Below are 144,179 nucleotides of genomic sequence, written 5' to 3'. Positions count from 1 at the left end.
CCATGGTGCAGAGGGAAGCCAAAGACTTAGTTAAGGATCAATAAAAAAAAACTGTCAGAAAAAGTCTCTTCTCCCCTTAATGGAAGGGAGGCAGGCTGATACATGCCAGCATTCATGGCTTAGTTTCTTAAAAATTACTGGGTACTCAGTCACCATCCCATGGTTATCTGTGCTCCTCTTGCCTTTCTCACTGTTTTTCTGGCTGCTGCCCACAGCCTACTCTGAGCTGTGGTATCTGACAAATTGCCTATCAGTGGGCATCCCACTGGTATGGTGAAGGTAAGTCAAACTTTCTGGTGATGATTTTTTTTTTCTTTTCAGGATAATGAGCAGTGGCTGGTTCCCCACACACACACCCCCCACCTGCACCACCATCCCCTCCCCAGCATCTCCTGCACTTGCTGATTTTTATTTAGACACCAATCTAAGATTTAACGATCTTTGCAGCAGCAGAGATGGTGGTAACTTTCTCTTTGAGCAATTTGCATATTTTTTTTCAAACATCATTTTTCTCTTTTATCCAGCTGCTTGCATGTGATAACTTCTTTCTGGAGGAAGGAATTAGAGATAAACCTTATAGTCCTTTTCCTAAGCAAGCCTGAGGAATCTTCTGACCAGCCTCTTGCTGTTCTTGAGAAGGTACAAACCCTCGTCCAGTCCACAGCACAAATACTCTGGACCTTATCTGATGCATTTTCATGAGTCTCACTGGTTTTCTTCCTCTTATATGGGTACTCTTAACTTCCATGATAAATCATTTGTTTCATTCCCCTCTTTGGCAGTCACACTTTCAGCCCCTGCAGTGCAGTGCCAAGTTTGGAGCATCGAAGGGTTCGGGTAGAGCTGGTGATTCACCTCCCTTTCCCCAGGGTCTGGTTCAGTCAGTTCAGTGAAGTCTGCGGTCGGGTTTTTTCCCTGAATGTGCCCAGATCCTGTTATTTGGTGTCGTTCCTGCTTGCACATGTTCTCTGAACTTTTGCTGGCTGTTTGCATAACCAGGAGCATATTTCCTGGCTGGCGTGTGGCCCTGGGATCTGCTTCTTAGCTGTAGTCTTGGAGGGGGGTGAGCTGGTATTCAGAGCTGTAAACTCGTGCTTCACGTGCTCTGCAGAGCCTCCCAGGGCTACGAGTCTTACTTAAAGTCCTTTGTGACTCTATTTAATTTCTGTCCTGTCCTTCACCCCAATTACTGACGTACTTGGAGTTTATGCAACTATAAGATTTCCAGATTCGATCCTGGTGCTCTGAGGGAAAGTGGCTGGTACCACATTGCTTAGTTCAGTTCCTCTCAACAGCGTCTAAACATGACCCACCTTGTCACCATGCAACTGTAAACTAAGGCTGTCCTGAAAGCCAAGTTTTGAGGACTTGAGATCACTTAGAGTCTAAATACTATATGATGCCTTAGCTGCACTTCCAGCTCAAGCTTTTGATATTTCTGTATTTCCACTTGTTAGCACTGTTTACCTCCTTATCTGATTTTCAGATTCAGTGTGGATTTCCTGCAGACTACAATTTTTCCTCTCAAGTCACCTATCCATTGAGCGCCAACTGATTGGTTTTAGTGTCTCAGGTGAGTCAGAAGACAATATTTCTTTGCTTTTCCTCCTGTGCATATGCAATTTCTTTTGTTGACACTTAATGGCTGTTCAGTGCCACAGTTGCACAATGGCATTTTCCTTATCCACTGTACCTTTTGTCTCTTCTCTTGTCAGACCTCTCCCTCTGGTTTTTAGACCTTCCAGTTCATCTGAGGCTAAAACTGCAGTTAAACCACAATGGAGGAGTGTTTGCTTGATGCTGGGATGAGAAGATCCTAAGCTCATTTGCTTGATGCCCACCACAGAAATGGCCATCTTCCAGCATGAACAGCAAAGCACAGACACAAATCTGCCAAAAATGTTAGAGGTACCCAGAAACCAGCCTGTGCCAAAGCCTTTAAAGCCTCATACCAGAAGATGCTCCAGATGTGTTTCTGTTTAGCTTCCTCATGTAGGAGTGGTGCTGCGTTCCTGAGTACTATGGGCATGAAGCTAAGTGACAAAGAAAGTGAAAGAAACCAGGTGATGCTAATTAGCATACGCTAACAAAATTTCCTGATCTTATTTAATCAGGCATAAAGCAATTCCTATTCAAGACGAACAAGGGAAGAATCTGAGCTTTCTTTTCAATAACAGCAGCTATTTTTCTGCAGAGTTGAGATGCTCTGATCATCTAAAATGAAAAGAGTTAATAGTAGAAATGTGTATTTGACTCATCCACTTATACATGCAACAGAATCCATGCTCTTTTGCAATCAGAAGAAATTAATATGCTATAACAAGACTACGCTGTGGTGGTTTTTTGTCAGTGAGAAGCAACAGAAGAGAGAGGAAAAATATTCATTTCAGGGGGAGAAGGAGAGACTTTCATCAAGTCTGTCTTGTATTGCCAACACTGGAGAGAAATATTTCATGCTTTTTTATAACTTTACTAAATCATGTGGGGACATCAGATTCTGAATAAAGAATAGCATAGAGGGAAAAAAATTACTCAAAAGACGATCTGTCTTACTGAAAGCACAGTTAAACTACGTGTACGTACTATTCCTGAAACTGTTCTCCCTGCTCTTAAGGTTTATCCTTGAAGTCTCTGACTTACTACAGCTATTGGAGGAAATGAATGTTGTAGTCTGTACAGGATGTTTGTAATGCTTCTAGATGTATAAAAATAACTTTCCCAGTTTCAATTAAATTGAGTCTTCGTAAAGATAATCTCGAGTTTGTGTGATGAAATTTGGCAAATTTCTAAAGATGCTGTCTATTTAACTATCTGTGTTACAAACATGATTGTCAATGTACATCACTGCTATATCAGCTGTTAGAAGTGATAGACTTGTTAAGAAAAGGCATTTTCCATCACATTTAGTGCTGTATTTGTCAAAATCAGTGCAGTCAGCTTCACTTTTAGATTAGATTTCATTTCTTGTTCATGTTTTTTCCTAGTTGTTGAGATTCCAGACTTTTAAAGGGAGGTTATTTCCTTCTGGAAATGTGACATTTTGATCCTTTTAAAAAAAATATATATATATTAGCCCTAGATTTCATTTCTCTCTAAAAACTGTAGTACTAAATTTGACACCTATGCAAACTTTCACTTTTTCTTCTAAAAATACAAAAGGCTATGGTGCAGGGGAAACAGTTGCCCTTTGGATAGGCCACAGTTTAGAGTCAGTTTGCAAGCATTAAGAATGTTTATGCTGTATTAGACTTTCTCGGCATTCCCACTCCTTCAAGCTAAGACTTAAAGCTATGTAAAATACAGCTGTGTGGAATATTCATAAAAGTAAATGAAGCAGCAGCCCACACTTGTGTGTTTTTGTTTCCCATGTACTATGAAGCAAAAATGGGAAATACTTTAGACTTGCACTTTTTTCAGACAGGCAAATTCAATTCAAGTATCGATAGGTAATCTTTATAAAGTAAATCCACTTCAGGTGGGAAGTGACTTGCCCTGGCCATGTCTGACCTAGTTGATCTGCTCTGTCTACAGAAGCCAGCATAAAGGTAATAATTATACTGAGGTGTTGTGGTTTGAAGAAACCATAATGACCTCATGGGACTTAAGGTGTGATCAGTGGGGTCCTCTGCATATAGCTAAGCTGTGGGAAAGTATCACTGCTCCTCAGGCTATCCATGTCACATCTCCCTGCTGGAAGCGCTTACCTCCTCGGAGGTCCTGGCAGAATGATCTGCTCCCCAGGTGGACTGAGCTGGGTGAGCAGCAGATTGAAGGAGCATCTGCAGGGGGCTGGGGAGGAGGCAGAGTCCCTTTCTGCTGACACCAGTGTTGAAAAGGCCGTTGAACCTTGGCTTCTCTTTTCATAGCTACAGAGGAGATGGGTTCAGGAAAACCTGATTCTCAGCTTGCATCATCCAAAATAGCCACTCAAATTTATGCAACCAGTTCTGGTTTTTCCAAGAGATGTAAAACTAGGCAAAGTGGGACAGCCTCGCTGGCAGGGTTTCCAGAGCTGAATAAAGAGCAGAACTCAAAGGCCAGGCTGTTTGGGAAGAGTTTTATATGAATGCTGGAAGAAGCAAAGGCTCTAGAACAGTTTTTTGTCTCCCTAGGATGTAGCTGTTCAGCAAAATTAGTGTCAAATGCAGTGAGGGGTAAGGAAGGTACATGTGGGGTGCCTGAGTACAGGATTAGAGGGGGTGGAAGGACAGTCTGAAGGAATCCTTTAAGTTGAGCTGCATCAGTATGAAAAGGAACTGTAATGTATTGCAGTAACTCCCTTGTGCTGTCTCAGACCAGTAAGCCACGGAGCAGTCTGTTCTTCAATATCTCCATAGCCCTGTTTCCTGGACCAGCGTATTGGATGGTTGGAGCTTTGTGGAGCTTTTGGAGAGGGTGTCTTCTCCCTTCTTCCAGGTGGAGCAGGTAAGTGTTGGGATGCTAAATCCCCTGCTCATTTCAGTTCTGCTGCTTAAAGCATCTTTGTTTTTTTCCATCAGGATTATATTTGAGCCTTAGATTTTTTTCCTCCCCATCTAGTTCTGGAACGTCCTGGAGTGTTTGCCACAGGCAGAGAAACAGTGTAAGGTGAGCCAGGCTGGGCATGGAAAATCATTCAGGTACTGACTGGAGAATATTGCTTGCTTTTTGGGGTGTTCTAGGTTTGGTGCCAATATTGGGATGGACGTTTAGAGTCTTTTGTTTATTCTAATGTGGCACAAGGGTCTGCTTTCAGGCATTATCTGCTTCTACAAAGCTACTATTTTCCTGTTAAAGGAATCTAGAAGAGGAGAAAATGTTCTTGATGCGCTTGTGTGATTTTTTTTTTTTTTGAGGAACTCTGTTTTCTATAGCTTGTGTTTTATGAAATAGATGTATATTGGTCCTGAGGTACTATGATGGTGTTCTGTGGCATCTGGAACAGCAAGTAAACATTGTGGACATCCCTCTGGATTGCTCAGTTTAGTAGAGTTGCCTGTGACTGCAAAGCTGGATAATGATGATCTACCTTTAAGGTGTTTATTGAGGGGAGGAAAGAACAACTTGTACTTTTTCAGGAAACAAAGACCTGTTTCTTTCACCCAATACATATCCCCTTTCTCCTCATGGTCTCCTATCTAAATTCCCAGGATACTCACATGTTTTCAAGGCCAAAGTCTGGTAGGATTCCTAGTTTGCTCCACTTAGATATCATTATAATCATAATTTCACACTTGGCCTTCAGCAGAATTGAATGTCTCATCTCTTGGAAAGGAATATGCATAGGAAAATAAACAAAAGCACTTACCAGCTGGTGCCTTGTGAATTACACTGTTTGAAGTTCAAGGATACTGAGTATAGTACTTGCTTGATTGGCATTTATGTGGATAACTGACTGGCACCACATGACCCTTTCTAGCACTATGTTCAGACATACGCAAGCTAGCGTAGTTTCTGTCTTGCCATGTGAAAAAGATGTTTAAGCTCTCACAAACTTTCCTGGTTCCCTCTAGATGCTTGATCTCCTCTCTTCTTGCCAGCAGATGGTCTAGGTTGGTTCTTCTCTTGATCCCACAGAATTGCTCTTTGGTCCTCTTCTTATAAAATGTAGGTGGGGACAACCTCTAGCAGCAGCTGGCTGCTGGAAATGACTTGATTGCAGTGCAATTCCAGCGAGGAGGGGATGTGCGTGATTTGCCTGCCTGCTGTCAGCTCTTAACCTCTTGTGTAGTTGTACAAGAGGTTGTAGTACTAATGGACAACTCTCCCTCTTTCTGTTTGTCCTCTCAGTCCTCCTCTCCCATGACCCAGCAAGCGGCCTTAAAAATTGTACGTGAGGGCTAAAAGGCAAGTAAGAGTACTTTCACCTTATCCTCCTGGTGTAAGAGGTGTCATGTCACAACTTCCTTCACGAGATGCTAGATCACAACTTGCAACATGGAAATGCTGGCTGTGTTGAAAGAAAGTTTTAAAAGTTAACATGAGGAAATACTTTTCCCCAGAACTGTGGGAGAGTTGAGGCTCTGGTTTCTACTGAACTGGAAAAAAGCCGTCCAGTTGTCTTCAGGATTTAGTAAAAATAAGACACTGGTGCCAAGGCTGCTCTGCAACAGAGTCTGCATTGCAGCGAGCTAATGTGCTTTGTGTAAAGTAAATGGTACAACAGCACACTTCTACAGCTTGAAAGTTCTGTAGTTTGTCCTCTAAATGGTCAGGGAGAGAGTTGGGAATTTGTACTTGCCTAAGGAGCAGCCCAGCTTTTGTGAAGGGATTACTGGCAAATTTCTCTTGGAAAGGAGACATTTGGAAAATGTTTAGGTACCTAGAAATGTTCAGAGGAGTTAAGGAGCAAGTATTTTTCTACAGTGTTAAAAATCTTCTTTTTGAAGAACCAAGTCTCTTCTAATTTGGCTGTCTAATCTTTCTTAGATACTAAATTATTTGCATCAATTGAGATTCATAAAGAAAATGAACAAGAAGATGCTTAAATGATACATAACGTTGGAACATCTTGACATATGATTTATAGAAATGCCATAAAAGTGCATGTATTATGCCAAGCATTAGAAAGCCCTTTAAAACACCCACGCTCAACAGGTTGTTTTTTCCCTTCCTGTTTTCTTTTGCTGTATCTTAGCTCTAGGTATCGAGGATGGTAAACGTATAGACATAAGAATCTGCTTCAGTAATTCTGTACAATAACCTTTTCTTCATATCCCTATGCAAAGCAGAACATACTTTCATTCCCAACTTACTGATGCTTCCACACCTCTTATCAGGTGATGTATAAAGCACCTTTCTGTCATCTCCAGCTGTTACCTAGAAACATCACTCTCAACTTTTAGTGCTCTTTTTCCCCTATCACCCATCTAGTCCTTAGGTAAATCGTTTATATTAAAAAACTTAACAGTAACCTGCTGGGTTTATCGAGGAAGCAAGCTCCAAATACTTTTGTGTCTGTATATTCATTTTATATCAGCCTCAAACTACTGAGACAAGGATTAGTGGTTTTTTTTAAGGCTGCAGTACCATAAATCTCTGGACTGGCACTTGCAGTTTATAGGGGCTGAGCGGCTGTGCTGATCCTCCATAAACAACTCAGACATGTGGAAGACGAATTTTAATGATTGCTCTCAAAGTTAAGTGCTGCCACTCACTTCTACACCTCAAATTTACCCACTTTTTATTTTGATGTTATATCAAAGGCTGCTCTATGCCCCTCCCCCCCACACCCCCAATTATCTATACTGAAGCTGGGTTCTGTCAAACCCAGAGGAAAGGGAACATAGCTGTGTACACAGAGGTGGGGTTTTCACCTGGCCTTACTTACGGACGGTTTAAGCTCTCAGTCGAAACACCTGGGCTTTTAAAGAGGAGGGATTAGCATCGCGTGCTCTGGGATTGTTTAATTTACTTTTGCCTGTGCAAAAGGCTTTTGTCATTCATGTCCCGTCTGCAAAACGTTCAACCTTGTTCTAGGAAAGGCTCCAAAGAAAATTAGAGCAGTCTCGGGGGCTGTTTTAAATCACAGCAGATGAGGCCTTACCCCAGCGTTTGATGCACCACCCTGTGCCTCTTCTGCCTCTTCCACCAACACGCTCTACGATAACCTCGGATCTTTACCTTCTTCCGAGATAACCTCTTGCTTTGCATCACTGAAGGTTTTCCTAGGCTGGGAAATCATGTCTGCTTATAATAAGCAAAAAAGAATGAGAAAGGGAGCCCACCAGCTTTGCTGGGAAATGGGCACTCACCAGTTACTGTAATTCAGCATTACTGTTTACATTCTGAGCCCAGACTGGCCAAGTAGGAAAAACACAGCTAGAATAATTGCTCCTGGGTATTGTGCTTTCAGATGCAAATGTAACCATTCCTGAAGCTGCTGAGGACAATTTCCCCTCAACCTCCAGCATTGTGCAATCGACCACACGCCTTCTCTGGGGCTTCCACTTTCCTCAGCTCTGAGAACTATTGGTCCCTGCTGGAGGCAGAGCAGGGAAACTGATGGATCAGTGGAATGATCCAGTACCAACAAACCCACAGTTACAAAAATAGGCAGTTATTCTTATCATTTCCTTGTTCTGACACAATTTCCTGCCCTCCAGTCCGACTGTTCTGAAGATCTCCTGGATGACAGATCTGCTTTGAAGACTGTCAAACCCCTCTGCAAAGTCTCTCTCCTGTTGGAAACAGCTGTTTTAAAGAACAACGGCTGGGAGCAGGGTGAAAAGCCACGCTGATGTTAACAGCCTTTGATCGCATTTGGTGTGTGTCCAAGTGCCTGGTGGGCACTGCTCGTTTTTAACGTTTCTGATCGTAGGAACTGTTCTTTGCTTGATGGGTTTTGTTATACCTCCTGCAGATTTAGTCATCTCCAGCCTTCTTGGAGCAGCTCGGAACAGGAGAGGGATGTGGGGACCATGTGCCTGTAGGAGCTAGTTAGGATATGACTGCAGCAGGCAAGGGAGGAAGGTGAACTGGTTTAATTAATAGAATTCTGCTAGTGCAGTTTATTTTGACAGAAGAGGATTAATGAGATCTCACAGCTGCAGCTCCGCTGACAGATCTGTGTGTGATAGTGGCTGGCATGGGGTAGTAGTGAGCAGATGGAGTTGGTAACCTCTTTGGCAAGTACTGCTGTCCTTGGCATTGCATTGGAAGCAAGATAGCCTTTAATGCTCCTGTCACAACCTTTAGGGAATCTCTGTCCTAGTGGCTTTAAGGGTGTATGTCACAGTTGGCCTGGCTTTGCAGACTGGTCACCTTTAGCTTGTCATCATCAAACCTTGTTAAGAGTTCTCAGCTCACCTTTGATTTCTGGGTCTTAAAGTAATTTAAATTAAAAGACTAGAGATTCCATAGGTCAGTGTTTCTTAGAACTATGTCTTTATATTTGCTTATGGGATAATACTTGGAGACCATCACTAAGTAAGGCTCTAAGTAGACTTGAGGTCATGTCTACACATAAACACTTGTGGTCCAGGACCTTTAATATCTCACGGTTTGTCCAACATCTAGAAGTATTTGCAAGACTAATATCCCTCAGAGTCAACAATTCTAGGTAGTCTCACTAAAACCATGTACTGGAAATATGTTAACATGGATGAGGGCTGCTGTGCTCCCAGTTTTAGTTTGCACCGAGGCTTAACGAAGTTTTGCACTGTAATGAAGTGATAAGTGCTGTAATAGAAAAACATTGAGTAGCAGAAACCTAACTTTCCTCATTCAAGTCAGTCTTGAGGACTGTAAAGTTTGCTTCTTAGCTACCAATTATTAATAATCACAGTTGAAGACTCTCTCCTGTGTTAAAACTTTTCAAGTGTAACTTTCCCTTCCTTTAGCTGTCTCAGATCATAACTTTTGAGCGAACACCAGTTCCCACAGCAGCAGTGCAAGGTAGGAGAATACTGTTGTGAACGTGCGCTTTTCTGAAAATAGGCGTAAAGGAAAAATACATATTTGTCAGAGTCTGGAAGACAGAACAATTCTTAAACTCATGTTCCTGTTCTCTAGAATCAGGAATTGTCCAGAGCACACTCTTCTTGCTTGTGTTGGCATGTTCTTCCCCTGAGGATCAATTTGAGAGAGTAAGGATAAAGTACACCAATAATCTGCTTTTAATGACGCTGTACATGAAAGAATGAGGAGAGGATATTCAGGGGAAATTTCACAAAAGTATTGAAAGACTTTTTTTTTCATTTTTCCAGCCCTGTGTTTCTTAGTAACTTATTTTCATTGTTCAGAGTTTCTGTAGCTCATCTTTTCTGTTGCTGGAGTTCATCTTCAAACACTTTAAAAGAACAGAAAGGGAAGAAAATGAAGAAAAGCATGGCTCTAAACAGCAAAGTTCCTCTGACTTCAGTAGATGTATTCAAATCATCATGCTGGTGATGTTTCTCGGTGCCATAGGTTACAGGAGAAGTCGATTTGAAGATTTAAAAAGAAGTTAGCTAGGCAAGAGAATGCTGAAGGGTAAAAAAAGAAAATCTTAACATGTCACTGACCAGAGCCCTTGATATTCTCTGTCTGTCATAATACAATTAACACTCTGTCAGTGGTATGTTTTAAGCTGTAGTTACCTTTTGGTTTAATGTTTAAAGCTAACAGAGGAACGAGCAACATCTTCAAAGCAGTTTAACTGGGGTTGAAGCAAAAGTGGGTCGAATATGGGAGGTGCAAACTTCCGGCTCAGGGCTGCTTCTGTGTTTGGAGCCCCGCAGGAGCTGGGGCCTCCTTCCTCTTCCCATGGCAATATCTCACCATGCCTGAAGAACCCACTGGACAGTAAAGAGGGACAGAGAAGCAGCAAGGTCACCAATCTCACTGATTTCAAGGACCAAATGCATCACTGCAACTCTGGTAAGGGCACGAGGCTGTAAGCTGAAAACTCCAGGGACTCAGTTTTCAAGAATTACAAGCAGAAAACCCAAACCAAAATAAGTCACTCATGTTTTCCTTCCCTGCCAAATGCTTTGGTGTTACTGGAAGGATGAAAATTTCATATTCTATTTCTGACTGGTTTCCTATCTAACTTTAAGCCAACCATAAAACAAAAACTTAGCTTATGTTAGTCATTTTTATGACAATACTTCTGAGATGTATGAGGATGAATTGATTAATGCTGGTAAATTCCTTGGAGATTCTTGGATACGATTCCTTATTCAACTCCCTGAGTATGTTTTTGTTGTAGAAGTTGTCAGCTGCTCTCAGGAGCACGTAGATCCACTGCACAGATCTGCACTGCTTTTGGGATGAATCAGAGCTGAATTTTTAAGTGTTCTTAAAGTTCATTGTTTACACGAGAAACAGTTCTCTGTGTTGCTGCTCAATGAATTGTCAGGAAAATGACTACATAGATACTAAATTAGAAGATCTGTCATAAAATGTAGGCTGTTTAAATAGTTTTTAAAAGCTATTAATAAATCCTGAGTGGTTGAAACAATTGTCTCACATCTTTGGTCCCTTCCAACCTAAACTCTTCTATGATTTGTTCTTTCTCACTGGGTACAGCTGGTCAAAATTTAGTCAGCACAGAATGGCCTGAAATGGTCGAGTTGCACACAAACATGGGCATGTGATTGAAAAAGAGAGAAAAGGAAACTCAAGGTTGTGATGGTTTCATTTCTTTGAAGTTTAAGCTCAGATTTCACCGTGCGGCATTTCCGCTGTTCAGACAAGAAATAACCAGTGACATTTCAGAGCAGAGACTTCAGCTCTAAATGATATATAACACATTTAGCCTATAAGGTGAAACATAATGATGTTAAGTGGGATAAAAATATGTGGTTTTTCAGGGTAATCTGCTGGAGTTGAAAGTGAGTAGTCAAACCATAACTAATTATCATCATTCATGTCTTAAGCATGTCAGTAGTCTGGGATTAAGTCTCCTAAGGTCTTCAGTACATGTATTTGTGTTGTTGCACAGAATGACTTAAACCTTGCAGCTGGTTTGGTTTGCGTTCTGGGAATGGCTTGATGCTCACAGACCTGGAGAGCAAGTACACCCTTGGTCCTGCTCCAAATTCTGCCTGTAAACCAGGTGCTCAGGTTCAAGGAAAACTAGCTGCATCTTAGAGACTTGTAATTCTCTGTGTTGGGGTCATCAGGACTCCTGGGACCCAATTGTCCCATTCTGGAATGAAAGAAATAAAACACAGTACTTAACTCTTGCACCAGATTTCACCTTGGGTTTTTGAAAAGCCTTTATCAGTTGCATACCTGAGGGTTTGCTCTAGGCTAACAAATGTCAAAAGCAACTGTTAAGCAAACTTCCCTAAACAAGTCAGTAAAGCTGGTGGTGAAGAGGTTGGTGCAAACAGAATTCCTCAGAATCATAAGGAGATCTTCGAAGCTTCTGGTGGTGTTGCGAGTAGTTTCCAGTGAATGCCTTCTACCTGCAGGTGGGATAGGAGATATTTAGAGGAGGAGTCACTCAGATGCTTTTTATTTGATTGTGCTCCAAAGATTTGTGTTACTAGATACCCCATCTGTGAGGTCAGGAGAAAGGGTATTTGAACTTAAATGGAAGGAGCATTTTCTTTTGTGACTTGATCTCCTTGTGCCCCTGTACCCTCAAGTCTCTTCCTCATAACCCTGGAAGATGTGCTGCTGGAACCAGGCTATGCAGATAGATGGGTTGGATGCTAATCTTCACTTGTTGCATCTCTGAAGGCTTGCAGCTGAACCTGTGGTTAGGAATGCAGCTAAAAGCAGTATCTTAAGCAGCCTCACATTGATCCACACTGGCCAGGTTTTGATAAAGACTGATGAGATAATTTTTCTGTCAGTAGTCAGATTAGAGGTGTGGGGGGGAGAGGGGGGGAATCAAGATGAAGGAGAAAACCTGTGTGTTTTTCTTTGCTGAGAAAAGAGCTTTTATTTTCCTCATGAGAAAATGAGACATTCCCATTCAAGATGAGTAGGATTTGTTAATGCCAACTGTGGTTCTCGGTTACGTATTTTTCTCTTTTTTCCCTCAAAGGAATTGATAATGCCATCCTTAACAAAATCCAGAAGAAAAACATTTGCGTGCATGAAGGGAAGGTGTACAGTGGCTCCCTGTGAGTATTCCATGCAGCTACCTGGAACGGCAATAAGGAATCTTGTTTACGTATACACACTTATACACACTTTCATTTCTCCTATCAAAATGCGCTTTTTTTGCCATGGTTTTAGCTGTGCATTTGCTTTTTGATGGTGCATTTTACAGCGGGATTTAACTAGTGTTTATCTCAAAGTCCTATACTTCATGAGTTAATGTTAAAATAATGAATATCTTGGCTCATGGCTTCAGAGTACATTCATAAGAGAACCTCAGGTTGGCTCCCCTCATGTTTTACGTTGATATTTTGCTGGCTTCACTAAGATTTTGGTGATGTTTCCAAAGTGTCATGTCCTCTCCTCTCTTCCCCCCACTGGCCTGTGATGTAAAGTTATTCCCTAGATGATCTGCCCAGTATCATCCTCCCTTTCCTTTCTTAGTCAGCAGTGAAGCAGCAAAAAGCCTCGATGTCTCCAGCATAGCCATGAGACCCTTGACACAGTGTGCTGTGGCCTCAGATAACATCCCACAATAGTCCTCACAGCGGCTCTCACCAAATTTGGTCTGATTTCTCCCAACACTTCCCTTTCATTCATGCGGTGACGATTTTCTTTACAACTCCACTTTAGAAAGCATGAGACAGGCTCTTACTTCTGAAACAGGCAGCACACAGCAGGGAACCTTTAGTTAGCAAAAAAATATCTCCAATAAGCCATCAGATCGGAGGTGTGTCCATAGTGTACAATATCTCTGTTTTCTAGGCCTTTTTTCAGATGTCCTACACTCATATAGTCTAGTAAACTGTCTACAGGAATTGTTGAAGGCTTTTTTTTGAGTAAGTAAAATAAGCACTAGCATTTGTTAAAATATGAAGAGTTACCATGAATACTAGTAAATAGGTGTATTGTTTCTGATATAAGATAAAGACAGGACAAGTTCGCAATAGTTCTGGTTTCTTGCCTATTTACCATAATTGAGTGTTTGAGAAAAAAGTTTTATATTACTACGATATATCAAATAGAGGAAAGAGGACCAGGAATAGATTAAACAAGGAAAGCATCTGCAGGGGCTGAAGAGTAATAATGAGTCACCACATCCACCAGTCTTCACGGGAACTGGAAACCAGACCTGACTTCTCATTCTGAATGCCTTTTTGCAGTGGCATGTCTTCAGTGAACACCCAAACCTGATACTGTTACGGAACAAGGGTATTTTTTCAGCTCTGTCAGCACTTGCCTAATAATCTTTTTAGTCTAGTCCCATTATCCCACTCTTTTCTCAACACAGCACACAGTGAACATGTAATGGTTTCCCACCTGTTGCATATGCACTGTTGGAGGACAATTATTAGCAGTGATATGGTCCTGATGGGATGGAACACAAAGGCCACGCACAGCTCTGGTAACTGGCATGTTCCAAGGCAGCTGCAGTAGTTGTCACTAAAGACACTTTAATATTTACTCATAACTTAATAGAGTTACATGATGTCCAAGAGAAGAAAGTTTCTCAAGCTAATCTTTTTTAAGAGTCCATAATTGGGTAGTCTTGTTATAGTTAATTGATTTATCTTTTTAATGCAGCTAACTCAGGGCAAGCTCTTCCCATTTTGTTGGATATTGGGTACAATAATTTATTTTTTGTATTTCTGCCTTGCCTCTGAGGAGCACTACTACATTTTATTTTGGCAGATAAAAAACACACAAGCTACTTTTTTTGCTACTCCAAAAATCAGCAGCCTTTTCTATTAGATTGCCCTTGGGCATGGTTACAGTTTTTTCTCTCTTGGCTGTACTCTTTGACAAAATATGTGTAGAAATATTTTTATAATAAACGTTTTGTAGGATCACAGAATTAACAGAAAAGTATTTTAAAGACTATGCTGTTCTGGTTCCAAACTCCTCTAATTAGCTAAATCTGATGCCTTTCTTGGTTTAGATGAAAAGATGACAAAAATATTAGTGGCACAAGTTTTCTTTCCTCTCTGTTTTCAGTTTAGGTGGCCGATTAGTTTTCTGTTCTCAGCCAACTTCCTCTTAAATTTTTGATTGCACGAGCTGAGTAAAACTGGCCTACTCAGCATTTAGCAAAACTTCAGAAAGTTACATAGACTCTAGGAGTGGCTGCACACTTCTTGATGTAATATTGACCGCAGTAACTGATGCTCTTTGTGAGGCTGTGGCTGGAACATTAAGATTTGACCATTCAAACATGATCTTTGAGTCAGGAGGCAAAATCAGGCTTTGATTTTTTTTTTTTTTTAATTTTTTGCCCTGATCCTATAAAGCTGCTTGGGAGTCCAATCAATAATCTTACTGATGTGTAGCTCCTTGCTCCTGATCTTGTGGATCCATGGTGGGACCGAGCATGTGTGTGAACTTCTCTTTTGATTTGGTTGAAAGAATTGGTGTAATGGCTTTTATAATGTTTTCCCCAAATTTTTATTCACTTGTTAATGGAATGATTCTTTGCGCTATGACAAACCCTTACCACACGTGCACGACAACTTCTATTTTGCAATGGCATAGCATGATTGCATCACCAATTTCCTCAGAAGATCTGAGATGAGTGTCACCACGTCAGCTATGCGCTTAGATAACGTGCAATTTTGATCAGAATGATAAGTATGGGATGTAAATAAATTCCATCAGTAAGTTGATTCCCCCCCCCCCCTCCCTGCTCTGCACCTCATGTAGTGACACTGCACTCAATGGAGGTTAAACATCACAGATGGCAGTGGTGATGTGCGATGCACACAAGATCTCCAAGAAGGTGTGTGGTAAAGTGTGAGACCCAGCGCGCTCCAGAAACAAGCTGGTGTTGAAGGGGCTGCTGGGTAGCATTTGCCTTTCAACACTGCGTGGGAACTCTTTCAATGCTTCAACTCATGAAGGAAACACATGTGGGACCTCGTTTCAGCTGCAGACATGCCAGGTAAGCAAGTCATCGTACCCAGTCCTGCTTCAGTTTCCTGCCTGAAACGCAGAGCTGTGGTACTCTGCTCCCTTGCCGGGCACCTAGAGATGCAGACAGGAAAAGTGATCTGCGGCAGCATTGTTGATTTTATTTCCCTTTGCCTATAGTCATTCACATAGTTTCCTTTCCAGCTCCACCCTCACCCAGGGCTCTCCAGGGGAGTGCTGCCAGCCCCCCTGCCCTATGCTACCATAAAATCATAGAATGGTTTGGGTTGGAAGAGACCTTAAAGATCATCTAGCTCCAACCGCCCGGCCACAGGCAGGGACACCTTGCACTAACTAGATCAGGTTGCTTAAAGCCTCATCCAACCTGGCCTTGAACACCTCTAGGCATGGGGCATCCACAACTCCTCTGGACAACCTACTCCAGTGCTTCACCACCTTCCCCTTGGCCCTTGGGACAAACCTTCGGGGTTTCGGATTTGTTTGGGGCTAAATAATGTGGGAAGTAAAGGTCTGGGAGGGGACGGGTCTGGGGATGCTCCGAAGGAAACGGTCCGTGGAAGGCGGGGATGCTCCACGGGGGGGGGGGGCTGATCCAGCGGGGATGCCGAGAAGGGGATGCTGGCGGGGGGCGCGTTACGGTAAGCGCGGCAGGTTCCGGGCTGCGGCGGGGGGCGGGCGGGCGGGAAGCGCTCAGGGAGGTGCCGGCGGCGGCACCGCCCCGGTAGGCGCTGCGGGGGGGTGGGACGGGCGGGGGGGGCGGCTCCGGCGGCGGTGCCAGCGGCACGTGCCCGCCCCGGGACCGGCCGCGTTCGCGGAGCGAGGGCGGATGCGGCGCGGGGGGCAGCGGGCTGCGCCCGGCGGACAGGTACCTCTGCGCGGTGCCCCCCGGTGCCCTTCCCGGGGCGGCATCCCCTCTGCGCTGCGGGGGGGCTGCGGCTGTGCGCGCTGTTTCCTGTTCCCTCCGCTTTGGCGCTCGGCGCGTCCTGTCGGGTCGCTTTAATTACGGAGCGAATTCGCTTTAAAAGGAAAACCTCAGCTGGTTGTAGAGGGGAGGTTTGTGTGTGTGGTGTTTTTTTCTTTTTTTTTTTTTTTTTTTTTTTGTTTGTTTTGTTTTTCTTTTTCTTTTTTTTTTTTTTCCTGGAGACTTGGTGGGTTTCGCCTGTTTTGTGCCAGCCAAATTGCGATCGTTGTTCCTGCTTTCTCAGGTATCCAAGAGAACCAACTTTGTAGTGGGAGGTTCGAGGTTACTCTGTGCTTTACTGTGTATTGCTTTAGGGATGCTGCACGGGCTGCTTGGACCTTGTGTGAATGTATTATTATTACTATTATTTTATTATTATTTATTATTTCATCTGTATAAGAAAATTACGCTGGGGAAATCCTCTCCTTTCGCTGAACTGATCAACCCCTCTGTGTACTTACTGAAATCGAGCTGGTTGGTTATTGACTTTAGTTAAAGAAACAAGCTGCTTAATAATAAAACAATCCCTAGAATAAAAGCAAACAAATAACAAAAATATTCGCACGAGTATGCCAATGTGTCAAAGTTGCTTTAAGAGTAGCTTAGAGGGAAATTTTAGTGCTGAGTTATAGTTCTTTAAGAAAAAAAAAATGTGTTCATGTGCATGTAATGAGAAATAGTCTTATTTTTCAGTGATGTTAGCACAGCACAACTATGGCAACTGTTAAGAAACCAGCTGGTGCTCTTAGTTTTATGACAGTTGCTCAGAGCACACTGGAAGCCGAATTACTTCTACATGGCATTAAGAAAACTGGAAATTATCACCTAGATATTTTTGTGTTAATTTTCTGTGATTAAGTAGTAGAATTTGTCATGTATTTTGCAGTGATTTTGATTCGTTGTCAGATAGATGAGACTGTTGAGTGGGTAGATTTAGCTGTCAGGATGAATGGATGTATTTGAATAATAATCTTGTTTGATTTCTTGCTGCCGTTCAATACCATCATAAAATAGCTTACTGTAAAGCAAATAGACTTTCATACCATGTAGTCTGAAGGTGGATTCTGTATGTGTAGTTTCACTTTGCAGTAGCTGTGGGAAGAACAATTGGAAGAAAACAGTGCAGAGAGGAAATTTTAATTTCTTAACAAATTTTGACACTTTTCATATTTTCATAGGGATGGTAAACTTTTTCCTGTTGGAAATGTTTCACTTTGATTCTAAAGAAGCTATAGAACAGTTCGCAGATGTGTGTATTTAAGGCGTTGATTAAGAAACAAGGGCATGAGGAGGGGCACCGCTGCCGTTGGCAGTCGGTGGAAGGTGGGTTCCTGTAATCACCCCCTCTTTGGCCAGTGCATAAGACCATAACAGAGGGCTAGAAGTGTTGCTTGTCATGTCGTTTGAGGCAACTACTACTATAACTGGCTCAACTTCACTGCAAGTTTTTTTTCCCCAGTGACTTTTGCGTTTAGTAATATAAGCAGCTGCTTGCCAACTAACTGCACTGGTGAAATTCCTCTTACTTGAACAGATAATTACTCAAAATGTATCTGCTCAGGCAAGAAATGCTTCTGAGGAGAGTAGTGGTTGTGCTCTGGATGTTGAAGTTCACCACGATTTGGAGCTGCCCATGATGAAACTGGGGTCAGGTTGTGTATGTGGCCAGGGTAGGCTCAGGACAGGGGATAAACCTCACCCCAGGAGCCTCTTACTTCCTCCCACTGAGATTTCCAGGTGATATCGAGTGTCTGCTTCTGCTGCTTCAGTCCACATTGTGCTGACTTGCCCATCTTGTCTCTAAAATTAATTTCTTATTGATAGCTGGAGGTCTCTGAGCCTTCCACCAGCAGCTGTGAAATTCATGCAGGAGATGTGTAACAGCTTGTGCTGTCATTTTGTTACGAGAATCTCAGGTTTTATCAGTTTTGGTCACTCACTTCTATACCATGAACTGATTTTAGTATGGGGCTTTGAATGTCAGGCTCCCAAGGTACAGAGAGGTGGGGTTTCATCATCTCCATGCTGGTTGGGGTCCCTCTGCCCGGGCAGCAGACTGCTGCTGTGGGAGAGAGGAGGAAGCTTTACCTTAGCAGAGGAAAGCAAAGAGTTGTTAACATGCTCTGCATTTCCTCCATGCCATTTCTATCCTTGAGTGAAAAATCATTCTCGATTTTCCTCAGGTTTAGAGGATTTACGTTGGCACCCTTCCTATGTTGCCATTTTACTTCCAGTTGTATTTGAGGTAACACACTTGCATAGAAGCTTGTTTATGAGCAAAAGGAATGTTTTTCCTCAATCTATTTCTTCCAAAGTTAAGCATTTAAATGTTCCCTGGGTCCCAGGGGACTGTTTCTCAAGCCTAAATCGGTCTTTGCAGGATTATGAGGCTGTCAGAAGCACCAGCACCTCGAGCTGTGATTTCAAAATGAGTATCAGCATAACAGTTCTACCTGAGTGCACCTCTATTTTCTAAGCTGCCGATGCTATAAAATCAAATCATAGAAGCAGAGGAGATAAATTAATATTTAGGTAAATTGTGTCTATGAATAGCTTGGCTTCATTTATGTATTCCACATAAGGATTAACTCCCCATTGCCTTCTGTGTTAGGGTCCTAATGAAGACCAAGAATGGTAAGAGAAATTGGGCCAAGTATCCTGTGTGATCAGATGGTTGATCACCTTATTATATCCTTGGCAACTTCTCACTTGAAGAAATTAGTTTGGGTGTAACTACAGGTTTACCAGCATTGCCATGGAGTGGGGTGATCGCTGTGTGGGCAGGTGGTTTTGGTCCAATTTAGGGATCAGTAAGAAGGAAGCTTTGTTAATGGAGACTTCGTTTCTGTTAGAAGTGCTTCATCTTCCCTGGATTTGGGGTGTGGTGTGAGTAGTAAGGCATTACAGGTTTGTGGTCTGTCTGTCCTGCCCTGAGGATGCCATCTCCTAAAGCAAACTTGGCTTTTGGCACCCGCGTTGCAGCGTGCCTCGCTGTGCTGGGCAAATACCTGCACCCGTGTAGCTTTATTTGCACTAACTCATCATGTAGCCACTCTGCACTGATAGAAAAAAGACTCCTGCTATAATTTTTAAAAAGTATTTAGGACTTACTAGTTCTCTTATTTATAAAAAATAATGCAGACCTTTAAAAAAAAATCTGCACAACCAATCATAAGGCGTTTTAAAACACTTTAATGTCTTCCTTCTATTTAAAAACATTTGGTTAGTTACACCTGATGATAAGACTGTGGAAAATAAGATGTTAATTTTTCTTGAAACATTACTAGATGGATTTGAACTTTGTTTTGCATTACACTATATATTCAGACAAATCAATTAGCTCACGAAAAAAAAAAGATTTTGTATGCCTGCTGCATGTGCCAGTTTGGATGGTATAACATTTACCAGGGTCCTTGAATGATCTGTGCTTTTCAATTAAGAGAGATCGTTAGAGTGCAGAAGTGGGCAAAATCTGAGTGATATGAATTAAACAGAGAGCAGTTACTCATAATTTCACATAACTCAAGATTTTAAAGGAATGAGAATAAGTGAGCAAAATTCAATGATTTTTTTCTGAGGTACTTGTCAATAAAAGGAGATGCTGTTTCACACAAGCATAATTTACCTATGGAACTCATTACCAGTGTCTTCCTGTTGCTTAAGATGAATTTTAAAAGTTGTTAGGCAAATTAATAGAGAAAAAAATATGCTAGGACTGTTAATCACAAAGATGCAGATACAATTTCCAGCTGAAGCAGCTCCTAAATCACAGATTCCTGGAAACCAGGAGATTATTTTGCAGGCATGATCACTATATAATTTCCTGACCTTATATTCTTTCCCTGAGCATCTGCTTTTGGTCAGTCAGAGGCAGCTTATTGGCCTAAATCAATATTTGGAGTGGTGCAGTCCACTTACATGCTCTATGTCATGAAAATTTGGATGGGTTTTTCTCAGATCACCAGTTCCAAGCAGGTGAATGTTAGGCATAACTTCAATTTTCACACTTCGGGAAAAACCTGCAGTAAATTGTGTGCTCAATGCTGTGTTTCCTTAAGTTTTGATTAACTGGCTCATCATAACCATCTGTTAAGATGACATTTTGCAAGGCTACACTACTGCTGCAAAGCTTCATTGTTTTATCACTTGTGAAATAATTGGATTATTGTGTGAAAATCTGGAGGATGTTATGATTTCGGTTTTGAATTCTGTTTTCTTAAATGTCTACTGCTTTTTTTTAAGGCGGCTTATTTTTTTTATTAACTTCATATAAGCAGTCTACTGACCGTGAGGCATTTTAACCTTATTTTTTGATGCTTACACTGCCTCTTGTTAAACCCTGCATCAGGGCTGATGGTGGCAAATTGTGTGTCCGTGCTTTCCCGTTGACTTCAGCTGCTGCCTGTCTACGGAGAACAGACCCTTGATTTAGGAGCCTTCAAGGCTGCTTGTGGAATTAGAGCTGGAACGTTTCTAGTTCGGTCATCAAGTTGTCCAGCCTTCCCTGCCACCAGAGAAGACCCTCGTGTTTGTAGGTAGGATGCATAGTGTGACCACTGTTGGTCTTACAGGAGAGCATCTTGGTAACACTTTCTGGTGTTCCCTAATTAAAACTAGTTAGCTTGCTTGCATACTTCGGGTTTTTGGTTAGTTTGTGGTGAGCGTTGAAGATAAATGACCCGAAGGGTGACTTTTCTGCCTGCTGGGGTAGGAGCCCGTTTCGTATATATTTATACAGATTCTCCCTTGCTAGTTTGTTTTCACTTTCCCACAAAAAACAACTTGCTAAAATACAAGCAAAATAATAACGTAGGTTTTGAGATCTTTGTTTTGTTTTGTGGGCCTTTGGGGATGGGGAAGAAAAAAAGGGATCTCTTATTCATATCCTTCCTTTCTGGTAAGTATTTGTACCCTTGACAATTCTTCCTGTTGCCCACTCCTAAGAACTACATTTGTAGTCTGCAAAGTAAATTTTGCTTTACTGGAAACTTTAGGTTTCAGCAGACTTCATTGTTTTGGGAATTCTTGGAATTGTATAGCTTTGCTGCCTTAAGATCAGAGATAAGAACTAATTTGGAAATAAAAGATTTACAGCCCTGTGTAACGCTGTAAACTAAGATGCAGAAGCAACTCTGTTGTCTTTTCAGGATTTCTCAGGGTGTGCTTTCATTCCGTAAGACTTACTCTAGAAGTAAGTTTTGGCCAGGACAGGGTATATAACCTATGTTGTTCGATGATCTCTTAATGGAGATGAATGAAAACGAGATGGCCATAGGAATTAATTTGAGCAGGCATTTGTCTCTATTGCCATTGACCTGGAGGTGGTGATGATCTGGAGCTGTCAGCGAGGATGGGGCAGACTCTTAGCTCATGTTATCATGGCTGTGAAATTTTTTTAAAAGCCTGGCTCACTTGCATTTAAGTGGGAAGGGATTATGGAGCTCTGTTGTTTGAAATTTTATTGGCTACAAGTTCTCCTTAAAGTAAAATCCTATTAAACTTAATGGTTTTGACAATTTAAAATAAAAATATCCAAATGAATGAAGTAACATAAGTCAGCTCCTTGTCACTTGCTTCCCTGGGTTTCAAGTGGAATGTTTTTTGCTGTCTTCCCTCATGGGAAACATCTGCAGAACCAAATGGCAGATCATTAATGCTCATTCAATAGCAGGCTTTGTTCCCAGTTTGGTGTTCTTGGAAACAATTAACTGTAGAGTTTTGTTTTGTCTTGTTTTTCTTTTTGAATGCAAACATCTAATTCCAGTTATATATTCTAGTGGATTTCGTAAAAGTCTTGCTGTTTGGGATTGCTCGTAGTTATCTTGGAATAAATGCCCCTACCCAAATTCAGATAGTGGTAATTGTGATAATACCTTGGTAGCTGAGGTGTGATATTTTTTTTTTTTTAATTTAATATAGAAATAGCTCAATTATGTTTAACTTTGTAAAACCATAATTTTGGACACAAAGCTCATTACAAGCTAGAGGAAGACCTTTGACTTTTGAAATGCAGCCCGTTTCCTCTAGTTCAGGAACATTTCTGGTTCCTAACATCCACCAAAGAAACTTGGATGCCTCATAGAAACATTTAGCTAAAAAAACTGTCTGGCTTTTGATACTAAGCATATGAAAGCTGAAGAAGATGAAGCATCCGTCTACCTAAGTGCAAAAGTTGTTTGAATCAGAAAACCTCTTAATCTGTTTAGCTGACTGTGGGCAGTTTGTGTTTCAGGATACTTGCCAGTTTAGTCACTCTTGCCCATACCTGCTAGACGCAGGCAACTGAAATGTGGGTAGTTCTTAAATCCATTAAAAATTGTTATTACATCTTGAAAGGCTTTTATTGACACTTGTTGCAAAAGTTTTGGTTTTGAACTCTAAGTGGTTTTAATCCATGAACAAATGCAGGAGATTGTGTAATTATGGTAGCTGAATTAAAATGCCTTTTTGGTAAAGTGTTCACCAGAACTAAGCATCCATGATTAATAAATTCTGCCTTTTGTTTGTTAATTATGGGCTAAGTGGTCATAACTTAGGCACTTAAAACTTAATTTGAGAATATGTGAATGGGGTGAGCATAGTGGTCTGTTGGTTCTGTTCTAAACTATCCTGCCTGGAGCTACGAATTCATGAAAGGAGAATTAAAACCAAAAAAAACCCACAGTAGTAACAGCATATGGACAAGCAGCCAGTGCGGTTGGGCAGCATGAGCGAGGAGCTGTAGATATGCTTAAGGGAAGGTATTTCAAGTTTAGCAAACTTTACCTCACCCTTCCTATGGCAAATTTACCCTGGATGAATCAGGACTAAAGTGTTTTTAAGGACTGTGTAACGTGTCTGCAGTTCTTCACTATAAGAGTAGTTTGATTTGGACAGAAGTTAATGTCTTTATGGGTCTGTCACTTGGATGTAGCACGCCAGGAGCTCTCTGTTTGGATAGAGGATTTGTGTTCTTCAGTCTGATGCAACTGAAATGCAAAAAAATCCAGCAAAGCCTGTCTCTAAATGGAGCATCTCTTGAATTCTGTTTAAAATACTTTTATGTTGAGGTTTGGGTGTCTCTTGCCAACAGATAAGGTAATCACCTCGTCAGTTGATGGTGTACAGCGGGAATGAATAATGCTTTTAAAGATGCATGTTAGTTCTGCTGTGAATCACTGGTCCATAACAGCATTCCTCAAAGCGTGGTGTGTTCCCTTCTTCCCTCTTCTCCCAGAATGCATCTAGGAGAGGTGTGAATGAGTAACGTGTTGTGCTGAAGATGCTGAAGCGAGGCGGCATTGGGATTGAGCGCTGCTGTGGGATACCCGTGTTAGCCCCGACTTTGGGACAACGGCTCCGGCGACTGGTTCTGGGCAATGTGATGATGGCCACACTGGGTCAGATCAAAGGTCCATGTCTCCAGGACCTGTCACTGACAGGGCACGCATCAGAACAGTGTAATAGGAAAGAAGCCCTTACTGGGGCCCAGAGAGGACAGGAAAGTTGTGGGTTAGAAACAGAAAGCACTGAAGAAAATTGTCCAGGATGTCAGATCAAATGGCCAGAATGCCAGTGTAATGCCAGTGAGCCTAATTCCTAAATAAAAGCGGGCAGTAACTATGGTGAGGGCAAAATGTGCAAAATGAAAGCTACAGAGCAGATTTGTCTTGTATGACAAATATCTTAGAAGAGCTGAAAGTGAATTTTAAATTATGCCATCAAGTGCAAGTAAAAGAGGCATCATCCTAACTCAGCAATGCCAGTATTTCTGTTTTGGGGAGCTTCTTTGAGATCTCTTCCAGGAATGCACCAGAATGAGCAAAACCAGGCTTTACTATGGAGTTGAAGTTCTCTGAACTTCTGCAAGTAAAATCCTGAACAAGTGACTTAATATTTATCCTTGCATGGGATTGTAACAAATTCTTACATTTTAATTTTTGACATTTTAATTCAAACTTAAAATAGTTACTGGAATCATAGTTTGTGATTTTCTTGACAATTATGTTGATATTTAAGGGCTTCAGCTTTAGCGAAATGAAACCCCAGTGTTAAGACTTGGGAAGTGCCCAAGTGTAATTGCCACTGAGCGATTTACCAACTTTATCTGATCTTCTCAATAGGAAAAAAATGTAACGGAACCTGGAGACAAGGAGAGTATTTCTAGTGCCAGGAGGCTGAAAACTCAAATGTTGTATGGAAAGTTAAACCTCAAAGCTGGTTCTTTTCTGTGAGAAATGACTGACATTTAGAGACACGTGCTGGCATACATTTAGTATCTACAATTAAAAAAAATGAAAGGAACCTTTAGGTTTATGCTGCCATTTTTGTACTGAACACTTTACTGTCTTGACTAGGGGAGCAGTATGACTGGTTTTAGTTGCATGCATTGTCATCTTCGTATTCAAAGTACTAAGTTTTGTCCAGGGTGAAATTTATGCCCCAGAGTCACAGCTATGAATAGCAGGATGAAGCTCCTTTAGTCCAGGAAAAAGGTGTATTGTTGCATTTGCTTGCTTTTCTGTGCATAACAGCATCTTGCTATTGCTAATCTTACCCAGAAGTCAGGCTGAGAGAAAAATTTTCTTGACATTAGTGATTAATTTGTATGCGTCTCTTTTCTACGTTGTTATCAGACCAGGTGTTTTGCTGCTTGATGTTATGAAGTTAACCGTATAACTTATGGCTTATTCTTATTAACTAAACTACTCTCACCTTTAAAAACATAGCTTACTGCTGATTGTTAAAATTTCTCCTAAAATCGCCTTTTTCCTTACCGTATTGACATTTAGCCAATACAAAAGCACGGCTTTCAAAGCTCTTTGTTTTCAGGAGTTGTTCCCTAGTAAATATCTGTTCCTGCTTCAGTGTTTTTTCTGAGTGTCTCATCTCAGGATCCTTTGTAACTCAATTTTGGGATAGCTGAGGATTCATGAAACGCCCTAAAACATTCATGTATTTTGAAAAAAAAATTATGTGAGGGATCTTTATACTTAAGTTATTGTGCTTGTAACATGGGTATAGGTGTGCAATAGTTCTGCATACTCAGTTGATTTCGTGGAGATTTAAGAACTACTGTGTGTCTTCCAGCCATACTTCCCCAGAAAAACACATCAGTGACAAAGGGGAGTTTTTTGTCTCCCCCCAAATAAGCGCTTGTTCACCAGTTATGTAGCCTGGAGGTCAGACACATTAACTGTGGCTATGAATAAGTGCCATCGGATGCTGAGGATCTGATGACTGCTTTGAATGCTAAGTATTTGGTTTATTCTTCACTTAACTCCCCTGTGATTGTCCCAGGCTCTCCTTTTGTCTTGTGGACGTGGGCTCTGTCCATCGTCAGTCTCTGTGCTGTTAACCAAAGGTACAAGTCAGTTGTACTGATGTTTGTGTGATAGTGCCAGAGATGGCACTGAAACCTTCAAACAATTGGCTTCATTAGAATTTTCCTAAGGGCTTTTTTTATTTTTTCATATGGGTTTTCAAGTCTCCCTTTCAGCTTTCTCAGTGGCAATGCCCAACTCCAGATATCTAAGCGCAGCAATTTTCTGTAAGGAGACTTGTGGTTCTTGCAGAAAATTAGGGCTATTACTGGTGCAATTCCCTCGTTCAGTGATACGCTACAACACACCAACCTCTATTTTCTTTAGGGCCAGTTGCCTTCAGCCTCCTGCGTTGTGATTGACTGTAAAAACAGAGAGTCACTTTATTTACAGATATACCCAAACCTCATGGAGATGTTAAATGTGAAAGGACATTAATCACACAGGTCAATACTGATTCAAAGTAATCTCGACTCTCCCCTGTACCCAGCTTTCACCTTGAGCTCTGGCCGTGCCATGTTGCTGTTGGGAAGAGGAACGTGCTGTAGTAAGGAAGAGAAGCAGGCAAACTCTAACAGCACAGGCTTTTGTCCTCTTCAAATTAAGCATCAGGCCCTTTTTACGAGTCAAAATTGTTCTCTTTATGCCACTTTGGTAAATTGTTGTTAAATAAAGAATCATGCAGAGCTTTTAATAGCTTTCCTCCATAGTCACTGAGTTTTGATAAGTAGTGTGACAGTAATAGTAGTTATTTAGGGAGCAGTGCTGGCACCGCACAAGTAATTTGCATATAAACACAAACTTCTTTTATTTAAATATATGACTTAAGTGCTAGTAAAAGGCACTGGGTGGTTTGGCCTCCAGTGGAAATGAGTGTCTAATTTCCTTCCTAGGTTTGTTTTCCCAGAGAGTTATGGAAAGGAATGATCTATTTCTGTGTACCTCTTGTTATAAAAATATACCTTTTGTTATGAGAGAGATGAACAAGGGTGTGAAGAAGAGAGTGAGGAGGAAGGAGGGTGCAGGGCTGGATTCCCACTGGACCTCCTCCGGACAGGCACCAGCTCCTTCAACATGTGGGTCCTTGCCTTGCTCCTGATCTTGTGTTGCTTCTTGTGAGCCCTGATAAACTTCTCCTTTTTCTGTTTCTTCTTAGAGCTCTCCTTATCTCATTGTTACTCTGCTTGTACCTACATGTCTCCTTCCTGTCATCAGCTTTCCCTTTTCTGCTGCTCCTGGAGGTGCCCCGCTCTAGGTACCACCTTTCCCAAGGATCACCTGGTGTGATTTGGAACAATGAGACAATTTATAAAACAAATATACTCAATGGTAAAGGAATATCTCCATTGCTGGTGTGATCTCAGTACATGGCAGAGTGCCTTCCAAGGGCAAGATCTGTCACTCCATGATCTTTCTTGGAGTCTGGTTTGATGTGCACATCATTCCCTGCAGTACAGGGCTGCAGGAAGCAGATCTTCATGCATTGATGTCCCTGGAGAGGTCTGATGCTTGGCAGGTGTGATTGCACTGTGAAGATCATATTTGACTGTCCCAGCTTGGTACAGTCCCATAAATTAAATTGAAAAGATTGAAGGGGCCTTCTGGCTTGCACGGGTACCATTTACAAGCTACAATATTTTGAAGGAAACTGAAATAGTGGAAGGAACTTGTGAAATATATTTGTAAAAATACACCCAAACACTTCCTCCTTCATTTCCCTCATACATACTCATCATTTTTCTTCTGTTTTAGAATAGACAGAAACAAACCAAAAGCAATACTTTCATAAGCTGGAGGCAGGTGCAGGTTTTTTTTTTCAGTAACTTTTTACTATCAGATGCTATTTCAAGATGCTTGTAGCAGCTGGTTGTTCTCTTACTTCTCATAGTTACTGTCTGCTCATAAATGTTGAGAAAAAAGCTCTCCAGATTGTGCAAAAGAGTCTCTAAGGAGTTAGAGCATCCCTGTTTCTCTCATGTGTGATAAGTGGAGGAAGACGTGTGCTCATTTTATGTGTTTGAAAGATGGAGCTTATTGCATTTGAGCCAATTAAAAGATGAAAAGCCAAGCATGGGCTCTAAAAGCACAGAGCCTGAAAACTCAGGTATCTATAAAAAAACACTCCAAAACAACAAACTCAAAACCTAAAAGAAAAAAACAGTCTTACTTGAAATGCTTGTATTATCTGCATGTAATAAATATGCTTTTCTTAAGCTGTGTATTTGCCCTCAATAGTATTTGTGATCTTCTGCAAGGACTGTAGGTTTCTTTCAAATTACATTGAGAAAATAAGGCTCGTTTCTTTTGGTCATCTTATTTCTGTTCAAGCATTGAAGCATAGAAAACTGTCTTTTATGAAGCACTTGTGCTAATTTGGTTGACAGCAACAGGTCGAGTTTTTATTTTATTTCATATTTAAGTTTAGCATCCCCCTATACTTTGCAAACCAGTCTGTAACGCTGGAGCAGGAGAGCAGGGTCTGTGTCAACAGACTGGCATCGTTTGGAGCCCTACGGGGAAACTTAAGCTCCAAAGCAATGGGAAGATTTGGAAGGGGGCCAAGACGCGACCCTGCTCTCGCAGCGAGTTGCCTCTGCAATTGAGATGTTAGCTACACTTCAGCAGTGCGCTCCCTTTGATGCTCGTTAGTACTAAAAATAATTCTAACACTCATTTCCCCAGGGTAATTAGCCCATGAAGAGTCAGACTGAGATTAGACTTTTTCTGGTGCCTGATCGAATTTGTGATCAGGTATTTACCATATGCTGTAAGACACAGCTGCGGGAAGAAAAGGCTGTCTCTCTTTGTCAATGTTGTGATGTATCTATCTAACTCGGATTCCCTTCTTAGCTGATGTGTTTACACCCGGAGAGGAGTGGTCTCAGGCCCTCCTAGGGCAGCCTTTCATTTTAGACTTGTGGGTTTTTTTTCTGCAAAGGAAGCACAACACTTGAAGGTGTTGATAATCCAAGGGACATCCTGCTCCTGATAAAGTAGTCCAGAAGAAGAAAGAAAGAAGCCATTGCAAAGAAGGATGTGTAGGTTTCTTTTTCTAAAGTAATTCCACTCTTGGTACTAATGATTTGTGTTTGGATTCTAGATACAGTGATGAAAAACAACTGGGGTACTGAGTATGATCTGTTATAGAAATAACCGTATAGTACATAGGGTTGTTTAGCCATCTGAGAGCTATTTTCCTGACATGTTTCTTTTTTTTTTTCCCCAGGAAGGAATGATTTAACTTACGATTCCTAGGGGCAGAAGGTGGGATTTACAGCAAAAAGCTAGCGGAGGGTATGGAAAGATGATCTCAGACCTTCAGCCCTGCTCCCTTATCTCCTTCTTGATATCACCATTGTTTCTCAGTGCACTGAAGTCAGGAATTATAAATCTAAAGAGGTTATACGCCTATTATAACTTTTAATAGCCAAATACTATGCTGCATAGCAGAAGTGTAATTAGCTTTGCTTGTACCTTACGCAGTGTCTCATGTTAAGTTTTAAGTCAATGAATCTGCGCCAGGCAGGCAGAGATTGGAGTGAATGTCCTGTGCCAAAACAGCCAGAATCAGTAGAAGTTTTACAGCATAGGAGTTTCATCAGTTCCTTCCAGTTTGAACCTATGTGAAGACGTATGCAAGTGAGGAACATCTTTCTAACAGCCTCTAAGGGCATGTTAATCTCTTCAGCTACGATGGGTTAACATGTTGGCTAGCCTTTAGCTGTAGCTGTCTGAATCATATGCACAAAGATGGATGGCATGCAAACTGGCCCAATGTTTTCACTTTAATTGGATAAGCAAATTGAGCACGACGATTACTAAATTTGTGAAAGTTGTAATAGCGGTGTTCTCATGCTCAGCTGCGTTTTTATCTTCTTGCTGGCTTGGAGGGCACTGCTTAAAAATGTTTCAAGGGTGCTTCAGTGAGCATTGCACACTTCTGGGTGTGCAGGGAACAGTTACTTAGTGTAGAAAGACAATGCATTCCATAATTTCCAATATGTAAGTCAATTTGGGTTTGCTTACTAGTTTAGTTGCATTGTGCACTTTTATAATGTTTTCAGAGTGCCTTGCAGCATTTCTCACTTGTGGCTTTTCTGGCTTTCTGACAAGATGGTAAGTGAAGTAGAATTGCAGAATGATTTCTCTAGGCTTTCAGTGGCATTTGAAATATCTCTTATAGCCACCTGTTAGAACATCTGAAAAAAATCATTTAGCTCTAAATATTATAACAATTTAAGGAAGTAAGTAGGGAGTGTTATAATGAGAGAAACCAAAGCACATTAAAAAACTCTAAGCAAATCCCAAGATCTGTAATTAGAAGATACTTAAGGGAGGATAAAATGCTGGAAATATTTATTATATCAGATGGTGAGCTGTGACCAACTTCTTTGTCACTAATACTTTCCTTCTAGCCCCTATTGCCCCCAAAAGAGAAGGAGACACAACAAAAGAAAAAGATATAATAAAAAAGGCAGGTGCAATCAAAAGTGGTCTCTCTGAAGGAAAAGATTATATGAATTTTTCCAAGCATTTGAGATTTAGCAGCATATTAAAGAGTAGGCTGAGTAAGATAGGCTAAAAAGATATTTCTTATTACATAAGAACAAGGAGCCATTCAATTAAATTAAAACCAACAAAGTTAAAATTGATAACAGGAAATGTTTCTCTTGGAATAATTACTGTTTGCAGCTTTTTGCTACAATGTGCCATTGATGCAAGGAAATAATAAAGAGACCAAGCTTAGACCAAGAATTTGGCAAAGCACGCTTTTCCCGGTGGTTGCTTAGGGAGTATATGGTTGGCACCGAACTTCTGAGGCTGTGGAAGGAAGAGGGAAAACTTCTGGCCTGTGGTGGATAAGGAGTACGTGAACAACATGTTGACATTGAGAACACACTTTTTACAAGTAATGGAGAATTTCTCCTTAAAGTTACATGTTGCTATTGATATTGCTCAGTATGAAAAAGAAAAGCAGAGAAAAAATAGATGTAGGAAGAAAGAACGGACTGGTTTTATGAGGAGCTCGTGCTTTGGTTAGAAGTGCCAGTTGTGCTTGTGAATTCATGCTGGTGTGGCACGGGGGCTCCCCAGGAAGCCTGGGCACCCCTGGCTCCAGCACTGTGCTGGTGCAGGGCTGGTCCCCATCCCTGGTCTTCCAGTGACTGTTCTGGAGATCAGATATCTGATCATGGTAGTGATGTGGGTTTTTTCTGTGTGAACTGGGGAATTGAAAAAAGTGCGAGGCTACCAATGGCCAATGTCAGAACGCATTTGCCCTTCAGCTTGTATTTACCCTTTTCTCTGATTAGATCAGACTGTGTGTTTTTACTTGTGTATCGTAATCATCATTTGGATTAACTTGTTTATAAATACAATGTTTATAACAGAAAAGTTATAGCTTCAGCAGCAGTGCGGGTGCAAAGGTTCAGAGGTGGAGGATGGCCGAACCCTTTGGCAATCCAGGGATGGGCTAAGCAGCTTGCTGCTTCTGTGGCCTCAGTTCAGGCAACCTGGTGCTCTGTGTGCAGCAAATATCACCAACATGTTGCTCTGGAGTCGGAGCTGCTAGGTGGCAAGTAGTGGGAGCCATCCCTGCTGTCTTGACCGAAACCCAGAAACTTTCTCCAATTTTTTTTTTTTTTCTTTTCATTGTGATTCTGCCTAACTCGAGGACTCTGCTAATTCTGGGTTAAATGCAAGTGGGTCTGAGATACAGTATGGTCCCTGCACCATCCTTGCTGAATGGACATTTCTGTTCAGCAACTGAAGGAATGTAACGGGGGGAAAAAACATTCAAACAGGGGAAAGTAACTGGAAAAACCTACAGGAACAAGTCCGCTGCTAGGAAACAACATCTCAAAGCAAACAAAATAAAAACAACAGCAGTGGGTCGTCAAAATGAGAGGGGTGGAGAATAACAGGAAGGGAATAGGAAGCAGTAAGAGCCTTGGGAAGTGGATGTTGTGGGTCCTGCCTTTATTTACAGTGTCTTTACTTGAGCAGATTTCTAGGCATGTAAGCGAGCAAAGCAAGAGAGCACTGGCAGTAGATGAGTTGTTTAAAGAGTCCCAGCAGTGGTGTTTCATAATGTTTTGTGCAAATGTGTTTAGCCTAATAATTTCTGTTACTGGCATGTGATGCAACACTACCAAGGAGGCCTGGGGCTGCCTTGGGAAGTTTTTATTTAGAGGGAAGACCTTAAGTGGAAGCTATCAGCTTGTGAGAGCAGATTCAGCCATGTCTTGGGTGAGCTTGCACGGGGCATCAGGTGCTGCTCCAGCACGGGCATCCCTGCCTCTCCAGTCACATGTGCTAGGCTTGGCCTTTATTTCTTTTCTCTTTCCCTGTATATCTGATCATCTTGCACTTCACCCCGAGTTCAGTGAGAAAAGCAAAGCCCCTCTGTGGTTTTGTGTGCCTCACATCTTCCTTTGTGAAGTTCAGATAGTTGTTTTTGCTTCTCGGTGACGCTGTGAGGAGGGGAGAAAGAATTTCGTTGTGTCCATGTGCACTTTGACACTGGGTCTGATTTCGGGAGATAGAAGTGGAAATACAGTGTTAAGCTGGTGTATCTATACTAGCACACCTTCCTATTTGGGCAATATTTGTTACTGCCTTGTGAATGCATATAATGCCATTAAAGGTTAATTTTTTTTTTATGTAATATAACAATGCTGGTATGAATCATTTATATACTAATATAAATGTGGGGAGGATTGTACAGCTTTAGTTACATAGTAATACAGTTAAAGCATTTTTTGTAGATGCTTGAACACTCTGCAAGTATGGTGGGGTTAGTCATAAAATTATTGAAGTTATTAAGTAACTGGCTATACAACCTCAAATTAATGAATGTAAGAGTAGATTTCTTTGACAGCAGAGATTTCTCTATCTGGATTCATCCAACAGTTGTATTTCTATTGCCTGTTCTGGTGTTTTCCCTCATGATCAGGAGAACAGTGGGATAAGTAATTTTTGGTCAACCATGCAACTGTTAGAACGTAAATACACTGAGTTTTGGAGGCAACAGTCATGTAGTTAACGAGTATACATTGCTAAGGACATAGGTGTATATACTGTAACCACCATGTGCACGTCTTTGGGACTGTAAAGGAGAAAATCTGCAGGTTTCACCAACTTTTTCTTAATGAATTTTGATGATGACTTGATGATCTCTCCTTCACAGAATAAGGATGGTTGCTCAGCTGTTAACCACGAAAGGCACTGTCCGTGAGGATATTCCTGTGCACAGAGGTGTCTGTTCGACTGCTCCCTTACAATGCAGATGCAGTAGGTGATTTTGTTTTGGCTCTTTTCTTCTTGTCGCTCTCTACTGTATAAATGCTCAGTATGAATCAACTCAAAGACAAGAATCCACCAGTAGGCTTTCAAACTCTTAAGTGATCCATCCATTCATTATTGTCCTTGTTTTCTCTCTATCACCTTCTTTATGAGGAAAATAAATTCCACAGTGGTGAATTTCACTGGCAGTGGGTTAATGTAAGGGAGTGTTTTGGGGTCTCAACTGGGATTTCTCTTGTCCTATGTGCCCTCTTCAGCCTCAGCCACTTTGTGGAGCTTTTTTTTGTATTGTGCTTGTCCATTAACACGTCATGTAAGAATGCATGTAGCCTAGGAAGTAGCCAAAAAAATCTACATAGACTGGAAAAGCGCCAGCAGAAACTATGGTGCCAGCTTTGCCAGCGTTTTTCGTGTGCTAGCAGCATCGTGATTTAACTCCCATCAGTAAGTTTTGTACAGAAACAGTTTCAAATTGGATAAATTTCAAATTTTTGCAAATCGGGACTTGGCAGAGGAAGAAATACAGCGTCTCCTCTTAGCAATCATAAAGTAGTGGGCAGACGTTGCATTTTAGTGTAGGATTAAGTACTTGTTCCGACTGTTTTCCTCCTAAATAATCAAACCTACTCACCAGATTGTATTTGGAAGCACTTGTTAATGTGGCATGCTTTGTTTTAACTGTTTAGGAAAATGTCTGAAAGTTTCAAGATGAGACAACATGAATCATAATCTTCAGCGGCTGTTCACTTTCATGATTGACTTGCTTTCTTCCTACGTTCCTTTTAGTCACCCTGGGAATCGCTGAAGCCGTTTCGTGCAGGAGACATTGCTGAGATTCCCCTTGCAGCAATGGACTTGGATAAACCATCCGTCTGGGGATCCCTGAAGCAGAAAACTATACCGTTCCTGCAGAACCTAAGCGTGAAGAAGACAAAGAAGAAGTCTAGCAAAATGGTGGAGACGAAGGTCTGCTCCTTGGACCGACGCCTCAGCGTGTCGGTGCCTGACATGCTGGAGGTGAAGACTCTTACAGAAGAAGAAATTACTTACTCGAGCACTCAGGTGTTTTCAAGCTGCTCCCCCAAGAGCTTCTCCAGGTCCGTGGTGTCCCTGAAAAGCAGAAGTGCTTCGGTGAGGCCAGCGGGAGAGGACTGGCCATGGGCACCACGGCAGCCGACGCGCATGGAGGTGACAGTCACCCCCCCGGACACACAAGTGGTGGACAGCCCCGTGTCCGAGGGAAAGAGGAAATCCAGTGATGACCTCTTTGAGCTGCTGCAGAGAGCTCGTCTGAGCGGGGCTCTGTCGGACGAGGGGGCAGAGGTAGGTGCTGGGGCATCAGCTGGGCTCCGTGGCCGTCCTCACGCTTCAGGCTCATCGTGTTTCTCCTTAATTGCCTGGCCTATAAAGGGATGGAGGAGGGAGCCCTATTCAAGGAATGAGTGGGGGATAAAAATAAGCATAAACTATACATGATATATAAATTATTGGAGACTAATTCAGATATCCACTCTGTCAGTGTGGAGCTGCAATGTAACCGTGCTCCATTTTTTTTTTTTTATTCTGGCAAGATTGTGATACTTCAGATTTTTCAGATTTGTTGGAATTGCTTGCTTAAGTCAAAAGTTGTTGCAGCTCTCCAAGCTCTGAAATGTGCTGCTGATACATTTGCCATAGTTATTCTTTTTAGTTAATGTGGCTTTGCCAGGGTTCCTATATAGCAAAATTAACTTACCATCCACCCACTCAAGATCTAGCTGAAGGCAAGAGGTGAAAGATGATGAGTGAGTGAGGTGAACTATGCCTGTACCTGGCATTAACCAAAACAAGCACGAGATGGAGTACAGGGAACAGTAGCATCATGTTCAGGGCTGTCCATTGGGTTTGCATTGTGATTAATTAGAGGAGGTGCAAAACCTAAATATTTCCTTTGCATTCCCTGTCTTGTCCCCCTTCTTCCCTTCCCCCTCGCCTCTGTGGTCAGTATTTCTGTGGTTGGACATAATGTCCTGTGAACAAGAGGATCAGAGTCTGATGTGCTTCAAATCTGACACAAGACAGTAATTGTGGGGAGTTGCATCATGGCTTTATAATATACACAGCAGGTGAAGATTGTGGCTGCCTGAAACGTTTTAGGCAAATTTTGTTTTATTTGTTTTGTGGAAGTGTATCTCCTCCTGAGTTTTCACTGGGAAGGTTAGATTTTGTACTTTGTTTTGAGACCTTTTCACTCTCAACCTAGATGCTACAGTTATGGTACCTGCTTTCCGTAGTCACCCGAGATGCAAAAATGAGAAGTAGGCATTTTGGTTTAAAGTCCTCCTTTGGGAGTTGTGATTTCACAGGTTAATTAACATTTTATTTTTTTAACTGCCTGTTCAAAATGATGGTTACTGCTGCTATGGGGAAAATGGTCCTTTCTGGTATAAAACTGCTTGTTTTGTGTCTCGAAGGTCTGTGTTTTGTTATCAAATCAGTGTTAGCTCCTGGTCTGTTGTGGTGCAGTCAGACTGGTAGTTACTGACCATCACTTCCAGTTTAGTGTTGCTGACTTATTAACACATTGGCTTGAGCTCACTGGAGTGTACTGTTATTCAGAGGTCTGCATAAGAAAAATAGCTAAAATAGTGTATCGTTTTGTCTCTGTGCTTAAACTTTACTCAAAAGTTGTAGCAGCTCCCTCAGTATATGGTAGATTGAACATTATGAACGTGTCATTGTTTTAGGAGTTTTTCCCCGGCTGTTTTAATGGTAGCAGCAGTTCTTTCCTGCTGTTGTAGTCCAGGAACTCAAACCTAAAATTTACTGCAGCAGCACCAGAGTTAATCTGAAATCCCTCTTTGACTTTGGGGAAAGTAAGTACTTGAGGAGAAGGAGGTACCTGTACAGGGATGGAATAGCTTAGTTTCGAGTTTGCTCAGGATGCACTGAGTCTGGCTTATTTTCTGAAGCATTTAAATCTTTCCCAATTGTGTATTTGTATATATGCTTGTGTGTGTGAAGAATTTAATATTTACTTTACACCAGATCATCTTGCTATATGAATATCCTGTCTTCTTTCTTATAATCTGCCTCCAATTACAACTTTTAAATGCAGAAAGAGATTTTTTTTTTCTCCTAACAAATACGTTGCAGAGTGTGAAGCAAAGAAAAGTAGAAATAGATAAGGAACACTGAATATGTTCACTTTCAAGTTGAATTTGGTAAAAACCTCAATATTCAACTTTTCATGTACTTCTGTGAACAGCTACAAAATTTGTACTCTTTGTGCCTTGGGTGGGGGGGACAGTTTATTGCAGAGGTTTTTGGTCTCCTAATACTGGGTGGAGTTGCTGTGCGGAGCACAATAGCTCACATCGTTCTTTTGTGAGCATCATTCACTGATTGGTGAGGTAAATCAGAAGAAAGGCAGATCCCTGGAACAAAACAAACTAAAAAAAGCAAAAATGTAGGTTGAGCTCTTTTCTCCCTGAATTGCTTGTCACATGCCACCTACTCATTTCCTGGTTATCTTTGGTCACCCAATGTCATCAGATACTTTCCGAGCCCCATGCATGAGCGCGGTGTGGGCTTGTGGTTTTTACACTCATCTAAACTCTCAGTACAGAGCTGTCAGTGCTCGGAACGTGCCATCTTCAGTAAAGGCTCTTGCCACAGGTCCCCCATTCCCATTTGCTGAGAGATTTACTGTCTCTGTTCCCTGTAGCAGCACGGATAGGCAAATGGGAAGGGTGAAGAAGCAACTGAAGTTGCACTGAATCCCCCCCGATTGATGCAGGGTGCAAAGGGCACCGTTAAGGCCCCTTTTTGCAGTTGGGTTTTGTCCGTGGTCATGCGTCATTGCTGAAGTGCTCTGACACCACTTCTTCGTCTTCTTGGTAACACCTTGCAGTGAGTCACTGGCAACCCAAAACCTCGTCCCGTTGGTGCACTCGGTGCCCTTGTGTTTTGAATCGTTCTTCTGCAGAGAATGAGAGGAGAGAGAGGCTGTAAATCTTGTCAGGAGGAACATTTGATGGAATTTTTTTTATATAAATATATTTACATATACATACTCTTGTTTGATTTGTTTTTACGCAGGTACTTTCGGGACTATGACCTGCCTGGTGGATGTGGCCACATTTGTTTATACTTTAAAGTTTAGAAATGTCACTGTAGTTACATAAAAATCAAGATTTCAGGACTATATTTTCAGTGAGGCTTTTTTCTATATTCAGTGATCTCTTTGCAATTTGCTACCTAGAATAAGAGTAATTTACATTATATGGAGCTAAAATGAAAAAAAACTTATGTAAAATTGTACTTTGTTCAAAATCTGTCGATGTAATGCAAGTAAACAAAGAGCAGAATAAAGACAAAATTGTAACTTTGAGGGTAATTTTTTATTATAAATGATATCAAGTTAGCAGAGAGAATACTCTTTTATTATTTTAATATCAGTACAGTTCTTTGATTCTGTGCTTATGCCATGTAAAACAAGCTGTAAAGAGAAACCATTATCAGTGCTGCTGATGGTGCCTGAAGGAGATTCCTGTGAAGCCAGAGACTATGAGAAATAGCAGGTTTAATGCACACAAGTGAGATTTTATGCATCCTAGTCAGGAAATTCAAAGTTAGGGTTCCCCTAGCAGCTGTAACTCAGCTCTGTTATGCGAGAAAACTCTTCTGCTGCTCTTTATGATGATAATTTTTCTACTTTTAATGTGCTTTTGCAAGGTGGCCAAGTTACGATTACTTCGGGAACCACAATGTTAAATTTTGTCTGTCGTGCAAGTGAAATTTTACTTGCAATGCTGGATTACTGTACTTCCTGATATGTATGTGGGGAGGAGGAGGAGGAGAAGAATTACACAAAAGTGTATTTATATTTATTTCAGCATATCGATATATCCAAGATTTATGATCTTTGTTGCAGGTGCTGGTTCCTTTTTTCATGTTTGTATAGTGCTCTACACAATGCAGATCCCATCTGAGAGGTTTGGATGTTTCCACACTGCATGTAATAACGTTTTCACATGAGGATCAAATTCCACCTTGTGTGCATTTCTGTAGAAGTTGAGGTTATTCTTAGCATAAATCTTTGCATTTGAATGGGCTGTGATTGCCCTGCGTTAGACCAAGAGAGTTGCCCAGGAACGTAGGTCCTCTTCAGCTGAAATGATGATCATAGACTGTTCTAGCACTCAAAGCAGCGTCAGAGGTGTCTTGACTGATGAATCCCTCCGTGTCCAAAGGCAGCCTAGACACCATGCCACGGTAGCCTCAAGTTTTTAGATGAGTGAGTATTTAGGAAGAAATGTTTGACTTCTTCTGTGCTGGGCACTAGATACAAATCATCTGGGCCTTCCATTTGCTGCAGAAAGTGGAGAGAAGTACATGTCCGACGTTTTTTTTTTCCCCTTTCCCTTTGCCCATTTCTTTGTAACTCTTCCCTTGAGACTTTTTTTTTTGTTTTGAAAAACAACCAAACAAAACTAAACTTTTCTGGGAGCTTCCCTTTTGGGTGGTGAAGGAGAAATTGCAGTCAAGTTGAGAGAGCAGCCTGCTCTCCAGCCCCAGGATACTGCTGCTCCTGCTGCTGCCACCACTACTTCTGGCATTTCTCTATTTCATCTTAGCTAGAACACTTGGAGATGGAACAAACATTCTGCTCAGGAATAGGGGTCATCATTGCAGCACTGACTGCTCAGTCACCAGATGGAATAACTTTCAGGCATCAGGAGAGTTTGTGGCAAGGGCCTTCAGCACTGAAAGCACAAGTCTCTACTGGGGAGGAGAACTTATTCTGATAGCTGGATGCAGGCACTTATTTTTTAGATTAAACTCAAGAGACTAAGTGCAATTACTGTGAAACAGGAAAAAGAAATGTATATCTGAATTATGGAGGGGAAGATACTATAAGCAGAAGTAAAAGAATTTCACTGGTTACACATACATATGAGTACTTTCTTGATACTCAGATACCAAGAGATACTCCTGATACTCTCTTGATTCTTATATTACTGTTGTCTAATTCATTATATCTTTTTTTTTATAGTACCCATGTGGAGAAATGGATCTAGACTCTTCCATGTCATCTCAAATTTTTGAAGATCAGATGGTAAGTCCTTTTATTTTAAAGCATTTTGAAACTTGATCAGAAGCACAATTTATTTTAGGTTTAGGTGGTTTGCTTCTTACAAATTAAAAAACTCAGCAGGTGAAGAAGCTTTCTATGGATTTCTCCAGTGTGGTGGTTTTTGGTTTGTCAAGTTTTTTGTTTGTTTAGTGGTAGTTTCATGCTGTTATTGTTGGAGTATTTTTAGTAGTGCAAAGCAGTTGCTTGTATTTTAAATAGACCCAAATGTTCTGGATTTTTTTTAAAGTATTTCATAATTTTTGTGTTGTATTTGTAACTGGTGAAAGCATCAGCATAAATGCTCAACTAGCAGCCCAGGAACAAACTGGATTAAGATAAAGACAGCAAATACCTTAACACAGCTGTAGGGTTTGACAGACAACAGAAACAGTTTATAGGGCAGTGCAAAAAGGCATTGGCAGTTTTGGCACGTGCTCTTACGTAAAAGCAAATTTGCTTATTCCAGATGAACTTCTCCACCTGTGCCCTCTGATAACCTCTCAAGTGCTGTCCAGAGGCTGTTTTCACTGAACGTGCCGGCTGGATGACGATGCTGCTGAAGTGTGTAACCCTGGCAGCATCTCTGATGAGCAAGAATCCTCTCGAGTTTGCTACTGCAAAACTTCTCAACTAGCATTGCCCACTGCTGCATTTCACTCTTTTAGACCCACGTAAAGAAACGTATAAAGAATGTGTAAAGAAATGGTGTCCTTTCAGTGGCTGTATGAAATGTGTGCTTCCTCATGAGGTCATCAGATGCATATGAATGGACTCGATGATCCTTATGATTCCCTTCCAATGTGAGATATTCTATGAATGCACAAGAAAGCTAGGAAAAAAAATAAATGCTGTAAGTTGGTAGGATTTGGAAAACCTGTACATGCGTTTATGATTAATATTCATTTTCAGGTGTAACCTTGCTTGTGTTACCCTTTGCTTTGTGAATGTACCCGATGCTGATAATTAGTTATTTGTATAATGAAACAAAGCCTGGGAAAGAAATCTTTTTTTTTCTCTTTCTGTAAAAGATTGCCCTAAGGAAAGACGAGACCTTTGCAAAACTGAGAAAACACCTGCTTCGTTCATGGTCCGTTTCAGGAGGTGTGTGATTTCTTTGTTCTCCTTAGGCTCTAGAGGAAGCAAACGATTGCTTGAGTGACCTGCCCAGCCCCTTTGCCTACCTGCTGACCATCCACCTGAAGGAAGGCCGGAACCTGGTTATCAGGGATCGCTGTGGTGAGCCTCACCTTTCCTTTCAGCTGATTTCCTTTAAAATTCACAGGGCTCTCCTTTCACTGACTTCAGTTTGGCAGCAGTTGGCTTTTTTTCCTTCTCTCTCAGGCAACAAATCGTTGATTTGTGTCCCTTGCCTGGGTCAGAGCACTCAACGATTGGGTTTATCCACCTTTATCCACACATGGGAAGGAGCTGCCCACTGCTCCTCCTGTCTTGACCGCACAGCTGCAAAGCACCTCCTTGGCTGGACTTAGCATCTGTACCTATTCAGGAGCTGCAGAGTGATTAATCTTGAAAAATTCTATTTAAGCTTTAAAAAAAAGCCAAATAATATTTTGAACTTAGTGGAGCTGCTGTAGGAGTGCTTCTGGGGTTATCTGCAAAGATTTTAATAGAAGGGAAACCATGGGAGCAGGTCTGTAAGCCAAAAATCGCCTCTCTAATCTGGGATGAAACTGAAGGACAGCATTAGAAAAAAATTATGAAACAAATTAGAAATATTTGGGGAATTCCTGGAAAAACTGTGTGCAAGTGGCTGCTGTTAGCCTGGCTTTTTCAGGCTGTTGCAACAGGCAGTAAAAGTGCTTGGCAGCAGCCAGTTGGTAGTTTCTCTGCTTGCTGCGGAGGGAAGAGCTGTCCTGTCGGAGGCGCAGCGAAGGCTTGGAGGGCTCTGCAGCAGCTGCTTCAGGACCTTTGATCTGAACCTGTCAGAGAGCTCTTCCAGATGTTCAATCTTTCTGCCTTTTAGATTTATTCTTTATTTCATATTTTTTTTCTGCATGTGGAAACAGCTCTAATACTTCTGCATTGCAACGTGTATGAGTGATTTCTCTCCCTTGAGATGAAGCAATAGGGTTTATTCATACAGTTTTAAAGAAAATAAGCTCACACAGCTTGAAGGCCTGTGAAGGTTTGCATCTGGAGGGGCCTGTATGGATTTAGAAACCTTCCCATGTGGTGGGATGCTTGTTGTTGGGATTTCCCTTTTATCTATTATCTCAGTTAACTTTTTCCGTGCTGTTTTTTCTTGTCACCGAACAGTTACTCTTGGCCAAGTATGTGCTTATTTTTCCTCCCAGCTTTTAGGAGGAGTGAATGAATACTTAGATTAAGATCTTTACTCATTAAACAGAAGCATGTATTTCTGAACAGTGTAGCAGTTCATCAGATTTACTAGCAAGCTGCACAAGCCAGGACGCATCCAGCTGCTCGTACGGAAAAGATGCTATAAACAAGCAGTTCCAGCAGAGTAGTGTTTCTAAAGAAGACAAAGTATAGTTTGCTCTAGGCTGTGGTTTGTTGCGTAAGAAAGCAAATGGTTGTCTTTAAAGCGTTGGACAACACAGTGAGACAACATAAGCAAGGTGGGAAAAAGGCATTTTTTTTGTCAGGAGTCCCTGTTGCTCTGTGGCAAACAGCCCCTCATTTAGAAAATTGAACATGTGCGGTGTTACATCGTTCAATAAAATTCCTGCTTTTGTGTTTTTTGCACAGACAGTGAGGGTGGGAAATAGTGACTTAATGATTATTGTTCAGTTGCCATCACGTGGCAGTGGTGGCTCCTTGGAAAAAAGCATGCTCCTGGTGTCCTGATGAGTGCCTTTATAGGTCTCTGCTGTCGTACTTAGCATCTTTGCGTGACACGTAGGCCTGAGCTGCAACCGCTGTGGGTTTTTTTGCAACGTGCTTTTAAAAGTGGGAAGTCATTGGCTTTGTTCATCTCTCCAGTGTGAGGAAACTTGTGGGCCAGGAGAATGCGACTTCCCTCTTCTGCCCCGCCACGACGCCGAATACAGCCGCTGCGCTGGGGTATCCGAGCCTCCTCTGAATAATCTGGATATAGGAACGCGTTGTCAGCAGCTGGCGTCATCCTGCGAGTCGGGCTGTGGCTTGGGCTGAAGGCCAAGTTATCCTCATTCACATTTTGGGACCAGCAGACCTCTCGAGCTGCCTGACCCAGCAGCGGGGGGGTCTCAGTCCCCCTTCCCGGTGGTTTTCCGCGTGCGGTGAGGCGCTGGAGCTCTCCAGTGGGTAGCGCCGAGTTGCTGGCCCTGCGTTTTGTGTGTGTGTTGGAGTTGGAAAGCTCCTCTGGTCAGCCTCGTGGGAGCAATGCAGGAACGCCCTGGTGAGGCGGGAGCGGTGGCAGTGTTGGGGCTCGTAGGTAGGAGCAGCAATGTTCTGATTTTATTCAAATAAAGTGGTCATACCCAGCAGCAACCGCTTGGAGTAACAGCTTTGTTGATGGAAACTAACACTGAAATACCAAATACCGTGTGGAATGCACGATACGCCAAATGACAAAACGTTAACATAAAAACATAAAAGCATCTTTAGCCTAAACCAGGTTTAACGTAATTTTTGTTTATTTCCTAAATTTTAATATTTGGTTATTACGCTACTGCCAATCGCTCTGGAAAAAAGCCCCAAAGCAAATCCATCAGTTTACATATTTGGTGTGGTTTTTTTGGAAGTTCCGTATCCACTCAGAGATGAAGGAAACGCCGCTCGATCGCGGCGTCCCGCCCTCTCCGCTTCGCGTTCACCTCTCGGCCCGTTCGTTGAGTGGCGGCGGGACGCGGCGCGCCATGGCGGGCGGCGGCCGCCCTCTCGCGGCGGTTTCCTGCGCAGCCGCCGCCGCCCCGCGCGGGGTGCGCGGCCGCAGGGGCGCGGGATGCGCCGTTCGCTGCGCGGTGCGCTCCGACCGCTGGTGTGAGAAGGGATGAGCAAGACGTGCTAGAAACTCCAGGGGCCTTCCTAAAGAAATTCCTAAAGTCTTTGTTTCTGCCTCCGTTTTGTCCCGGTGTGAGGTGTGTATCCGTGTGTGTGGGCAAGTGCGTGAAAATAAGTCTAAGGTGTGCGGCAAAGGAGGAATATTCCTGCAGTTGGTAACAGGTGTCCTTGGAAACTCCGGGTTGTGCTCAGCAAATTCACAGGGCTCTCCCTGAGTTTACTCGTTAGATGCTTAGCAGCTGTTAAGTAGGAATTAATTACACTTGGCTGAGTAAAGGTGAGCAGGATTTCTGCTGATAACTGCAGGCTGTAAGACCAACGTGTGACTTCACTTTTTCTCAACTTTCCAGGTATTTTTCCAGACTTTTTGACTCACTTGTGCTGTTGTTTCCAGGATATATTCCCTTTGGTGCGATTTAAATTCCTGCTTTACCAGATTTTTATTACTCCTTTTTATCTTCATGATATCACCCCTGTTAACCTCTACTCTGTTCTGCTTCTCTTTGCTTTTTGCCTCTTGCATTGTTTTTTTGTCTGTTGTGTCTCTCCAGTCCCTGACTCTCTGTAGCTCCTCTTTTCCTTCCTGCTCTCTATAGGGGTGTATAGGTGCAGCGTATCACACCGGGAGTCTGGCTCAGCTGCATGTCCTCCCTGTTGCTTCTTGTAAAGCACATAAGCAATGCAGGAAAAAAAAAAAAATCAGAATTGCAGAATTTCCTTCTCCTATCTTACCCTTTTGTTTTTCTTTTGGAAGTGAAAGGGAAGGAAAAAGCTTCCATACAGCAGCCCCCAATATATGTACACCAGCCAGGGAAGCAGAGTGCTGTTAGAGCAGGATCTTTGTTATGGTAGAAAGGGGAGAGGCTCCGAAAAATCCCTCTTTGAGTCGAAATTGCAGCATTCTCTCTTACAGATGCAGGAGGGTATTGGTCATCAGCTTGCTTGGAGTCTGATTTACTTGCTTCTCACTGATGCTTCTTAGGTTACGGTCTAACTCTGTCATAAACTGCCAAAGCAGATGGTGAGGTGTGTTTGACAGGTAGCATTCCCATCACCTGCATGGACCTTTGGTGCCTAAATTTAGATGGTGCATGGGTCCTCCCATATTTACAGTTCTCATAATTCATCAACCAAACACTGAAGGTTGTGGATCTGTGTGTGGTAACTACACAGTACCAAAAGTTTGGGTTTTTTTTTGTGTACTTTGTGTAGTATTACTGTTGCTAGATGACATGATATATCGTGGTGATGACAAGGAGTGACCTGCTCTCACATCTACCACCACCCATTGCCAGAAGGTTCCAATGGGCTCCTGGAGCTGGCAGAGAGGCTGTGCCAGAATGCTGCATGGGTAGCTCCTAACATCAGCGTAAGCTGTGCGTAAGCTCAGTCTCCCAGGAGCAAAATAAAATAAAAGAGGACAGAATAACACATACTTCTGACTTTAAGCAGTAACAAACCTGCAGTAGCCCACCACCTGTAGCTCTGGGCTATCCGCTGCCTGAGTCCGTGCTGATATCGGGGTGCTGGAGGAAGGGATGTGTTTGTGTTGTGCTGGGCTGGATGTTCGTCAGCTTAGAGCAAGTCCATTGTTTGGAAAGCAAATGCTCAGAGCAATTAGGCTGAATCGCTCCCTGCAAACACGCTGATTAATTTAGATTTTCTCTGTTTTCAGGGTATCTGCAATTAGATCATTAGTCCTTCAGATTTATTAATTATTGAGATGTGTTAGGCAACTTTTCACACTTTTTGAAAGGCATAATCATGGGTAATTTACAACTGCTAAGAATTTGAATGATGCTGAGTACTTATTTTGATGTGTTGTGGATGCCGTGTAGCTCTGTGTACAGCGGCTTGTGCTGTGAGCGTTTGTGCCAAGTCCAGTTTCTGGAAGTGCATCATGTACGGCTGAAACTTTTCTCTTATACACAGTGATCCCTGCAGGCATCTCTCCTGGACTGGCTGTGGGAAATGGATGCCCACAGATAGGAACCTCAGGAAAATAGATGGAGTTCAAACAAAAGCAATTAATCCATTATATGGATAGCCACCTTTGGTAATGTTAAATTAAGAGATATAAGGATGACAGCACTGGAAGACAATATGTAGGGCCCAGAGAATGTCTCTTCTTTGGTAGGTAACTATAATTTAGATAATGGGTTTCTTAAACTGATCAAGCTCTGTCAACTGGCTCCTGGGGGCAGCTGCCTGCATTAGGAGCTCATGCTGGGTCTTTCTGGGACCTCTACAAGGAGATTTTGTAAGGCCAAAGACTAAGAGTAGAAGACACAACTGTTTACAGCAAAGGTGCTGGCTGGTTAACTTAAAAGCAGCTTCTTGCCCCATCCTTGTGCCCTCCTGTGCTTCCGTACTTGAGCCCCGACTGGGAATACGACGTTCAGTTGGACTGATTTTTGCCATAGGCGGTCTGTTCTTTATGTCATCGTGTCCCTAACGTGTTTTGGTAGAGTCTTGGGGTTTTTCTTAGTTCCTTTAGTTTTTTTTAAGTGCTGCTCCGGAAGTGTGTTGAACATAGTGTAGAACATTCTATTAATGTTCAGTTCAGGCTTTTTCCCCTCTTTTTTTCCTCCATCAGCCATGGGTTTGTATGTGTTCTTCACACTTTTCTGGGTCTTTTTGGTTTATTGGGTTTTGTTGTGGTAGGGTTTTTTTGTGTATTTTTTTTTTCTTGTTTGTTGGTTTATTTTCTCTTGGAACCTATTGGTGCTGCATGTTTCCAAGCAATGTTTCACTTCCATCTGGCCACGTAAAACTGGCTGGGAGCAAAACTTTCCAAAATTATCTGAATTGCCTGCCAGCAGAATACTTTTTACTTATTTCCCCTTTAAGCCTTGATCTTGGCTATTTCACTAGAAGAATATAGCGGTTTTCCACTTAAAAAGAAAAGTGTGTGTTCCATTTTAATATTTCTTTTACTCCTTGTTTTAAATAACTCCAGTAATTCTATTTCTAGGAAGATTTTAAGAAATTTGTTCTTTATATGCATATAAAATAAATCCTTCATTTCCTTCTTCAGATTAAAATTTACATTTTTAGCAAAAACTTAAGACGGTCTGTGTTGTATTTCATGCTGCTTTGATTTTTTTTTTTTCAGGTTCTAAAGGCGACTTGGTGGTAATATTTTATTTATGTAATGAAGGTTGTTTCATATGTTACATTTCCAGTAAGTTTACTTGTATAAAATAGCGTGTGGCTTGAAATTACATTGGGTCTTCTGGTTTTGTTTGATTGTGCTTTTTTTTTTCCTAATTATGAAGCAAGTGTGTAGTGGTATTAAACACCGTTGATGTGATACATCTCTCGGTAGCTGCTAGAGGGCAGCAGTCTCCATTTTAAAACACCTTTAACAGTTTCTTGGTCTACCTAAACCCTGTCCTGCTGCTGTGTCCCAGCAACTTTTGCTCACTGAAGCTTGCTCAGCTTTTAGCTGATGTCTGGTCTGCCTGCACTCCTTGCTTTTTGGTGTTAGTGAAAGAAAAATAGAAGTAGAATAGATATTAAGGAGATTAATTCAAGGGGAGCATCACTGTTGAGATCCATGTTCTTTCTCTAACCAGAAAACAAGTCCAGCCCATGGAATGATTTTTTTAGAGGTCATCCTTTTTACTCTTACTGGCTTTGTTTTAGGCTGAGAAAGCAGATAATAACTTGTTTTATATATTTTGTCTATATATTTTACTGTTTGAGAACCTTCTTGTCATTGTATAACATTTAAATTGACCTCACACTTTGCTTTTCCCACCAGAAAAGTGATTTTCTTGGGCTGAATTCTCAACTGATTTCAAGAGCTATCAGCCTCCTTGCATTACCCTGTTGACACATGGCGACAGCTGATGTGACTGAGATGAACAGGTTCAGACCTTGCATTGCAGAAGGGCTTGGGTGCATGTCCTTAAAAGTAGACTCTGTTGCCTTCACTAGGAAATGGCAGCTGAAAAGCTTTATTTTTTTTTAGTGCCCTGGCTTATTAAGAAAATTATTTTGTGCCTGTCATGTCTGAAAATTACGAAAAATATATCCTTTTATAGACCAGTTCGTCTCTAAAATCACTGGGTACTTGTTTGAAAACTTAAGCCCTTTGGCTAGATTGTAGATTGTCTCTAATAAATAGCTTTAAATAGATGCAGATGTCTTTCTGATCTTGAATCCAGAAGCCTTCAAGCCTTGAATTCAAATGCAGTTAATAATTTGCAGTCTGTGCTGTTCATCCCATCAGGTAGGGCCTGTCCACCTGACTGACTTCTCATTCCCTGTTTCCTTTTTAACCTATTTTGATCACCTGGATGCCAGCTGGAACATCTTAAAGAAAAACAGAAATGGCCATGCTGACCCAGGGAGGTACAGGAGCTTCATTGATATGACGTGAACGACTTGGGGGAAGCCTTGAAAGCCCCAAAGAGGGCTGCGATGCCATATCCACCCCCACCATTTCTCTCCTTGCCATCCAGGTGCACCCCGGCAAACGCCGCCGAGCCCCGGTGCACGCCAGCTCCCGCCGCGGAGGTGAAAGTCCATCTGTTTGCCGGCACGGAGGTGTCAGCCCGTCGTTTGTACGATCCCGTGCTGCCGACCCCCTTCCCCTGCCTGCCTAGTTGAGATGTTACCCCTCTGACGGCCAGACAGGCGAGCGCCGCCCAAACCCGTGCCCCTCCGCAATTATTTTCCCGAACAATTAACGCCGGTGCTAACTTGACACCTTTTCCTTGTTTGGCTTTTGTAAACCATCATCCCTTTTCCCATTAATTCCCGGCATTAATATTTTCTTTCGCGCGAGTGCCGCCGTTCACCCGTGAAGCAGTTGGAACATTATGGGGCTGTCAAGATAGCGAGGGATTACCCAGTGTGCCTTGCCGGAGTAAGCGACACCACTGAGGCCCCGGTTTGAGATGTTTATTTTGAGAGTAAGCTGACAAGCATGAAGGCCTGATCCCAGGGTGGCAATCTTATTTAATTAAAGGCCTCTTTTTATTATAGCTTTTTTCCCCCCCCATCACTGTTTTTTTTTTATATAAACATATATTTTTTACACAGGTTTATAGATATTCCTTTTATATAGATACAAATGTTTATATATAAATATTTATATATATATAAAAATATATGTAAATATGAAGGAAGACATTATTTTACATGTGTGTATATATACGAGAGTGATTGCAAAAGATTGGCTCACAGGAGCAGTGCTGGGCAGCCCTTCTCTCTCTTATTTTCCTTTGCCATATAACAACATGGAAAGCTTTCAGAACAATAATGCAGTTGGGATGCTTACTTAGCTATAGTCGTCTCGCTTGCTGTCCTCGGAGAAAGGGCTTGGACTTTTATACTTGCAGACATTGAACTTACTGGCTGTTTGCTTTCTCTCTCTCCTCTTTCTTTCTTTTTGGGGTTTTGCCCTATTCATGGGTTTTCTGTGCCAAAAGCAGATGAGTTACGGCCATAGACCACCTGCCTCCATCGCCCTCTTCATGCTTTCCTTTCATCAGTTGCTTTCCGTGTCTTGTCCAGTGGCTGTTTCATGGACAGAATAGATTGTGGACATTATCACTGTTATTGTTATTTTTAATAATGCAACTTGCTCCTACTTAGCCTGTAAATAAAAGCCACTTTTTTTTTTCTTTTTAAAGGATCTGGAAGAAACTAACACCAAAGAGCTCAATGCTGTTATTTCTCAAATTCTGCAGCGTCTGAGGGCTACAACCCGCGTTGTGGGGCTACATTTTATCTGTGTACTGGTTTTAAACTGTGTATTTTATATAAGATTATAATCATAGTTTTGAGAAGTATTCTAGGGAAACATCTAGTCCTAACCCATTAAAAACAGTGAGAAGTTGCCCTCTGACTTCTCTGGCTTTGGATCAGGCCCTTACTATTATTCTTTCTTAGAGGACAAGGGAAACAAGCATCTTTTCAACTTTGCAGCGTTTTTCACAAAATGGAGTTGATTTCTGTAATTCCTATTTAGGAAGAGGATGATCTGCAAGTAGTATTCGAAAACCAACCTAAAAGCTTTCTATAATTCTTAAAGACAATTCCATGTGTCCCAGGGACACAGTTCTTCAGAGTAGTATGTAATTCCAAGTAGATGCTGACACATAGCTCTTTTTTTTTTTTGAGGCTAAGTCTGTTTTCATGTAACGCTGATCAGAGCTTTGGATGTTTAAATACGGATTTTTCACATTCTCACTGTTTCACCAAACTACTGACGAGACTGAGTATTGGTCTTACCCTGAGTTACCCTGAACTGCTGCGTGTTTGTTGGCCAGTATCTCAGTGGGAACTGGGAGGGACAGGCTCAGATTATTTCTGAATACGTGAAGACCAGTGTAGAAGTCGGTCTTTCCTCACCGGCAGCCCACATTGCAGGCTGGGAGCAGCCAGAACCATCATGTTAGCTGTTATGAAATTAAGCCGTTAGGAGGGAAGTTTAATTCAAAATATAAGGTATGATAAAGACAATATTGAATATGACAGATCAGCAGTGCCTGGGATCAGTTAATCGAATATGATGATACACCTCAGTTTCTTTCCCTTATTTGCAGCTTGTGAGATTTTTTTTTTTTTTCAAAGTCTGTGTGCATTACTAAATTAACCATCTAGTTAAATCCTTCGTGTACCTTGTTCCCATTTTGTCTGCTGTCCTGCACGGAGGTTGGTGTTAGTACAGAGCCTGCTGGTTTAACAACAATAATAAAAAGTTGATTCCCTCTTCTCTTTTCCTTTGACAGCTGCAAGTCTTTCTATTGCTGCCGAGTGGCACGAGCCTCACACTCTGTCCATGGACATCTGTTCCATAAAAATATGGCACGTTATTGCCATGGCAAAACGTGCCACTGGAATTAAAAAATGTGTTACCTGAATATTGTTTGTTGTCTTTATAGACTCTATTCTGCATGTAGTTTGTATCCTGAGCTGGTGAATAACGTCGGTATTTTTTTTCACTGAAACTTCAAATTTGAATTTAAGTAAATTGGCAAGTGACACCAGTGATGAAATCCTGACGAGTATTTCAGCTATTGTTACTGGTTTCCTTGGAGCTCCTATCCAAGTTACGATGCTTTTGAGTTTTGGTCTTTTTATATATTCATAGTCACAGGATCATATTTTCTCTCTTCCACTGTCTGTTGTGTTAGATGGCTTGTAAATCATCCTTCATCCTTGCTTCTGTTTGCTCTTCTCTTTAGTAACTTAGTTAACATTTTAATTTGGAAATAATTACCATTCTTAAAGAATAACACACTGGAGATCAATCAAACTCTGAAGAATTTTTGTTGCCTACTTTCAAACAACTTATGAAAATATAATTTGAGATTGTAGGGTTATGTGGCAGCAGCACTAATCTATTTTTTTATTAATTGTCACAGGTACAAGTGACCCGTATGTGAAGTTTAAACTGAACGGGAAAACGCTATACAAAAGTAAGGTAGTCTACAAGAACCTTAACCCAGTTTGGGATGAAACTGTTGTGCTGCCTGTACAGACCCTTGATCAAAAACTCTGGATCAAGGTAAGTTTTGGATTTAGATTTTGAAAGATGGGTAAATATTTATTTAAGCAATTATTTTCTACTTTAGAAATGCATTGACTTCTATTCGCTGTAGCAGCACAACATAAAACACGGTCTGGTTTAAGAGTTTCAGCAATTTCAAATGAAAACGCACATATGTCTCTTCCAGATTTTACTTGCATGTTTTGCTTTCCGTCTGCAAAAAACCCGAGTTGAACTAAAACTCCTTGACTGGCTGTGTTGAAAGCTATGGAGCTAAATTCTGCTCGCTCTTACCGTGCTTGTGCAGACTCAGTGAAGCCAACAGCGGTTTCATAAGCAGGTTTTAAGAGTGTAATTTGGCTGGGTTGGGCAGAATCAGTACCTGGGATGCAGCCGTGACAAGTAGCAAAGCCTTTTCTCGTTACGACTAACGTTACAGTTCCCAGAACTGCGAGCTACCAGTTGTGAGTGCTAATTGCTGGAACATCTGTAGCCAGAAGTACCTGGGTTTTGTGCAGCGTTTCATTTTGCTGCTGCGCAGAGCGTAAAGGAACAGGCGCGATCCATTGCAGCACACATGTCTCTGTTTACATAATATTAAGAAGATACTTTCCAAAGGCTGTTTAAATATTTAGTTAAAAATACAAATTAAAGCAGGGAGATGGAAAATTATCCCTGAATTATATCTAAGCTTTGATCTTTCAAATATAAAATTGAACTGAAAGGGCTTATAATATCTGTTCTTTTATTGGCCGGGATAAAACTGGCTTATGATGTGAAAATTATAAACATTTATTTTATTTTGCTACCAGGTGTATGATCGAGATTTAACCTCTTCAGACTTCATGGGTTCGGCATTTGTAGCACTCACTGAACTTGAACTCAATAGGTAATATATTTATTTAATTAAAGGTTATTAATGCAGCTTAATTGGGAAATATAGGAAAATAATGGAATGCTTTTACTCTGGCTTGGAATTCATATGTTCCTGAAAACTTATTTTGGTAGAAGTCTGGGGAGCTCATTTTAAAAGAAATCACTTGAGGTAAATCCTGTACCCACATGTTTTCATCAGGTGTTAGGTACTGGATTCAAATCCAACCTGGATGGAGCCCAGTTCAGCAGAAGGCACCCTTTCCTTTTTCATGCCTAGGAATAAGGATAAGAGTTTCTATATGTGGCATTGTTTAGGGAGAGCTACACCAGTATAATTTATGGAGGTGGAAGAAGAAAGGAGGGGGAAAGAAGGTTAAGACCCCCTTTTCGCCCTGTGTAGCATGGGGGTGCCTTTTTCTGTCTGTGATCGGGGTGGGGAGTGGTTTGCCTGGCTTGGCCATGAGCACCCTGTTTCCAGCCTCCCCCCACAGCCGTCCGTCCCTGCAGCAGCTCATCTGGCCCTGATTTGGCCTCATCTTGCCTCCTGGCAGTGCGGAGGCAAGCCCTGCGCCTTTTGTCTGCTGCTGCTTGCTCTCAATGTGGAGCTGGAAGCCAGGAATTCAAGTTTTAGCCCTCTCTTTTACACTCCCTCGCTGTGTGACTTACTTTTTTTTTTTTTGGAGAAAATGAATTTTTCCTGTGTGGGTATGTTATAGCTCCCATGGCTGTTGTATCTGAATTTCTAGAAACCGTAACGAATTTATCCATGAGATAATGCCGCCAGGTAAATACCAGCATTCCTGTTTTCAGAGAGGGAACTGAGTCACAGGCAGAGATTAAATGCAGGCAAAGGTAAAGCAGAATACATGTCTTGTGAGTCAAATCCCAGCCAGTAATATTAGAAAACTCACTTGGATCCTGTTGCTCCTCTTCTCTGTGAAGTAGAGGTAGTAGTAACTTCATTCAGTGTGCATCTGTATGTGGGGAGTTATGAGTATTAAGTAATGCTATATAGATGCTAGGCTGCATTATTAAAAGGGTGGTGTGTTTTGTCAGAACTAAGAAGGAACCCTCCAGATTTCTCGTTTTAACATTTAAACTCAATATTGGGAATTTCAGACAAGAAGCTGAAATTTGCACAGCTCAGCGTGACCTTTAATAATCAACTCAAGTTAACTGGAGTCAATAAATGCACATTTTTTTTTTTTTGCTTGTAGAACTACTGAACAGGTTTTAAAACTGGAAGATCCCAATAGTTTAGAAGATGACATGGGAGTGATTGTGTTAAACTTGAGTCTAGCAGTCAAGCAAGGAGACTTCAAGAGAAATGTAAGTGGCTTAGGAAATCAAATTTATAGCTGGAATGTGTGGGGTGGGGGAAGAGCTGGCATAATCTGATTTACTGGGAAATGCCACCTTTATTTTCATCCTCTGAGACTCAATATTGAAATCGAGATGGATTCTAACTTGAAAAAAAGCCCCATATTTAACTGGGTAAAAGTTGTGTAGACATCTGTAGCTGGATGGTTCTCTTGTAGCTGTGACGTGCACTGTGGCTGCTCTATCCCTGTATCAGGCGTGTGGTGTCCACCACTGCAATCTGCAGGTTGCTGAAGTGAACGTATGAACCGTACCTGCTGCGATTGCTATTCCAGAGCATGCCATTTTCTGATCTCCACCTAAGACTTTGTATTTTAGTGCTTTAAAAGAAAAAACCCAAACAGGTGATTATTATTTTTTTTTTTCATGAAAAAGATACATCCATGTGAAATCTAAGAGCAGGGATTTGGCGTTAGGACTTAAAGCAGCACCAATCCTGCAGCGGAGCACACTGGCTGAGAGGAAGAGATTGTTTGTAAAAACCCTGATTTTGCTGCTGACAGTTTTGTGACTGAGTTCAGTTGAACTTGGCTCCTGGTGCTGAAGTATGGTACATTTAGTGATGCTAGAAACCCAGAACAACCTGGGCAGAGACTGGGAGCACTACAACTGTAGCTGATCACTTTTACATTTCAGGTCCTGCACATGGTTTTGGCTTTTGTTTTCATCTTTTAAGATTCCTACTGGTGTTTTACACAGTGTGAAGCATACCCATGTTGGTGAACTCATCCAGCTCCTGTCCTGTAAGCAGTGGGGAGGAGCCAAGATCAGGCATTTACTTAGCTCTGATTTTCAAGCCAGTCCTGTTTTAAAGATGTGTGATAAATATGTGAAGAGAAAATCTATATAGTCTAGTATGAAAGTTGCTGTTTATAGCACATTATTCATTTATAGGTATGGGATTCCAGTCTGAATGGGATTATTTATAGAAATGTAAATGTTTCAAGGGATTGGAAAGCAAAGTAAGAAAAAGCTAATGTGGGATGTCTGCTGTTCATTATTTATTTTTCAAATAGTTGCCTTTTTGAGAATTGTAAAATCACAAATAATATGAAGGTAATTGTAGTTATTTCTACCTCCATATGTGATTATTTAAAAGCTTAATGACAACATTCAAAACACTGTTGTTGTATTTCTATATCTATATTCTGAGATGGCTGCGATCTGGGATGTGAATTCCCCCTTTAACTGGTATAAGAGTAGTGTTGGCACACATGTCACTGGACTGCAGGAAAGGGTGAAGCAAAGACATAGTTACTTTAGGGAAAAAGCAGCTGAGCCAAAAGAACCTTAGGAATTCTTCTGGGATTTTTAGAGAGGCATGGGCTAAAGTGGACCCAGCCAGTGAGACAGAAAATACATTGGTTTAAAGTAGCAGCTTTTGGTACTCTTGGGTGCTTAGTTAACATTCAGAGCGCAGATGATAAAAGAGTTGGTGCACGCTGTAATTTTTTTTAAAGACAATGTTTTAAGCCCTCATATTTCAAATGCAAATTGCTCAGCCATTTCCAGTGGAATCAGAAAAGTGAAATGGCTCTGTCCACATTAGCACTTAACAGCAAGATGATTTTTTTTTTTCCTTTTTAAATTAGCTTACTGTAGAACCAGATGGCACCAAAAGTATAAGCCATGTTTCTTACTAATAGCTCTGGGTCCCTCCACTTTTTATTCTTGATTACTTTTTTTATTTCCTCTTTTTTTTTTGGTGTGATGCAGGTATTTTGAGTTTGTTGATTGTTATGTTCCATGAGGGAGGGGAGGTAGATGAATGCAGTTGTAGATTCAGCCCCCTACTTAGTTAATAAGCTTTTCTAACAGATTTGACAAGCTGCTATTTGAATTATTTTATTAAACACTTTCTCCATTTTACTACTTCTCTGTTTCCTTTCTCTGGATTCTCTTTGGTACGATGGTGGTGACTGATGAATAGAGATGGTCAAGTCGAAAGAAGCGGACTTCTTCCAAGGTAAACCATTTTTTTATTTTGTCTTAAAAAAAAAAGGCCCCTTGCAAAAATCTCTGCCCTCCTTTGAAACAGAAAGGGTAAACATAGGAAAACTCAGAAGTATAGATGCAACCTGTCTTAATGTGATGGCTGTGATACTCTTTGCTTTTTTGATATTTTTCAGTGTGATGAGAAATTGATGTTGTTTTCTTATTGTAGGTGCTATGGTAGTGTCTACTGGCCAGCGAGAGTAAGGCCCCTTTCAGGAAAGAGCTGTAGAAAGAGAGAAAAATTGTTTCTACTAAGGAAATGGGTGTAAATTCAACCAAATAAAGGAGCTGTAGAGCATTTGAGTTGTTTAAGGGTACCTGAAAGGTGGCCCATAGTTGGTACTGGAGTTGAACATGGGTCTCCTGGATCCCAGTCTCATCGTTTGGGTCGCTTCTCACCATGAGAGCAATATTGTCAGGCAGTTTTTCTTCTGGTTGCTTCTGTGGGTTTTGAAATTCCTTTTGTTCTTGGGACGGAGACTGAGCAGGCAGTTTTCATTAACAGCAATGCAGCAGGATTTCCAAGATTTGTGTGTTGGTACATATCTACGTAAGTTGCTTTCCTTGGTCATCTTGTGGTATCCCTGCAGGCTTCCGTTACTTTTATATTCCTGTACTGTCCCATTCTTGCATTAGATTTTAAACTTGTTCGGGAAACAGACTGTGGCTTTTTATTTTTTCTGTAAAGCATTAATTTGCTATTGAGTAAATAACAATGATACAGAAAGTGCAGGCCCCAGTACTCAGCTTGAGAGCTATACAGTCTAACTTTCTGAAAAGCAAAATTTGGCTCTTATGAGAACACATATGCATCTTGATATTTTCCCTATGTAACTATTGGTTCATGCCTAAATAAATTGAATAATTAACCTCCTCTTGTTTTATTCATTACAACTGTGATGTGTGATGTAGAGGAGCCAACCCTCCCAGGTGTTGTGCCAGCAAGTATATTTTTGTCAACAGAAGAAGTGCAAAGTACAGCCCTTGGAGCTGGAGGGCAGCTTGGCGAGCCCCAGCTCCGGGGATATCGCAGCCCTTCGCTCGGCGCAGAAAGCCGCCAGGCATCCCTGAATGCCGTATGACAAAGTGATGGAATAATTGAAGAGCTCAGCACTTTAGTTTTTAACTAAAGCTCTGGAAATTACTGTGCCCTCACTCAATCAGTGTAGCTTGATTCCCTCTTTTTCTCACGCATGCACACACAGCTGTCTCTTGATGCTGGTTGGCTTTGGGTCCCGGGAAAGGGAGCCAGGTTTTTAAGCTCCGGTCCTTTTTGTCCATAATAGCCAAACTTCTGTCTTGGTTGCTGTCACTGGTAATTTTATTTTTTTGGTTGTACACTATATCTCATTGGATCCTGAATAATTTTTCTTTTACATATGTTTTTTGGACCTTTAACTGTAAGCCATACTGGTAGGTCATTCAGTTCTCAAGACTCTGGCTTGTTCCTTAGCATCTTTTAAAATAAAATTAAGAGATGCTGAAGCATGGTACTGAGTTAGAAGTGAAAGTATTGTTTTAAAAGAAGGGGGGGGGGGGGGGGGGGGGGGGGGGGGGGGCAGAAAGAGCTGCAACCCTGTGCTCTATTCTGTTCCAGTCACTAGAGGGTAGGAGAGCTTCAGTTCTTCTAAGGAAGACACAGTTCATGCTCCAATGTGATCTCTAAAGAAAAGCTCTGTGACCATCCAAAGGCAGTAAAAATATTTCCCAGCATGCGCTGGAAAATCTGACAAAGCAGTATTTCCTATTTTATTGATTCTGCCACTGCACTAAAACACTAGTACTGTACATCAATAACCATCTTTAGTTAGGAAACTCTGGTCTGTGGAAGCAGTACTAGCAGTTTGTGGCAGAACATAAAGGCTAGAAAGAAAAATTGTGTGCATGGGGAATATAGGTGTCTAGGGAAGGCACAAGAGGTTATGGAAGAATAGCCAGAGAGTATGATGGGGTAGAAAACAATGTTGCTGGACGAGATAAAGATATGGGAATAAGGGGGGCAGGGGAAGTAGAGAGAGCTCTGTAATGGAGACACAAACTTGTCTCTTTTTTGGCTACTGAGCTGACTCTGATTGGTTGTTGCAGGAGAAAAAGGTCATATACTTTCCGTTTGAGCAGCTGAACTGAGGCAGATCTAAATTTCATCTCTGTAGTTTTAGGCAAATAAAAGTCTTCTATTTGGAATTGGTTTTCCTGTTTTTTTTTTTCTTTTTTTTTGCACTGAACTGTAGGTGACCTGTATTGTAATATTTAGTTTTTCTTCTACAAATAAAGGGAACATGACTTACTTTAAGGATGGACAAGATGAATATAACTTTCACAGCTTTTTTCAACCTGTATTACCTACATGAAAGAAATCTGGTCATACTCTAATTTGATCACTTCTTGTTATCTTAGTGCAGATTTGGCACTGAGTCTTGTCACGTCAGTCATGGGATTCTTGCTGGCTTCCTGAATTCGCCCCAAGTTGTTAGTACCCTTGTTGATGGCACTAATACCTGATGCAACTCCATGTCAGACTGGCAAAGGGGTTCACGTGGGCGACTGTGGATACCGTGCGCTCTTCGTGTGTGTTCTTCAAAAAGCAGGGAGCTCAGAGAAAAACCCACATTTCAGACAGCAAGGAAGCCAGCAGCAGTGCAAGATCTCCAGTCTAGCTGCAGTTGTCTCACAGTCATTACAGACAGTACGCAGGAAGGATTTCAGCGACCGAATATTGTCTTTTAAATCATTTTGGTGCTAGAGCTGTTGAACTGGATGATTTAGCTCCTTGTTGATTACACAGTATATATTTTTCACTGCTGCTAGAAGGGAATCATTGCACGTTTGGGCGCACTCCCAAGACATGGGCAGCACATCCAGATCCCTCATTTTTTATGGGAGCCGAGAACAGCATTGTCCTCTGTGGGAGCTGTCTCCAAGAGCACGGCTTTCTTCTTTTTCTCATGCAGGCATGCATTGCAAAGGGAAGAGGATACTATTAAGCAGTATTAATATATGCGCTCGTATCTGTGCATTGGCAAGCTCTCCTCTCTTTTCTGTTTTTCTGGGGCTGTCTGGGGTGTGGAGGGAGCTGGGAGCTATCCCTGCTGGAGCCCAACATGCTGATACTCCATAGCCTTGTTTGTCCTGGGTGGCTTGAGTCTCACCCTGAGTGCCCCGTGTGCTATTTCCAGCATTTGTACAGCTGACTAACCTTTAAGTGTTGAACATCTATGAAGCAAATAAGCAGGTTTGCTTGGGGTGGATTGACCTGCAGCAGTTCAGTCCTGAAACAAAAGCGACGCAATTGCCACCTCGATAGCCTAAGCTGATTGAATAAATTGGCTGAAAGGCTGACCGAACCCAAGTGCTCCTCAGCATCTCATTGCAGGGGAAAATCCCTCGCTTCCTTTTGATTTTTTTTTTCTGCGTGGGCTGTTAGGTTTCATTTTTGCCTGCCTCATTGTATTTGGCTTTCTCCCACAATACCCTGTGGGCTCTCCGAGCGTTTCGCGGAGTGGAGGGACTCACTTGCCACAGGGTCATGCATCGTGGCGGCAATCTCGTGTCGGTTCACTTGCCTTTCTCGCTGCCCTCTCCTCTTTCCCAAGGGGACGCTGCCTCTGCAAAATGGTTTCCCTGCCTAATGAGGAGAGGTCCAAAGAGTCTTCCTATTTGCGTGTTGTTGTTTTCTCAAATGGCAAATTAAGTGGCCCAGTTTCGACGTTGACCTCTTCACAGGGATTGCAGCAGGCTTTCTGTTGTCCTGTCTCATCCTTTTAAATGAAAGATGTGAGAGATGGGTTCGCTTCACACTTGGCCACCTCGCCGTGTCATTTAAATGTACAATTTTTCGGTGTCTCTTTATTGCTTCAAAAACAAGTTTGAACTTGGGGCATGTATGTGTGTGTCAGGAAAAGAGACAGATTTGAAAGCAGCCCTGATGCACCAGAGGGGATTCGCTGGGTGCCCATAGAGGGAGATTATATACAAGTGGTGTTAGTAAGGAGACTCGGGATCCCAAAGGATTTTGTGAAGCTGAGTCAATCAGCTGGGTTTTTTTTCCCCTCCAAAGCTCTGGCATTCTTGCTCATCTCCTGTATTTGCCTCTGTGAAGGCAGAGTATGGCCCATCTGCTCATCCTTGTCCAGATTTCTTCTTTAAACCAGAATCAGAAAGTAACAAAAGCTTGAAAGTTGGTGTGAGAAGCTTTTGTATTCATTTTGGAACCAGAAGCTAGATTCTGAAAATGGAATTGTGAGCACTGGTTTTTAATTTTTCTATTCAGGACATGGGATGTTTTCTAGGGAAATGTTCTTTCTAAGCAGCAGGGAGAAGAACCATCTTCTATTCCTCATGTGACAGGATCCTGCTCTATGACCAGGCCATACTTTTTCAGAAAAGTTTAATCATTACTTGATGTTTCACAGTCCCTAAATCTGCAGTAAACATGAGCTCTTAGACTTTAGAAACATCTGGATTGTTTTTTTTTTTAAAGAGTGAAGTGCTTTGGATATTCTTGTGCTTACTATTTTCTTTGTCTGGCTTGTTTGAGGGATATTTTTTTTTGTTCAAGTTCTCCATTTTACAGCAGTGAACTGCTCATAAAGGTGACCTTTATGGTATTGCTGGTTATTTGCACCAAGAGCCCAGCCAAAATCAGAGCTCTGTCTCGAGACAGCCCCTCAAATTCTGGTCTTAAGACTATCTTGATTTCAGAAGTAATGAGGGGGCAGGAAGGAATAAGCGAACTTATCCAACGTCTTGTGCTTGGGATATGTGCCAACTTCCATCACAAAGCATATGTTTCCTAATTTCCAGCCCTATAGTCTGATCTTAGCTTCAGCCAACTTTTCTGTACCTCTGCAAGGCACCTTTACTTCGGTCTGGGACGTAGCCAGGGTGTGAGCTGGCTGGCTGCAGAGAGTTTACAGGAAAATAGAGCAGGAATGGCCTGAAGGACCTGACATCCAGTCGGGTTCAGCAGGAGCTGAAGTACCCAAGTGTGGAGATGTCCATAGCCCAGGAGGTAACAGGGAAAGGGAAGAGCTGGAGAGATAAAACCCCTCTAAATTGTCACTGATTAAGCAGTTCTGTCCTCCTTTTCTGGCCTGTGTAGACAAGGGCTTTGACTCTTCTTGTGTCTCATTGTATAAGACAGGTTAGTGTAGTGTTTGGGGTGGTTTTTTCAGTGCTGGTTTTGCCCCCTGAGCAGCTTTGGACTGATGAGTGCACTTCCCTGCTCCGTAGCAGCTTTGCCAACTCAGAGGGAGGCTGTGCAGTTTAATAAATTAACTCTGGGTAAACCAGTTTGAAGTGAGTAGGTGCGGAGTATCAGAAGAGGAGGGGGAAGACTTTTAAAGTAAATAATGCTACAGCGTTTTCTTGTCACCTGGGAGGCGTTTTCCGTAGTGCAGACTTCCCCAGGCAACACTGAAGCTGACTCCTTGATGGTCCAAGTCTGTGGGTCTACTGCACATCTGGGCTTCCCCAGATGTGTTTCCTTCCAGAAACTGTGAGTGGAATCTGAGACACTGCCTGTTTGGCTGGGATTTCCATCAGGGTGGTCAGAAGAACAACCTGCCAAATACCCAGGGAGGCTGGAGGGGTGGCCGCAGAGCATGCACAGAGCCGTTCTTTGGCGTGCACGCAGGCGATACGAGGCACAGGGGACGTGCCAGACCTGCTGAGCACACACTGTGGGAACAACCTAGGCGTGTCCAGGAAATCCAAAGCATTCCTAACGTGACAGGCTGTCTCGTGGGGATGCGGGACAAGCAGCCCTCTCGGGCTCCATACTGCTGCTTTCGGAGAGAGGCTGGTGGTGATGGCAGAGCTGGGCTGGGGAGGTAGGAAGCTGACTGCAGTCACTGAGCCTGTGCCGAGGTGCTGCAGATCAACACTATGCCCTAAACCAGTTGCAAACATCTTGACTTCTCTATCCAGTGTGATGCTCTAAAGTGATGCTAGATCTTGTCCAGAGAGTAGCCAGGTCCTGTTAGTTGGAGACCAAACATACTCTTCTGAGATGAGCACAGAGCGCTTTTGCAGCTGCACAGCCATCCGGAAAGGGGGGTGCACAGGGCTGTTTGCTGGGGGTCACCTGTTTTGGAGGGTTGGAGTTGATGCATTGCAATGTGATCCAGTAATACTGAGCTGCAGGTGATGATTTTTCCCAGGACTGCATGGAATCTGGGCTGGTTTTGGTACCTCCCAACAGTCCTTTGAACTGTCAGGTCAGTGGCTATAAGGATAGGGTTGTGTATGCTGCAGAATTTGGGTAGGGAGGCCTCCTAGTGCAGAGTGACTCCCTAAAATACTGACCTGGTTAAAAAATGAAAAGAATCCAAATTTAATTTGAAAACTGAGTGATAACAACTGTCTTTCTTGTTCAGCCTGGAAGCTTTGAAGAGAATGGGATGCTTTGTTTTTAAAAGAAATTGTAACACGAATAATAAACTTTGTGGTGGTTTTTTTTTTGTGAACTAACATCAAATACCTCTTCCTCCTCTGAGGAAGGAGCCGGGGCTGGGGCGGGGGGGAGAGAAAATCCTTGGTCCTAAAGCAGCAAGTACATCACATCAAACATGACTACGTTAAATACTAAAACGTTCAAAGTACAAGCGAGATAGATAAAGGCTTTGATGGGAAGTGGATATTTCCCAGGGACATTACAAGCAATAATCCAGATGTTATGGTGTAATGCAACGAGTGTCCATGGATAGATGGGGAGCTCAAGCCAAGCAGCGCCTGCTGTAGGCCTTAGCCCTCCACTCCCATGCTGTTACGCCATATGGAAGCAATCTCCAGGCCCCTTTAATAGCCAGCTTTGGATTCCATTTTCACAGGGCTCATAGAGCTAAGTGGAGCTGTTTTATGGACAAGTTAGATAGAAGCCTTTCCAAGATAAACATCCAATTCGAAATTAGGACATACCAAGCTGCAAAATTATTTTAGGGCATATTTCATGGAAGCGCTGCCATTTTTCTAAGGCGATTGCCAGACTGTAGAATGCCCTTTGATCCCTTGTGGACATTACTCCCTTTTTTATAAAAAGGATTTTGAAATAGTTCAGTGTTTAGGGAGGAATATATCTGCCGGGACTTTGAAGTATGTCCATGGGAACAGTCATGCTTTAGCTTTTTGGCCTAAAAGACGAACTTTAAAAAAAAAAAAAGAAAAAAAGAAATTACATTGCAGCTGGATTTATGAATCAAAATCTCGTTTTCTTTTTAAAGGTAGGAATTTTTAATCAGTGTGCCAGGAAAGCCTGAACGGGGTGTTTAAATAGAAGTATATTAATATGCTTGTGGGATTCAAAGAGTTGGGTATTTTAACCAGTAAAAAGTGAGTAAAAGAATTTGTGAGTTCACCACCCATGATTTAAGAATTTTGTTGCTGGGTAATTGATCCATAAAAAGTAATCTTCAGCCATCAGGTGCTTTTGCAATCGTTTTATTTAGCAACAACATTTCTTACTTGCTTTTAAAACTAACACGTCCTGTTTCAAAGTGACTTGTGAAATCTTCTCCTTCGTCTTGCTCCCACCTGTATGTGACATGATTGAAGCTCTGAAGCGTGGCGAGTTAAAAGTTGCTTCACAAGAATAAAATATGGCAGGATTTTTACTGCGAGAAGAAAAGTATAGCCTTGAGTTTTAATGTTTCCAGCTCACTCCCCCCAAATAAAGGCCTATTTAATCATCCTCTGTCCAATAAAATATCGCCAGTTAGCAAACTGTTAGTGCAGCCGTGCTGTGTAGGATGAAGCTGCGAAGGTAACAAATGTGGCTACCAGGTAACCATAACTCCAGGTAAAAAGCCCCATGGTGTCAGTGTTTTTTCCGCAGGCATCAGTATTTTTGATTCGTGAGCGTGGTTTCTGGAAGCAGGAGCTGCAAAGGCAGCAGGCGAAGAGCTGAGGCGGACGACGTGCGGTTGAGTGATTGAGGAGGTGGAAGATGAGTGCTCAGCCTTTCACCTGGCCATAGACTTTATGAGTGTGGGCTGTCTCCCTGGCAAGGACAGACCTACGTTTTATGGACGTAGCTGAAGATGTTTAAGAGTTTAGTTTCTCCCCTTTTCCACCTCTCCTCCACAGCGCTGTCCTGCGTCTTACCATGAGCCAAGGTGACAGATTGCTCTCAATGCTCAAGATCTGCTCTTGCTGAAGCTCAGCCAGGTTAGCTGAAGTCAACTTCTCTGGTGGTTTAAGCTAACCCTGCTGATTTGGCTCTGATGCTGAACAGGGCCAGCCGTAGTACACTACAGGCAGAAAATCCATGGCATCCTATCACCTTCCATCTTCTGCTGACTCCCGGGGGTCATAGTACCTCTCTGACTTCTGGTGCTTTCATACCACAGACAGTTTGAGCATGAAAATGTAGGTTTGGGTGTATAAAGTTTCGTGTTGCCAACTTGCTTTTCAGTCGAGTTTCATGCGGAGCGTGCGACTCTCCGACTCTTTGCGCGAGAAGCAGTTGTGGAATGGGCTGGTCACCATCACGCTCTTGGAGGGGAAGAACATCTCCGGAGGGGGCTTGGCAGAGATTTTTATTCTTCTCAAACTGGGAGATCAAAGATACAAGAGTAAGGTAAGTATTAAGGGTTTCCTTAAGTTTGCTGAAGCCAATAAGGTACTTGATGTTTCTTTTACCAGTGTTGCTACCTCAGATGGAACTATTCTTGAATCTCTTTTATATAAGTGAGATCAAAACCAGGAGACCAGATCAGGGACATTGACGTTTTACTAATATGTTTTACATGCCAATATAGAAGTAGGAAGTTCGGAATGTTCTGTGTGTCTGGTTTTGTGCGTTTTAACATACTCCTCGTATTGATGGATGTTTGACATTAATATGGAATGAAATAAAGCTACGTGCATCGCACATGTGTGGTGTTCTCTGCCAATACAGAAGTTAAGTTTGCAATGTTAGGTACACTGGAAAAGCAGACCTGAAATGGTTCCCAGCACAGCGGAATAATAATAATAATAATTATTTAAAGTACCTTTCTTGAAAAATGTTACTTATAGCAGAAACCACCTCCCTCCCCCCAAAACACACTGAATATTCTGTGATTTTGGTTTGAATTTTTATTCTTCTAAGCTGTGTACTTGTATCCCGTAGCATTTCATGGGAATATAAGAAATGAATGGGGTTCCCAAAGATATACATTTCATCTCCAAAGTCTAATAAGAAGAGAGGCTATAATTAAAATTGTGTTCTGTTGAGAAAGCAAGAGCTCTGCATGTCATGAACTGGAAGCTTAGAGGGAGGAGAAGGAGGAAACAAACCCCCTCCTGTACAGAATGTACGGAGCAAGTTCACAGAACATAATGTTCAGACGTGGGCGCATCTGAAACCTGCACTCTGTCCCCCGCATCAGACCTCAAACCAAGGTCACGATATAATGTTTTTATTTAGAAAAGCAGCTTTGAAAAATAACAAATGGCTTAATTATTTAGAATAAATATATATTATTCCAGTTAAGATCCTTTTTTATGTTTCTCTGTAATGGTCCATAGTCTGTGTCATGAATCTGCAAGACTGCACTGTTTGCAGTCACAGAAAATTAAGAAGTTTAAAATGGGGAGTTAAGTACCATGTTGCCTGCAGTGAGTTAATTACTTAGAATTTCTGTCTGGGCCTAGCAAAAGTTGGGGACCACTGCTTTTACACCCTCATAAGACTTCAGATTGGTAGTGCTTCACGTTCTTTCCTGGAGTTTGTTCAACTTATGAAGTATGATCTTTCATGGTCCAGAAAAGCAGACAAGGCGGGAGAAATCTCAGTCATGGTCCAGCTAATCCTATCTCCTGTTCTCTCAGTGGCCATGCTGATATTGATGGTGGGTAGTGTAGTGTGATACGAAATGCAAGTGATTTAAGTCCCAGTCCAGTGAATACTCAGAGTAACCTGAACATGTGAACAATCTCACCGACCTCAGAGGGACAATTTACAGATATCAAATTAACTGAATGTTAATAATTTCAAGGCTGTTCCTTCTTTGCCTAGATCTTAACACAGAAGGGTAAAAAAATACTGGTTTGGGTTCCTCAATTCATTCAAGCCTGTTTCCAGGTGATTGTCCTCAAAAAGTCTATTCTTGATTTCTTCCAGTGTGTGATGTTGAATGATGACCACAGTACACTGAAAGTGGACCTGGCATTTCAGAATTTCTCCAGCCATTCATTCATGTCACAGTTGTGTATTTATTGCTATTGGGAGAGAGGAAAGAGTTTTTAAGGAAGATGAGGCTGCGCGTGATGGGCTGGGGAGCTTTGATTGGAATGATTTTAGTACTTGATGCTCTAACATCCAGCCTTGTTCTTGTAGAGGAATTGATATGTGCTTTACTGTGGAAATAAGTACCATTTAAGAAAAGTAAATATTATAACTGCATGTTTTCTAGACACTGTGTAAGAGTGCAAATCCTCAGTGGAGGGAACAGTTTGATTTTCACTACTTCTCTGACAGGAAGGATATGTTGGACATTGAGGTCTGGAGAAAGGATAACAAAAAGCACGAGGAGCTTTTGGGAATGTAAGTGGCTTTGGTTTTGTGTTTGTGTGCAGTTTGGTTTTTTTTGAAGGGATGGGGTAAGAAGAAAAGATAACGTGATTTTAATTATTATTTTTTAAGTTGATAAATTTATGTTTATTACCAACATCATACTGTATGTTTCTCGCCTTATTCCAGTCACGTCCAGATGACTCTAAGGGTATGTTTATTAAAATCTATTAATTGATTAACCATGACCTGAACGCAGAAACACGCAAACTGACTCCACACATGCTGATCATAAAATCCAAAATACTCTGAGAGTTCAGTGGCAACCGTTTCTGGGAGAGCTGGAGGCAGCAAGGAGACAGTGCTTGACTGCGCGTGCACAGTGATATTGCTCCAGACCTGTTGTGCTCTGCAGGGTTGATTTGCGGCTTCAGACTGGTCTCAGTTTAGGGATCTTTGTGCTCCTTTTGAGTAGCACTGGTGTGCCCTTTCTCTGTTTGCACCTTGGTGGTGTGTTCTTGTAGCCTTGTTTACATATGGATCCCGTTATCTAGGTTTGCTTTCTTTGGGTAATCCCTTCCCCATTGCTGCAGAGGACTGATCTTGTGAGCTCATGTTTAAATCATCATTTTCTAGGGCAGCCTCATGGGTCACCTGCCCATCTCCTGATAGCGGATTTTGTCCCATTGCATTATTCCATTGGAGCTTCAAATTCTCAATTAGTGATCTTATGCCACGTTAGCAGATGAGACTTCTTTTGGGTTAGCAGTTGAATCTTTTATTTTAATTTCTTAATGGGAATAGAATATGGTTCCTTCCCTTCTACTCTAACTCCATTTTATTTTGTATAGTATTAGTACGGTCTTGGTTTCCTAGTAGTAACCATCTCTTCCCTCCTATTGCCTCCTCCTTTCTTTTGGCTTGCAGCATTTTCATCCAGGCCCATCTCCCCAAACTGCATCTACACAGTTGGCTACATGCAGCAGCACCAAGAGCCATTTAATTTTCTGGAGCCCCTCTTGGGTCTGTCCGTGCTTATCTGCTTGCAGGATCGATGCCACAACCTGTAAATTCTTAGGGGCAGGGATCCTGTCTGCAATTGTTTGCTCTTCTCACCTGGTGAGCGTTTCACAACTTGCTGACTAAATAACAGTAACTCATAAGAACATTCTCTTACTTTTAAGCATTCAAATAGTTTGAAACTATTCACTGAGAACAACAATGCCCTTTGGCTCTACAAATGTTTGTGGTTTTGCAGAGCAGGAAATGCTTTCTGGCTGAATGCTGTTGTCACATGGAGAAGTGGCTGAAGATGAATCTGTTCCTTCCATTCTCACAGTTACTTTTATTACTTCTGATATTCTGTTTAGAGTTAAGAAACGTAGCAGTGTTTGTGGCTTGCCTCTCTTCAGTCATCCTGATGCTGGAGCAATTCTTCCTTTAGTTTTTTTCCTCTCCTTTTTTTTTTCTACTGGTTTCTTGCAGGTAGTGTTTAGTGTGGCAAAAAATTATCAGCAGAACACTTATTAAAGCAATTATTAAAGATTTTGGCACTGGGAAAGCCTCTGTGTGTTAGATTTACCCTAAAGTTACTTTTCCTGTCTATGTGGACTATGTGGAGAGATATTACTGTTGTTGCCTTAAGCACAGCAAATTCACTGCAGCATCAAACAGGAAAAAATTACACTAGCTTTTAAGATTGCAAGAATAGGTAAACATGAAATGTATAATAAGCCTTGTTTGTACAGTGTAGAAACTTTTGACACCCAATAAATAATATTTTACGAAGGGCTCAAGTGCAGTCTAATCTGGAAAAGGATTCTGTAGGCAAAACAACATTATGAAGTGCCATGTTTATTGTCTCCATGGCTTCCAAGTTGAGTTTTGAGATTTTTGGATTTCACAACATCACTATAAAAGATACTTTAGTAAAATGTTTGTGGCTTATATTCAGTCATTACCTACAGAAGTAGAACCTAACTACCCTCAAATAATTTGCATGGCTTTAAGGAAATAGCAGAATTTGCTGGATCTTAATTAATAATTCTGTGGTCAATTTGTGGATGCAGTTAGGATTCAGTATGCCTCCCTCAAGGCTGTGTAGGTTGAACTTTTAGACATTTAAAAAAAAATACCTATTTAAATGTTAAAATGAAGTTGGGAGATGCACAAGGTGGAGTCATGTCTTACAATCCAGACTGCTGAACTTTTGTGGAATAAAGACTTCTGTTAATTCCTTTAAACCCAAGATTTCATATAGGATAGATGCCTTAAGCCCCTGGAACATGGCTCTTCTCCCAGGCATAATTTGGTTTCAAGATAAAATATTGTTCTTGAAATAGGACCTGAAGTGTCTGTGGAGACTGTGGAACATGTAGAATAAGAAATGTGTTGGACCTCCAGTACTAACCGCTGACACCTGGAGCCTTTGTCTGCTTCTGAATTAGTGAGGAAACATTTGGTGTGATTTCATGTCACCCTTCTGTTGCGAAACGAACCCTCACTGTCAGTGCACATCACAAGCTGAGTTATTACCTTCAGCCTACCTATGTTCTCCTTGGATTTTTAACTGTATCCAGTTTCCATTCCTCTCTTAAAATACTGCAGCATGGAGTGGTTCAGCTGCCGGGTCCGACACTGAGGGGTGGCTGTGTTTTGGTGCTGGATGAAGTAATCCCTCTATTTAGTCTGCACAGAACTGTTAGTAATGTTTATTGAGTGCTTTTTGTGTCCTTTGGGATAACAGGCATGCTATAAACAGGAGATGATGTTAATGTATATTAATAAACAAAGGTGTTAATGTGTGCAGGATTTGTCCGGGCAGAGTTAAATTGTTTATGCCAAGTTGTTAAAGAGTGTTTCTGCGTTAAGGGATATGTTTTGAAAAAGAGATGCTGCAAGAAGTTGGGATTTTTTTCTTCACGTGTTTACCTCAAAAAAGGGATTTTTACAAAAACTGCTAGACTTAAGACCATGAGCTATGAGATTGGAGTGCATCCAATATCTTTGATGAATGCCTCCAAGAAACAGTGTCTTTGCAACAAGAAACAATCCTTATTTTAAAGGCTGTGCTATTGGGATGGAGCAGGAAAATCTACTATGGCTGCGTCCAAACCTTTCATTTAAATTTCACCAAGCTATAGGAAGAATCAGACAACCAAAATTTATCTGTACAATAAGTCAGAATAAGACCCTTATTAATTGACACCTCTGGCATTTGAAATTCCTTTCCAAATATTAATCATAGATGCACCTTACTGTATTTTGCAATGACTCTGACCTCTTTTGTGAAGGACTTTCAAGAATTCTACAGGGGGAAAAAATGGCAATGTTGTGTACAGATTTTTTTCAGATTTATTTAAATGTTTAAGGACACTTGCCATAATTTGATGAACTGTGGACTGAGTAATAAAATACAACTCCATGATTACTAGTAAGAGGTTAAGCTTATCAGCACCTTTTAGTGAAATCTTAACATTTGATTCTCTGAAAGAGTTAAACATACAGTTTAACCACAGATTTACAGTGTAGTGTTCTCAAGTAATATTTCTCTGCAAAATAAATAAAAAAGGGGGAAAAAAAAGTTCAGCAGCTGAAGATGAGGGCTGTAAAATAGTCTTAAATGAAAGCGACAGCTGTAGTGTAATCCTCTACAAGACTAGAGGTTAATATAGAGGTGTAGACCTCAATACTGATCAGGAGGAGGAAAGAAAGCATTTAATTAATTGTGTTTTTTTAAAAAAAGTGATACGGTTGTGTGCACAACGTGCTTTTAACTTACAGAACTGTATCCCCTATAGATCATGCCTGTAGCCGTGTATGTGAAAGTTTATAGCTGAATTTAATAGGTAATGTAGCAAAAGATGACAACAAGCAGAGCTGTCTTATTCTGGGATAGGATTGCTATGTTGAGAATTTAACTCAGGAGATCATTTGCATCACCTAAAGTACAAATAATCTGAGAGTTTTGCTCTTTGCCTTTAGATCAGGCAACTTTTGAGCAAAAAGAGGATTGCCTCTGTTAGTTTTACGCTGTGCCCATCACTGTAGTTTTGTACCACTTTGCTGTGAAATAATTATCTGTAATAAGGTCTTGCAGATAGAAACCTGAGAAAGAAGGAGGGGAAGAGTTCCTATGTCAGAAGGACGGGGGAAGTAGTAAGGAAATCATTAGACTTGTTTTAATAATGTAGAGGTGTTTGTGTGGAAACTGTTGAATTTATAGAGTAAATTGGATATCTAATTGTTTTATCAAGCTGCATGCTTTGCAGTCTGATCAATTCTGTCGTATAACCTAAATAAAACTGATTGTCTTTTTTTCCTAAGCCTTTTGTTGTTTGCAAGTGCAAATGTGGATTTTCTTTGCAGTTCCTCAAAAGAAAATAGAGGCATACCATCACCTTGAGTGAACACAGATGTTTTAAAGAAGTTAGTTTGCACGGAAATCAGACATGATTTGAGGAAGAAATGCTTCTACTCCACCTCCTGCTGTTTTCCCCTCCACATGTGCATCCCTCCTACCCCCACACCCTTATACTCGGTCTTTTCTTTGACCTTTGGCTAATGAAATTCTTTTAATAAGAGAAACGATTCCAATTTGCCAAAACAGGCTAGAATTACATTTAACTTTGCCTTTGAGATATGAGAGATTTCTGAGGTTATCTATTGGTGGGAGATGTGCTGTTGTCTGAATGAGTTGTCTTTTCTCTCTTAACTCCACGGAAAGTTGACATTAAAAAGCAAATACCGCTTTTCCCAGTTGTGGACTGTGTTGAGTGGGTGGTGTATGAAATGCTGATGTGGGAGACATGGCCTCTATTGCCAGCTGAACCAGAGACCAGCTGGGTGACCCTGAGTTTTCCCTTCTCCTTGGTTCAGTGTCTTCATCTGTAAGAGAAAAAAATAAAACCCAAGATAAGGATACATTCCCCCTTTTGCACTGATACCTAAAGTATCAAGAAAACTGCTGCGGTCTGAGAAGCAACTGTGTTAATGCAGCCAGGGTGATGTTGACCTCCAGTGTGGAAGTGATAAGCTCTTTTTCTCAAATGCTTGCCCTTTTTTTTTGTTGTTTGTTGTTTTTTTTTTTTTTTTCTGCTGTATCTTCTCTTGTCATATCTTTCTGAAGAGTCTAGGCATAGCAATGAGCTTTAAATGTGACCTCTCACACTTTGAAATTGTGTTGAGAGGCAGCCTACACGCTGAACAGTGTTGGTACTCATCCTAGTTTATTTTCTTTCTCTTTCAAAGCACTTGAAAGCAGTTAATAAGAGTAAACTTGCAACCTGTTGTATGTTCAGTGTGGTGAATAGCAAAAAGCACGCTCGAGGCAGTCATCCTCACTGATTCTCGTCAGAAGAAGCTTATACAAAGAACTGTGTTTTAATACATGGAGCCACTGGATGATTTACAAACTCATCACAGCAATGACTTTTACTTCATAATGTAGTTTGTTGGGTTTTCAGGCTGAAATGTTTTGGAATTTTTTTTTTTTTCCTCGCCCCTCTTAGCATTCGCAGAAAATAGGTTGTTAAGAAGCGGAAAGCATGCAATTTATAGCAGATGGGTATAAACTGCTCCAGCTCTACTGCTGGAATGGGATCAATCAGGAACACTACATGCACCATTTACCCAGAAGAAACCCACCTGGGGGAACCCTGTGGAATTTTAGCCTATTAAGGCAACACCTTAACAAGTTTAGTTTAAATAAAAACTTGTCGGCAGGCATTAAGCGGAGCGAAAGCTCTCGCTCTCCATCATCCGCTCGCCGTCCCTTTTGAGAAATGTGCCTCCCCTTGCACTGTGGCAACAAAGCTTCTCCTCGCTTAATTTTTTTTTTTTTCCCCCCTCTTTTTTCATCTGTAACTTTTGTTCAGCCTGTTCTTGAAAGCCAAGCCCCACGGAGGTGCAAAAAAGTTCCACTCCATTTACTGGTCTTCTAAATAGAAGGCATTTAGCCGAGCCGAGTGATTAGGCTTTCTGTTGGATTTAACCGCTCCCTCCACGTGTAACTGGCTGTCTAGTGATCTCTCTCTGCTTTAGCCCATACTCATCTTTTATTATTGCCTCTTTATGGATGTTTCTCTTTTTTTGCTGTTTATTTTTATTTTTGGAGGAAGTATCGGGTTAATGATACATATTATGTGCAGGGGGTGGGGGGAGAGTTTTTAAGACAATCCTTCCCTTTGGGAAATATAACAGCACACTGAAAATGTCGCTCTAGTAAGGCTTGTAAAAGAGATTGGGGCATACAGTATAATGTAGCATAAAATCGAGTATGTGACTTTAAAGAAACTAATCTATTTTAGGCTAATGTTTTAAATTTTGCGTTCGCCCCTTTTCTTTTCCCCCAGGTGAAATAAAATTGTGTTTCAAATCCATCGCAGAGCACTAAGGGATTTTAGAGGGGAAGTGAGGCAGGCCAGAGTTAAGTTTTCCTACTGTACTTGCAGCCCAAACCCGTTCCCTCTGCTTACCCATAGGTGAACCAGAAAGCAACACTGACAGCAAACGCAATAGAAACTGGCTAATTGGTTTCCCATGTTTAATTTTGAGATGCTTTTTCTTGCGTTCTTTCCGTCCTGAACAAGCAATAAGTTTTGGTGCCTGCTTGCTACTGAAATCAATATAAATTATGCTTTTTGTTTTTTTCCAGCTCCTTTTTCTTATTAACCCGTGGCCATGTCATTCTAGGTGCCAAGTTGACGTTACTGCCTTACCGACGAAGCAGACCCATTGCTTACAGCTGCCTCTGGAAAAACACCCGGGGTCCCTGCTAATGTTGATTGCTGTTGCCCCATGTACAGGAGTGTCTATCTCTGATCTGTGTGTCTGCCCTTTGGGAGACCCCAGTGAAAGGCAACGGATTTCACAGCGCTATGTGAGTTTGCATTTTTTTTTTTCTCCTTTAGTTATGGAAGTAGTCAAAATTACAGTGGGGGGAAAAAAAAGGGAAAAAATTTGTCCAGGCATAATAACATGTCTCTTACCAGAGAAAACTATTTTGCAGAAGAGTTATTATGTTTAGAATGACAAGGAGATTGACGGGGCAGATAGACCTAAGCAATTTGGCTGCTTGTATTTGTTGAGTTTTAAACTAATATTTTTCTTTGCAAACTTAAATTGTATTAAGAGATTATCATGGGGAATGAGACACGCTGATGAATATCATGGAGAGATCATAGTATACTTAGCTTGCTTTCTTCTTTTGGGAAGGATGTGTTTTGGACTTTCGACTGTTGGAAGACGTTCCAACAGCCATATGACGGCTTCCACGCCTCAATCCTCAAAAGCTGGGCAAGAAGGGATAAATGTGGATCTCTCTAAAACAGGATGTGAGACAGAGACATGAGGATTCTGAACAACAAAAGTCAAATTTACTTTTGTGGACAGATTCTTCACTCGCAGTTGAGTGTGCTGAATCTTGACCCATGGTGCTTCTCCAGGTCTACTTATGTCCCATTTTTGGTTTATCTGGCAGATACTTGCATAGACACGCAGGGCTCCTTTCAGTCTCCACCATAAACTTAACGTGTAACTTAAGTGAATGGAGGATTTCCTTAGGAGCAGGTAGCTTGAGACGTTGTGAACCTCAGGGTCATGACACAGCGAGACTGGGATAGTGGAGAGCTGTACTTATGGGAACATCAGCTGCTGAACCGAAACACCGCAGAAATAGCGATGAATATAAAAATGTAGTTCATTTAGTAGTTCAGTGTTTTCTGCTTCTTACTGAATTGCAAACAAAATATATCTTTATGCTTTCCTCCTTGCAGTGTATAAAGAATTCCTTTCAAGACATAAAGGACATTGGCTTTTTACAAGTCAAAGTTTTGAAGGCAGTGGACCTATTGGCAGCAGATTTTGCAGGTATTTTATTTCTACTTTCCAGCATATGATACCATAATATATTGTGCCATAATATATTGAGTGCTACTTAGACTTTGTGCAGTGCTGCCAGCTGATCTAGGAAAAGTACATCTTCTCATCATTTCTCCAGTGGTGAAACCTGCCTCGGGGAACTGAGACACCAGACGGTTTTGACTCCCAAAAGTATGTGGGAAGGGCCACTGGATGGAGATATTGGAGATATGATTTTTTCCCTTTAGATCTGACTGGTATGACCAATACCTTAGCATGGTGTACTGTTGTATTTTCCAACAGGACCATGTAAAAAATATGGCTTACATTACACTATATAAAGTAATGGTGCCTGCAAAGCAACCTCTCCATCTTTTATTGGTTGCCTTGAGTTCATGAATGAGACTGAAAGATTTTGGAGGCATCAGACATGGTGCTGAGTACGTGGGTTTGGGTGGCACTGTAGGCTGTCACCCGAAAAAGAAAGCTTGCCAGCGATGGGGATGTGAGTGTGATGGTTTCTCTTACAGCTTGTTCGAGTCTGATTTGAGGTGATCTTTTTGGTACTCTTACTCCGAGAAAAGGACAGATGTTCCATCGAGCTGTACCTCAAATTGTACTTGGTCCTGACAGCAATGGATGCGAACACCTTTTAAAAATACAACTTCATATTGTTTCTCTAGGGAAGGTCTAGGGAATTGATACTTCTCTGTAGCGACTGCCTGGATATTATTATTTTTATTATCATCTTCTACAGGATTCCGGAGACCTTTTAATTCCCCTCTGTATGTCGCAGCAGCTCATAATTCACAGACACAGCATTGCGTGTTATATATTTGCTGACATAGTCATTTTTTTAAGATAACTTGTTGATAAAGGCAGGAAAGATGCTAGAGAGAAAACACTCTTGCCCCATTCCCTAGTATTCGTGAAGACATTGTAACGTGAGAATGTTGCTCCTAAAATAAAGACCAAAGGAGAAAGACTAACATTAATCATGATACTATTTGAGTTTCAATTCACTGCTTAACCCTGCTGTGGAAAAGATGGATTACTGTTGGCAGCCGGACTTTAAAGAACTGAAGAATTCAATTTGAAAACAAGCAAAACACCTGTCAATAATGGAAGGTAGCTTGTACAGAAATGCATTTCTAAATTGACATCATGTAGAAGTCTATATGGAATTAGGAGTGTAAGTGCACCTTACTAACAAATTTATGAAGAACTGTACCACAGCAAAGCAGAACCTTTGGCAAACAGCAGGCTGGGGCTATCTAGAAATACGTGAGGCTCTAATATAGACAGGGTCCAGGGAAGGAGCTGGGCCCAGAAGGTTACCTACCCTTTGGAAAACTTCGCTGATGCTAATGCAGTTGCATCAGTGCTGGATTTGGCCCCCTTTCCCTCAATACTTAAACAGGAGCATGTGGGTGGATAATGAACGTTGGAAGAGACACGCAGGTTCTTGATTCTGCGATTCAAAGACTTTTCATACAGAGTATGTGACACACATTCCTTGTGCATAGCGCAGAATGAAATTCTGCTTAAGTAAAAGGTTACTCAGTCTGTCATTATATTCAAAATAACCCAGGCTTTGAGCCTGATTCATGAAGCAAATGACAAATTGTTTTTCAATGGCAGTGCTGAAAATATCCTAGTATTATGCTGTAATAGACCCACCAAATTGCAAAAGGATGCAGCCATTTTAGGTATAAATAGCATAATTTCTGATCGTGAAATGAGAGACATGAAGATTAATTATCTGTTCTGAGCCATTCATAAATGATTAGTGCAGCAATTATGGGCTTCCATAATAGAGCCCTCCTAGAGCAGTGCCGTATTTCCTGCATTGCCAGGGAGACTGCTCGGATTTATTGTTATTGATAAAAGTAAATTCAAAGTCCAGCTAAAAGTCTGATAAGGGGGAAGTCACAGAGACAATAAGAGGTACAAAGATTTCCAAGGGTTGATAGAAGAGCAGGTAGTGTTTCCTCCTTGTCCTGTCCCACAGTAGCCATCAGTCTTGGGTGGGTGAACTTCTGCAGCCCAGTCATCTGATGACATGTGTAATGCCAGCTCATACTTTATTACTTATTCCCGTAATAAAGATTGGATTTTGGTGTGATTGGGATTTCTGTTGTCAGTTGATTATATGTTGGCTTTATAGATTTTAATTGTAAGATTTTAGCCTACTATAATAATAGCTATCAGAAAACAACATAGTATCTACTTTGGTTTTGAACAGTGTTTTGAAAATCCATATTTTACCATTTGACATAAATTTTAGGCTAGTTTCCACACAGCTATATCAAACATGTAGAAGCTCTTCAGCCACAGCTAGCCCAGTTTGAGCCTTCCATGCTTTTATATTCCTAGATAATAGTTTTGTTGACGTGAAAATGACTTTTTCTGCTTTGTTGGATGTTTTCTGTGTACGCATGAGAGTTCTTCTCAAACACTGCATTTGCTCACTGACCAAAAAATAGCATTCAGAATACCAAATTATACAGTGGGATTGTTTTTGGCATATACCAGTTTGCATTTCAAGCAGTTTCTCTGAAAGGCTACACGCATTTTCCACACTTATCAGAGAATGGGCGCGTAAGCTGAAAAGGAGAAGACAAATAGATTCCAGTAATACACATGGTCTTTAAACTTTACCAGTATTGACTAGTTAATACCCACTGTTTACATACTGAAAAGATTCCTGTTTAGTTTATGAACTTCTCAGAGTAAGAACCTTAAGAGCTCTGCATTAATAATACCAAAAATAAGGATTAAGAAAAAGACAGCTTTTGCTTAAATATCTTGTTTGTCTGCTAAATCCCTGCATTGCTGACATAATTAGTTGCCTGCATAAAACTTAGGCTGGAGTGTCTCTGGCTGAGTTGCACATGAACACTGAAGATGAGATTAAATCAGATACTGAGCCAGACATGCTGATAATAAAGGGTACTCCGTTCACGATGGAAACTGCTGAGCTGCAATAAGTTGTGAACGCTACAAATTCATATGACGTCAGTTATGGAAAAATTACATTAGTGAACATGTTTTCACCAGAATAGGTTCTGCATTTATATCCTTTTTTTTGAGAGGAGACTGGGAGTGGTTTGATTTTGGGGGTTTTGTTTTGTTTGCTTTAAGTACGATACCTGGTTCACGCATGGGTTCTCCAGTTGATGTTGGGTTTTGTTTAAACTGCAGCACTGTGTAGGGTCTTCATAGCTTCAAGGACTTGCTCACATGGAACTAATTGAAGAAAGGTTGCTGATACAGACAGTGCTGTGCTCCTCTTCTCATGGTGTGGGTGCTTAATCCTGTAATCAATGGAAGAAGACCACAGCAGAGGATAAAACAGAGAGGTGTAACTGCAGCACTGACACTTACCTGGGTCAGAATGACGGTACTGCTTCCGTAAGGTTGTCTGAGTAGTTGCTAACGTGAGCAGATTTTTCTTGCTGTAAAGGCTTCGAGATGATTTGCTGAAAGTCTCAGACTGCAAGTATTAGAGCGAAGCCACCTGAAACAGTTGTAAGGTAAGTGTTTCCAGAACTGATGGATGCATCGGAGATATTTATTTAGCAAGTCATTCCAACAGAATGAGGCAGTTTGCAGTTGTCTTAATGGATCTAATTTTGTTTGACCAATCATTTCCTCAGCCCTACTGCAAAGAAGGAGCATGCATGCTAAATACAATAACTGGTCCACTTAACTGTGTTTTTTTTTCCTTTCTTTTTCTGTCTGTTCCTTCCCTAGGTAAAAGTGATCCTTTCTGTGTATTAGAGCTGGGAAATGACAGTCTTCAAACACACACTGTTTACAAGAACCTCAATCCAGAGTGGAATAAAGTTTTCACATTGTAAGTGGATTGCTTTTGAAAACGTGCTGCGACACCAAACAGTTAGCAGCTTAACTATAAAAGCTATCGACTTTGGGAAAAATATAAAGGTCAAGTTTAAGACGTGTCGTTTTTTTCATAGTCAGAGAGGATGTTGGAGAAATATCAAATATAACTCAATTAAAGCTTTTTGCCTTTTACTAGTTCTTGCATGGAGTTTATTAATAGAAGTCATTAAAAGAAAAATTACTGTGATATTTATAGGAAGAATCATGACTAGACATAATGGAGTCATAGCTGGATCCAAGAGATAATATAACAGAAAGTAGAGACCAGATACTCACGTGTACATTTTCCTTAATTTAAAATAAAATATGTTTCATTGAACCACAGTAGTAGTTTTCTTTAATTTGTAAGTAAGCAGAGAATTAGAGCTCATGTTGTTCCTGGTGTATTTTTTAATTTAATCTAGTCAAACATATCTTACCTCAAATTAGAAGCTTAAATTTTTATGGAAATCAAAGTATTCTTCTTTTTCCTGACTTTATTAATAACAAAAGTGATAATTTAGGTATTGCTTTTAGGCAGCACAATCTTTTATCCTAGCTTTATGCTGACAAAGGTTTTTGTGAATAGCTGAGTGAGACAAATGTCTCCAAGACAGTAGTAGTAGTAGTCTGTGGCAAGGAAGGCAACCACGAAGGCTGGCAATGGAGCATTTGTGACATTTGCAACTGTCCACTTGAAGAACAGTTTGAGAATGATAGACTTCTTGCAAAAGCAACATTCATATATACTGGGCTGGATGCAAACATAATAAAAAGTATCTGATCTCTTTGGTAGAAGTACCTTGCCAGATTTCTGTTTAATTCATGGCTGCAGCTGAATGCATGTCTCTTGGAGTCCTTTCTCTTACTTTGTTCGCAAGAAGCTTCCACTCATCACTTTTGATTCTGAGATTGTGCCAGTGGATGAGTCTTGTTGGCTGAACACCCGACAAAATAGATGTAATAAGAATCCAGAATTCTTTCATTTAGAAAGAAAGTTTGTGTCTAAACTTCCCGTGAGTCTCAGAAAGGTCAGCTGGGGACTACCTCTGACTTTGTTACTGCTGTTGCATGGCTAGTCCAAGAACCAAATCTGCAGAGCCAGTCAGGCTCTTGCGTCCCTCCTTAGATTTTTGGCCATTTAAAAAAAAAATTAATTAAGCACCTTAAAAACTATTGATGACTTAGATTTATTTTGGAGCAGAGTGGATTGTTTTGAGTGGATGAATCCGTTTCAGCTGGAGTATTCAGTACCACCAGAGTGCCCTACCCATCATATTTAGATTTTATGCAACACACTTACCTGTGTGTGTCACTATGGGGTTTTAATATTTTATGCCACTGGTAGCTATAGCATATGGAAAATTATAATGGTTTGGAGAAGAATATGGAAGTATGGTTGCAGAAGTGGCAGGTTTCAATATATTTTAAAGCCATAATGTCTTGAAAACAGTGCATTTCGTGGTTGTTTGGCTGCCACTAGTGCCTGAGTCACATCACAGAAGGTGCTATGCCTGCTAGTTGGAGAGATAACCAGGTGGCTTTTAGGTTCGGACTCTGCTCTGCGAGGAGCAACTCCACCGTGTCATAGACAGAGGTCCTGGGAAGAGACCTGCTCTGAAACAACCTTCTTTTGGGCAGGATGACAAACACACTGTACCACATACCTCTTTCTTTAACGCTTGCGCATGGAAAAGGAAAAGAGGAGATAATGAATGCAACTCCTAAGTTGTTTCCACTTACTGCTGCTTTCTCAGGCACGCAGTCATAACTTTTCTTAAATGAGACTCTGATCTATTAATGACCTCATAAATACTTAGGCTCCAGTGCTTGCTGCCACATCAGTAGAGCATTTGCACTGAATGGAACAAAAATATTGTACATTTGGCCTTTAATTAGGGTTGATAGGAGGTTTTTTTTTAAAGTAGTTGATTTTGTTAGTACCTTAAAAGGGAGATAATTGTTCAAGTCAAATGAAGTTACATAAGTTTTGTTTCCTGGATTATTTAATGTCCTGAAGCCTGGTTTTGGATTCAGCCCTTGACCTCTCCCAGTCACCAGCTTTCTCTGTTGGAGAGCTGACTTCTACACTGTTAACATCAATATTGATGCAGAAAAAGTGTTACTGTCTGATAGTTAATTTCTTCACCTAGTTATGGGACTGAAACATGAGGGAAAAGCTTGGGGAATATCCATAATTTGATTCCTTTTTTTGGAATTTAATTAAATGCTAGTTTTATACTCCAAGGTAATACAAACTTAATTAGTAAAACAGTATTCTCACATCTTTGTCAGAGACTCTATGCATGTGTATTGAATATATGTATTTTTTTTAATGTCTACACTTTTTGTTCCAGCCCTATTAAAGATATTCATGATGTTCTGGAAGTGACAGTGTTTGATGAAGATGGAGATAAACCCCCTGATTTTCTTGGAAAAGTTGCCATCCCTTTGCTGTCTGTAAGTTACCTTTGCCACATATATCACTCAAACATTGATGGTTTTGCTGGGAACAAGTTGCATTTCTTTTCCCCATAGCATAAAGCAACACAGGCTTAGAGATAAACAGGCTTTGTGATCTATATGTGCCTCAGTTGACGATGTTTATAGTTCTCCTTAGTGTAACGAGCATTGCCAACCCATTTTAGTACAAGTTTGGTTGATTGGAAAGAAAATAGTGGAAGTGTCTGTACTTCATCAGTACTATATACCATGTAGGTCTGAAAACATAATTGAGTTGTTCTGTATGTTTCCACATCATCTTCTGAAGGTAACGTTTTAAGCATGTCTTTGTTCCGTCTTGCTTCTTTTTACTCCAAGAAAGTAATTGCACATCACAGTAGGATTGACTAGAGATAGCTGTTGTTATTGGCACAGCTGAATAAAATTACCTAAAAGGGGTGTTTTCTACTCCGTAGAGCTTTTAAAGACTGGTGGCTTTTGTTCTGTAAACAAATATGTGAAGAGCGAGTGCTACCATGGGAGTATAAAATCAAAACTGGAAACAAAGCGAGCTCAGGGGAAAGTGGTTGCTCTGGAGATTAAGGAGAGTTGAAGCTTTTTCAGAAATGGCCAGAAAAGGCCAAACTAAAGAGAGGGGAACAAAAAAGGGTCATTAAAAGACATTAATAGAGAAATGGGGGAAAAGCAGCTTTGTGTTTGGTACGACTGATTTAATTTTGGAACAAGGCTGGTGGTAGAGTGCGTAAACCAGATGAAGAGGATGTAAACATCTCCATGTGTATGTGCAGTATCACAGAAGATTTTGCTGACTTCTGCAGTAAAGTTTGAGAAGAACTTTCTAGGCTGTGACTTTTATTAAATCAATTAGCAGATGAGGTTTGAAATGCCACTGGACTCTTGTGCTCATATCACTCGAGTCGTATAAACATGTTTAGCTGTAAGCGTGGGGATTTTCTTGAGTTTTGAGGCATTGATGTTTTGCAGTAGGTTCCCTACACAGCGGAGAGGGTGTGACAGGTATCTATGCAGTGAGTGCTGCGTTAAGCCCTGTACAAACACTCATGCTTGCATTATCTGACGTGGTTCAAGTGATACATGCAGTAGTGAGATGCTTTTGGTAATGTGCAGGGTGATGCTGTGGGTACTAGCGCTCTTGAGTAGGTGAATCTCGATTGAAATTATAGAGTATAAAATTGCAGTACTGTTTTGAAATATCTCTGTGAAAGCATATTCACCTCTGCGGAAAGGCTGGCACACACCTGTCGTGGTTAAGGCAAGAGTTTGTCTTGGAGTTTGAGGTGGGCTGCTGCAGGAGAGGCAGTGTTGCAGTAACGGGTTGGTGGGGCTCTGTCCTGGCAGAGTCTGGAGAAATGGGAGGTTTCTAGAGGGAAAGCAAAGGTCCCATCTGATCTAAGTGGGCCGTGTAAGCCCCACAGAGCCAGCACAGATTAGATAAGAGACCAATCAAGATCAGAGAGGGGAACTGCAAATATTTGATGTTACCAAATAAATAATGAACTGCCCAGAAAACTCTCGAACTGGCTTAGAGGACATGATCCCAGCCTAAGGAATGCTTTATAGTGGTAAAGAAATAGTCCAACGTGCTCTATTTTGTTATTATTTTGTCTAAATAAGTGTGTTTCTTTTGTATGTGAATTAAAAGCAATGTGACTTCTGAATATCTTCACAAAAGTGTTTGTTTTCATCCGCCGTGTGCTCTTTCCAAGTTATACTGGAGTCCAAAATGGGGGAACCTCTGCAATTTGGGGAATAAGAAAGGCCTAAGCTATGGAACCTGAGGAGTAAGTCCTAGGCTTTTGGTGCCCCGCACACTGTGGTGTCCTTTGCAATCCTCCTTCTGTGGCTAGGACTGCAAGTTCTTTTTGAGGCTGGGGACATTTTAATTGTTTGTCTATTTTAGTGGCTTGATTTGTCAATATCTCCAGTTTTAGAACAATATTCGAGTCAGTTGGGCATGGAGGATGATTCGATGTTTACAGGGAGGAAAAAACCTCTTAACATCTTTTATTCCATTTTTGATCACTTCGTTAATTTTTCCCCAAGTCCTCATATCTCTGATGTTACTGGAAGAGAGTGGCTGGAGCAGCTGCTCTCCTGCAGATCCAGTGCTTGCCAAATGGTCTGCATGATCGGCAGCAGGCTGTGTGGGCTCACAGTGAGAAGATGTTAGATTTGGATTTTCTGTTGATTTTATAGGCATTTGTCAAGTATCCCTTAGGAAGTATGTAACAAGGCAGAGGAGGGGAGTGCATGTGTGTGGTAATGTCCAAACTATTCAGCGTAGGTTTTTTGTCCAAGGTTTGAGACAAAAAAAATAAAATAAATAAAAGTTGTTTATGCTTTGCCTTGCCAACTGATCTTCTTCCTTTCCATCCAAACTTCTCTGCCTCCTATTTCAGTCACATCTAGTGTAAATAGATTCATCTCTGCTTCTGATTAAAAAACATTTTTCACCTATTAACTTAGTCTGCTCAGACAGAGAACTGCAATTTTCTAAGCTCTTTTACTTGAAATGGGAATTTCGACGTATGTTGTCATTTTGACTATAGATTTGAATGTATCCTTTGAACCATTTAGATAAATATGCTGAAAGAGGAAAATAGTTAAAGACTCAAGGAAGCCTTGCAAATCATATAGGTTTAATTTTTCTAGGTAATCGGGCCTAATATTTGCCTTTCATTAAATTGTCTTTGGAAAATAGAAGCGCATTTTCTTTTTTTTTTTTTTTCTCCTGTTAAAAATGCCGAAGTTTGACTTGTGAGCTGTCAGCACATGAAGTAAGTTTACTTCAGGAATTGTTCATGGATGACTAGATTCTTTTCTTAATGAAAAATTGCCTTGTATAAAGTGTATGTAGGAGGGATATGAAATGTTTAATTTGACAACGAATTTTTGGTTTAAATGTGTTCAGGAGCCTTACACCGGCGTTTTGCAAATATCCGTACACCGTCGTCGTCACATTATCGCACAAATATCCTTACTGCACAAAAAATTAAGAGGTGGTGAAATTACTTATGCTTTAAATTCATCCTCGATTGTGCTCTAGGCTTATTGCAGGCACCAAAGAAGAAACATAAAAAGTTGGGCCGTGTGAGAAGAGTTTTAAAGTGTCAGATAATGAATAAAGCTGAAAACTACATGTTCGTTTGATAGGCATGATGAAGCAATATTGAATGAATACACAATTTGCTTTATTTCTCGTACAGCTCTGTTAATAATGCACTGCAGAGACATGGATTTTGATACCATTACACTGAATTTGGAATTTTCTCTATTTGTAAGTAGGTGGGGGATAGAGTGAGAGAAATGGTTGGTTGCTTGCATTTTATCTTCAGCTTTTCCATGTTAATCAACCTATTGTATTCTTTTTCTCCTGCCTTTCTTTATGTCAAACTACTGTGCTCCTCTAAAGCACATATGAGATACCTCATCTCAAACACAGCCCTGCTCAGCCACATTCACAGAAGTGGAATTTAAACCGGAAAAGACACAGATTATTGCTACTGGGATATTCAAAGTGGATTGCCCTCTTGCCAGAAGTGACCTATAGAGTCTGGCTTGCTTAACCTTTGGGCTGAGTGGGAGATTGCTTTCTTAGAGCCTGAGGAATGAAAGGGAAGACCGTTTACACCACTGAACAGAGCAGGCTTTTGTGCTAGAAACTGAAGAAGATCCTGTGGAATGGAGAAGTAGGGCAAAAAAGTCATTGCTTCTAGAAAGGAGTTTGATTGATTTAGAAGTTTTGTGGATTTGGTGGGACTTGAACTAATTATCAGAGAAGTCCTTTCCGTCTCTGTGTTCCTTTGTGCCCTAGATCTTAATAAAAGCAACTGTGTTTCTCTTTAGAGGGTCTTTTTGGTTTTGCTTCAAGAGACTCCTATCTTCTAGAAGGCTGCAAGTTATTAGAGGCATGGGAGCATATAGTGTGCTTCAATGAATTTGAAAGCAGAGTATATCAAATACCCTCGTGTAGAAAGACCTTTGAGTGAAGTTGTGGCGCAGAATAGAATGTTTTTTATCTTCTGAATTATCAGATCACAGTAGACTTGAGCTGCACCCTTTTGTCAGCAAACAGGAAGAGGTCTATGAAATGTTTTCAAGTGCCAGGCAAGGTCGGTAGCCAACGGTACACTGAAAACAAGCAGTGTGCCTTTTGCAAGCTGAATTATCTAAATCATGGCCTGGTTTCAGAGCGCAGACACCTGATGATGATTGCGATTTACTTAGCACTTGACCATAAGCACGTGGCCTTTTCCAGGAGAAAGCTTCAGAGTTTGAGAAAAGTGAAAATGCTGCGTTTATGCAGCTGTGAAGTGGATAGTCTCTTCTGAGTTTTATCCCTGTCGTGAACCAGAAATTTTAGAATGGGGAAAAATCCGCACATCTCTTCCAGAAAAAATGATACTTTGTTTCTGAAATTAAATTCTCCCCCAACCATGCCCTGCTCACTGAAATGGTATCAAGAGGACTGTTTTTCTCCAGTACCACCTCGGATCCTTGTGCTCCCAGGGTTTTCAGCTCCTCCTCGGATTGCCTGGAAGCCCTAGTGTGGCTGCTTGCTTTCTTTCAGACCTTGAGCTCCATATCTGTTTGGTCTTTGGATATCAATCCTTTGCCAAGAACCCACGTTTTCATTCTACTTTAAATCCCACAGAAGGTTGTTAAACGTTTGGGGCAAAGTTTTGAGATGAACGAATGGGTATTTTTTACAAAATTGAATCAAGGTATATTGCAAGACTGGGAAGAAACAAAAAACCTCTTTATTCATGTCCAGGTGGATCAAATATGTTGCTTGCTTTCATCTTTTCCTGGGGAAATGTGTCCTTTGATAAGGGTAGGTGTGTGTCTATTACAAGACAGCTTTATGTTATTCAGGGCAAATGGTATGACATTGTGTATCAGCAATGAGCTCAAGCAGGAATATCAGAGGTCCCAAATGCTTTAGATGAATTACCTTTGGAGAGTAGCCATTACCCTTTCCACACGTCACGGGTGTTGATGTACAGAGGTTTCACCCGTGTTCTTCTGTCAGGTCATCAATATATGACATTGAGTCTGCATCAAAGCTGGATACAGAGTGAAGTTTTCTTAAAATGGATGTAAAAAAAAAAAAGCCACTAAACCATATTTCTTTGAGACAAGAGCAATGAAAAAACACCCTTTGCTGCGTAAGGGTCCTGTCTTCTCCGTGTTTTGTGTCATATCAATCTTGGCTTTTGCTATTTCATTAAAATTCCCAAGCGGTCAGAAGGTTGTTGCTTAATAGATTTAGCATTGGCTGGTTACATCAATACTGTGTTTAGTCACATTTGTTTTACTGGGGACGTCTGTGGGAAGAGTTTAGCAAATATATTCATTCATTTGAGAGGAACTCGGTGCACTTTGGACCTCGACTGCACGGTGGTTTTGTGTACCTGAACAGTTCCTTCAGCTAAAGCGCTGCCAGAAGTCGCTTCTGTCTGAAGTGCCTCTGTAGGTCCAAATGTTTAATGCACAAAGAATTTTAGCTTTTCTTCCAACTGATAATTTTCTTTGTATCTTCCTGTATGGAGAAGGGACTGTGATATAAATTATATGAATTGTTCTGTGAAAGTATTGATACGTATGTTTTGTCTTTCTGTGTTGATTCAGAACAGGGAAATGCCCCAAATATCAGCAATTCCCATAGGATGAAAGTCTTGACTTTTTTTCAGAAGTTTTCTGGTGGTGACCTTGCCAAGTGAAGCATGTCGGTGGTGTAGGCACAGCTGTCCTCGTGTCAATCACATGGTTATGGGCAGTCTTGAGCCCCAGTAGGTTGTATGCTATTAAGCAGCTTTCAGAGAATGCAGGCATTAGTATTCAGTGAGGATATAAAACATAATCAATAAAGGGATAATATTGATTGTCTCTTTAAGGACCTCACCTGTAGATATTTTCATTTAATTTGAATATTCCTTTCCTTCCCTTTTCCCATAAGTAGAAGTAAACATTCATAGGAAAGAGAACCTATTTTAGACCCAACTGTTAGAAAACTTCATTGAGTGAAATCAGTGTGAGATCATCAGTTATTTAGCAAAAGGTGTTTGAGTGACAGAAGAAATCTGATCTTTCTGACTTTGAGGTTCATCCTAGGACCCCAGCCCTGGCTGCTTACCTTTTCCACAGCTGGAGACAGCATTTAAGCAGTCTTTGTGAAAAGCAGAAACTGGGGAAAAGTACCCAGAGAGGAGAAAGAAATAGATCCAAAATGAAATTAATATGACTGACTGTCTCTCGAGATTGAGGGAGATGTTGAACAGAATCTGAACTCTGGCCCAAGATCAGCATGCAATGAAAATGTAGAGTATTAAAAGCTATTTTGCATGTTTTCTTCTGGGCACAGTTGAGACATGCCACCGATCTAATCTCCATGCAGTCATGGGTGTTAGAATTACCCTGTACCTTTTGTTGAACCACGCTGGCTTAGCATGTTGCCAAAACTGAGAGAGACTTTTGTTTGACGTTTTTTCAAGGTTTTTTCTTTTTATCCAAATGAAAATGCAATGGAGACGTTACATTTTGTAGCCAGTTGTTTTTCTCTTGTGCTTTTTTCCTCTGAAGAAGGTCAAAAGCTAGGATATCTGTATGAATGTTTAGTCTTAGGCTGATTTATAATTGCACATCTTTCACCAGACAAGTCAAACACTTAAAATTAAAGATGCTAAATGAAGCTAACTGTATTTGCACTGTGTTACTTTCTGCCCCATTCAATTTTAGAACAGCAGCAACAACAATAATGACACCATTTTAAAAAGTTTTCCAAACAACAACCAACCTCTAAGTACAGACAGAAATGGAAGTTTTTTGTTGCTGATTTGAAACTTGCTGTGAGAACACACCTGCGGACATGCCCAAAATATTTGATTCAGCTCCAACTCTTAAAACAAAGAGTGTTTTCCCCAAAGTCAGAAGCATTTTTGGAGTGCAGAATACCATGACATCAGACTCAGACCTTCTTGGTAGAGACAGCATTTCTTTTCCTTTTTCTGTCAATTTAGCAGCTTGTGACACTTTTTTTCCCCCTTGTTGGCTATGCGTTTGAGAGACGTGAGAAAGTAGTATATCCCAAGGAATATAAAGAGAACTTCTCACTAGTTATTGCTACTAGGGTAACAGGATGAAATGATATGAGAAATTTGTGTAATTGAAATACATTGGCATTCAGCCCCCAAATTAATAACTGTGGAGAATCCAGAATTATGATACTGTGATATGTGTTGGACACCTACGTCTCTGCAGACACACTGGGAAAAATGTACCTTCTATCCTGTTGCAGGGAGAGTCCGTGAATCAAAGCTCAGTCTAAACCTGCTGCTGATGGCATCCCCTTAGACCAAAGGGATAACAGCCTCAAACCAAGTTCTGACGTTACATCTCTATCATCAGTAAATCCATTTTTCAGTTAATTTGGGAAATTGAACAAAATATTTGATTTCCAAATAAATTTTGTTTTCATTCCGTAGCTTTTTAAAATAATTTTTTGCCCTTGCTTGAGTTGGGAGGGGAAAGAAACTGCTAAATAGCAGAATCCTGTATGATGAGCCAACATTCCTGTATGTGGCAGTTGGCCTGAGGACCTTGTGATGCCAGTCCATTTTGGCCCTCGAAGAAGGGCTAGCCTCTTCAGCAGCTCACCTGTTTAGGGGCTGCAGGTTATCTGAGCCTGCTGTTCTACAAAATAGTTTTTTGCCTGCCCTGTTCTTGGGAGCTGCAATATCCTTTGCTGCCAACTCCAGCCTCTGGTGTACATCCTCTTGTGTACTTTCTTGCAGAGGAAGCAGAGGTGCTTTGTGATGAGTTTAGTGCAGTGCCTGTCATTGCTATTATTTATTGTTATTAAATAAATTCCACATATGCCTGCGTAACTCCCAGCATCCTGTTAAGCAAAACTTTGGTTGAGAACGTGGTTAAAGCTGGAGGTCCTGGTTGGACACCACTGAGGACGTCAAGTTATGAGAGCCCTTTTGCCTTTCAACTGTTAGCCAGAAAACCCATCTACCCTTTGATGAGCTATTTGGTACAGAAAGGGTGGAGCAACATTGCTGAGGAAAGTGGCCTTTCCCTTGTCTTGCAAAATCACTTGGTTCCCATTATGCGTTGGCGTTTTTTTCCCCCTTGCTCATTTCTCCCATGGTTTATATGAGTGCCTCTTCTAAATGCCAGAACAGCAATAGCCGTTTTAAATATGGTTGCAATTTCATGCCCCCAAATTTCCTCCGTTATCTTTAATCTTTGATCATTACAGTCCCTGAATGTAGCTTTTTGGTAAGCTGCAGTTTTTTATGTTACTGCTGTTTAGAATTAACTGGTCTGCTTCCTAAAAAGCCAAATGTTTAATCAATACATATCCTACTGTGTATAATAAATACATTTCTGCCATCACTTTTTGAAGAGAGAATGCTTTTGATTTGAGCCAAATAGTTTACAAAATGGTAAGGGAAGGGTTTTTTTTGTTGATTGTTGGTTTGTTTTTTTTAATAGACATTTAATGCAATAGGGCCAACCGGCACATTAGAGCATAGAAACGATATTGAAATTCAGGGGTGGAGGGAGATGTCTTTTATGCGAATTAGTTAATTTTGAACATTTGTTACATTAGCATTCACTCCACTTAAGCTGATTAATTTCTTTGGATTGCATTTGTTTCCTGGGTAATAATTTGACAACTTTGCAATAAACTAAGCGTTAAGAAGTGGGTTCATGTACTGGAGCGTGCAATAGGTAGGTGAGTTGTTGTTTGTGGCTCTCTTCCTGAACTTTGGAAGAAAAATCCCATTTTAAACCTGTAATAACAGAGGCTGATTACTTCCCATCAACTCACTGGCTTCCAGGGCAGAATTTTCAGACTGGTTATTGCGTGCACTGCTCTACTATAAAGTACAAGGTCTGTAAATTAAAGTTGGACCATAAGAGATTTAATCTGCAATTTTATAGGTCTCTAATCCAACGGTCATTTTGTATTTCAGGCTCCAAGTATATTATCAGGGTTTGGGGAGGGTGTTTTTTTTGTGCTTGCGATTTTATTTATTTATTTGTTTGTAGTGTCTTTAAATTATATTGTGAATTACAGCCAGGAAAATATTGATGCTTTTTCTCCCTGCTTCCCCCAAACTATAGATTAGAAACGGTAAACAAAGTTGTTACACGCTGAAGAATAAAGACTTGGAACGTGCTTCAAAAGGAGTAATTTACTTGGAGCTGGATGTCCTATTTAATCCTGTAAGTTGAAATATTTTTCTCTTTGCTATCGCTGCTGTAAGAAACGTGTGAATCTGCAAGGACGAGGGTGGGGGATGATGCTTTAAAAACCAGGAGCCAAGCTGGAAAAGTCCTGACTCAGTTGCATCTGGTGGTGGAGGGGTGTTTCACACCATGGGTGAAGAAGTATTGAGACATGAGATGTGGATAGCCGTGGACACCCCTCCAGGTGGATGGGACAATGAAGGGGCAGTTTTGGACTTAGAAATGACCACAAGCACCTTAAAAAGGAGATGCTGGTTACTGTTCTTCAGGACTTTACGGGCAACAGCCAAAAATGGATTTAATATTTAGATTATCATATGCTACTTTAAACACCTACTTTCTCCCCAAAAAGCTGACCCACGACGTTTTCTTCCCACGGTGTTGACAGGAAAATTAATGAGGCATGGATACGGTGCGCTTAGGTTTTTAGGTGGCTGAGTCAGTCTCAATTGTTTATACCCTACAGCCTTTTACTGAGTTAAATCCCATTTATTAGGGCTATCGTGGGCTGCACCCCAGCTCTGCTCTTGCTGAAGTCAGTCCAGCCTCGCCCAATTTAACTAATCCACGTTTTTCCTAACAGCCCCTCCGAAGTCATGTAGAGGCTGAAAAAAAGGAAAGATCCTGAAATTCCTAATCAACACTCAGTGATACAAAGCTGAAATAATGCACTTAAAACTACATGACATCTTTTTATTTATTTATTTTTTTTAGGTAAAAGCAAGTATTAGGACATTCAAGCCCCGAGAAAAGCGCTTCACTGAGGAGAACCGCAAATTTTCTAAAAAGGTGAAGCTGGTCTCTGGGCTAAGCTCTCACATTTATTTTGGAAAGGTCTGAGTTGCTGTAGCCCTGTTGTAAGAACAAAGCCTGTTTATGCATAAAACACGGAACACATGTAAACTCTGCCTATTTCTGTATGTATTAAAAGGTTTGCTTGTGTTAACATGAAATTGCTTTCTGATCTAGCTTGCATCAGTAGTTCTGCCTCGTGCTTCGGAGTGGGGAAAATGATAGCTGTGTGTGTTGCACAGCTCGCAGCACTGAAAGCTCAACAAGAGCCTTATTCCCTTTTCTGGGAATGAAGAAACCGGGTCTAAATTAGTTTATAGGATTTTAGAACAATGGCTGTTATCCTTTTCTTGAGTAAAGGTGTCATATAATAAGGCTAAAATTCCCTGCTTATTTCTACGGACTAATTTAAATTATGTACAGAAGCGATTCAGTGTTTTGATTACGTTTTCTCTGGCCCTTTTCCTGAGACATTGCTATATTTTGAGAATTGAAGGGGAATGAAGGTAGGTTTGCATTAATGCTTTGTGGAGTTTAGGCATCAAGATGTGCTTTTCTTTTTTGCCCCCTTTTTTTTTTTCCTCTAAGGGATAAGGAAAACCTGGAAGGTTTGGGTGTAATCAGAAAGCAGGCAAGAGCTGGAGTGTGTCTTTGAAATAAAGGCTTTATTTGTAATATATGCCTTGGCATGCATTTGCAGCTTAAATTGTCCCTGTTTCTGAAGCAATAGTAAGATATTAGTGTTTGATTAAACTCCTCTTCTCCTCCCCTCCTCCCACTCAATATTTATCAGATCTTATCAAGAAATGTTGATCGCGTGAAAAAAATCACCATGGCAATATGGAATACAATACAATTCCTTCGGAGCTGCTTTCTCTGGGAGTCCACAGTAAAGAGCGTGATAGCATTTGTGGTAAGTGGATTTCGTCTTTTATTGCATGAGGCTGAGCGATATAAGATCTCGAGTGTTACCGTGCGTTCCTCTCCACCATGTAAAGCCTTTTAGCATTTGCTGTTATTGGTATTTTGTAGTTACAGGGCTGCAGGTTTCAAGGCAGCTTGGGCCACGTTGGGCCTGATGGGCATGGAACTTAGACCTTCAGAAATAGCCTTTCTTCACTCAGTGCAGAGGTGTTCACCAGCCTGCATGGAGCACTGAGGATGCCCATGTCCATGGTGGGTGATGCACCGCTGTAAAGGCTGTGACTATGTGATGACTCTGGATTTTTTTATTTCTTTTTAAAAAACATGGCAGCTGGATGGTAGGAGAGGAGGGAGGTAGTGGCCAACAGGGTGATGCAGGGAGATATACCTTTGGTTTGGATGATGCGGTGAGCTATTGGGTCTTGTCCCTTCCATCTTCTGTCGCAATGAGGCGATGCTTCGCTGCAGGTTATCAATGCCTGCTATGCTTGTGTCTCTGTGGCACCTAAGCCATGTTGCTGACATCACCTGCTGCAAATCTATTCTCTTGATGGTAATAATACGTTGCTTTAAAGAAAAAAAGAAAAGGAAAAGGCTGGTCAGTGAGTTCTGCTGCACTTTGCGAACAAAAAGCCAAATTCTCCACCTGCTTGTCCCACTTTTCAGCTCTCTCCTTTTTCCTCTTGGTAGTAAACACCCCATTTGCAGTTTTCTGATAATCCACTCAAGCACAAAAAGGTTTTGCCTGCTTTTTATTCTGCGGTGTGACATTTTCTTCATGCTTGAAATGTTTGGCATGCCATTAAAGGTTGCAAAATTGTTTTGTGGTGGTCCAGCATGCAGAAAGAAAGTTTGAGTTGAGTGTTTATTAAGCAAAATAACAGCCGCATCTCCAAGATTTTATCCCTCTTACTGTCTGTGAATTATAAGTCTCTTAAAGGCTCTTTTGAGGAAAACACTTCACAGTGTATTTGCTACAGATGAGTAAAGTGAACCATCCCTGACTGAAAGAAGCTCCAGAGCAAAGGCAGAGGAGCTGTCTTTCGCCCTGCAAGTTAGTGGGATGACTGACTTAAGAGTAGGTACGACGAGAGGGTCTTTTATCTCTATTTTTTTTTCCTCCTATTTACCCAAAGCTTATTTAGATCATATCTATAGTTAATGGTTCAAGAGCTGATGGAGAACAGGGTGGATGGTATCTTGCTGAAACAGGTACAGCTGTGCAAGGCGGCTCTATGGATGTGTGCAAGGGAGTTCGATGGTCATGCACACTGGGGCTGGAAACGGAGGGACATAAGTAAAATTCCAGCACTGATGTCATACCATCACTGTACAGCAAGAATTTGGGCAAGTACTTACGAGATTTTTTCTTAAGAAATTTTGTACCAATATACTTCTAAAGTTATAGCTGCGAAGTTCAGTTTTCTAGACTTAGGAAAAGTTTGGAAGTGGTGGAGAGGCAGAAAAAGAAGAAGGTGGGAAAGTGAGTCTACAGACAAAGAAATTGATTCCTAGTGAAAAGGGGGTTACAAGTTACGGATTGTTAACATCTTTCCTGTATACCATAATAGTTCTGGTGTCCTGAAAGAAAGCAGGTAATGAGAAAGGAATAAAAATACATGACTAGGTATAATTATTGTGGGTTTTTTCTACAAACCAAAATTTAAGACTATCTGACTTTTTCCACATGGAAATAATTCAGCTCTGGCACTTAAAATGAAGTGCTGATTATAGATCAATCTCTCCCTATTTCTAGCGTGTTTGTTCATAGTATTGAAAATATGCACCCAACGTGGTAGGTGCGGCATCCCTACCTGCGCCCATCTGTATGTAAAATCCACCCTTAATGGGTTAAATAAAAGCTGTACCAAATATCACATGTTTAAAAATTATCATTCCCCAGCAAGTAACATTTATGTACCTCCAATACCTGGCTTTGTATCAATTTAGCCTGTACCAAATTTGCCCTTATTGATGACCTGCTTGTGGCTGGTACCGAACGCCAGAGATGAGGAAGACGCACAAAGCTTCTCACCCATTTTTCAGGTGGGTTTGTGAAACCATGGCTGGTAGCTTAAGTGCCAGCCAGGCCCTCAAACCATAAAATCCCTTCTTTTTTTTTTTTTTTTTTTCTTATAAATGTCCCTTGGGCCACTGGCAATAACTGTTATGACCATATTCTACATATTCCACATATCTTCACAGTGATAATCCCAGAGATCGCGTGGTCCTTTAGACCTCCCTCCTTTCTCGTATTGCCCTTGGTTTCCCTCTACAGGTAGCCCATGTCCCTTTCTCCAAGGAGGAATAAAGGGAGGGAGGGAGGATGAAGACAAGTAGAAAGTATAGTGATGTGAACCTTGTTTTCGTAAGTGATCAGACAACAGCCACTGCCAGACAGAGGAAAATATTCGTGAGACCATCAGAGCATGGCAATAGGCGAGGACACGGTACCTTCCACCTTCCTGTTTTAGTCTTCATTACAGTGCACCTCCCTCCCCATTAGTGCTGACAGCTCCTGTGTGAGACAAGGACATTAGCTGCTAATTCTGGGTGCTGGAGAGAAAAAGAGGGATGGATAAAGAGGGAGGAAATGGAGAACAGTACAGGCAGGACACAAGTGAATGAGAAAAATGCTATCACCGTGTTTTCTCGTTTATAAGAGATATCATTCCAAGTTAAATTTATTTATTAGTCTGTAATGGTGAGAGGAGATGGCCCAAAAACATGTGAGTAGATTAATTTTTTTTCACTATAAAAGTGAAATCATATTTTTCATCGGCATTCTGTGATTTTAATCCGATGACTTTTTACCTGACTTAATTGTATAGGCACAGAGGACACTGATCTGGCCTGCTTGGGCACAAATAAAATCAGAAATTTTTCAGGTTTAGAGGCTTTGGAAAAAGGATTGAAAGGGAGGTGAGGTGAAAAGCAGAATTTCATTTTTGGTGATATTTGCCATGTGTACAAAGGGTTTGGTGGAAATTGCGTTACATGTATTCTAGAAAAAACATCCTGGCTCAGAGGAAGTGGTCCCACACAGGCTTTCTGGGTTCTTCATAGTGTACGTTTCATCGTTGGTCTGGTGTGAAAAATGGGCACACATATTTGCGTGTGCTTGGGAATACCGGGAATATTTCCACATGTGGAAAATGTTGCCTGTAGAGTTAATAGTCTTCATATACCGGGAGAGATCTTAAAAGACTTCATCCATGTGGTGTTCTCCATCAGTTCAGGATTTGAGGGAATTTGTAGATTTTTAAGACCAAAAAAACTCTTCAGATGTTCTACTCTATCTAATTTTGATGTAGTTATCTCTGTGTTCAACCCAATATGTTGTGTTTTGACTGAAACATGCCTCTCAAAAAGGGCTTTATTTTGAAGACATCCAGAGACGTACTCTAATACATCCTTGTGTGGTGGTTCTTATGTGCCTGACACTCTTAATATCCTACCCTGAACAATTTGCTCTCCGTTTCCAGGATGAATATTATGTTTTAACCTGGTCTTCATCACTCCTTCCTCTTCTCACACCGAGACATCGGTTCCATGCTGTATTACTTGTGTCCAAAAAGCTGGAGCTGGGTGGTGAAATGTGCCCAGGGGATTGTCTGCTCACAATCCATCTTGTAGATCTGCGTGATTATAGGCTGTTTTTCCCACTCGTGCATCCGAAAACTTGCAGTCTTACCTTTCTGATGCACTTCTAAACCAAATTTCTGGTCCTTCCTGCTGCGTGCAAGAACTCCCTGCCTGCTCCGCTCCCCCTTCTTCCTTGGTTGTGGAAGTTAAGTCCATAACTGAATCATTCTTACTGTACAATGTGTATTTTAAAAATATTTTAAAGGTTAATTTTAGTCACAGAATGATTTTCATGAGGAATTATGCATCATTGCACATTGTGCTTGTGATTTTATACAACGTAATTACACCTTCTATTGACAGTTTTCTCTGCATTAATGGTAATTATGTCATTTAATGAAATTACAGTAATTGCATTAAAAAAACTATAATCTGGTGCAAATTAAAAGGATATATTGACTGGATTTTTTACTATCATGTATTTTTTTAAAAAAGTTTGCATGATAGTTGCAAGAGACATTGATGGGATCAGGCAAAGGATGGGAAACTAGCCACCGTAGCCCCTCCGGTGTGACTGGCAGTGCTTGCTGCTGATTTGCTTCAGGGTCCCTGCACACTCACCCATGCCAACATACTTCATTTTTACTGGCAGCATGTCCCACTATATCAGATTTAGGCTTCTTGCTAATCAAGGCTGCTGCCAGGGTGGGTACAGGTGGGAGCTATTTTTCAGGCTCAGCCCTCGCTGGCAGCCTGGGCCAGCCAGCCAAGGCATGCAGCATGCATAAGCAGTATTTATTTATTTTGCAGTGACATTGCAGTGTGCCTGATAATTACTTTATGATGGGTTAGTACCGGGAGGAAAGGAAGGAGTGTGTGGTGATGCAACATAATGCGCTGGAAATGTGGAGTTTCTGGTCAAACTGACTGCAGTTATTTAACGGTGGGCAGCTGGGAAAGTGACAGGCATTGGGATAATTTTGGAGTAGTTTGGGCTTCCCAAAAAGCCAGCTGATGCAAGAGTAGGGAAGCCCTGGGGGTTGTGGATGCAGCAGGAAACCCAAACTTAAGCTTTTGAGCTCGTTGCTGCAGAGGTGAGATTTTTGGCACCTTTCTCCACTAAGATCTCCAAAATTTTTTAAATCCAGAGAGAACAATGAGATACTATCCAGAGAGATACTATGTTTTTTGGCTCTGGCTTCTTGGACTGTGGGAGCTGGAAGCCTGAGGAGTCACAGTCCTGCTTCAGTCCTAATCTGGGATATCAGAAGAAATAGGTTAGACTTGGCAGCCCATGAACTTCTGGGTATCTCTGCTGAGCGTGCCATTTAACATGCTGCCGCTTAAGCTTGCAATATAGGAGCTGGATCTAAGCCCAGTTAAACTCATCTCATAGAGAAGACACCAACCATCTTATTAGACATGAACAATTTTTAATCCCTGCTGAGTAGGGCTATATTTATACTCATGACCTACAGGCAAAGGGCCGTTAGCTTGTTGACAGTGTCCTCTAAAATTGCTAATTGCGTCTCAGAAAGAGGGAAATGTTCTTTTCCCTCAGGAAAGATGTTTGTTAGCTCAAAATCTAAGCCTTCTGGAGTTTACTTGGGGTAAGTCTTTCATGCTGCATGTGGACAAGTGTCTCCTGCATGTTATGATTAGACTTTCCCAAGCAAAACACAAAATGTTCCAGTCCTGTTTGTACTAAGCGTAATTCAACCCTGGCCATGACAACAATATATGGGTAAAACATCCAATTTTAACTTGTGCATTGTTTGGCAAAACAATTTTTTTTTTTCTCCCTTGGTGGGAGGGGAGTTATAGATCAATAAAGGGAAATTCTTGGGACAAAAGTTTAATAGGGAACATGAGGAATCTGTGGAGAAGGCAGACTAGTAAGAGCTGTGAAATTCAAACAGCTTAGGATAGAGATTGAGTCACCAAGCATCTCTTGGACCTCTGGCCAACAGAGCAGAGGATAGAGGTTAGTTTTAACTGAGACATTGTTTCTGATTTACTGGTAGATGGTAATTATTCACTTTTCTATAGGGTGGGGAGGGAAGATGTGCTCTCACATGAGCTTCCCTAAAATCTTTCTTATTCTCCTCATGAATTGTCCACTAATTTTGAACAAGCAATTCCCTGATACAGGGCACAAACCACCCTGCCATGACTACATGTGTAACTGGTGAGAAGGGTATAGTCTTTTTTCTCCTTTTTTTTTTTTTTAATCCTCATAGCTGAAGACAAAATATAAATCATTGTTTCCAAACTATTCGGGAGCAGCATTAAAGTAATAGTAGATTAAAATGTCTCCACATTAAAAAGCTAAATAAAATGAATAGATGTAATCCTAAAGAGAGAAGAATGAGTATTCTTCAAACGCTGAATAGGGAACTTGGAAAAAGAAAAAGCTTAAAAAAAAAAAGAAGAAAAAGTATTAATGCAAAAGAGATGGTCTCTACTTCTGCTTTACTGTAGAGCTTTTGCTAAGGGCTTTTCTCAGCCCATTTGCAGCTTGTGTTTTGCTACAGTTTTAAAGAAGCAGCCGGCAAAGGGACAAATGCAGTTCCTATTTAAATAGGGGAGCTGTAAAGTAACGCTCCGGTCTGAAAATTTGTTCATATTTAAGGCTAGAGCTGGTGCTGGAGGAGCAGTGAAAGGCAGCGTTTCAGGAATTTGACCTAGTAAGTAATTCTTCAGAGCCCCTAACATTTCCTCCCCGCTTTCCTTCTGTAAAACCCTGGCTAAGGCACATCGTTCAAATTATTGTCTTGAACTCCAGTGAAAAGGCTGGATCAGAGGTATGTTTTTATTTCAAGCTATTCTATCCCAGTAAAAGCATTTTCCTAATGACGGAGGAAACGTTTACATCCTGCTCCCTCCACGCTGCTCATGGCAGTGCCTGTGAAAATTCACCATTTGTGCATGCAAAGCTGTTAGGAGCACGTTACCTGACACATGCAAGTAACTGCTGAGATGAGAAACAGGCTTCTCTAGACAATTAAAGGAGACAGTTTTACCCTTCTCTCCGCAATTTTTACATTTCCAGTATTATTATTCTGCGGTCGAGGGGAACACAATTTAAGCTTGAGATCCCAGGCTTTGCTTTGCTGCAGCAGTTAAAATTCCTGGAATAGCAACAGAGATATGGATGATGCTGAGAGACACACAGCAAAGTAAACACATGTTATTTTCAGCTCTTTCAAAATGCGAGAACAAACAAGGACAAAGTTAATAGGGAAATAACCACTTAGAAGCTTGACAACATGATAAACAAGATTTAAAAAGGAAAGTTTGAAGCTTTGGAGTCGGGGTACAGAGCAGAGACCAGTACAAATATCCCTTTTCACTTTGAAAAGGATAGATGGTCTTGTGTCTCCAGCTTAGGGGTTTCAGGGACTTGCTTCTTACCAATGGAATGTTCCAAAATAAAAATAAAAACAGAACTATGTTTTGCATCTGAGGAGTAATACTCATTTCCTATGGGCTTGCTTAAGAAGGCACGCACGCTATATAGAGTCTCCCTTGCTTTTGGGCTTGGGGAGCTTCCTCTTAAGTCTGTGCAGTGCTCATATTTTTGAGCAATAGTAGTGCGTTCTGTGCCGTGTACTCAAAACTTGCATGCATCACCTAGGAATGCTTCCCTCAGCCCTGGTAACGAGAAGGACCTGGATCACTGCCTCTCTCTTTGAATGCATTATGTTGGTTTTAGCTGACTATAAAGCCTTTTAATACCTTGGCTGTGTGTGTTAAACTCCATAGTTGAAGCATCCAGGTAAAAGCCCAGTCTGGCCGGAGGATAAGCCTCTGTAGAGCTGGTCAGCAGGAATGTGTGTGCAGGCATCTAGTAGAGAATTAAGGCAATGAGAAACAAATTCAGCTTTGTTACAGTATGTAGATGTATCCCTAGAAGGTGCCTGCGCTAAGATACACGTGTCTGTCTAGCTGTCTGTCTGCCTCCAGAACTGGATTTTTAATAGTTTCTTTCTGTTTAGCTATCTAGTGACAGCCCACAAACCCAAGCCCAAATGTGCAAACAGTTTATCTAATAAAAAAAAAAACAAAAACACAAAAACCTAATGAAAAAGAGCTCTTTATAGCTAAAACCTGAACTAAATGTATCCGCAAACAGTTGTGACTCTGCCTTTCTGCTCGAGTTGCGACCTGTTGGAGAACTCTGCTCGGCGCTTATATTTCCAGCTAATTTGATATTGCTTTTTTTGTGTGTGTGTGTGGTTGATGCTTTGTCATTTGTTTCGAAGCTGTCATTTTTATTAGTCTCCCTGGCTGATCTTTTTGGGCTCTCGTCAGGTGGTGTATGTTCTCCATTGTCTGCCTGGTCTTGGCAAGCTGTAGGTCCCTTTTATTGCCATATGACGTGGGCGTGCTTGCAGCAGTAGCCTGTAATTATACCCACCACAGGTGACAGTTACAAGAGAGCTTTGGTAATAATTTTAGCTGCCTGATCTGATGTTTATGAAGAGCGAACCCTCTTTGTGGTCTGGCTGGAGTTTGCTATATTGTTTTTTACTTCAGCTGTTGGATTTATCAAGCCCCCCCTCCCCCCCTTTTTTTTTCCTTTCCCTGCTGTATATATGATGTCTTGTGTCTTTTGAAGTTTTTGTAAGAAACTAATGATCTTATGCCGTTTTGTACATTTTATATTTCTTATTTGTACTCTTTTGTTGTTTATTTTGCTTTGTCTGGCAGGGTGAAATAGTACACTTGCCTGTTGCTGGTTTGATTTGTATATTTAATATTGCTGAACTCATGTTTCTAACCACACATTAGCAGATACGTTGTGTTCTCCTAGCTGTGAGACTAATCACAGATTAGCATTTAATTATGTTTTTTTTTAATCTCTGGCTATTATTTAACTCTTTTATAAAAGATAAATTTGCTCCATGAAGGCAGTTACTGGTTCCTTTACTCTCGATGGAATTGCAAAACTTGCATATGCCAAAGGTGAATTTAGCTCATGGTTCTTACTGTTACCTTACAAACCTACGTCCCAGTGTAAGGAATTTGCTACAAAAAATGTGGGAAAGACTGAAGCTCACACTGCCTGAAAGCTGGCTTCTTTCTTGTAGTGTATTTCTTTCTGCAGTTTTAGATTCTTTAGGGAAACTTCAGATTGAATGTCCTGAGAATCTCCTGAATTTGTGAGAAAGCAGTAATTTGTAATTTTTATAAATTGACTGGTAGGTTTAAAATGAAGAGGAATTAATTTGTAAACATTTGCTAGCTTATTTGGTCCTAAAGAGACAATATTCCATATTGGGATCCAGTCATTTCCGTTTTCCTAACTTGCCTGTTGCCTTTCCTGAAAGTTCGCTTTATTCATAGATAAGAAATTGCATAAGCAAAGAGGAAATTAGTATTTTAATTTTCATGAATGCTGCATCTGCGTGAGGCTCATTAAACAGGAGGGTGAGAGAGAAGCTATTTACCCACCACCATTGGAAATACCAGAATTAGAGAAGCTCATGTGTAAAATTCCCAAAGTTTGGCATGGATTTGCACTGTGCAAGCTGTATGGAAAAAGGCATACAGCTCAGCCCAAACAGTAAAAAAAAAAAAGAGGTAGGAAACCTGTGGTATCTATTACAAAAAAGGTGTGTATTAAGATGTGAAATTGTCATTAAAAGTAGAAATTCTTTTACTTGGTGTGCTCTTTTTTTCCCCCAGAACCCCATGTCTATTGATTTTCTTTGTCAGGATCTGTGTGGTTTTGTCTTGTTATTCACATTACTTTGACCTGGCACCTCTTAGAAAATACTTTAAAGCACTTAGCTTTACAGGAAGGTTGTAGATGTTGACTATTATCTCCCTTGCCATTGGTGGAACAACTCTCTCAGTATTTTGTGAAGTTTTTTCATCCTTTTTTTTTTTCCAATTTTTTAAAAGGCAAATCCTTTATTTTTAACACAGATGTAAATTTATAACAGTGCATTCTCTTGAAACGTATAGGCAGTTTTTATTCTTCCAAAATGAGGGAATAAGCAGAGACATGTCTGTAGATGGTTTAAATCACTGTAACTCCATTAACTTCAGCAAACTTATGTTAGTTAACATCAGTTAGAAATCTTCATCTTCCTTTTGGGGCAAATCCTGTGTGAATAGGAGTGTAGCAGGTTTCCTGAAGGAATGAAATAGGAGGAAAAGGAAAATAGGAGGAAAATCCTGTAGGTGGCGATGGACCCTCATGAATGAGCCAGCTCTGGCCTTCAGTCTTTTGTCAGATTTTTTTTTTCTGGCAGGTTTTCTTTCTCTTGCTTGAACTATTTTATTTTTCATTTAATTCACCCGTTCGCTCAGCGCTAATCTAACACTAGTTGCAGAAATCTTGACAACTGGAAGAAATTTCCTATTTGAAGGTAACGCAGTGTTTTGGTTTTATGATGGAGACAGATGCACCTTGAGGGGTTTCTCTTAAAGCTTTCTACTTCTTGAGGGGCTTTCTTCTTTTTTTGCTTTTATTTTAAATAAGAAAAAGTTGGATCCTTTACAAGATCTGAAATAAAAGGGGATTAATATAGAAGCTACAGAGCAAATATATATTTTTTTTTTTAAAGCCTGTTCTCTTTTAGCTTTGCTTTTCTACACTAGCAACTAAGATGTGCTTTGACTTAGAGGTTAGTCTTAAACAACCAGGAAGTTCTCAGGTTGTTTAAGGATAGCAATAAAAATAAAAATACCCTAAATCAAAAGATGTCCCTTCCATTTTTTTCACTATTCTTTGGAAAATAGAGATGGAGCAGTGGGATAGCTACAAAATCCCAGAAATCTGATTTTTTAAAAAAATCTGTACTATTAGTTATTAATAAATTGACTACTGTCACAGTAAAGGATTATGCTGGTACCAGTAGCACCAGTAGAGTTTTGATCACTTCTCCCACCACTTTATGAAAATTAAATCTATTAATCTTACTTGTAGCATCCATACTGCAGGCAAGCTTAGCTTGGTTTCAGGTGTGATTTTGCTTTATAGGCAGTGTTGTGATTTTTGAGAAATGTTAATAAATATGTAAGACGTGTACTGTTTTGTCCTAGTCTAATATGCTGATTTATTTTAGCCTTAACATTACCCATGTAAAGTCAGCACACTTACTGAAAGGTGAGTGTCATATGTGACCAAAAGTCTCCACTAAAACAGCCTTTATTTACTGTACTAGCTGAGGTTCAGAACTTTCTACTTGCTTTTTTGGGAGAAGTTGCTGTCTGCTGTACTTCCCTTCAGCTTTCATCTTTTAATGGAAGAGAGGAGCTGCACAGCTCTGTATCAAAGCCAATTGTCAACTTTCATTAGATGTATTCTCTTGTTTGTTCGGATTAGAAATAACTGCATTACACTTTGACTTTGAAGCCTTGTTTGTTTTTAAATATACTAGGTATATGTGACCTTTTTGTCATTTGTGATGCACTTGGCTTGACAAATTTGAGATACCCATTTAAACAGCAACAAAAACTATTTGTGATGCAGGTACTTCACAGAAGGCACTTTTTGGAGGTCTAGAAAAGTAAAACGAAATCCTGCAGCTAATACAAAGCATCAATAGATTCATATAAAGTGTTGTTAGCTAGCACTGTACCTCGGATACATCGCATGGGGGGAGAAGAACCCCACTCAGAGAGACAGCAGCACACATTATTAAGCAGTGGATGGGAATCCCCTTAGCTGGTTTTAGAACCCCATTATGCATTGTCCATACGAGAACGGTTCAGATGTGGCCTCTGTCAGAATGTGAGGGCAAGGAAGTCTAATTCCATTAAAAAATTTCACTGAGCAAATTTTCTTAAAATGTTTAGAATATTAAGTGAGAAATGCATAATTGCTACAGTGATATTATTTTTTTTTTTTTAACTGAACATGCCTATTAGGAATTAGATGATAACTTGTTCTAGCAGTTAAGAAAACTTCCCCAGATACTTCCCTGTACACATTTGGGAAAATTGTTTGCAATGATGTATTTCAATTTCCTTAATAAACTAGACCTGTCTTCCTAATTCCCTTTCCCTCAAGTCCCTCCACAGGGGTTAAGAAATGAAGTATTTTGAAATTATTATCAGATAACTGTTTCTTTGAATAAAAACCCTAATCTATGCTTTTTTAAAAATAGATTTATATTCCAAAGCTGGGAAATAAACAGTGGTGGTAGAAAGGAAATATGATATTAAAGAAATGAAGACATTTTGCAGAGCTACTCTGGATTGTTTTCATCTTTGTCTGTCTTTTTTTCTGGGAAGTAGTACTTCTGTAACAGCATGCGTTGCAATGACTTTCCTGCTTTCTATTTTAAGTTGTATGAATACTAGCAGAGATAGTGGTCCTTTAGTGCCCAATGAATACTGTCTTACACACTGATACCTATAGTAACACATACAGAGTGACTATGAGATCAAATGCTCTGGTTAAAAAGCCTTAGGGAAGCATTATGTGTCTGAGGTCTGATCTATTGTCTGGGAGGTCGGAGAGTGTTAATGCACTCTGCAAAGATTAGACTCCCTCTCTAATTGCTCCAACACTTCCTTAAAGGATTTAAACAGTCGGGAAAGGTGATGCTCCTTGTCAATTTTTGTCTTCTGACAGCCGTTGAAGTTTATCTGTCTTTCCACGGAGACCACTAGATCACGTAAACCAGGCACTGTCAAAAGCATGAACCCTGAATTAGGACCGAGAGCAACGAATGCCGTTATTTACAACTTGGTTATTTCAGCTTTTAAATACTTTAAGCGTTGGGGACCGGATCGCTCTGACATGCCATTCCATTGACATTTGGTGATGGGAACTCCCAAAGTCCCACAAAACATTGAACTCAGAGTTGGATGAAAAGTCACACTTTTTAGTTGTGAAGTGGATCACATTATTGTTGTCTGCATCCCTTAGAGCATGGCTGGTGCTTCCCCAGCACGTCTCTGCGGTACCGAGTCAGCGCATGTAACAGCCGCTGCTGTTGTGCGTAGTGCTGCACTTGGATAAATAAGCAATACTAAGTCTGAGCTACTGTCAGGCACTCTTTGCTGTTTACCCAAAAATTTTCCTTTCCCCCACTAAATCTCCTAGTGACTTGATTTCCTTTGGTTCATAGAGCCTAAAATATGTGTGTATATATATATAAAAAAAAAAAAATCAAAAATCTGGTAAAGCTCATGCAGGAAAGTTTTGGGAGTTGTCTTGGATTTTTTTTTGTGAGTGTTTTTGATTGTTGTTTTTTTTGTTTTCTGGGTGGTTTTTTTTTTTTCTTCCCTCGGCTGCTTAACCAGCATGTCCACACTAACAAGTACCTGACCTCCATCACTGGTTTTACAAAGCAGAATAGGAATTTGGCCGATAGATCGGAAACACTTAAGAGAACCAGATTATTATTTGCAGTCTAGCTATTTGAAAATCAACACCAAATAGTTTTGCTGCTGGTTTAGAGGACTCACCAATTATACTGCCTTATGTTTGCAAAGGATGCCTCTTTTCCTTGGAAAGCACTTTAAGAGCAAGAGATGAAAAAAGGTGAACATTACTGAGAAAGGAGCAGCACGGCTCAACCCCCAGAGAATTTGGAGGATTTAATATTTCTGCGACAAGGCCATGGTATCCTCACATTCACAGTAGGGTAACGTTATTGTAACGAGAGTGGAATTTGACCTGTCTTTTTAAAAATGTCCGTTCTTATTTCACAGACAGATGTGAGTGTGTCCTGTTTCACTGCAGCTCACCCAACATGACAGGTCCTGCCGAACAGAGAGCCATCCTGCAGTTATTTTTTCTCATGGATCAGAGGCTTTTTAATTTGATAGTGTCTGTGTTTTTGCTAGTCTTGCAGCATCTAAATGTGTTGGTGTATCTAATCCATTTCACACATATAAATGTACAAATATGACCTATATAAATATACATGTATTTAATGCCTCTCTTCTAGACTCTGAGCAGATGACTAATACAGCTGTTCAAAGGAGAAAAGGATTTTTTTTTTTTAACAAAAAAAGCCCTCTTGGCTCTGAATCGGAAATTGAGGAGCAGAATTCATCAAGTGTATTCTGATCGTTCTCACATGGGTAGTTCCTCCTTCCCTTCCTGCATAGCATGTTCCTTTGCACTGTTGCTATATTACATGAAATGTTTCATCTGTATATAAAAATTAAAAATTCAAACAAAAATCTGGCCCACATGAAGAACAGGCCCTTTGGGCATATGGTTCATTATGCATATTCGTTTAATTACTAAAACACTTGGGATGTCTCTACTGCCCTTGCTTTCAACTTGTAAAGTTGGATCTGTTCTGCAGCACAGAATATGTTGAACAGGCATGTGTCATAAAGGACTTCAGTTTTCTCCTACTTAAAACTCTGTATAACGTTCTTGGCTGAATTGTTAGAATTTACTGAATATTAGTTCAACCTACTGCATCAGAACAGTGGTTTGGGATCCCTTTTCCCTTAACACCTTCTCTAACCCCAAAAAGGCAAGTTTTACAGTGGTTAGTTCAGAGTTTCGTATCAAAGTAACGTGAGACTAAGGATTTAGATTTCAGGCACATTCCCACAAAGCACCTCAAGTCGCATGTTGAAGCTGTATAACTTTTATTAGCTAAGAAGGGATTGCTGTGATAGTGTGACTTTAATTGATTTTCAGGGCAAACAGGTGGTGATGGTTTAGGCATCCCCTAGTCTCCTGCCATTCCTAATTTGGAGCTGCACATATAATAGCTTTATTAAAATAAACAGTCTTCTGGCTTTAGTTTTACCTGAACAGCTGCGTGAAATTGCAAGAGTCCTGCAACTTGTTTTTAAAAAAGATTGTTCTGTATTTTGGAAAGCAAGATGCTATAGTTCTGCTCATAGAAAATCTCTGTTACATAGTCAGGCTGTCAATGCTTAGGATTTTTTTTTTTGGTGCCACTGCTGTTGTTGCTAGCTTACAATAGTAACATATTTAGGGTATAATTACAGTGAGTCTCCCAGTCATCTTCATGTATTTGTTCTGTAACGCAGCGGTTTTGTCACACTGCAGACTGTGAACCTGCTGAAATTGTTTAAGTGTGTTGTAATCACTCTCGCTGTTCTGGGTGCGCAGTGTGTGTGTCAGGTGTGGGCAGGGCTGGGGTTCAATGAAGATTATTTTCTCCCCCCCCCCCCCCCACCCCGCGCCTCCTCTTGACTGTGGGAAATGGGTCTCGGGTAGATGAAGGGACCTTCTGGGCTCCGGCACAAGGCTGTGGTAGGGAATTTCATGTACAGCACAAAGAAAGAGAGTAATCTGAAATTCTTTGCCTGAAACGATGTTATCTTACTGCTTTATAGGTGTTTTTAGATTTCTGGTTTTGTGATCTGGATTTACTGGGATTTCTTTTATTTTTAATTTCTTAAATTTATTTTTTTTGCTCCTTCTGCTCTGTTTCAGTCTGGAAATGTTTCTTTAGGACTGGAGATTGAGAAAAGAGAGTACCAGACAATTTTGCAGCATTATTGTGTACAAGCATCCATTTCTCATTTGTGTGGGTTTGCTGAAACCTTTTTTTTTTTTCCCCCCTCCCCATGCTATGTCTGGAGACTGCCAGGGAAGTAACCTTATGTGCGATCCTCCTGCCACTGAGCACTGAATTAGGTCTAATTAAACATACTCGCTTCATTAGGAAGCCCTTTTTCCTTTACTCATTCAGCTCTACTATACACTATGAATGCGAAAGAGGAAGTCATTAAAGTAGTTTCAACATATCGTTTATGCCTCCTGTTTACTACCAGTTGTAGACCAATGTTGATAGCTCAAAGTTAAAGAACGCTTCCACCAAATACTCTTTCCACTCGCTGTACGATTACGTCACCATCTGACCCTCACTCTTCATGTTTCTCACGGTGTTAACAAATATGTCTCCAATGTAAGTGGACATTTATCAGCTCAGCTAATGATAAATTTTTTCATGACCCTTTTAAGGTGTTCACCTTATCCAGAATAAATAAAATTAACCTACATTTTTGCCTCCTTTTAAATAGCGCAGATATTTTTTTCTGACACTTTTTGGAAGAATTATTTACTATAAGATCAGGCTTTTAACTTGCATAATGCCTGTCTTCCCTGCAAATAGATTTCTGTATGAGAGTAATTCCAAAACTATGACCCTGCTGATAAACAAACCAAAACATTAGAGATAAAAATGACCATTTAATTTAGCTATGACATAAAACAACAGATTTTTTTTTTTTGGCATGCCACCCCCCTTTGTTTTAGGATCTTCCCCCACTGCCTTTGTCTGTGATAGTTACCCCTTTAGAAATAACATGCAGATTTATTCCCTTGACCCACTCCCAGCAGATTACCCCAAAAGATAGAAAAGTGTTGTAATATTTTTTCCCCTGTTTTTTCAATTTTAAGCTTTATTGCTTGAGGGTCTTAACTGTATTTTACTTGGCACAGGAAACGTAAAATATGTTAGATAAAAACATGAGGGAAAAATCAGACCAGTCAGCATGCTAGCAAACAGCTATTTCTTCAGTATCTGCAGCCTAAAAGGACTTGAAACCTTTTACTCTAAAACTGTTGTACGTACATAAATGTAGAACTCAAAACTCGTGGTGGTGTGATTGGTTTTGTTTCAGTTAACCTCTTTTTGAGGTTAGGGATAAAGAGAAAGTAGCAGCCACAAGAAAACTGTATGGGGCACCCTATCGGACTTTTGGTGGGCTGTCAGGCTTTGAGGTCCAAATGTATGTGTCTTAAAGGACAAAGATGCCCGACACACACCCTTTTGTGTTGAACATGATCCACAGTGACCAATTTGACAGATAATCTTCAAATAGCTGTAATGCAATACGTAACTTACATAAAAACTTAACGTGATAAGTTCGGTGAAATAATCTTCAACCAAGTGGCTCTTCCTTGACCCCTCATTAAAGGAAGATCTCTGCAGATCTTGTTTTTAATTTCCTAGGCTGGCTAATCTCCTCAATGTAACCAAAATAATGAAAATAAAGGAAAAATCTCGCTTTTTAATTAGTTTGATTTTATTTTGTTGTTGTTTTATCTCTTTATGATTCCAGACATTGTTATGAATACGGAATAAATCCATTGAACACGTTAATGACAAAAGTACTTCAGGATCAGAGTGTGGACATTTTGTAAGTGTTTGCAGTCTTAGGCGTAGCATCCCAACCTTCCCTGGTGAAGCTACCAACGGCAGTGTCCCAAGAGGACAGTGGAGAACAGATTGTGATATTGCCAACTCTTCTGATTTCGCTGTGACTTTTGCAGAATAACATGCTTTTTCTTAAAGCGCCGTTTCTTAGAGCCCTGTGATTGCACATGAATCACAGCTTTCATTTAAAACACAAATGAGTTTCTGCTTCCAAGCAGCAGCAAAGAAAATGAGATCCCCCTGAAGAGTCTAAACCAGACAGTGATAAAAAAGGCCCTAACACATATTGACTTAAGCAGTATGAGATTTTTCGTATGTTCTTCAGGGATTTTTTTGCTGGTCATTTTTAAGTCTTATTTTATTGGGAGTGGGGGACATTGGTTTTTTTCTTTTTGAATGTTCAAACTGGTGTTAAAATTGTGACCCTGATTGAGTATAGTTCCTGTCCTCCTGCCTGCTCCCTTCAAAGGCTTTATTCTATCACTCCTGTTTCTTGTTGCATCCTCATACTATGAATTGTCAAGCACAAGTTGGGCCTCTTGGGTTTTCACCCCCCCCTTCAAACTCATCCTGGGCCACTTTCTCAGCAAGCTGCAGCTGGGACGAGCAGGGATGGGACATGTGGATATGAGAGCAGGACATGGCTTTGCAGCTGTGTCATTTAGCCTACGCAGACAACTGAGGTGGGCAAACATGGCCGCATTGCTTCTCTTAACCCAAAGCATCTTCTGAAAAAAAATTAGGCAGATCTACATGGTAGTAAACCCTTTATTCCTACTTCTCATTTCTGTTCAGTCTTGTGTGTAATTGAGTTATCTGGGGGCAAAATTTGATGTTTTACTTTGACGTCAGGGTATTTAGGTGAAATTTTTTTTGTGTCCTTGTTTTTAGATTCCAGTTGTCTTTGTGCTTGCAACAGAGAGCTCGTGTGGAAGAGCTAAGCTTTTTGCATGTGATACACCCTTAAAAAGTTAGTAACTTGTGTGCTGATGTGTGGAGCAACGCAGAGATAATTTCTGATGTGGCATAAATATTTAAAGACCTCTATTCCTTTAGGTCATTTTTGATTTTGGTCATTGCTGTTCGATACAGCGCACGTTTCAGCCCACTGTTGAGATGCTCTGCGTTCTTTTGCTGGAGACACAGAAAGCAAATTGAATCTAAAGTAAAGAGGTTTCTTCTGACAGGGCTGGTTTATTTAAGTATAATTTCTCTTCCTGCCATGTTTTTCGTTACTGCATTGCAATGAGGTAGCAACTCTGCTCATAACAGACCCCTCCTTGAGCTGCAGCTTGGTGGCTATGGAATGGCATAGGAGCTCTCCCAGCCTGGCCATGGCACGGTGAGAGAGCGTCATTGGATATGGGAAGGAGAGGATTAGTACGACCGGTTCTGGAATGCATCTTTGGAAGAGGATCTGTTCTTAAAAAAGAAAACTAAAAATCTTTGGGAGAGGGACTTCAGTGGGAAATACGTGCTACATGACTGCCTCAACCTTTATTTGCCATGCCCTGATGTGGGGCTATATTAGATTAATTTCCATACTTGTTATAGGCTTCTTTTTTTTTAATAGTCTCACTAGACCAGTGCACAAGCCAGCCCAAGAGTGCAAGCATCAGGCTGAGCCCACACCGGATACCCTGATTTCTGTTAACTGTGGGCTCAACACCACTGTGTTCCTGCCTCCATATTGCCCGTATCTGGAAGAGATAACGTCTGTATATACAGATATATATGCACATATGCACGGATATCCTGCTCTATGTAAGCATGTTCATTCTCTCCTCTACTCTTTTACTCTCCCTTTCTAAGGGCAGGAATAAGTATCTGTCAGAAATAATTTGTTGTCGACAGGCTTATTGCCTCCAAGGGATTTGAATGCCCTTTTGGGGAGCCAGTATCTTATGTTATTGCTAATATCCTGTATTTTGTTTGGGGCAGAGGGACTTAAAAAAAGCTTAGGAAAAAAAAAAGCTAGAGAGTTTGTCCCTGAATATTTAGCTGCAGAAATTTATTCTTTTTTCTAGAACTCCTTTATGTGTACATGGCAACTTCAGACTACATAACCCAGAGATAAGTTGAAAATATGCAATTTCTCTCCCCTGTACATAGAGGGGAGCATGTCCTGATGTTTCAAATCAAAATCAGTGTTTTGGTTTAGTTCAAAACATAACTTCAACTTCCACAGCAGTATCAGTTCAAGTTTTTCTCCTGACTTCATGAATTGCATAGCCCGTGTTTATAAATTGCAAGGGAACTTTTGAGGAAGCTGTTAGTAGTTTAGCGTTCAGTTAAATTGTGTTTGGTTTTGAAACTTGGAGTTTCAAATAATATTTTTGACAGCTCCACTGATGAGGCATTTCATTAGCATTGGAGTCTACATTGGCTGAGAGAATAACCTTTTACCATAGGTTCCTTGCATGCATTTAATCTCCTTTCACTTTTATTTTTTCCATCTGATGGAATGTATCCCTCTCCTTCTCCCATCATTGTTGTTTTCCAAGAATTATTCTGTCCCACAACATAGCATTTTTTACCTCTCCACAAAGATTTACCAGGTTAAAAAGAGCCTGGTTTTTAGAGTTAAAAAAATTATAATTACTGCATAGAAAAATTACACAGAAAATCCTGTCTAATGCGAAGTTTCTAAACATCTTAAAACTGTTCTATCCCATGACTGCGGGTTTGCTGGTGACAAATGTTTTATGGGCATACTTTAGTAGACACCCGTCTAAAATCTGTTCTTAATAGTCAGATCCTAAATTGGAACCAGAGGGGCAGAAAAACCAGATTTGAAACGTGTTTCTAAGGGTTTGTTTTTACTTTCAGTTGAGACTGCCTTCTCTCATCTTTTGTACTGCTGTCAAAAGGGCCACTCTCATGGTTGTTCAAACTCCATGCTTCTTGACAGGAACAGTTGGACCCCTCTTCAATGACTTTCAGATGAAACAGCTTCCAAACCTCCAGAGCTTTAACTTGTAGTTATTAGGCCCTTTGAAATAGCAACACATTAATCAGCTGAAATCAAGTGGTCCTTTCTCCAAGGCTGTGATATTGCTGTTCTCTTCTAGGTAGAACTCTAGTCTAAATATTAGTTTCAAGAGCTTCCCCCCCCCCCCCAGATATGTCTATCGCATTTCTATTTTGATCATTGCTTTATAATGCTGTGAATTAAATCATGTAGTTCTATAATAGGCTCTTAAAGAAGTAACACAGAAAACTAGCTTCCACTTGTTTGACTTTTATTTTAGAAATTGGCTACTGTCCTTTTTATCTCTCATGCACAGTCTGAAGCCCAGCAGAAAAGGTGTCAATGATGTAATGGATTATGTCTGACAGAAGTTGGTCTAACGATGATGTGAAGCATGGCAAAAAGTATGGTTTGTTAAAACTGATCGTTTGAAACGGGAGCTTGGATTCTCTTCCTGACTTCTGCGGTATTGAGCAAGTGATCTGAACCCTTTAATGATTTCCCTTACCAGCGTATGTGTTAGGCAAAGAGAGACTAGAGACTACAAAGAATCGAGAAGATATTGTTCCGTGCAATAGCCATTGTATACATCAGCAGCTGAACCATTCTAGAGTTTTGGTAAAAGATATTGCTAAGAAAATAACGTAGGGAGGATAATGCCAGAGCTTTTCCAAGGCATAAGGTATCACTGGGGAAAAATACAAACACGCATGATTGAGAACCTGGTAATTTGGAATGGGGGGTGATGTCTGTATCACAGGGCTGCTGACGCTGTAGTCAGTGTCAGGGAGCTGCAGGGAGAGCTGATAAAGTAGGACATGGGCCTGTTTGGGAACTGCTTTGAAAGCTGATGCTGCAGAACTACTCAAAAGGCTGTTAGAATGCAGAGATATTTCTATTCGCCTTATAAACACCCTCTGAACTTTTATTATGTACTCTATGTTCACAGCAATCATTTCCCATACCTCCGAGGCTAAATAATTTCTGAATAGCTAAATCAATTTGTCTGGTGTCTGTTTTGTGTCACAGTAATGAAAGTTCCCTCTAGTGCGGTGGTGGCAGTAAAGCAACTCTTCTGAAGGAGATGTGGGAGCTCTATCAAAGCGTCGCTGTCTGAGTTATAGCTCAGCAACTGATTAACAGTCAGCATTAGAGAGGAAGCGACAGTACGCCTTAGCCATCAATTTGAGACTACAGTGAGATTTTGTAATGAAGTTTTTAAGTTTTATTTAAGGTCTGAAACTTAATAATACACAAAATGTACTGTTGGATCTAAAATCACCAAGGTCTTGATTTTGTGTCTTGCCTAAATGACCTGTGATCGCAAGGTTGTATTATACTTACAACTGAGCGGAGCGATGTTCATATAGGATGGTGACAGATGCGCTAAAATTGGTTCAAGTCCTGCAATTGAATGAATGAAGAGAGGTTCTTCGAGAGCTTCATTGACTCCTGTAGGACTTTGCCTAGCTGACTGTCGGTGGAGACTTTTTCCTGCACCAAGACAACAGAATTTGCCAATACCCCAGGGAGATAATGTAAATGTAACCTCCTCCAACAGGCTGAAGCAAATGTTTTGAATTGATACCTGGCAATATGAATTTTCATGAAGGAGTCTACATAAGAATCAGATGTATATTTATATGTGTGTGTCTATTTTTATCTGCCTATATGTAACTGAGAGATATTTGTATAGATATGTACAATAACAGGTCCTTGTTCTTTAGAGTGTCTTTTGAGGTAGAGCAGGAGCTGGTGTCACCTTCACACATCCAAGAGAATTGGAATAGCTTCAGAGAAAGTTGTTTGGGTTAGAACTTTTCATTCTTGGAAGACTTTTTAGCTTGGAATATCACAATTTTTGAAGTCTTTGTTAAATAAAGCCATGCAAGACTTGTGTAAGACAGAGCAAGTACCGTGCCTTCTTGACAAAGATTCTTGTGTTTCTGTTGCCTTGCTTACATATGAAATGTGGCTGTTGGAATCATTATCACTTCTAATTTTTTAGTATTCTGAAAAGCAGGATCAAAAAGACTACAAAAATCAAAACCAAATCCTCTTCTACGTTCCTATGCTGTGAATCAATAGTATGGGGATATATTGTCTGGATGTCAGCCCATTTTATAAATGAATATATCTCAAAGATTGTTTTACTGGCCTACAAATGCCAAGAACAGGATGACAGTCTTAATTCCTTGCGTAGAAGCAGCTAATGTAAAATCAGGTTCACTCTAGAAAATGCAACTGCTGTTTGGGCAGGGTTACATATACAGTCGTCATTTCTTGGTTTACGTTTGATCCCTGATAGACATTAACTGGCCATTTGTCTGATGTCAGATGAATCTCTTTGTTTAAAAGTTACAACAGCTGCTGTTTTGTAGGGGTGTAAATTCTCACCCCATTGAATGCAGTGGGGAGTGCTGCTTTGGTACAGTGTGGTTAGACTTTCAGGTCGGTAACACAGAATACATTGCCATAAATATCCCATTCTGCAAGTGCCAGCGTTGCCTGTGTGTATGTCTGACAGACCAAGGATGAAGGGAGGTAGAGATTTAGCTTTCTGATCACCCAGAGGGTTTTCCCTTCTTTGCAGTTTTGAGGTACATTAACTGGATCTGACTCATCTTTCACCTACCCGTATTGTTCTCAAAACATGAATTTTGTTTCTGATCATTCCAAGTTCCTCAGAGAAGAAAAAATCAGATAAATATGTTTGTGCCTTGTCTTAAAAGGAGATTGTTTAAAATAGTTTCAAGTTGCTACCAGCATTAGGCAGCTCTTCTGGAAACACTATGTATGAGTAAAAAAGGAAATGGGATCACAACATGCGTTTTACGGCAGTTCTGGTTTTAGTTTATTAACTTTGTGTTGCCAGCCACTCCAAGTTTGGAGTCTGTTCAGGTATCGTTGGTACTTGTAAGATAGGATTGCATTTTGGCTTGGTTGGTTTGTTTTTTTTTTTTTTTAATCTTAAGTGCTTTTTAAAATCCTCATTGTTAGTTACATATTTTGCTGCTCCAGTTTGCGGAACAGAAATTCAAAATTTGGCTTCTGCTTTTGCTATTAGTGAATTTTGTCAGATATTGCTCCAAACGCACAAACTCATACAATTTCTGGGCAGAGACTCCAAGCAACCAGTGAAATTAGAATATGCTGTGCTGAAGAATGGTAAGGGTATGGGAATGGAAACTAAGTTTACTGGATCCCTTTCCAAAATAATGCGTCACGTACAACCTTGCCTTCTGGAAGGTGATGGTCCTTTCTCTATGCTGCTATGAATCATAGCATCATGGAACAATTTGTGTTGGAAGGAACTTAAAGATTATCTAGTTCCAACCTCCCTGCCATGGGCAGGGACACCCTCCACTACACCAGGTTTCTTAAAGCCTCATCCAGCCTGGCCTTGAACACTTCCAGGGATGCGGCATCCACTGGGCAACCTGTTCCAGTGTTTCACCACCCTCACGGTGAAGAATTTGTTCCTTATATCTAGTTGAAATCTACCCTGTTTCAGTTGAAAGCCATTACCCCTTGTCCTATCACTACACGCCCTTGTAGCAAGTCCCTCTTTAACTTTCTTGTAGGCCCCTTTAGGTACTGGAAGGCTGCTAGAAGGTCTTCCCCAGAGCCTTCTCTTCTCCAGGCTGAAAAACCTCAGCTCTCTCAGCCTGTCTTCATAGGAGAGGTGCTCCATCCCTTGGATCATCTTCATGGCCCTCCTCTGGACCTACTCCAACATGTCCATGTCCTCCTGTTTCAGGCCCCAGAGCTGAATCAGTACTGCAGGTGGGGTCTTACAAGAGCAGAGTAGAGGGGGCAGATTAATGGTGAAGAGGTGATTGCTCGTCATCCCCTGTGAGATGACGAGGGAGCTGGGTGGCTGCTGTTGCACAAGAGGAAGAAACTCTGCTCTAGTCTGTGAAAGACCCCTTGGCAATTCGGGTTTGATGAAGTGGAGCAGGTTTACCTCTATATAAGTGGGTCTGTTATACACTAGCGTTAAGGACAAAGGGCTTTCAGACTTCAGGGGGTCCCAGGGAGGAGTGAATAAAGCCTTCACACTAACCTTGTGTTCATGGCCTTGCACTTCACCAGATACAGGGGAGGAGAAGCTAACAAATGGCAGCCTAATGAATTCAAGCAGAATAGAAAGAGCATGCTTTGCAAGCAGATTTTCTTTGCCAAAATAATAATGTGGCTGAGCTAAACAGAGATTCAAGGATGAACGTGCATAGGGATAATGGCTGAACAGATTCCTCTTTAAACACGTGTGTGTATTCCCTTCTGCTGCTTTATTTCTCCTAGGTATTTGTGGTCACCGTCTGGAGCGTGGAGCTGTACATGGTGCCCCTGGCTCTCCTGGTGCTCTTTGCATACAACTTCTCCCTCGTCAAAACAGGGAAGGTCAACAACACCCAAGATGCCCAGGCAAGTAAAGTGGCAGTAACGTTTCTGTCAGCCCTAACTTGAATTTGCTCTTGAGGAAAATGTCGTATTTTATAATAAGTATATTTATGGTTTAATGGTATTAAGCCACCTCAGTCCTTGTAATTTTCAGGATTCAATTCAAGCAATAAACCATCCAGAGTAGTAGGGAGTGTGTAGGAGAGGGATTTCACTTACTAAATAACTACAAACATTTTAAACTAAGTTGAATTAAGAAAGTCTTACAAAGCAACGAGTTTCTAAACCCCGTGCCCCTGCTGCTCTTGCGCTTTGCATCACGCTGATGATTCATGATTCACAGAAGAGGAAAGTCAATAGAAGCCGAAAGAGAAGTTAGTTCTTTTTAAATCTCGTCCTATGATATGAGATTTTAAGAAGCCTTTATTCCTGCTCCCCACCCTTCACTTTTAAATGACAAATTTATTTTTTTTTTCCTCTCAGAAATTTAGCCTTCAGTTTTTAAACTTGATCTGGGAGAAGGAAAGTATTTAAATACAAAAGTAATTACAACATATGTGGCAAAGTACTACTGCTGGGCTATGAAATGCTGTTTGATGTTGACCACTGTCTTTATACAACAGTGGTAATCACAGTTAGAAACGAGAGTAAATTCATGGATGTCTGTAATATTCTCGTTTTAAATGTGTAGTAAGTGCGGTAATGGAATATGGGCTGAATTATAGCTTCCTTCTAACTTTTGATAAAAAGATGATTGACAGTTGTACCCATGCAGAATACCATTACCCAAATGAATCAAGTGGATTTTATACTAAGAAATAATATCCTAGAATTAAAAAGGTCAATAGCTGGTTTATTAGTTTTATTGAGAAGAGTTGCTCGTAGTTCAGTTTTCATCTGTTCCCAAGTAGAAAGATTGTTAGAAAAAAGGGGAAGTTGCTTTATCCCGACCAGGATATAGACTTGATTTGAAAATGAATAGTAAAAGAATTGCTTTTCTCCAATTTCAGCCAAGTCCAGAATAATGTCGAAAGATATTGTGTGTCTTCAGTGACTATTTCATTAAGAAAATGAGAACTTCCCATGTGGGAGAATCCCAGGCCAATAGGTGTTTTTAGTTTTAATACAAAAGTCAATATAAAATAATAATGACTTACCCAGGAAAAATTACAGAGAGAATACCTTCCAGCAGCCATCACTCATCCTACAGTGAGTTTGTTGCATGTTCAAGTGAGGAGAGTCTCACATAAATCAGCATAATTAAGCAGTATATCATTCAGGTGGATGCTACAGAAAGGCAATACCTGAAAATACAAGTTAATTGTAGTGATACTGAAGAAAGGTCCATCAGAAAGTTGGCCCTTTTCCTGCTACACATCCTGCGAGCAGTGCAATGCCATGAAATTCAGGGATGCGTTGCGCATAAGCAAAGTTACACATCTGCCTAAGTGCTTTGCAGGATTAGGATCATATGGAACAAGTAGTCAGAGTGCCTTTGATATTACTTGATTTCTTTTTTATGTGTGTCTATGATTCTAATCATCTGTAGGTCAAAAATAGACAATCAGGTGCTACCCCTAGTCACATCTGTCCTGCAGATGAGAAAAGTTTTTCTTCAAAATACCGATGCTTTTACACAGTCATTTATTTGTTTTTCACTTCTTCAGACGTTGGCTGCATGTGCACTACCTTTGGTTTTTGTGTACCAGCATGCACGTTTCATGTATCTAGAGGAATGTGAGCAACAGTCTTTGCAAAAGTGAACCTCAAGTTCTCTCTGATTTCTGTGCTATAAAATGAGAATAACAGTATTAACCTTATATGCATGATCCAGTTGCCAGGAGGCTAAATTTGTGAATATTGGTAAAATGGTTTATGGTTTACAGATGGGGAGCTTCTAGAGAAATGTAAACCATGATCAGTGTTAATTCAGCTGCTCAGGGTATTCCAGAGAGCTAAAGAGTAAAGCCAGGTATCTGAGCTCTCAGTACCTTCTGCATACTAGATGCAACTGCTTTTCAGGGAGGGGGAGAAGAAAAAAAACCCAAAACGAAACGGAAAAAAACCCTAACCCCCTCCAAAAAAAACCAAATCCAAACCATCTTTTCTTGTGATTCCTCACATTCTTTGAATGTTCACTGTATTTATACTTGCAGTACAGTGCATCAAATGTACCTATTAAATAACCAAGGGAAAACTCAGGAGACCCTGTTAAAGGCTCAGCTTATCAAATACCTGAATTGAAAGCCAAGTGCTCCTAATTTCAAGCCTTAGCCAAGCGCTTTGTTTTCTCCCCTACCTGTCAGCATAGAAGTTAAAGGGAGGAAATAATGCCGCATAGAAATCTGATTGTGATTCGTGAGATTATGTTCATACTAATGTATTTTCTGAAGTCTGATGTTTCAGTAACGGCCCTAAAGGGAGGGAGCAGTCATTGTAGCAGTGAGGATGGAACAAGTTGAGTATAGAGTCCTCAGCCTTGACATACCAGCTGGTTTGTTTGTCAGACTAAGAACAAAGCTGTTTACAGACAGTAAAAGTTGGCAATGAATTTGAAAGCCTGTTGCCTTCAAACTACTGGACACAGCCACTAATGCTTTATTTAGACTTAAAATTTGTATAGGACATTATGTGCTTTGTTCAGGATATCACACAAAAAATAGTCCTTGAATACAAACGTTATTTCTGAAAGGTGAAAGTGGTGGGTTTTTTTCATGACTTGCAATAGAAGTGGGGAAAAAACTGTAATGAAATGTTGTGGGAGTATAGTAAGATTTTTTGAACATTGCCTCTCACTGAAAAAATAAGTGTAGTGTTTTGTAATATGGACATCTGGTTTTGCAGGAGCTTATGGGCTTGGATGAAGATGAGGATGAAGACGATAAGGTAAGCATATCTCACAATTGTGTTAGCTAGAATTGGAAGGAATGTGGGAGAGCACAAACTTTCCATCCTGTCTCCCTGAGGTCTTTGTTTATTATCTGTACTAACTGGGAAAATAGTTGTTACCAGTTTACTGATTGACAAATTTGAAAGTATAAAAAGGTTGGTTTGTATAACATGCAACAGTGGTGTCACCTACATGAGACCTCTGAACTTTAATTGCATCCTGAGCAGTCCTGTTTGTGGTTGAAACCATAACAGGCACATGTTCATGTACGTGCACTTACAGGTATGTGTATGGGTGAATGAGGTGTAAAATCCCTCATCACATCTATTCTGAGTGTTGGATGGACGTTCTGTACTAATGGCTTTCCCCAAATGATTTGACATTGCCATTTCTGTAGGCCAAAATTGGTGTGGTTTGTGGAGGACTGGTTAGAATTTTCTCATTGTTTCTTTCAGAGCCTGGGAAAGAAATGGTTTTAGTTCATGGGCTGGAATGTAGAAAGAATTGAAATTGGCAAGACCTGTTTCTTATTTTATTAGAGCATACTTACTTGTTCTTCTCACTATGAAAAATTCATTGGATTTTTTTTCAAGTTTATCAAACCGCAGTGACAAATGATAAAAGGATTAGAGGGCATGACACACGAAGAAAGATTAAGAGAACTTAATATGTACAGCTTGAAAAAACGTAAGTAAGTGAAGGAAGATCTGATAATCTATAAATACTTGAAAGCTAAAAGGTGAGGAATTATTTAACGAGCAACAGCATGCAAAGGAACATTAGCTGTTAGGAAGAAAATGTTCACAAGGCGATGTGAAACTTTCAAATTGCATACTAAGTTAATAAGCCCCTTTTTGAATATTCTATGTTTTAAGACTGTTACAGTGAGATTGTTGATCATTGAGAAGTAAATCAATACCACAGTTAGCAAGTGCACCTTAACTCTTCTCAGTCACAGACACTGGAGTTGAAGCTCAGCAGACTAATTGATGGGAATAGTTATTTGAATTTAACCTGCTCTTCTGCGGTGGTTACATTTTAATGAGCAACCAGAAATCCATCAAAATTATAAAAAGAACTTGAGACAATCTAGTTGAATTACAGGTTTTTCACAACACACAGTAATTGCTAAAATGTTCTCATTTATAATTCATTCTGCACTGTAAAATTGGTCAACTAAATGGACCGATATCTGGAACTCATCAGAAGGTGCTAAATGAAAGTTGCATCTTTTTCAACGTCAGTCTCTAAAAGTCAATAATTTCTGTTTCTTGGGGTACCCAAAGCTAAACACTTATGTAAATGGTGACCCTACGTCTTGTTTGTGTGATGCTTAAAGGTGCAATTTCTTCGCTGGAATCGATCCTATTTACTTTCCTCTTTTTTAATTTTCCTCTTTTTATATTTGCTAGTATTGAGATTAATTTAATCATCTGTTTCCTGTGCTGTGCAACAGATTCATTGCTGCAAAGCCAAAATATTCTAGGTTACACTTACCCTAGATTTAACTCCACTGTCACTCTCCTTCTTAGTTTCTTTTAACTAAGTATGTAGGTTTGAGAAAACTCCTGAGAGGCAACGTTGAGCTGCTGCTGATTTGACCCTGCCATTTGGTAATCAGCGTTGCCCCTATCTCCGTTTCATGCATGCACAGTTGACTCTTTGCAATGGAGAGCTGGTAGCACTGGCTAAAGCTACTCACAGTAGACACCTGCAGCAGGCTTTCTCATCAAGATAACACTTTATATCCCAACGTTACAACAATAATAATTCGTAACTTGTGCCAATTGATATACTAGTGTTACGGGTCTCCTGTTACCAGGAGAGAGACTCGCCAGCCCCTACGTGTGTCCCATGTCAAGTGTTGTGCAGCATTGCCTTAATGTCTTCGTCCTGTCCTGGATATCCCCTTTGCATCAGTGAGGGACCATACTTGCACTCTGACTTGCATCTTCAAGTACATTAGGTTATTCTAAGTGAGGTTTCCAAGTCTGAGGGTGGCCAACGCTCTCTAGGGAGTGTAAGAAAAATGTAACTTTATGACATTATCTCATGGCAATGTCAACATTTAAACAGACAACTATACTTTAAAAAGAAGTCTGTGTATTTTTTTTTCCTCCCTAATACAAGAGCTCCTAAAGTTGAAATCTGCTAGTTGGGTTGTAGTATAGGAGGTCACTGTTTCTGTTTCCTATCATCGTGCTCTATCAAAATACTCGCACACATAGCCTTTCTGGGTTCTGCTGCATGTTAGACATAACAGACTATGCTTCTGGGAATTGTAACACACCCTCTAAGAAATGAACTGTTTACAAATTATAAATACACAGACACTTAGTTCAAAAACCCAAGAGCAGATTAACTCCCTCCACCTAAACTATCTGTCTCAAATGATAGGGCTTAATTGCCAGCTCCCCCTTTCTCTCCCTCTCTCCCCTTCCCAAATACCAGCACAGAGGACTGTAAAAGATAAGAGAGCTCTGTCCCTTTGGCACAAGCTCTTCGGTGGATGAACGCCTTCTCGGATTTTTGCCATCTTGGACATAGAGTTCAGGCTGCGTCATGTCAGCTCTGGGGTCTGTCAGGCCGTCTGAATAAGGATTGTTTTAAAATTACATCACTAAAACATCTTTCACCCGCCAGTAAAAGGTATAGACAAGTTACATGCGTCTCAGAATGTAAGTTGTCTGATCATTGACCATTTATTTTTATTTTACTTTTTTTTTTTCTTTTTTTGACAATGACTGTAGAGCTTCAGGAGCAGACAGTTGCCCTGTCAAATGAGTGTATCATAGCGCCTGACTGGAAGGAGTCTTGGAGTCTTCTCATGGTCTTAAGTTGTCTGGATAAAAGTTTGCATCTTGTCCAAAACAGACAAAACTTAAATTGCTACTACTTCCAGGTCTAGTAATTGATTCAAAAGAAAACCAGAGACAAAACTAAATCATAGAATGGTTAGGGTTGGAAGGGAACTCTAAGATCATCTAGTTCCAACCCCCCTGCCATGGGCAGGGACACCCTCCACTACACCACATTGCTCAAAGCCTCATCCAACCTGGCCTTGAACACTGCCAGGGATGGGGCATCTACAACTTCTCTGGGCAACCTGTTCCAGTGCCTCACCAACAAATCAACAATAGTTTTGGGTTTTTTTGTTTATTTGTTTGGTGTTTTTTTGGTTGGGTTTTTTTTTTTTTCTTCTCTTCAAAGGTTTCTATCCTCTATCCAGTGGTGAGCCAGTGTAGCCCTTCTTCACTGATGGGATGTAGTAGGGAAGGATCAGATGGCACTGTGGCTCTAAGCCAAGTTATTTGGCAACTTCCAAGAAATGTTTAGTATCTCATGTATTGGAAAAAAAGAAAAGTGGGGAAAAAATTCCCCAAAGAAGAAAAATCCAATGCTTCTAATGTAGGAAATTCTCTGTCAAAAATAGGTACCAAAAATATACAAAGTTTTATGAACACAGTTCAAAAAGACTCCAGCCGAACAAATTAAAGTCAAATTCATCCAGTAGCAAACAGCTGACATTTTCCGTTTGAGTTAGATTCAGCATGTGGAAACCTTCCGTATGGATCTTATTTGTACGGGTGGATTACGATGAAAATTGCATTAATTTTCTCCACAGTAAAGGTCAGTAATTGAAACATGAACCAAGAGTCTATTGTGCAAGATGCTATATCCCCATACTTAGGAAAGGTCATTCAAGACAATATCATCTCATTGTTTTCTTCCCTGGAAGTATAAATAATTTCATTAGTTTTCCTCTTTTCTCTTCAATACAACAATTGCAATATAATATTTCAACATCTCCCATTAAGATTGCTGAAGAGAAATGATGGTAAATATTTGAAAATACCCCATGATACACAAGGTATGTTCAGACTAACAAGGAGCACCCACTTTCTCCGCAAAATAAGGGACAAAATCATACCCTAAAAAAACCCCACAAGGTGTGGTTTTGTGTAGACTTGGACTCCCTTAAATTGCTGCTCTTTCTTCATTTGACTCCTTGTGGCTCCTGTCTCGCTGCTTCCTAAGCAGTTCGTGCACAGACCATGAATATGTTAGTGATGGAGAAGCTTAAGGGACAGATTCTGCTACTTGCCTGAGCTCCACTCGGTGCAAAGCTGGAGGATGGGACACTTCATCTAATCTTGCAGACACCTTGACTGAAGTGTAATATAAGTTTCCATGTGTCTCTTAAGACATAATTACAGCTTCTGTAATTTTTTTCCAAGCTTCTTATTAACTCAGTCAACTTCTTGTTAAGACAGAGTGCAGGGGTTGCTCTGGTTGTGCTTTGCTCTTTGCTTGGGAGCCTCCTGTGTGCAAGAAACTGGAAGAGAAATGGTCAGTTGTTGCTTCTTATTTACACTGCAACATTGTTTTGAACTACTCTTATCCATAGGCATTCCATAAATTGGCACAATCCTTGTCCCAGCATCACAGCCAACCCATTCATAGGTTTAAAAGTGATAGAATAGTTGAAGGAGAGACTTGCAAAGGACTTTTAGATATCCTGGGGACCGTGATACGGCTCTTCTCACATAGAAACCTTAGCAGCCCTATGGCAGCCTTAAAATTCTCCCTCCTGCCTTGGAGGTAGGTAAGCTGACACTGTAACTTCTCTAAATCTCTGGAGAAATGTTAAGTAGCACTAGGCAGGCCACTGGACCGAGCACATGAACCTCAAGGTCTTGCCACTTAAAAATTCCAGCTATTTAAAATGTTAAAATTTGTTTTGAATTGGCCAGATGTATGGATAGGTCTATCTTTCTCCTGTACCCCAAAATGCTAAAGATCTTTACCTAGGTTATAGGTGATGGTCCAGTAGTTTTAAGTCTAATCACCATGGGATTACTTTTAGCTCTTGTGTGTATTTCCAGGAGAAAGGATGTTTTTTGGCCAAAGTTGTTTTCTTTCCCATTCCCTTTTTTAAATCAAAGATGACAGATGACTTTTTATCTCCATTCAGGCTTCTTTCTTGTTGTTTCTTATGCACACATTCCTCACCAGAATGGTGTTTTGTTCTGTTGTGACTACTGGTATTGCGTTAAGACTTGTAGCAATACCACCAGACTTTGGGTTACTGTAAGTGTCTATGAAAACATGAACAAGTACAGAAAATGCCTCTTAAACCCTTGCATTTCACGCCTGGACAGAGAGAAAGCAATAGAGTTACAACCTAAGCCTCTCCACGTAAGTTTTTTCTTGGGTTAGGCTTAGGAGACTTTTGCTGGTCCTCTGTGCACAGATGAAATCTGTCTGACGTAAGCAAGGGAAGTGTAAGCATTGCTGAGCAAGGTGTGAAGTGGTCATCTTCTGCCTTTTGGCCAGTGGTCCCCCAGCCTTAGCTGCAGGACGATGGACCCTGCTGTTAAAATGTGTCCTTCGTATCGGTCTGAAGTGATTCTATTGGCTCTGGTGGAATTATTCCAGATTTCACACCTTTTTAACTGAGAGCATAAATTGACCTGTATGTGTTGCATTTCCTCTGTTTGGTAATTATTTCAAGTACGCTCAGATTCACTAAATTTCCATAGCCAGCCAGGCACATTTGCAGCATGGTGTTAATAAACAAAAAGATCCTGTGATGCACAGTTTCGGGACTGTACGAGGCAATCACTCAGAGCTTGGCAGCCATCCTCTCCGGGTACCCTTCCTCCTGGAAGTGCTGAGCAGCCCTTCTTGACATGCAGCAGACATCTCAGCACAGGGCAAGACAGTGACTCAGCAAGGCAGATTGCTGGGTTCATTTCAGCTGCCTTTGGCTCCCACCGAAGGCAGGATCCAGTTCAAGGTTGCTGTGGTGACTGTTTTCAAAGCTCTGCCTGGAATTCATTTTAGCTACCAAGAGACTGTCTGTCACTCCATGGCTACCACCTCCCACCAGAGCTTCGTTCTGCTGCTAGACTGAAGCTGTTAGGGAACGGTTCCCTGCAGACAATAGAGGCCAGTGATCTGCTCTTTATACCCAGTAAAATCTTTTTGGTTTCAGAAGTTCTTCATCTTTGAATATTATGGCCTTAAGATGTTGTTTGGCACAGGTTTTGTTGGACACCGCTGAGGTTGGTGTTTTGTAGCCTAGCACAGAGCAAGTTGCAAGTGAAATCCAACTTTGGCTAAGTCTGTTTTTCTCTAACTAACTACAGCATTTTAAATATATTTTTTCTTTTTTAAAACCCAGAGTAATAGTGGAGCCAAAAGACATGCATGCCTGAGCTTTTTTCCATTCTTTTGCCTTTCCATCAATCTTGTTTGTTGCTAACGCACTGGGGAATTCATATCTGGTACGTGGGATAAATCCTGGTGAAACATTGCCCTAATGTGCTTGTAGCAGCAGTGGCATAATGAGATAGCTTCTGTAAAAAAACTAATTCTGAAAGTTAACCCAGCCCAGGGCTAGGCAGTCTAACTCTTCGAATTCCTGAAGATACTCAAGATTTTTATTCCTGACTTAGTTGCCTGTATCCTGATTTCTTCCTCCTTTTGCATTAATCCTTATTTATTTTTTCTCCTCCCCTTTTCCTCATCCTTGCCCCGAAGTGTTCCTCAGCTTTATATATTGAGTTTCCCTTGGCATGCCAAAAATCTGCTGATGAATACCACTTGTTTGCAAGTTGCCTGCAAGTTTCCTTTTTGTGTGAGTGTTTTGTGTGAAATCCAAGCGAAACAAGTATTTAGAAGTTGCTCATGACTTCAAACCTACGTTTTCAGTTGTCTGCCTATGATATTTGCAGTATAGATCAGAAATACACTTAGAGAACAACATTAAAAATTGTCTGTGCATTTGGAGCGGTGCTTACTGGTTTGGATGTATCCAGAGGGAAAAATATCTGAAGGATAGATTTAAAAAATAGAGAACAGCTTTTTGTAAAGATGAAAGCTATTGATCACTGAAACAAAAGATCACAAGAAGCAGATGATCTCCACCATCGAAGTTTCTGATTCAGTAACAGTAACCAGCGTTATTTGGTCTTTGTTGCAGGGCAGACCAGACAATTGATAATTTTTACCTTCAGTCTCTTCCTGTGTAGATCTTGCAATTTCCCTTTGCAATCCCAGCTCTGACCATTGTAGTTCGCCCGTTGTGAATTGCTGTGTTAATCCTGGAGATGTCCTCTCCTGGCTGGCCCCATATTTCACACACTTTCAAAGTCTTTGTTGTTGGAAGTGCCTCAATTTTGCGGAGGTGTGACGCTTTCTTTTGCAACTGTCTCTGAATATCTGGGAGCAGCATAACGTCATAGGGAAAGGAAGGAATATCACAGAGCTGCAATAACCCTTTAAGTGCATTTACACATCCTGTTTATTAACTTTACGCATCCTTTATTATTAACTGTTACATATTTCAGAAATAGAAAAATCTGGAAGCACCTTTCATTCATGGCAGGGTTTCGATGCCTTCATTTGCAAGTGTAAGTTGATGTACATTAGCTGAACACAAAAGACTTAATTTTTGAATTTGCTGGGTGGTGGTGGTGATTTTTTTTTTTACTTCCCCTGACACACTTAATCTTTTGTAAGACCCCTTTTGTGTTTTTGTTCAGGCAATTAATGTAGAAATGAAGGTTTCTTAAATCAGGATGTGCAAGGAAGATTTGAAGTAACACAGTGATTATATAATTAATTCTCAGTTGTAAGTGCATTTTGATGGAGTTAATTCTTTCCCAGAGGCTGAAGACTAGTTTTGGTCCACCCACAGTGCTGTAATCAGCTAAGAAATAAAGGGGGGGAAAAAAAGGCCTAGAAGGAATGGGGTTTGCATGACTGGTTTTAGGAGAAAAATGCCAGAAACAGGCAGGATATTTTATTTTTAATTCAAGCAAAACTTCCGAGTTGTGATTTTGAACCATGGGTATGCAAATCCTGCTTTCAAGCAGCTTAATGTGTTGAGTCCAAAAGAAATCAGAAACAAATCATACCTGAGGAGGATGGAGAAAAATTATCTGAGTGGTGGGACATTGCACAGATGGAAAGTGTGTTTAGTGGAAGATATATTTAGGATTATCTTTTACATCTTCCACAAATATGGTAACGTTCAAATATAGCTTTCTGTATAATAATTGCCCATTTACTATTAAATATGGACGAGTGACTTGTCATCTTGAAGGACCGTGAGCTCTCTTACTACTACCAACAGTGTTTGGTGAGGTGCTGACTTCAGAAAGCATAAACAGCACTCCAAAACCTAAATAATTTGGAAAATCCCATTTGTACTTCATTTGTCTGATTTCTCGTGCTTAACCTAATTGCCCTGTAGATGTGTTTAGACTGCAGGTTTCCAGAACAAAACAATAATAACAAAGAAAAGATGTTGACAAATTTCCAGGATTTTCAAATGATTCTGCACACATGTTGCAGTGCATACTGCAAGGGCAGTTGCTAGCCTGTTTTACTCCCTAATAACTGATTTCATTTACAAGGCTTTCTAATCCCAGTCTGTCTCTGCCTTTCCCTTGGTTGGGCATATTTTGTGTTACAAATTGAAAACGCCATTGTCTAGGGGTGATTTCAGCATGCATGCTAGGTGAGAATATGCATGCAATTGTCATTATATCCTAGGAGCTGGTAGTTTCTGTTTTATTTTCTTAGCCTACTTGGTGTCTGCAGCAGAAGTTATGTTCTGTTGGTTAAACTGCATTATCACCACGTTTCTAAGCTCAATCGGAGACGTGTAAATGAAGTCAGCATGATGCAGATAGAGCTGGCAGATGATCTTCCTTGCAGCTCTGGGTAGCAAGAATGGGCTTGCCCTGGAATATCACTTCATCTAAAATGGTTTCTTTACCCCTCTGTCTGAATTTGGACAGAATGAAATTCCCACTGGCTGGTTCTCCTTGAACCGTTCTCCAGTTTCTGCTTCCAGGTTTGGTGCAAAAAAAGCCAACGATGGCTAAGGGACCGTTCCACCATTCTAGTGAGTGAATGGTTAAATATAATCTTAATGTGTCATTTACATTTGAGCTTAACAAGGTTATAACTGGAGTTGTGTGAAAATGACTTTTTGGTGCTATTTTCACATAAACTGACTATTTATTTATTAATTTTGTTCTGGGGTTATTTCACACCCCAAGGGTTTCATTTTTGTTGGTTGTTTTATTAATGTAAAAATACTCATTTTCACACCCAAATGTGTGATTATTTAAAATGCTGCTTCTATTCATTGTGCACTCACTTGCGACCTAAAGGCAAATATTCAAATGTCTGGAGCTCTATAGCTCCACGATGGTTTTGGCTGGCTTTTTAAAAACAAAAATTACGTTGAAGAGAAATGGGCAATAAGTAATTCAAAGGATTACAAGGACTGTACTCTGGTGTCTGCCTCTCGGAGTCCAGGGATGGTTCATAGGTTATTCCAGCCCAGAATGATGCAGTGCAGTGCTGCCCTGTCTCAGATGCACGTGAACCCTCTTGTAGCACGGCGGTGCCAGAAGGTTGTAGCAATGAACCTTCACCTCTCTGGCCCAGTGTGACTTTAAGTAGCCTCTGACCCTCTCTCCTGCATGGAGGAATAACGTGGGTTCACAACACAGAAGCAGAATTGCAGTAGTGTTGATCCGAGTGTCTCTGGCCCTTGCTTACTCCCACCCACCCTTTCCCCCTGCATTGACTGGTGAGAACCATGGAAAACATGGATGCAACTTGCATTTTACCAACGCCTTCCCTCTCTGGGCACTGACTGGTTAAAACACAACTTAAAATGTCTTTTTCCTAAATTGGGCTGATTTTGGAGAGTCTAAATGTGATGTAAAATCAGTGTCCAGGGCTCTGCGTTTTGTAATAAGTGAATGTTTTGCTGATTTCTTGCTAGAATATCTGCAGCCACACCAATTTGCATGCCTGTATGTGTGTTAGATTGCTGGCAAAGAAATGCTGAATGCTGATAATTGTGTACTGATTTCCAAGGCTGATTTAAGTCATTTTTGATTTTTAGTTCATTCTGTGCTTCCTTTTTATTTCTGCACATGTGTAGTAATGTCCTGTAATGTTGCCTAAAATAAGCAGTAAGAAATGAAGTTGTGAGATGGCTGCTGTAAAAGGAAAATGACATTTTTTCCTTTGATTCTTTTTTTTTTTTTCAGTAAAAGAATAGAACTCTGTATACAGAATGTTCAAAAAAAATATTGCATTCACTATCTCGCTGCTAATTTATATACAGAAAACAGTTGGGAGCCTACAAAGCTCAGAAAAGTGATATTCAGAAGTTCTGCACAAGAATATTCTTGTTCTTGAGAAGCACTGAGCACCCAGCACTCCCCTGTGGGTAAGCTGGACTTAGGAGTGCTCAGCATCTCTTCTGGTTTGGCATGAACCATTTCAGTGAAATCCTGATTTGAGATCCCACAGTCGGTTAGTGTTAGAAGATTGAGAAACCTCTGCCTGCGTGCTGAGGAATAGGAAGAAAATGTAAGGATCTATATGTCTTCACTTTAATTGTATCTGGTAATTGATATAATCTGATAATTGTATCTGTGTGTATGTTCTCTCCTTCCTTCAGTGATATACTTGAGTTCATGGATGCGTCAGCAGTACTGGGAATCTTACTTTGTTCGTGGTAACATCTTAACAAATGCTGAATGTATAAAAAGTTTTGGTTTTCCTTTTGTTTGTTAGGAATCTGAGAAAAAGGGGTTGATTGACCGAATTCACATGGTCCAAGAGATCATCATAGCTGTTCAAAGCATCCTAGAAGAAATAGCATCATTTGGAGAGAGGATTAAAAAGTAAGTGATAAATTTTTCTTGCTTAGCCATGATTTGTAATGAAACAGAGCCAGGAAGATTAAGGTGAAGTGAATGTCTTGCTCCAAAAATGACTGCAAGGTGCAGCAGGAGCGCCTGGCCAGTCCTACCACTGTTCGTTCTTCTTGTGGAGCCCTTTACTCCAAAAAACCTTTCCAAAGCATAGAGAAGAGGAGAAGCCACGTGCTCTGCTGATGTAGCGCTCACATTCACCCATTTGCCCAGATTTCTCATCTTGTCTGTCTGTGATGGGATAGGGAGTCATGATACCACACAAAGAAGGGAAAACACTGCTTGAAGATGTGGGCACAGAAGTATCAGGCTTTTATTTTCATTTCCTCACACAAAGTAGGTAGGAATTGGTGATTGGCGTTGCCTTTCCCACGCCCTCCCCACCCTGTCCTGGTTACAGGGGTTACCAGTCAACTTATTTCCCGGCCCAACGCATTGATGTTTTTTCTGTCTTTTACCATTTTGAGCTGCTTCCTGCCACAAGGAAGCCCAAAAGGGATTTTCTGAGTCTTGTTGCAAGGGGAGGCAGATACAGGGTATTCCTGACCTTACAGAGAAGGGAGGTGAAGAGCCTCCAAAAAATCCCACACACGGACTTTTATAACCCAATCCTTATTGGAGCTTAATTGACCCACATTGTTTTCTGTTTTGAACACAAAGTGATGGTTTGTGATCAAGCCACACTTTAATGAGGAGCTGGGTTCAAGCTAAAAATACAGCAAACGCCTGTGCTGTGGTTCCACGCCGGACACGCCAGCTGGGGTGGAAGTGGCCCAAAGATGTATTCCAGTCCATGAACAGGACACTGTTCTACCCAGCTGCATGGCAGGAAGACTCAGAGCGCTTAAACACTGTTAATTCTTGTATTCATTTTGGTAACAATGGTCTTAAAGAACACATTGGGTATTAATGCGTATGCCCGATGTAATTTCAGAAGAATTCCATTGTAACTCAACAGTAATGTACCATTAAAAAATTGCCACCAAAGTTTTTCTGTAAGTGACAGACTGAATTGTGCTACAGTTTCTGCCTGTCACTCTGGTTTTACATCATAGGGAGTTTTAATAGTTTTACTGAATTGAGCTGGTTTTGCTGTTTTTTTTTTTACTTTAACTTAAGCTACGTTGATTGATAATGATGGGTCCTCTCCCACCTATCTTTACTTAATATTTAATACATCTGTTGAAGCTTAAAAGTAATTCTTTTAACATCCTATTAATTTTATCTGTCAAGGAAGGTTTGTCTTATTTTATAGCCTGATACGTGGTCCACGTTGATTCTTCTTCCTACCCCTCATCATGATGATGCGATGAAATTAGCAGGCAGAGTGTATGAAACAGAGATGCCCAGATCTGTAAATCTGCCTGTGAACTAACTGGCATTCCTGTAGTTCAAGTATCTCAATGTTTGGTGCATGCTGCAGAGATGTATCTTAGGAGGGCAGAGGGGGGCAAAGTGACTTCAAAGGTATGTTAGCAATAGCTGCTCACCTTAAGGCCATCCTGGGCTTACAGATAAGTGATCTGAGTGAAAGAAAGTCCTGTTTTGTGCTACAGTGCTGCAAAAGTCTGAATGACTGTGGTGGCTGAACCTCTTGAGAATGCTCCCTTTGGGAGGCTAGTGACGTGCAGGAGCTTGGACAATATACGGTGCATTTGAAAGCGCCGAGCACTGCAAAGAGGTCATTAAATTGTTATTGGGTAGCAGAGTACATGCGGTATCCAAAAGCAGAAACATAGAAAAAGAATTATTGTTTTTCTTTACAGCACGTTCAACTGGACAGTGCCTTTCCTCTCTGTCCTGGCCTGCTTGGTCCTGGCAGCAGCAACGGTTGTTTTGTATTTTATACCACTGAGGTACATTGTTTTAATCTGGGGTAAGTACTCCACTGTGTCTTGTTTGCATGCAATAAATGCAATATATATCTACAGAATGAAATCAAACAAGCTTTAAATGACCTGTTACGCAGACAATCAAGTGCTGTTGCGTAGAGGTGAATAAATATGTTATGAACTTCAAAATTACCATTTCCCCCTCCACCTTGCGTGATCCAGTGATCTGCTTTTCTTAAGGTACTTGATAAATTTCCAACAGCACCACAAGATGAGCATTAGTTTAGATAAGCTACTTTTAATATTATTATTATTGTTCTGCAAGAGAGTAATTAGCTTCCTGGTTCTGCAGCCCTCAGTTGGAAAAAGGTAGAGAGTGGACAAGATGTGTTTGAAGAGCTGGACCCTGTGGGAGCCTTTTGGGTCTTAAGTCCCCTGCAGTCAGGAGGATCAGTGCACTCAGTACCCCATGGTCCAACAGAAGGCATGAGCGTCTCTTTGTGTCATGGGTCGGAAAGTATTTGTTGTATGAAGGTGCATTATGAACTAAAAGAGGAACTTTTAAAAATGAAAACTTTCCTGGTGGTGTTATGGAGAAGAGCAAGATGGTCTTTCACAAAAGGAGATGGCATTCCAGCTGCTGAAGACTTTCTTCATCTCAAAATGGCCTTCTGTCTTACTTAGAGTGGTAGCTTTTATCTCAGCTTTGAGGTACAGTGACTGGGAACACAGTGCAGGTGGTCGTCGCCGAACCACTGGAGCTCAGCCCCGGTGTGGCTCTGGGCTGTAGGGACCCCCCACCCCTGCCAGGGATGAGCCATCTGCTGCTGCCTTGGCCCTTCTGCTTGCAGAAAAGGGGGGGAATGAGAAGGTGCCAGTACAAAAAGCCATTCTTGGGCAAAAAATAAATGAAATACAGGATTAAATCAAACAAAAGAAAGGGCAAAAGGGAAGGAGAGAAATTGCTAGGAGTAAAAAGTTCAGTAACAAAATATTGTTGTTCTTGTATGGAAGACATGGTGAGTGCATGAAAACTATACATCTGTTCAACATCATCTAGACTGACAGGGCCTTCAAATATGATACATGTTAAACAACTACCCTGTGGCAAGGCCTCAAAAGACCTTATGGTATTTGCTGTTTTTTAAAAATCAGGTACACAGAAAATTGTGTTGGCGTTTTGCTACAAGTAGATGGCTTAAAAGCTGAATCTCAGATGTGAAGCAGGTACATTCTGGAGAGAGAAGGCGGCTGGAGCAGCTATCACATTTGAAATCACTTTCAGGGAAATTACTATGAGGTTTTGGGCAGGGGCATGATGGAATGAAATGCTGTATTATGATCCTCAGATGCAACCAACATTGGGAATTTTTTTGCTGTCCTTTAAAATGGGTTAGCTGATTTTCTTCGCTGAGTGATTCTTTGCTTTTCTACCACACCTTTATGTAGCCACACTAGTAGTTGCTATTTCTCGGAGGGAAAGTGGTGGCAATAGGGTGTTCAGTGGCTGTATTGGTGCAAGGGGAGAGCTCGGATGGTGCTCAGGTCTCTCACTTTCTCATCCCGGTCCATGCAATAGAGATGGCACTGACTGAGGGCTGCTCATCACTCCCTTTCCTCAAAGGTGGGAGAAGAGAAGACCTCATGGTCTCCACAGAATTATGAACAATGCACTCCTATGGATCTTCTCCCACCAGGGACCACCTCTGATAGCTGAAGCATAACTCAGTCCCTGAAGGACACTGGTAGCACTGTTGCTGTAGTTAATAAACCAGATTATTCACCCTAGGATCAAAGTAAAGTAAACCTTGTGAGTTTTTACAGTTTTCCACGGCATTGTAGTATGACCAACTTGTCAAATCTGGTTCTGCAAAGTGAGCACAATCTGTAAGACCTGATGGTGAAGGGAAGCTTTTGTTTTCAGCAGAAATGGAAGGAAAAAAGCCTTTATCCCACCCAGTTCTTTTCAGAGCCCTGCAGTTCCCTGGGCACGAGGAGAGGCAATGTCTTTGGTCACATAGAATAGCTGATTTAACAGTAGTCTCAGTTGCAAATTTGTATATTCTCCCCACAGTATCCCCCAGAATAAATGCATGCTGCAATCTTTTTTTGCTATGTTGTTGACAACAGATGATCCCCAAAGTAGAGAAATATCTTTATAAATAATGCCCTCTGCTTCCTTGAGGAGGCACTTGTGAATGATTCCCCATGTCATGGAACCAGTGCATGGCTTTAAGTCCGAGGCACTGTTTTCACACCAATTTTTACTTGTGAATTCCTCTTCCCTTTTTCACCTTACCTGAACAATTTAGGAGAGAGGGAATAGAAAGGAGTTGCATTATTTTGTTTACTGTGTTTTTTTTTTTCCTAGGCATAAATAAATTTACTAAGAAGCTTAGAAATCCCTATGCCATCGACAATAATGAGCTACTGGATTTCCTCTCCAGGGTACCATCTGATGTTCAAAAGGTGGGTAATGAGTGGCCACCACCAACAGAGGAAACAAGCAGCACAGAGAGCGGCTGGGTGCTCTGCTTGGGGAATACGGTGCCAGTGCACTTTTGAATAAGGGAGATAAGGAGTCAGGGAAAATCCACAAAGGGAGATGGGGAGGCTGTTAGAAGAGAGGGGAGCCAAAATCCTTTGTCAGAAGGATAACATGATTGCAGAAAAATTATCCTGAAAAGACCTACTTAAAAATGATCCGGAAAATCACCCAGCGTGGTTACTGAACTATGGTTTCCATCACCTTTCTGCTCCGGTATTTGTACAGAGGGAAGAGAAAAATAGTCTCTTTGATAGAGATAACAATCCAAAAGGATTTGCTGAATTCTCCTTTTTCTCAAGATTGGGGTGGGGGGCTATTCCTTCTGTGACTTTGTGCTTTCTGTGATTTTTTTTTTTTTCCATATAAACTGTCCCTCAAAACTCTTCCTCCTCACCCACCTTGAGCTCCAGGCCTCCCTTGGACAATGTTCAGCTCATCTTTTTCTTTAAAGAAAGCCTTGAGATGTGTATGAAATACTCTGCGGTTGATCAGATCAATCTTCTACCGTTATTGAATTATAACTTTTAATCTAACCGGAATCTATCCTCCCTCAATTTCAGTCAAGTCTCGTCTCTTCTCTTTCTTTTAAACACCACCACTGTCTTCAGTAATCTCGCCTGTCTTCCTGGAAATTATTTGCACAATAAGTCCTTTAGAATGTCAAGATCTGTTTATTTCTCTTGGAGGAGGAAGGAAAATAGTCTTGCTGGGTAATGAAGCCACACGATATAAAGGATTCTTTCTTTTGTTTTAATCAACTGGAATCTGTGTCCTCAGGCCCTGATCCTGATGCCCTGGATCCCACTGACATTCTACCTTCCTCTGTGCATCGTGGTACTTTCCCAGCGAGGTGCTGCTCGCTGTGAATAAGGGGATCACAATCTTGCCTGTAGTGGTTTTACTCTGTTGGAGACAGAAAAATAATTGCCCACATGCAGTGTCGAGGCATCTGGTAGAAACAAGGTTGGAAAAAGTTTCTGGTAACTTTTATCTCAAGAGGCCACCAGATTGGTTGGTGGCAGCACTAATACCTTGAGAGAAATCTTGCCATAGACTGGTGGGAGGAAAGAAGCTAAACAGAAACAATCATAGACACATGAAGCTTCAATGTATTTTTATTTTTTGTCGTTGCTCTTGTAGAGCACTCTGGATTTGCAGTGATGGTTTGCATATGCCCTTTTAGTGTTTATGTTTAAAGATAAGCTGCTTTTCTATTTATGCTTTATTTAACATTTACATTTATAACATTTCCTTGAGTGGTTTCTATCATTTTGGGATCCTTTGAGCACTCCAAGGAAAACGATAACCATTTTCTATGGGAGGAATGATAAAAGTTCCTAGGATGGGAACCTCTTGAGTTTTCCACTAGTGCTAAAAATATCAAGCCTGCATGACAGCCACACGCTCTAGTGAAAAGTCATCCGTGGCAGCTCCAAAGCCCCTCTGTCTGCTTCGTTTTACATGCATCATCGCTGTGGTACTGCAGCGAGTTAGGAATTACCTCTGTACGTTAGCCATTTACAACCCATATGTGTTGGACAGAAGACAGAGGAGGAGTGAAAAAGATGGCACGTTTGGCAAAGGTTTCCCTGTGATTTCAATGGGAATACTCTTCTGTAGCACAACAGCCAGTTTGGAGGTTACACCATCCTTGTCAGTTTATTGCACATGTTTTAACCATTATATTGTATATGAAATTGTTTTGAAAGGTGGAGGCAGCTTTGTCCAGGTTCTATTAGGGAAAATATTTTCCTTTTTTGAAATGATTAAATATGTCAGCATCCCAAGGCCTGTGTACGGTTTTGACAACTGTCATCTTACTGCGTATTGGGATCCACTTGAAACTCCTGAGAGAAGTTTATTAAACTTATAGATTAATGCCAAAAGAAGAAGAAAAACAACTCCCAAACCAAAACAAACCCAAAAGATCTATCCTACATTGCTGAAATCAGGTAGAACCCCATGTACCTCATTAGAAAAATCTGCTTTTAATATTTTCGTTTCAAGAAATGATGCATGACTTCTCAAATCCTTCCTGCAATTAATCCCCCATGTTCCTGTGTTTAGAAAATGATTCATTACTTTTGAACCTTCCTTAGTTTCCCTTGGTTTGTCCTCGGGGAGCCATTAACGCACACTGTAGTGAGCTAGAGTTACCTAACTGCAGACGTCATGTCTATTTGTTTTTACAGGTGCAGCATGCTGAATTGAAACCATACAGCAGCTCCAGTCCCGTTAGGAAGAAGCGGAGTGCGCTATAGGATGCGGCGCGATTTCGGAATTCAGCATCTCCCTCCCTACCCACTACGTGTGCGCACACGCTTCCCTCCTCTCCTTCTTGCTTCAGAACAACACTATAATGGCTGCCACAGACTTTTTTTTTCCCCTGAAGAAGTGGGTTTTGATAAACACCTATCTTGGGTTGTCTTTTCAGCATGGAGTCTTAGCCCAAAAAAAGAGCAAGGTGGAATGTGTGAACTAGTTTGTGGCGTGGGGAGGAGAATGGGAGAGGATGCTGCAACTGCACCTTTTTTTTTTAATAAATTTTTCATTTTTTTCTTTTTTCTTTTTTTCTTTTCTTTTCTTTTTTTTCTTTTTTCTTTTTTTTCTTTTTTCTTTTATTTCTTTTTTCTTTTATTTCTTTTTTCTTTTATTTCTTTTTTCTTTTTTTTTCTTCCCCCCCCCTCAATTGCAGAGGCAAGGCTGGATGAGGCAGCACTCCCTGTTTTATGTAGGAAGAGATAATTCCTCTTAGTGTACAGATCAGCTGAGCTGATGTGAGGAGATGCTCTGAACCAGTTTTTAACATATCCAACAGATTTACATTTAGATATGAAAGCTATTCTTTTCCGAGTTAAATCACTGTGCCTAGAAAGGTTTAAGCTCCGAATTAACAAGTCTTTGATACCCATCTTCTGTTCAAGCAGTGTACATTTTAAAAAGTTTTTTATCATAATTAGGAGAAAGGGCTAGGAGCTCCAGCAGTATCTCAATATTTCATCCAGCACTTGTGGGGTTTTCTTTTTTCCTTTTTTTTTTTTCCTTCTTCTCTTTTTTAAAGCCCACCCTGTGGTTAACTCTTTGGATACTGGAATCATCTGAGATCCATTGCTGGCAATGGATGCATGAGAACCTTCTGCTGTGAAAGGATTAAGAGACTGTAGAAAAGCCTAACTCACTGACCTGAAAAGACTCTGTTCACTTGCCTTTTATAATTCCATCTCATCAGATATTTTCAGCATAGCCGTTGTTTTCCTGTCTAAATCCAGAGGGGTCAACACTACAGATCCAAGAGAAAAAAGAAACTTTATAGCCTTAAAGAAACAAGTGCTTGTACAGAAAGAGAGCATGGTGCCCAAAGAGGTGGTTGTGCAATAGCGTGCAGGCTTTGGTCCACCACTGATGTCTTGTTGGAGTCTTTCCTGGCGATTCACAAGGAGAGGATCAGAAAGTGAAGCCATATGGAAAGTGAGCAATGAAGAGACAGGAGGAAGGACCGCGTTTTCTATTCTGAGGAGAATGTGATTTATTGCTTGCTTACCAGTCCTTTAGCTATTGTGCTTTTGCTTTATATAATTCAGATAACCAGCATTATTCATGTTGTTCGACTGGGGAGACTGAAACACAGTATCATGTGTAAACCTGCTTAATTTTGGTGAGAGCCTGACCTTCGATCCTCTAGGTGCTGTAGGACGTTGTGGGAGCGACTTGCCACCACAAGTCATTGGTAGCAGGAGAGCTGGAGTGGCTTCTTGTGATTCCCAGGCAGGTGTTACCACCAGCATCCCCTGGGGTGGTTCACAGTGCAAAGAAATAGATAATCCCCAGAGACAGGTTTCTTTTTTAAAAAAGAGGACTTTGGAGGTCATCTAATTACAGGTAAAACAGGTAAAACCTTGGTTATGGGTCAGTGGTCCAAATGGAGTCACACTGCCTGGTTCAGTAGTGCGATCTTGTGGGCTTCTTGCATGAATTTGAAGAAAGAAAACTAACCCCAGAGTATCTTCCAGTGGGTTATTAGCCAGATTCAGTGATTTTTCCAGAAGTTGATTTTTCAGAGTAACAAGCCCCACTGTGCCTTTGAATAAGGAGAGGCACATTTTCATAGACTTGATCGGATAAAGAATGTATTTTGCTCATGCGAAGCTGTGTGTAGCTGCATATGGAACGATAGAAAAAAGATTATCCTGGTTTAAAAAGCCACAAAAATGCCTCTGTGTGCACATGTGCTTGTGTACCCATGTGTATACAGAGTTATGTATAAAGAAGAGTACATGTATAATGTATTTATAGGCGAGTGTGTGTGGGAAAATGGGTGAATATACAGATTTAAGAACCTCGAAAATGTTTATGAAAAATGCCAAAGATTCTAAAGCTTATCATCTTGCGTCTGTTCTTCTTCATTTTGTATCTTTCCCGGCATGTCTCTCTGGCTGAGCCAGATCTCTGCATGATTTGATTTACTTCAAGTTAATGAAGTTGGTTGGAAAGAGCCTTGTAGAAATTATAAAATCTCCAGTAAATCTCCTTCTTGCACATACAATAGACGTCCCTGGACCCCTTTTGTTAAACCAGTTTCGCAATCTTCTGTGTAAACAATGCCTCATTGTCTCACTTTAAACTATCATCTGGTCTATCATACTGCAGTCTTGTTTTGTAAGGACCAAAGTCAGACATATTTAAGCGGGCGTGTGAGATCTGATCATTGATTTGAGTGAAAACACTCAACTGCAGGAAAAATTGTTTATTTATTCAGAAGTTGAGACTGATAATTTTTTTTTTCTATAGATTTTTCCACATGGAACTGATTTCTGTTCAGGAGACAGGGTGATTATTTTTTTTTTTTTTTTTAGTGCAGATATGTTGTGTTTCAGGGTAATTTGTATTAGATTGTTATGCTGGAAACACACCAAATGAAGGGATTTGGATGATCCAGTACCTATGCATGTTGTAACGAGCTCTTTGTTTTGATAAATGCTGTTTTAAATGCAATAAACATTTGAGGTTAAACTGATGCTTTTAATTTTTCTGGATTAGGTGATATGTTTCCCATTCTTTGCAAAACGCTTACTATGCTCTAATATTTAGTATCTTACTAGGTAAGGAAATACATCACTTGGCAGTGCAGGGTAACAACAAACACCAGAGGTTACTTGGAATAGAGACTGTGCTGCAGCAGAAGATGAGGTAAAGTCTGACCCCACCTGCTTACAACTATTTAGCGGGATTTCCTAGGCCCTACCTAATGGAAAGGAGGGTTGTGTGCATTTACTGCACACTCCAGTAATCAAACTATTCAGATTTTTCGTTTGATTCTTAAAGCAAGAATACTGGCTGATACATATCTCTGTGTGCCCGTTTGCCCATGCAAATGATCGGTTTTTGCATTGTTAATATATTCAATGTATAGCATGGAAACGATAAACTTACATCTTTAATTTAAGATAGTCATTTCAGTGCAACAATATGTGTATTTGCAGTCTAAAGTCTCTAAGACCAGAAGGCATTCAGAAATTTAAATCTAACTATGGGTCTTTTGGATGACTGTGAATTACAGAATCATGGAGATACCGGAATATGACTAAACACGTCCACCAACTGTACAGTGTGTGAATAACTGGGTTTGACCTGTATGTGAACGTGCAATATATACTCATTTTTGCCTAAACGTAAGCTACTGCTGGAGGTTGGTTTCTTGAATAATCATGAATAAGACTGAGGATTCAGCTCCCCTATGGATCACTGTCAGTAAAACTCAGTCACCGAAACGCACCTTGTGGCAAGCGAGCAAGCAACCGAAGAAAGCAAAGTCGGTGGAAATGTCACGCACCTTTTCTTTTCTTCTGCTTGCAGATCCCCGATTCCAACCTTTGTCCCTAGCTGTTCCTCCCTCTGCTTCCCCCTCGCTCCTCTCCCAACCACCCCCAAAGCCCTGCTGCCCTGGGGCTCCCACTGCAGAGCGCTGCCCAGCAGACCGGGCACCCTGCACCCCTGGGAGTGGGAAAGGGAAAGCGCTTGTCCCCTGGAAATAAGACCAGCTGCTGCTAACTCCCTGCCTGGGGGAAAAGTCCTAACAACTCCCCGAATTGGGCTGTCCCACTAGAAAACAGAGACTTGCCATTTAATTTCCTGTACTCTACGTGGGGCTGTGTTTTATTTATTATTTTTTTTTGTTTAAATTTGGAGGGCCTGATCCTGCAGGCATTGCCACAAGTGGAGCTGGAGTTATTTTCCCATCAGATCGGTTGGTTCACACCAGGAAGGAATTTGACGGTGCTGATGTGTTAAGAAAAAATCGACAAAATACATTCTAATCAAACCTTAACCTTTAGATTCTCTGTCCTTTAAACTAAGCTGATAGACTGATTGGGAAATGTTAGCTTCGACTTTAGATACTATGGCATGTGCTAGAAGCGAATCCTGTTCTGACTTAATATTGTATGTGTATTTTATCTGTAAAGCTACATGTGTCAGGGCCCTGGTGCATCTACCCCTTCAAATCGCACAGGGACATGATAAGAATATCTGCTCTTTAGCATCCTTGAAGTTAGCAACTCAGAAGGAAGCTGAGATGTTACAAATGATTGTTAATCTGCTGTATTGCAGATGGAGTGTTTTAATCGTTCTCAAATTGGGGTAAATTAAGCCAGGTGAAATTCCATCATTTTGGGACAAAGTGTCTGCCTGACAGTTTATCAGTGAGGAAGACCCTCAGCAGCAACAGTAATTGTATACTGAACAATTAGTCAGGAACTAATTGGAACTAATAGGAACACGCGAGCAAAAGATGTGTTTGTGATTAATGTAAATGTTCACAGGCATTTAGAAATAATATTGGAGTGAAAAAACAGCCTCTTGAGATTATAGCGTTTTTAATCTACTTTTCTCTGTGATGCTTTGACTTAAAACAGTGCAGCGTTTCAAGAGAATTTAGAAGGTCATTTTGTTTTGAATAAAAGATGTGCTCCTCTGACGAGAATCATGAAACTGAGCATGGGGAAGCAGGAGGTGGCATTCGGGTCTCAGTGTTTGCAACAGCAGCAGCACCTGCGTGGGCATGAGTTCAAGTTCTCAGTGTGGATTTAACCTGAGGGCTGGTGATTCTTGTTAAATTTTACGTGAAGGAACGTTGCAAATCGGTTCCTGCGTTTTGGATTGAACACCTGCAATTTCCCTCTTGGCTGAACAAGATGATATGCCTCTTACAGGGAAAGAAAGTAAGAGCTGGAAGATACGCTGCATTTGCCCTGATGTCCTAGTGCAACCAGCCTTCCAACCTCTTGAGGACTTCCTTGCAGAAGGAAGGTAAGACAGGCTCACAGACTGGGCAAATGCATCTGGTTCTGGGTCTTCCCAGGCCAACCATGGTCAGATTTAGATTCAACATTGTGCCTCATACCAGTGCTCATTGCTGCTAGAATGGCTCCCTGAAGCCATTTGCTCACAGCTGATGCATTTAAAGAGTGGCCTTCAGCCCATGAAGGAAGGATAAGGCACTGGGCTTCAATGATTTGAGGGGTAGATGGATGAGTATGAGTAGGGAACCTGTTCTAGGGTCTGCTTCCCCAGGGAATCTGGGACTGCTTAGCTAGGGATTTCTCCTCTACACCTTAATTGTTCTGATCAAGTTTCTAGCACATGAATGAAGACATTTTCTGCTCTTGACCTCTGCATTTTTGGAAAGTTGACTTTTATGACTGGGAAGAATATTAAATGTTTAACTGTCATCTACCAACCAGAGATGATAAAAGGGGATAAAATGGTGCTAGATCCAAACTCCTTCAGAGAAGTGCAAAGTCCACTCACCAGTATTGTTACAGTGATTTCAAAGACACTAGCCAATACTTCATTTGCATCCTCAATAGGGGTAAGTGAGTAAAAGGAGGTTTGTCTTAGTGATACTATCCTTTATTCCTACTGTGGATATTTTTTTTAAGGAGATACCTGAAATGCAGCAGACCAAAATGCATTATTTTTATTTCTTGAGCAAATTCTAGCTACTGTATGTGGAAGATGGAATTTGAACTGCTTTTAAGGGCCTGAGTCTGTGCATAGTGAATCCATGTATTATTCACTTGCTTAGTACCACCACTTCGCAAAGCAGAGTAAATATCTCGTCTTCCTTTTCAAGTGGAGATGCACAGTGGAAAGAGCATATGTTCCTACAGACAAAAAAAGACTCTTAGTTTCATTGACTTGTGTGCTAAATTTTGCTTTGATCATGGCTGTCTGATTTCTCCCTCCACCTTCTGTCTGCCTGTGGTCGGCTTACTCCACAGAATGAGTATCTGGAGCAGCACAGCAGCTACAACCTTAGAAGAAGGGGCAGGGAGGGGGGGAAAGTCTCCCTCCATCTCTGGCACTAGACGACTTTACTGAAAGTCAATGCCATTCCATTGCATTTATCACTGCCACTCTTGCTCTGCATATTTTTGGTATTCGCCATGCATTGTTAGCAGTGATTGTCATGTAATTAAATCACTGCTCATCACGAGAGCCTATTTTTATGCTGAGATAAGCATCAGAAGTCTGCTGCAGCGTCCCCCAGATCAATAAAGATGTTCCCTGTAGGATTACAAATAGTCTGGGGTTGTACAGGGCACTAGAATTAATTAGGAATGATTTCTCTTTTTCTTTCTTCTTTCAATACATTTTTAATTGTTTATCCATTTTCGATGGGCTTGTTTTTAATTCTACTGCGATGGTCCAGATGCTTCTGCTCAGACCTTTTGAGTATGATATGGTATGAATTTGGGCAATACCATTTGCTCTAAGCAGTCACTGTTATTGTCATATTTTCGTAGTCATATGCAACTATTGCTTCAAAATATGTTTCTGAATGAGATGTTTGCATCTCAGGCTTTGCGTTTGAGATTACAGTTAAATGGATTTATCAAGTGGTTGAATTTGGAGACCAAATGCAACACCTAACCTTCAGGTGCTGTCCTGAAGATCTTGGTATTTTGACTGGAAGACCAGAGGGCAAGTGGAGAAACTTGAGCCATTTACTGATGAAGCATTTGCCCAAGGTTGCAGAGCAAGTCTGTGGCAAAAAAACCCTCACCCAGATTAGCACCCTGGATTATTGTGATTTATACTTTCCTACTGTCAGCTGCCTACTTTCCTTTGCTATGTTTCCTACTTACGTAGGTTTTCTCCTACTTAAGGGCCAAACTGTTTTTTTCGTCCTCCATGGGGCATTGATCCAACATCAGGATCTGCTCCTCCTCCCTGCCTGCAGACCTGTCCTACCCACAGGGAAGTCAAGGTTTAGCAACAGCCCTGTGTTGAGAGTCCTGGTGAGAGATTGTTTGCTGTAGAGGTAAGAGCAGGTAAAAGTTGCAATGGATCTTGAAGAACAGGATTATTTGAAAGAATTCTTTTAAAAAACGCTTAACTGGAACAAAGTCAATTAAGGTGTCTGTTTGGGAGGAGGGTAAACTAGAAACACAGTGTTGAAATTATATAGTATTGATTAGCTACACAAATAGAGGCTGTGGAACATCTGTGTAGGACACTGCAGTGAGACAGAAGTTTCTGGAGAGTTGCTAAAAACAGAGCAGTGGTTTTCCACAAGTGGATTAGACATAGGGAAGATGAAGGTCTTCATTTTTATTGCCCTTCAGTCAAACGGCTGAGTGCCATGTCCTCATCCAGCATCATCAAAAATGGAAATGGCTTCTTCAGCTGTGCTGGGGAGGAGCGTTTGCTCTCTCAAAGGCTCAGGGAAGAGGTAAGTTCCTTTTAGGGAACAGAAGTAGTGTCAAGATTCCTGTAGGAAAATATATAGCCACTTCTCTACATGAAAAAGAAATTAACAGTTGAGTGTTTTGCACTTGCATTGCTATACTAAAGTGTCATTCTTCATGAGCTGCACTTGAAGTCAAATGCCTGCTGAGCTCAAAGGCTTTGGATCGGCCTGGCTACCTCTACGAAACGGATAAATGGTGGCCAAATTTGCTGCTGATCAACTAGGTGCACTTAATGCAGAGAGGATGGTGATGCCCTGGAAGAGCTTTCCCAAATGCAACATGGTGCTCCTTGGAAGTGATTCTTCTAATTGGGTCGTGACCACTGCCAAATGAGGGAGCAGCAGTAAGTGTTGCTCTAAGCAGCTCTCACCCTATGGTGCATGCTCTGTGTTCGTGTCAGCTTGGAGGAAAGGGCTGGAGCTTGTGCTCTGCTCTCGGTCCTTCTGTCCACCTTATTGCTTCACGGGGATGGAGATTAATTTGCCCTCAATTAGCAGCCAGCCTTGCTGACGTTAATGCCAGGATATTCCTGTTTTCTAAAGAGCAGAAGAACTTTGATTCGGTGGCAAAGAACTGGGTAGTAGCTGTGCTTCAGAAAGCACAGGTATCCTCAAGAGCTCCAAGCTGGTGCAAAGATGCTAATTTGGGTTTAGCCTCACTTAAAGGCAGTAGTAGGACCTGCTACAGCCAAGAGATTAAATACTTTAGTTTGGACCCATGGAGATCCAAGGCCATATGAACCTGTTGCCTGCCTTCTGCTTGCGTCACCAACCAGCAGAGCAGAATGGCTCTGCAGGTGGGGGGGTTTGGGAAGCACAGAACTTGGCAAATACGCCTGCAGCCTCGGGAATCCTGGAGTTCCGAAAGCAACATGCCCGGAGCGTGCACGGGACCGGGCCCACGCAGAGGCAGCGGCTGCTGAGCTCCTGCCAAAAGCAAACTGTGCCCAGAGCGCAGCACGGTGCAGGCTCCTGCCAAAACCCACCTGCCCAGGACTCGCGTGGGGCCGTGCAGGAGAAGAGCTGGCAGCCCCTGAGCATCTCTGGGTCAAAGGCTTGCTGTGAGCCCTCTGAACGAGCCTCTTCTCGCATCACCACCCAGGAGGGAGCTGCTGCATAGCTCAAACTCTGCGAGTGTGGCATGTTTTCTCCCCCACTGCAGCGTTGTGCTCTGGACTGCATCTCTCCTGCTCGTGCCAGCAGAGCCCTGGCGATTTCAGTGCTCGGTCCTGGTCTGCCTCTGTACAACAGAATTCAAGCTTGCTGCTTTTCCAGTTGTCACCTCTCTCCTTCTTGGGAAGGGGCTCCAAGGGTTTTCCTTTGTCCCCTGAAGTTCTGCAGAGCTGCTGCTCACCACAGGCAGTGCCCGGGGTGCAGAGTACAAACACTCAGAGAACAAGGAGCCCGGGGACACGCGAGTGGGGTTCCTTCAGCTTTTCTATTGCACGTGCATAGTGTTAGTCTTTTTTACAGGGAATTTCTTTCCAAATAGTTATTTTTCCATTTTCTCATGTGGTCAGTCTTTTCCATCATCACAGTGTGACTTGGATTAAGGTAATTCAGAACAGGAGACTCCTATAAAATATATTCTTGCCCTAGAAATTTTTGCCAGAAATAATCCTTCCCATTGCCAGCTCTTAAGGTCAGTTTGCTTGCCATCAGCCTTCCAGTTCTTTTTTATTATTGTTATAATTATTATTATCAATATAGTTCAAGTGTGTATGAGATAAATTTAACCTCATTATACATTTTGATTGACTGC

General features: G+C 40.9%; 1 protein-coding gene across 4 annotated transcripts; it reads left to right on the top strand.

The window, feature by feature from the left end:
• Nucleotides 1–33,858: 33,858 nt before the first annotated feature.
• On the top strand, nt 33,859–134,927 carry MCTP2 (multiple C2 and transmembrane domain containing 2). 4 transcript variants are annotated; one of them, XM_086620641.1, is made up of 22 exons: nt 33,859–34,332; nt 39,047–39,109; nt 40,255–40,363; nt 50,476–50,618; nt 51,413–51,489; nt 52,694–52,805; nt 54,787–54,822; nt 63,262–63,426; nt 65,246–65,376; nt 72,037–72,223; nt 73,119–73,212; nt 76,960–77,062; nt 79,446–79,548; nt 88,711–88,812; nt 89,551–89,625; nt 90,422–90,541; nt 114,541–114,663; nt 117,484–117,525; nt 128,147–128,256; nt 130,053–130,162; nt 132,490–132,587; nt 134,859–134,927. In XM_086620641.1, exons 1-22 carry the CDS (start codon nt 33,859–33,861, stop codon nt 134,925–134,927), a joined length of 2,646 nt encoding a protein of 881 aa, XP_086476767.1. The 4 variants fall into 4 exon arrangements, with proteins under 4 accessions (XP_086476767.1, XP_086476769.1, XP_086476768.1 ...); XM_086620643.1 differs by lacking the exon at nt 114,541–114,663; XM_086620642.1 differs by lacking the exon at nt 117,484–117,525.
• Nucleotides 134,928–144,179: the final 9,252 nt, after the last annotated feature.

The sequence above is a fragment of the Tauraco erythrolophus genome, chromosome 14 (genome assembly GCF_009769465.1).
Source record: "Tauraco erythrolophus isolate bTauEry1 chromosome 14, bTauEry1.pri, whole genome shotgun sequence".
NCBI lineage: Eukaryota > Metazoa > Chordata > Aves > Musophagiformes > Musophagidae > Tauraco > Tauraco erythrolophus.
Note: the sequence above shows the minus strand (reverse complement) of the source record. Positions and strands in the feature narration are given on the sequence as shown.

What these genes read in the sequence shown, in the direction of transcription:
- MCTP2 (XM_086620641.1), top strand. Translation starts at nt 33,859, where the DNA reads ATGGACTTGGATAAACCATCCGTCTGGGGATCCCTGAAGCAGAAAACT. An exon ending in AAATTTTTGAAGATCAGATG is followed by an intron (nt 39,110 to 40,254) that starts GTAAGTCCTTTT and finishes TGTTCTCCTTAG; the next exon opens with GCTCTAGAGGAAGCAAACGA. An exon ending in AACGGATTTCACAGCGCTAT is followed by an intron (nt 72,224 to 73,118) that starts GTGAGTTTGCAT and finishes TCCTCCTTGCAG; the next exon opens with TGTATAAAGAATTCCTTTCA.